This window comes from Enoplosus armatus, chromosome 7 (assembly GCF_043641665.1).
Source record: "Enoplosus armatus isolate fEnoArm2 chromosome 7, fEnoArm2.hap1, whole genome shotgun sequence".
Taxonomy (NCBI): Eukaryota; Metazoa; Chordata; class Actinopteri; order Centrarchiformes; family Enoplosidae; genus Enoplosus; species Enoplosus armatus.
The window spans coordinates 10,896,729-11,029,911 of record NC_092186.1 but is presented as its reverse complement, the minus strand read 5'-3'; the positions used below and the strand labels follow the sequence as shown (position 1 = coordinate 11,029,911).

At 41.5% G+C, this 133,183-nt stretch overlaps 7 protein-coding genes and 1 non-coding gene across 13 annotated transcripts; 4 read left to right on the top strand and 4 right to left on the bottom strand.

The window, feature by feature from the left end:
• Positions 1–16,029: 16,029 nt before the first annotated feature.
• tcf3b (transcription factor 3b) lies at positions 16,030–43,315 on the top strand. 2 transcript variants are annotated; one of them, XM_070908521.1, is made up of 21 exons: positions 16,030–16,075; positions 19,029–19,125; positions 21,264–21,336; positions 27,000–27,073; positions 27,759–27,831; positions 28,354–28,394; positions 28,628–28,760; positions 29,472–29,518; positions 33,915–34,014; positions 34,115–34,212; positions 34,543–34,636; positions 34,784–34,842; positions 35,587–35,662; positions 36,252–36,313; positions 36,514–36,711; positions 37,419–37,530; positions 37,835–37,982; positions 38,279–38,332; positions 39,086–39,318; positions 39,420–39,571; positions 39,873–43,315. In XM_070908521.1, the coding sequence occupies exons 2-20, from the start codon at positions 19,051–19,053 to the stop codon at positions 39,563–39,565; spliced, it is 1,896 nt and encodes a 631-aa protein (XP_070764622.1). In that variant the 5' UTR covers positions 16,030–16,075; positions 19,029–19,050; the 3' UTR covers positions 39,566–39,571; positions 39,873–43,315. The 2 variants fall into 2 exon arrangements, with proteins under 2 accessions (XP_070764622.1, XP_070764621.1); XM_070908520.1 differs by having other exon boundaries at positions 34,112–34,212.
• A 437-nt stretch (positions 43,316–43,752) lies between these two features.
• LOC139288056 (cytochrome b-c1 complex subunit 10-like) lies at positions 43,753–46,367 on the top strand. Its single transcript, XM_070909305.1, has 3 exons — positions 43,753–43,855; positions 45,096–45,234; positions 46,196–46,367. Exons 1-2 carry the CDS (start codon positions 43,794–43,796, stop codon positions 45,214–45,216), a joined length of 183 nt encoding a protein of 60 aa, XP_070765406.1. The 5' UTR covers positions 43,753–43,793; the 3' UTR covers positions 45,217–45,234; positions 46,196–46,367.
• A 502-nt stretch (positions 46,368–46,869) lies between these two features.
• Positions 46,870–53,513, top strand: mbd3b (methyl-CpG binding domain protein 3b). 3 transcript variants are annotated; one of them, XM_070908498.1, is made up of 7 exons: positions 46,870–46,910; positions 49,768–49,927; positions 50,672–50,809; positions 51,018–51,108; positions 51,285–51,462; positions 52,001–52,153; positions 52,337–53,513. In XM_070908498.1, the coding sequence occupies exons 1-6, from the start codon at positions 46,897–46,899 to the stop codon at positions 52,146–52,148; spliced, it is 729 nt and encodes a 242-aa protein (XP_070764599.1). In that variant the 5' UTR covers positions 46,870–46,896; the 3' UTR covers positions 52,149–52,153; positions 52,337–53,513. The 3 variants fall into 3 exon arrangements, with proteins under 3 accessions (XP_070764599.1, XP_070764598.1, XP_070764597.1); XM_070908497.1 differs by lacking the exon at positions 46,870–46,910 and adding an exon at positions 48,487–48,632; XM_070908496.1 differs by lacking the exon at positions 46,870–46,910 and adding an exon at positions 48,487–48,728.
• A 397-nt stretch (positions 53,514–53,910) lies between these two features.
• On the top strand, positions 53,911–66,374 carry LOC139288202 (unconventional myosin-Va). The gene is made up of 35 exons (XM_070909469.1): positions 53,911–53,937; positions 54,530–54,640; positions 54,764–54,932; positions 55,366–55,510; positions 55,676–55,832; positions 55,917–56,060; positions 56,151–56,232; positions 56,371–56,478; positions 56,645–56,757; positions 56,885–57,153; positions 57,274–57,355; positions 57,915–58,055; positions 58,213–58,344; positions 58,495–58,578; positions 58,667–58,783; positions 58,891–58,988; positions 59,095–59,181; positions 59,326–59,646; positions 60,014–60,170; positions 60,355–60,594; positions 60,710–60,919; positions 61,093–61,186; positions 61,274–61,422; positions 61,505–61,714; positions 61,929–62,029; positions 62,141–62,255; positions 62,516–62,621; positions 62,999–63,124; positions 63,946–64,097; positions 64,427–64,516; positions 64,701–64,833; positions 64,925–65,222; positions 65,768–65,942; positions 66,040–66,120; positions 66,213–66,374. The coding sequence occupies exons 1-35, from the start codon at positions 53,911–53,913 to the stop codon at positions 66,372–66,374; spliced, it is 4,986 nt and encodes a 1,661-aa protein (XP_070765570.1).
• Positions 66,375–70,048: 3,674 nt separating this feature from the next.
• On the bottom strand, positions 70,049–113,000 carry unc13a (unc-13 homolog A (C. elegans)). Its single transcript, XM_070909632.1, has 44 exons — positions 112,979–113,000; positions 107,993–108,022; positions 107,779–107,878; positions 106,163–106,280; positions 104,531–104,654; positions 103,898–103,968; positions 103,564–103,612; positions 102,846–102,875; positions 101,558–101,753; positions 100,143–100,262; positions 97,915–98,727; positions 97,376–97,469; positions 96,216–96,262; positions 95,943–96,021; positions 94,267–94,272; positions 93,920–93,994; positions 93,606–93,825; positions 92,338–92,565; positions 91,886–92,027; positions 91,175–91,344; positions 90,878–90,993; positions 89,639–89,802; positions 89,336–89,489; positions 89,166–89,234; positions 88,684–88,773; positions 88,198–88,332; positions 86,492–86,625; positions 86,244–86,329; positions 85,260–85,386; positions 85,049–85,145; positions 84,099–84,242; positions 83,849–83,926; positions 83,640–83,717; positions 83,424–83,512; positions 83,178–83,324; positions 82,450–82,579; positions 78,939–78,968; positions 77,501–77,557; positions 77,283–77,363; positions 76,487–76,634; positions 75,619–75,675; positions 71,470–71,562; positions 70,442–70,601; positions 70,049–70,337 (listed from the first exon to the last, which is right to left on the bottom strand). The coding sequence occupies exons 1-44, from the start codon at positions 112,998–113,000 to the stop codon at positions 70,049–70,051; spliced, it is 5,487 nt and encodes a 1,828-aa protein (XP_070765733.1).
• Positions 113,001–114,207: 1,207 nt separating this feature from the next.
• Positions 114,208–119,681, bottom strand: hmg20b (high mobility group 20B). 3 transcript variants are annotated; one of them, XM_070909080.1, is made up of 9 exons: positions 119,634–119,681; positions 119,122–119,223; positions 118,155–118,355; positions 117,614–117,734; positions 117,394–117,446; positions 117,233–117,299; positions 116,788–117,003; positions 116,343–116,475; positions 114,208–114,859 (listed from the first exon to the last, which is right to left on the bottom strand). In XM_070909080.1, the coding sequence occupies exons 1-9, from the start codon at positions 119,679–119,681 to the stop codon at positions 114,847–114,849; spliced, it is 954 nt and encodes a 317-aa protein (XP_070765181.1). In that variant the 3' UTR covers positions 114,208–114,846. The 3 variants fall into 3 exon arrangements, with proteins under 3 accessions (XP_070765181.1, XP_070765182.1, XP_070765183.1); XM_070909081.1 differs by having other exon boundaries at positions 119,122–119,279; positions 119,634–119,659; XM_070909082.1 differs by having other exon boundaries at positions 117,394–117,443; positions 119,122–119,279; positions 119,634–119,659.
• A 2,392-nt stretch (positions 119,682–122,073) lies between these two features.
• On the bottom strand, positions 122,074–129,504 carry LOC139288328 (elongation factor 2b-like). Its single transcript, XM_070909628.1, has 13 exons — positions 129,419–129,504; positions 128,199–128,413; positions 127,442–127,623; positions 126,598–126,809; positions 125,857–126,035; positions 125,539–125,644; positions 124,995–125,247; positions 124,601–124,796; positions 124,101–124,467; positions 123,646–123,999; positions 123,295–123,477; positions 122,929–123,061; positions 122,074–122,443 (listed from the first exon to the last, which is right to left on the bottom strand). Exons 1-13 carry the CDS (start codon positions 129,419–129,421, stop codon positions 122,250–122,252), a joined length of 2,577 nt encoding a protein of 858 aa, XP_070765729.1. The 5' UTR covers positions 129,422–129,504; the 3' UTR covers positions 122,074–122,249.
• Positions 125,336–125,403, bottom strand: LOC139288342 (small nucleolar RNA SNORD37). The gene has a single exon (XR_011597439.1). It is a non-coding gene; the product is annotated as a small nucleolar RNA SNORD37 (small nucleolar RNA).
• Positions 129,505–133,183: the final 3,679 nt, after the last annotated feature.

Sequence of the window (133,183 nt, the reverse complement as noted above, 5' to 3'; positions counted from 1 at the left end):
CAGATGTATGATAGATACAAAGAAATTCTGAGCAACTATGCAGTTGATTTAGATTTTTATTGGTTTTGTCCTCACAGCCTTCGAGCTCTAAGCAAGGTGTCTATCAAGCACCTTCTGGCTGCTGTACGGGTGAAGCGAGGACAAATCCTCCCAGTGAAAACAACTCTTTTTCTATTCTTTTGCAGGTCTGAAATGTACAGTTACCATAGAAACAACGTTGCCACAATATGGCATATGCAAGGAAAACTCACCACAGTTTTGATGCAACAGTTTTTTCTCTCTAAATGTTCCAGAAAGAATCAGACAAGGGTTTGATTGAAGTGTTACTTTCTCTATAAAAATGCATTTTAAGAATCTATGGTTTGTCTTATTGAAAAACAAATTGATGTTGAGTCAAATCCACTTTAATGGGGGCTCGTCAATTGCAGGACTAGGGAATATGAGGGGTGGAGGGTTTGTGTTTTTAAAGCACTACCATTGTCAATGTATCTGTTGGCTTGACTACGTTGCCTCTTATCCCTCACGACCCTGCAATTTCAGCATTTCTGTTTTCCCTTTTGATTTTGTCTTAATTTTTTTTGTCGTTCCTTTTTGTTGACTGCTTCGGGTACTTGACACTTTATAATTGTATACATGTATATACAGCAGGTGGTGATATGACATTGGTCCCCTCTTAATGCTGAGGTGTACTTACCAATCGGGTTTTTCCTCTTAGGCTTGATGTCATATTTCTCACAGAGTGAAGCTTGTGGGTGAACAAAACAAACTGTATGAATGTTTGATGAAAAAAAAAAAACATTGAGTCACCCATTTGTCCTAAACGTAACACTTGACATGTATAGTTCCTGCCCAAAGGATGAGGAGGTCGGATGAATGAATGTGCTTAACTTTGTGCAGTTTTTCGGAATCTGTCCTTGTGTGACAAGGCGCGGGTAGCATTTAACCAACCGCAGGTTAAAGGAATGGCAGGGAGCCCGAGTGAGAGAGTGACAAAGAGTACGAAAAAGAGATAGATGAGCACCTTTTTTTTCTATGTTTGCACAGCTTTACTAAAGATATCCAACAGAGTGAGAGAGAGAGAGAGAGAGAGGTATATTTAAAGGAAGTGGGCTGGTGTTGGGGAGGGAGTGAGAGGAGGTTTATGTATCATGCTTATTCCAATCTTTTTGCCCTGGGGACCACACAACCGTGAGGCAACCTGTATGATGAAGAGAGCAATAAATACCTGTCCAAGTTGGGAGGCCAAATAGGAGCGCAGCTGCAGCTGGTTGATGGGGGAGGGGAACAAGGGAAGGGGAGGGGGATCTCACAATGTCTGTTGCATTCCAAAAAATAATCTCCCCCAGCTCAGCCACGTTTCCAGGCAGGAGGGGATCAAATCAGGCCTTTTCTCTCCCTCGCTCTCCCTCTGTAGTCCTCTAATGCCCCCGAACCAGCCTGGAGGGGATATTATTATATTAGAGCCTGGTGTTACTGTGGGTAGGACGCCTGGTGCTGGCAGTTTAGTGTGTGAGTGTGTTTACATGTACGTGTGTTTGTGCACATGTGTGTGCGTGGCAGCCAGGGTCGCTCTGGCCACATCATCACTGTGTGAGTCAGCCACAGCCTGTTCAAACATGCACCCTGAGCTGCCAGTCCCAATGCACTTTCTCTGCCACACACACACACTTATGCTCACTGGGTCCAGGTATCCTGTAGAGAAGGGGAAAACACCAGAGCTGACATATCTGTTTGAATATTGTCAGTGACTCCATACATCTGGATTTGTTAGTCTTAAAATATCCAAGTTGTGTTATTGTACTCCAAATCCAATGTTATTTTCCAAACGAGCACATTGAGCCTTTGAGTCAGGAAGAGAACAAGCGTGTGATTTACAGCCCCCCCCCCCAACCCACCCTATAATTTCTGCAGTAGTGCTTTAGTTGAACTATCAGTCCTTTGCACCTTAATTGGAAAGAGGCAGGTTATGAATGCACTTTGTTACTGAGGAGGGCACTTTTGTCAACGAAACGGGTACTTTGAAACAAACCAGTTGCAAATGAGATCAGTCCTTTCTCTGTGTGTCCGTGGTGGTGAAGTTGAGATCCTTCACTGGTTTTGTTCAGGTTTTGACGACAAGCTGCCAAAATAAATGAATAAACATATGAGTTCAGATCTCTAAAAGAGATGCCGGGTGGGTTCAAACACAAACACTTTGGGTTTTGTGACCTTAAAAAAAAAAAGACTAAATTAATCCATGTAACTGATTGCACTTGAAGTTTGTTGTTAAAAGAAATCTAGTGAGTAGTCTTTATGTCTTAATGTAAAGGAAGGGGATGGAAGGAAGAGACGGACGAAGAAGAAAGGACGCTGTGTGTGTGTGTGTGTGTGTGTGTGTGTGTGTGTGTGTGTGTGTGTGTGTGTGTGTGTGTGTGTGTGTGTGCGTGTGCGTGTGCGTGCGTTTCATATTTTTTCGTGCATGTGCACAAGCATGTCTTGCTGGCTGGCAAGCTGGAGGGTCTCAGGACAAGCTTGGATAAACAAACTTCGTGTCTACCCCATCTGTTCACCAGCTACTCTCATAACTACACGTGTTCTCTGAGGAACCACAGTGATAATAGGTCTACGGTACCACAGAAGCAAAAATACCATATTGTTAAACAACTCATTGGACAGTTTCTTGTTTACTTCACGGCTCTCTTGGTGCAGATTTGCATAACTCTTCATTTACCCTTGTTGGTCATTGTCAGGGGTTGGCTAGGTCTTGAGAGCTTTTGTTTCTATTTTTGCTTCTCTGTTATGATAAAGATGGGGATTATTAATGCACAGTTTGACTCCCACAATGTAAGCTGTGTACATCTACCTGGTGTGTGATCTTTATGTAGTAGTGCTTGGTATGGACTGCTTAAACCCATTTTGTTTTGATGTGGCAAAAGTGAGACCTGTGAGCCATCTTAAACATGTTTTTTTTTTTTTGGACCTTAATATTTCCCCAAAAGTCTTATGTTGATTAACCAAAGCTTTTTGCCCTCAATCTTAGTCTACTGTAGACTAGAGATATTGAAAGTATGTCTATAATTTATTCAGACTGGGCCTCCATGACTAAGCCACACACAGATGCCCTCCTCTTGAATACATATGCAGAAAAGTGTGTGGAATCATCCAGATATTTACTTGAGTTTGCTTTCTCTCGCTCTTTGTATCCTTGTGGACAATAGAATCAGAGGTTTAAGGATGTATAGTTTTTTTATGTCTACACTTGTTTTTCTTAAAATAACGTGTTGTGCTACAGCTATTTTCTTTCCTAACAATTTTACGTAGCTGTGCGTGTGTGTGTGTGTGTGTGTGTGTGTGTGTGTGTCTGTCATGGTTTTGGGCTGCTGTGCCAGGAGGGTGGGGTAAATGGGTGCTTGGGTGGGGTAATGGATATAAAGCCTGATAGCACTGGAAATGGTGCTTTAGCTGAGAGAGCAAAAGTTTGCACTAATGTTAAATGTCCTTGTCCTGCTTATAGGAGAAGGGCAGGAGACCTCAGAAAGGCCTGCGAGTTTCCATGAGCACAGAGCAGTGTGGTTAATACTCAATGGTCTCATAAAGAGTCCATCCAACCCCTCCATAGAAATAATCATGTACAGTATATTAAGAAATATACACACGTCCAACAACAACAAATACCAAAGGAGAAAAAATGGCTTGCATTCAAGTCATTGGACATTTTAAGATACCAATCTAATGTTGGATAAATAGAGTTGTATTGTTAAATTAGAAGGCTCTTGAAAAGAGACTCTGGATGTAACGTTAGATGGAAACTAGAACTGGTGTGATAACAGCAAATCATTATTTGCTCTTTGTATTAATAAATATTCCAAATATACCACATTTAGGCACTTAGAACGTAGCAAAGCCTCTCCGAAAAAACATGCAAATCATTTTGAGTTTGTCCTGATCTGATGGCTGGGATGTACTGTGTGCAGGTGCCAGAGATATTGCATCCAAATCTTTTTCAATTTCAGAGATGGGATTTTATCAGCATTTGTCTCATGTTCAGTCAACTGATGAATAATGATATGAAACAATAATGAAAAATATTGTTACTGTTAAACACTGTTTTTTTGATGATTTCAGTTTTACTTTCTGAAAAGGTTGAAATGAAATGTTCTCTAGTTGAAGCGGACTGGGACTTTGTGGCCTTGTCTGAGCAGTACTAAGCTTGTTGTTTTTATGTTTCCAGACAGTCGTATTGTGCAGTGTGGGGCTGAGGCTTACTCCCACCAGGTGAACGATGCAAACATCAAGGGCCAGAGTGTGCCTTAAGTGGTCAGGGACTGACAAAACTCACAACTTATTTTTCTTTCTTTTTTATAAATTAATGAATCTAAATTGTAAAAGCTGATTGGCTTGGTACTTGGTACAAGCTTTACTTGAATGAATTTATAATAATGTCTCTGTACTAGCCACTACGTCAGAGCTGTGTCTCCGTCAGCCTCTATGGATCTACAACTGGTGTGTCCCCAGCCTCAGCCTCAAACCAAGGTTACTCTGACACAGGCTACACTGAGACAGAACACAGAACACTTGCAAGTGTTTTTCCAAATTGACCTTGATATGTTTTTTTTTCCTATGCTGTTATCAAAGATTTTTGGTGAATCTATCTGAGAAGGCCATGAAACAAAGATGACCAACAACTATGATAACAATTATAACTGTAAATAATCCAACGAAGCAGGACGGGGTGACCGTTAATATCAAGATTCGTGGCGGCAGACGGGGTGACTATTTGCTTTGCTTCGTCATTTTTCTGCACACCTGATTTTTTTTGTGTGTTTTCCATCAGGCTCTTGATGCACAGCAAGCTGAGCGCAGCATATGCAGCATATGCAGTACGGCACTATGCGCAGCGTGGCTCTGGCACTTACACAGACAGCCCTGGGTCCTTCAGAGAGGCAGGCTGCTGTCTGTTGGCTGCTTTCAGCCAAGTGGGGACAGTTTGCACTTGGAGTCTATCTCAGTCTCTGGGGATACAAAGGTTGGCACACAGGGAGGAGGACTAAATACGGGTGGTAGGGGAAGGCTGAATGTTGTTTTCAGGGATGAGGTTAGAAAGCCCAGGTGACGGACTTATTTGCTGAGCAATGGTTCAGGGTTGGTCCTCTAGGCTGGTAGGAATTGCATGGCCACAATATGATAAGAATTGTAATACAAAGGAGGTCACCACAGATTTCACATTGGGGAACTGCAACAAGGGGAATGTTGCTGATCTCTTTTGTCTCTATGTAAGAACTACTCAGGTGGAAAATACACTGCTATGCATTGGGTTTCAATGTCTGCTAAGTTTATGGTATGTCTAATCACCCTCCGTTACTTCTCTGTCTTTGCCTTTCTTGTTCATACCTATATTTAACATAATAATTCCCAGAAATATAAAAGCAGGAGCAGTTCCCTCATTGTAAAGTGGCTGTGACCGGCCTGTTTCTCCATCTAATATTGATCCAGTGAATTGTTTGTTGGAGGGAAGGAAGCCACTGGAGATTCAGTCTTATTAGTCAGACTGTAACATTTTTGAAAGGAGATGGGTTTGGAAAAGGATAGTGAGGGAGGGAGGGAGGGAGAGAGGGACGGGGGGGGGGGCATGTTCTCTTACTTTCTTCTCCCATCGCTCTCCCTCTCTCCGGACTCAGTCTACATCTTTGCTGCCGACTGGCCTTTGATCAAAGATCACACACCCTCAGCAGGGGAATCGACAGGAGAGAAAGGAGGGAGAGGGGATTGGATGAGGTGTGGAGGAAGAGACAGTTTCAGTTTCCAGTCACCTAAACCAATTTAGGATACATTCCATAACTTCATACTGTGATTCCCACTTTGGAGTTTTTGGCAGGTGTAAAGGATGTGAGTTGTAGACGGCAGGAGGAGACGGTCAACATTTTGCAGTTGGCTGTTTCAGTCAGTCCGTCTAGCCTCACTATCCCTCTACTGTGTGACAGACAGACTTGTAGACGGACAGTCCAAAAGGCCCCCCGGTGTACCGCTATCCAACTGCCTTTTTTCAGCTTCTGCGATTGTAACAAAAGCACTTTGCGAAAGGCCATCCTGAATTATGTGTGCTTTTATTTTATGGTTATCACTATTGTTATTATTTTGTTGTTCCTGTTGATGTTTTTTTTTTGTTTGTTTTCTCAGTGCAGAAGATTATTTAAATGCAAAAAAAACAATATGATGAAAAAGAAAAAAAAAGAAAAAACTTGAATATTTGGATTGAAGGTGGTTGGAGCTGCCACCTCATCTGGACATAAACAAACACATCTCTGTTATACTACCACCATACCTGTTATATGCAGCTTATTGCATAGTCACACAAAGGTAAGGGGGTTACAGGACAGATCTCCCCCTTACCTGCTCTCTGCTTACTGTCTCAGATCTTGTTGGGAGAAAGGTCATTTGATCTCATTTTGGGAGACTCCTTTTCTTGAAAAAAGAAACCTGTATAACAGTTGCAAAGCTTTCTGAGAAGGCTAGCTGTGCTGAATGTTAAACATGCAGTGTTGTATCCACTGCAGAATCTCTTTGTCTGCAATAACGCCCTGTCTGTGTAGTTAAAGGCTGGATCTGGTATCCATATAGAGCTTAAATGATTATTAAAGACAGATGAAATGGCCAAATGACCATCATGCACTTTTGCAAATCAGTACAGAAAAAATGTTTTTGGCCTTAACATCTATGTCAAATCAAGATTATTGCAGTAGAGTGGAGAGAGTGATACTGATCATAATATACATTCAAAAAATCCATAGCTCAGTAAATGGTTTAACTTGGGAGAGAAAGAAATAGGCTACTATTTATAATAGATTGATTTGTAACTGTGATTATGATTTCCTGATGTACATTTTAAAATGGCAGAATATGTCCCAATTCTCAAACCTGGACTTTAATTGTAAATACACACAGAGTCACACGAGGCAGGAAACTGTTGCTCCACTTCTCTCCATGTGTTAAAACTTTCATCCTTGTTGCACGTCTGACCACACCCGACTCTGTGCATCACAACAGGTGCATCCCTGCTGTGATGTCACTAATTCAATGGAGAGTGGCCAGAAAGTGCAACACCATCGAACGCTTTAACCCGCAGAGTGCAGCAGCTGTTTTTTCCCCCTACGTGATTCAATGTGGATTTACTTTTTTAAAGAACCCCTTTCTCTTTACAAATGTTTCTTTTTTCTTAGCGTAGCAGTCTGTCAGTCCATGCCTGTTGGAAGCTGCAGGGGGGGGGGGGGGGGCGTATAGGCGATTTTTGGAGAATTTGCACTTTTTGGCGATGAAAAGAAATTGTATTGTATATGAGACCACTAAATCCACACAGTCTAAACCATATAATTCCATTTTGTGTCATTTTTTTGTTCTGTTCTTCTTCTTCTTTTTATTTTTATTTTTTAATATATCCAAAAATGTCTGGCATCTGGTTGTCTGGTTTAAAGAATATAAAATCTTTCTATTAAAAAAAAACAATGGTTGCAAAGTTTTGCGTGGGTAATTTTGTCTCTTATTCTAACTTATCAAACATTATACATTAGCTTGTTACAGTAATAAAAACAATAATATTTGGTTTCTGTAGGCAGCGTTACCTGTAATTAGGAATGTATGGTAATTACACGTAATTTAACCATGTTTCTATCCTGTCAAATAACTCGAGTAACTCAAATAACTGTAGAGCTGTAAACAGTGGTAAAAATACCAGAAACACTGTACATTACAGTTAAATTAACAACTTTCTCAAATCAAACAGTACATTATATTAACATGGGTTCATGTTATATTGCTTCCTTTATGTGCTGTACATAATGCAACCTCTTAGGACAAGTCAGTTCTCTACACCAGCCAGAAGGTGGCAGTAATATCACTGTTATTATCATTTGAGGATGCAGTGACTCTCACAGTGCAGCCACTCATCACTGCCGTGTGTCGCTCTCTCACCCTCTTTACCGACCAGGACAGATCAAGTCAGTATCTACATTTTGTCTGATGCATAAACACGGACACACATACAGTCGTGCTGACATTCAAATCATGCATTACAAATAAAGCATCACCATATGTGGTGCAGACACAGTGTGCTTTGGCCTAACATACATCAAGAGTACTGTAGTTAATTACTTTGGTTCTAAAGGATATTTACAAATAGAGGCTGAGGTCTTGTTTGAGGATATATCTGTCGAGGTTAGGCCACCTATAGTGTTTTTTAAATCTGCTTTTTCCCAGAAGTCCAGCAGCAGACTGCAACTATGGGCTTGTTGTCACCCTGTCTTCCTGTTTGTCTCGGTCTGTCTCCCTGAGGCGATCTTGTGGGGTGACAGAGGTCATAGAACAGCTCATTAACCCCACCCCAACAGCCCACACATTGCTGCAGTCCTCGGGCCCTGGCTACAAACACACACACACATTTTATAATGCTCCACTAATAGCAGTTAAGTCGACTTAAGCCTACTCCGTAAGCAGTATGTTTTCAGGGGACATGTATGTGTCTTGTATGTTGTATGTAGTATCACTGCATCTAAATACGTTTCTGCTAGATGTGGCTTACTCGCGTTTTCCTTATTTTTTTGACAAATGACATAGTTTGCATTTTTCTTTGAATAAAACCGCTTTTCAACATTTACTATAATACAAATCCACACTGAGTGATATATTAGATATATGAGATGTTTTATTCAGTCATGTTGAACCTGTTGGCCAGATGTCTCTGGGCTCCAAGTCATTAATTGTTATGTTTGTAAGGTATCTAAAAACACAGTGGGATATGGTGTTATTTTCCATGTTCAGACATCATTGTTGCAGTCAAAACATATTGGATAAGAGGAACAGCAGCACTTCAGGGGCTAAGAGATGCCTGCGAGCTGTTGTCTGGCGTCTCTAGTTATATTATTCCCCCACTCTGTGCATGTGAAAGTGCACGTGTGTGTGTGTACGCAACTGTTTCTGTTTACATGTTTGTCTATATGCTTATGCGCAAAGGTGTGGTTTTATAATCTCACTTGCTTGTGTACATGTGCACACCGTCGTCATTAAGGCTCACAGTAAATGAGCCTCTTACTGCCCTCACAATGAACACTTGGAGACAGGCTGTAATGTTAAGGAAAACAGCGACACACACACACACACACACACTAGCCTCATTTTTACCAGCACACACCTTTCTCCTGGGATATAAAATGCCCCTGCCTCTGCACACTGTGGGACATGAGTTTCATCCAAACTAGCTGCCGTCCTCAATAAAACCCACGTGAGCAATCTCTGCAGTATAGATTTCCAGTTTCTCTGAGGGTATATTTTGTTCAGATCAGGTGTTTAAACTGCTCAATATGACAATAATTAGGCAGTGCTGAAGACATGTGTTCTTTCTTATGTTGATAAGGGACATTGACCTTTAACCTGTGCACCCCTGTAGTCCCCCCACCACTGCAACCCACCAGTCCCATATGCCCCCAGCCAACACCCCCCCCCCTCTTCTCGCCCTGTCCAGCTCCCATCAGGAAGGATAGAGGGGGGATTGGACAGGCTTGGAGCCTCGCCTCTGGCCATCTCTCCTCCTCCCCGGAGAACAGAGGACTGAGGTGCCTTTAAACCACTGCGGCAAAAACCCTACCAAAACCCTGCAGTCATTAATATGCAAAAATGCAAATGAGTAGGTAATTAAGAGCTGGAGCTCTCTGGAGGCTCTTTGATTGCTAATGAATTCTAATCTGCAAAGACAGGGGGGAGGGGAGGAGAAAAAGAGATGAAAGAAATAGAGAAAACAACGAAAGAGAGAAGCCTCAACCCGAAATTTGTCATATCCATAAGTTTTCATATTGGATTTGTTTTCACCTGGAAGCTGTAATCTAAATTATTAGCATAGTTATTTGAGACATTTACTTGATGATGTATGCAGGCTGAGAGTATTTGGGGGAATATAAATGTGTAATGAACAGCCTTCAAAACACATTTATATCAATTTAGGAGATGGAGTTTTTTTTTTCCAGTAAACGTCCATTAAAATACGAAGTCATGTTTTGCTGCCATGCAGATTACATGAATGACATGATCAATGGTCAATGGGCAGAAATCTGTTTGCAATGGACACAGGGCAGTCATTGTGTAGATACAGCTAATTAGAGGCGAACATGACAGGCGAGCAGACACTTCTGACCAGCGGCTACCAAAGAAAATAGAAGGTCAGATATCTCAACAGTGTGTTCTTTGCTGCAATAGCAGCTGTGTGCTGAAGTAAAGGAGATGTCATTTCATCACTTTTGTGAGCCATAACACATCCCCACTTCCACTCTAACTCATTCACTCTGTCACTCACACACACACACACATGCACACACTGCTGTTATTGTTGTTGCAGTGCTCCCACGACACCAACAATCTCTTTCCCTCCCCCACACGGGCTCACATCTATCTCCCTTTCACTCCCTCTCTTCCCCCTCCTGTCCTGGGCAGCCCTGACATGCCTACTTCAATTGATTTAGAGTCAATTCAGCTTCTGATCTGATTGTTATCATGTGACTTTTCGCACACCTCCCCCCGATATATATGACAACTGTATTATTTTCAGATTAGGGTAGAGATTTTTTGGGGGGGCTCAGGTAGGAATACTCCTCTCTACTTTGCCCTTTCTCTGTCTGCTTGCTCCACTCTCTGTCTTTCTGTTTCTCTATATCTCTCTTTACTTCCCATTCTTCATCTCTCATCCCTCAGCTGTACTGTCTGGTGGTGGGGCTCTCCATTGCCCGGCTTTGTAAACAGGAAGCTGATGTTCTGTTCACTGTACCTGAAGCATGGGTGGCAGAACAGGGGCACCCATACAACTGCACAATAATGGGAATCCAAGATGGCAGGGAGGGGTCCCATAAAATCACCAGAGAGAACAGAGGAAAGCGGCGTGCAGGAAAGCCATTGTCAAATGAGAGCAGACAGAAGTCAAAAGGATTGTTGATTCAGTTTTTCCTTTAGTAAATAGATTGTTGATTTGCTTTGTGTTTGTCTGTCTGTATTGGATCTAGAACTGTAGTGTTTGGGAGGATTAATGTCATGGACAATCCCTCAAACTCATTTTCTTTCTCACTGTGGAGCTCTGTGGGAATTACAGTTTCAGGATGAGGGAGAGAGACGTTGCATTTGCTGCTGGCGATGGTCCCATTTGTGATGAAGTTAAATCTGGGTTCATTGTGTCCCTTTGAATTTGGCTGTTTTGAATACTTGTTTGAATTCAAGAAGATATGCGGCCCTCACTTGTTCCAAAACAATTCTCTCTGCTTCGCTTATGTTTCCCAGCTATCGCTGAAAGGGGATAGCATAACCTTGTGGATTATTGCCCTGTTTAAATCACTCACTCCACTCTGCACACATTTTATTGTTGTTTAACATGTTGGAAGTCGGTGCGAGTTTGGGTGTTTTCTGCCAGACGAGCTGTAATAGGGGGAAGAAGCTTGATGGGAGTCAGTTTATCATGAGCACAGAGAGCACAACAGATAGATTCCCTGTGTCTCCTCCCCTTCAGCACAGATAGACTCAGAGCATGGGCACTCAGCCAACACTATCAATCTATCCGCTCCTACCCCCAGCCTCTAACTCTTATTGGAGGACAGCTTCCAAAGGGGCAAGGAAGCATGAATCATAGCCCGGCTATGAGAAGCTGTTATGCCTCTAAATACACGTGTTGTGGCTCAAAATCACTCCGTTGCTTCGACATTAATGACAATCTCACAAGTGATTGTCACAGCCCTGTAACAAAGTTGTAGCATTTAGGAGGGGCTGAGGCTGTTCAGGGAGAGGGATTGTTGGTCTTGGCCTAGTTTTCTTGTCTGATCAGAAACCTGTGCACCTCTGCCCTTCCCCCACCCAAACCTAAGCCTCTACTATTACAGGCTGTGAGGGGCTCAGTGTGGAACGAGGTGAGCAGCTTGCCTCACCACTGAGCGCTGTGTGCGTTATGTGTGCTGCCTATACTGTATGTTTACGGGCTTGTCGTTGTGTGTGATATAACCCTGGCTTGCATGACTGGCTTCCTATGAGCAGAGCAGGATGGCAGTGAGGGCTAAAGGTGTATAACATGTGGGAGCGTTGAGGCAGGTAGCTAGCACTAAACCCAGCTTTGACACTGGAGTAAAGAAAAAAAAACAATGCTTTTTGATTGGAGGTTAAAGCAGCTCGAATCAAAGGTGACATATGTGAGGCGTCTATGGGACTGCCCTCTTTGTTTGTTCTCTACAAAGCATCATTGATTAAAACAAATTCAAAGAGGATTAAGTAACTAGTACACATTATTACACGCTGTAATTTCTTGTGTGAATTTATGTAATTCAAAATATGTGTACATAGATAGATATGTCATTAATATGCACAAATATATGACCGATTAGCACCAATGTGCCAAACATATGCTAATTTTCCATGTGCATCTGTTGTTAATTACAGATATGAAGCATGGAATGGCTCGAAGGAATCAACGAGGGCATGTGTGACAGCATCCCTCCCCATTCTGCCTTTAACTGTCCATTGTACTGTGAATGTATTTTGAGATTATAGATGACATGTTTGTGTTTTTGTTTGCTCCCCTCCTGCATAATGATGCTGTAAGCTTTTAGGTTTCCATGCGGTAGATTACCCATAGTTAGTGTGCATAGTGAAATTTTAGCATACAAAATTGAGCTTTTAGAGGTCACTATCTGTTCTTTTATGTCCGTGTTAATTGTGAAACAAACAAAATAGTGGACAGCAGCATTTTAATGTTCACATATTCCAGGCTGCGCTAATTATCTTGTAACAGCTGAATGTAAAACTGCATTGCTTAATATCAGGAATAACATATTAAACCAGCTATTGCCCTTGGCTCCAATGAGAAAGAGGAACACCACCCTAATTCATTCAACAACAAAAAAATATATAGGTTTGATGGCAATGTAGTCCAAGACAGGATAATGCTTTAAAACACATTGCTTCTGTCTTCGGCTTCCTGTTATTCTGTTTAACCTCGTGTCGCCCTTAGATGCACTCTGTGTTCATTAAGGTGAAATCCTCACTATATATGTTTTTTCTTAATTTTTTTTCTACCGCCCCCCTCCCTCTCTTCAGCCTGGCTGCCCTTGTACATGCTCTCCATGTCAGACCCAGCTGTTACTACAAACTACTTGGAGGGCTTACAAGCCTCATTGCTAATACTGACAACGGCACTATTCTTACTCAAGGCCTAACGTCTACTGGAAAAAAGCGAGAATATGAGAGATTTTCTCTGCCTCCACTAGAAATTCATTTCCCCAAACAGATGTTTCCATCTGTTCAAATCTAATCTTTTGATTAATACATTCCTCAATGAAAGGATCCCAAATAGGTGTTAGATAAATAACTCAAGATGCCCTTTCTTTGATAGCTGTGATTATTTTCTGATGCCACGGCTGTCTTTTCTATTTTCTTTTTGTGAATGTGTGTGAGTACCTGTGCGTGCATATCTGCCTATGTGCATGTGTGACCAAATGTGAATGTGTGCATGGTATGTTTGTGAAGGTATTTATGGCCCATATGTGCGTTTGTTCCGAGCAGTAACCCCATTACATTCCTAAGACGGTCCATGAGACTAATTAATGTTCTGTGCCGAGGCTTTTCCTTTACCCAGGGGAGACCCAATGGATTATTTACCTATATGTCCTATTGACAGCAAATCCCCCATCCCATTGGTAACCTCTGTGTAAATAGACAGTTTGAGGCATTAGGGTGTATAATACCACGAGGCAGCTATGTGGAATTTGCATTTGCCATGTCTTAATTTTGTTGTACAGCTCACACCAAAGACATGGGCATCCTGCCCACATGGTGACTCAAAAGATACTTGAGGCACTGTGGCCTTTGTAGTGGTCGATAGTGGTAATCTTTCTGTAGTTTAAGGTTTATGTGGTTTTTGGTCTTTTCTCAAATATTATATATCTTGTGTGTGTCTATATGACATGGCCATTGTGGAGTTTGTAGACCAGAAACAAAGAAGGGTTATCTTAACTTCCCTCTTCTTTGACAAGGTTTGCCCTCAGGTTAAAAACAACAGCTGTCTAACACCTATGTACATTTTTCAAAATAGTGGTTATTGTTTTTTTTGTGTGTGCATGAGGGATGTTGTCTGCATATTGAATAAAGCCAGGAAACACATTAGTTACTTATCAGGGTCATCTAATCTTATTCCATTGTAAGTAGTTCATCGTCATCATGGTAACTGAACTGCGGTTCATTTCAAATATCCGTCTACTGGTCTTGTTCTCTTGTAAAAGGTGCATTTTTACATAACAGACACATTTGCGTTGATCATCCGGTGTGCCCTCCCTGTTTGAACTGTTTTCTCTGAACTATTCCCTCTCCCCCTTACTCTGTGATCCTACACTCTCTGCTCTCCTTCCTCTCCACTCTGCTCTGGAGCAGGCAGTTACTAGGGGTGTGTTGGTCTTATGTTTATCAGCTCATTCACAGAAAGATTGGCTACGTAGAAATTAGAGCAGATATGATTAATTCGATTAATCTATTAGTCCACTGACTAAAATTAATGTGCAACTATTTTGATAATCTATTATTTGTTTCAGTCAGTTTTCAAGCAAAAAGGCCAAACATTTGCTGGTTCCAGCTTCTTTATCGTGAGGATTTGATGCTTTTATTTGTCATATGTGACAGAAAACTGAATATGTTGGGGTTTGGACTGCTGGTCAGAAAAAAGTAACTTTAACACATTCCCTTGGGCTATGGTAAATTATAATGGGCATTTTTGTACTAATTTCTGACATTTTGTAGACAAAACAATTAGTTGGTTAATAGAGAAAACAAGCAGCAGATTAATCAATTATAAAAAAAAATCGTGAGTTGCAGTCCTAGTGGAAATAATGTTTAATGATTACAGTGGTTGATCATTGATCATCAAGTATAGTCAGCTGGACAAAATATTATTTTGGAACCAGACAATGTTTGGATCATTTTTGGTGCTAGGTTAAAAAATAAAAAATAAATAAAATTAGTCTAAATAGTTCCTCTCATAACAACCCATACATCAGGAAATCAGCATAATATAGTTAAAAAAACATTCAGCTAATATCATACAGTTGTATTGATGTAGAAAAAAATGGTAATAAGTACTAATAATGAAGCTAGTTTTGCATATATCATAATTTAAATGTTGACACACCATTTTACAGGAACAATTGAACATGTAATTTGGTTTGTTGCTGTTATTGCGATGAAATCAAAATCATTTGAAGCCGTAGATTGAAGATATTGTTTTTATGGAAAAAAAGGGAAAAGAGGAGACACCAACCAAAGCAATAAAATGATGTCAGCGGGCATGTTGGAGCCCCCCTCAGCCAGCCTCCCTGAGCACACAGGGAAAGTGAGCGTCAAGAAGAAGGCGGGCATAAATTGGATTTCCAGCCGTTCGTTGGCTTCCGTTGCTGCCAATCAAGCGTACACGCTTCCCCATTGGCTAGGCTCTTTCGCATTTATCGTGCCATCTCGTCAAGCTGCTGCTGTGTAATCGCAGGTAACTTTCTTACGATAGCCTTCCGCTTGACGACCTAGTGCTCGCAGCGCTCCTGCATTTTGAGGATTGCAGATACGGTACACAACACCGAGCTTCGGAATTATACATTTCCGTCGTTTTGGCCACCGGAAGACGTTAAAGCTGTATTTTTTTCTGTGTAAAAACACCCCGTCTCTCAAAGGCGTTTGAAATCGGACACCGCTGGCATTGAGGCCCTCACTTTTGTGCGGAGGGATACGGTGTTGCGTCTGACAATGTGGACGGAGGTGGTGAAGATGTCTACGAGAAGAATGAAATCATCTCAGTTGTAACAACAAAAAAGGAAGACGCGAGATTAGTTACTATAATAGATTTGTTTGCACAAAGACTTGTTACATTGAAGCAAACACGTGGGCGCTGTGTGAAAAACAGGCTTACCGGGACAAAAGGAAGACATCTACGGTGCTCCAATGCGTTTCATGCACTGAGGTCGAAATTCTCTTGAAGTTTTATGTTTTTCCCCTTGCGAGTCTCCGCTTTTCTTTTTACTGTTGGATATCAGACACTTGGAGAGGAGAGGTAAAAACACCTTCTTTCACTTCATGTTTCGGGGGAAGTTGCATGAATTCGATGGGTTTCACTGACACCTATTTTGACGCCTGCAATTTTCGAAAAGTTTTTGGGAATGTGTGGTTAAAGCGGGGGGATGTAAGTTTTTTTTTTTTTTTTTTTTGTCTGGTTTGAGGTGGCGAGCCAAGTGTGTGATGGTCTCCGCATCGACCACGGAGAGGAGGAAATTACTCCTTTGTTCTGCAAAAAAAAAAAGACTCGACTAACGTTAAATGTTAGTCCTGCCTAACAAGCCTCATTTTGTTTTTCACCGTGTGTCTCCGCCACTAGCTCTATCTAGTAGGTGGAAATATGAAATCTTTACGTTGTGTAATGTTGGTGAGCATTTTAGCTAAACTTTGTGTTGTGGGCCTTCATGTATTTTCCATACAAGCCAGAAACAAACTTTTCCATAAAACCCATTTGGTAGCCCTTTAAACATTCCTCTATGGAAGTGTCTGGCCACCAGCTAGACTTTATTTTATTGCACATTTGGCAGGAAATTCCTCATACTCCCACCCCCACCGTCTCCTCCTCTCAACTCCCTCATAATGCACGACTTGAACCCTAATATGTGAAAGACAGAGCTCCGTGTTTGTTGCATGAAGTTTGGGGCATTGCTCTTATTCTCCAGGATTACGGCCGATGCACTTGTTTTACACACAATTTTGTTTCCACTAGGAAGACACAACTGGAGATTATGGTTTTGTTAGTGTTCAGGGTGATGTCAACATATAGTTCAAAATAAATGGTGAATGGGTTTAGTTGTCAGCAGCAGCTTGGCCCTGGATGTGGCCTAGCGGAGATGATCAAATAATGTACAGCCTACATCCTGTGGTGCCCTAGATGTTTACTGCCATTGTTATGAACAATTTGGCCCAAAGTGGTTATTATTTCTGATAACATGTCTCTGGCACAAGACATTTACATCCGTTTCTTTCGGCAGTGTTTGAATCAACAGTTGAATTTGCTTTTCTGTTCAGCACGGCTGCCCTTGTTGTTCCCGTAGTAATAGCTTTGACATGAACACATGTTTATAGTTACTTTACTTTGCTTTTATTTTCACACATAACAGCAAAAAAAAACAAAAAAACATGTGCAACCTATGCGGACTGAATTGTGCTTCTTTAAAATTACATGTTCACTGTCAACAACAGTTATCCTCTAGTAATTACATGTTTGCTAGACCGGTAGAAGGACCTTAATTCGGCTCTTTATTATGTCTGAAAGCCATGGTCAGGCGCATACATTTTGAATTTATCCTAAACATTTAGGTTTTTGGTTTAAAAGCATCTGTGTAGCTCAGGGGTTTGTCTCACTGGAAGTGGAGGCTCTTTTGTGGAGAATGACCTGCCTTCTCTGCCTTGTGTGTGGGGTGACAAAGACCCCTAATCTGCTTGCTTCAAATATTGATCCAGCAGTAGCTGAAGATGCCATTTTGTTACATTAAGCCCCCCCATGTGCTGTACTCCATTTAACTCAGTGGTTAAATCACATTTGGGGTAATGTTAAGTTATTATTATTATTATATTTTAGTGGTGTGTATCTAAAAGTTTGGAAAAGCAATGACAGCCATGTTCCCGGCCTATTTACACTTTGGGCGATGTGTTGTGTGTGTGTGTGTGTTCACTTCCTTTCCTTGTCTCAAGGTTACATTAGTTCTGCTCGTCTGAGTTCACTAGATTTGGACTGCACTGTATGTCTCCCCTGAAGTGACTTGTGTTGTTTTCATACATGAAAGAAAATTATTTATTACATCTAATACTTTTGTTTTGCTTTCAAGTTGTTCCATATTTTATATTTTTTATTTCTTGACATAAATGTAAATATTCAGAACTCCCCTTGTTCACATTTTACAATGTGCATTTCCTCTAAAACATCCATCTTTTTTGTTTTTTGATTGCATCAATTTATGCTAGTGCTGTACTACAAACGAGGCTGTAAAAGCACACCACCTGTTGGTGTTCAAGTGCCTCTATTCCTCCACTCGCTCTTCTTACCACTAGTTCCCTGTGAGGCTTGCAGAACCACCGCTCAGCATCAGAGAGCGGCCTCGGGCTTGAGTTGGAATGCAAAACACAGGGTAAATCCAGTATTCATGCTCACTGTGTCATTTGACAAGGTTCTTTCTGAGTTGACATATGGTAATTTGGTAATGACGTGTTTGCATACAGTCATTAGCTCTGCCTTTCACCCCTATTTCCTTGGGCTAACAATAGTCCCAATTATGTCTGTAATTGTAAATGTATTACATTCTCTTTTATGTAGCAATGATCGACATATGGTTGTGGTATTTGCCAGGGTTGCGTAAAATGAAAGACAATTTTTTTAAGTCATTACTTGGTAATGATTTGACTAAAGGCAGAGTATTCATTATTTCATAGCAGTGTCTCTCTACTGCATGGCTGGGAAGGCAGTGTCTGGTTGAAATTAGCATTTTTAAGTATACCCGGCTAAAGTGTATAGTGTTAAGTAGCCTAATGTGTTTTTTTTTGTTTTCCCTCATCGGTCCGTATTTCAATGAGGTAGTAATTTGAGCTGCATGTTTCGGCCAGCTGAGACTCAATAGATGATCATTGATTTTCATATTGTAACTTCTCAGATGCACAAGAGTTTTGCCTCTCCCCTGGATCTATATTTTGATATTATGGTGAACATTATGAACACAAATTTGATGTGTTGGCAATAAGTGTTGGGGTTTTTTTTTTTTTAAAGAAAAGTGCTGATAAAGGCCTGCATTGGTATCTTATGGGAGACTGACAACTTGCCAATATGAATCATCTCTTAGGGTTATGATATAGCAAAGGTAGAGTAGCTTGAATCATTCATTACCATCATCCTCTGTTTTTTAAGAGCTACATGTAACTTCTCTTTGTGCTTGCTAGTGCCATTAAAATCCTGTATCTGCAAATTTCTCTCATAGGGTTTATTAGAGACTGAAGGGTATGAACGAACAGCAGCAAAGAATGGCTGCAGTGGGAACTGACAAGGAACTCAGCGACCTCCTGGATTTCAGTGCGGTAAGAGAGTGGGAGAGCAGTCTGGGTGGTTCTGGGTGGCATTGGGAGGAAGAGCTAAAGAGAGTGCGATACAGGTCTGGGAATGGGCAGAGGAGAGCTGGAGGTCTGAATGAGAGAGGTGGGGAAAGGGGTGAGGGAGGAAAATCAGTGGGAGGCTTAATTTATCAAAATCTGCAACAGAAATTTTGGAATCTTTTTTTTTGTTTGTTTTGTTTTTTGTTAAACAATAGGTTGTGTCAGCTCAAGATATTCCCATCCTTCATTCTTGGAATGCAGAGGTAGAGCTGATTACATCAAAGCATGGCAAGTAAAATACTGCGATACCTTCGGGTGACTGGTGAAAATGAATTCAGGTTTTAAATATAGGTTATTCAATTATGTAGGTGATGCAGAGATACAGCAACAAGAAAGTGGATCCTTACTACAATGAACTGGTATCCACTGTAAAATGTAAATAGTGAATCAGGAACGACTGCAGGAAACTGTGGAATTAACTTAACCCGTGTTCGTCTTGTCAACAGAATCTGAGGGGGAAAATGTTGTCATATATACGAACTGGATTGAGCAGACAGCTTCTGCATTTCTTTTTGTCATATTTTTAGTATTTAGGAAGACTTTTTCTCACAGAGGTATCCTCCAGACATTATCTACAAAGTGGATAGAGGTATCCTGTTGTTCAGCTTTTATTTACCCGTGTTTCATTTTGTTGAGAAGCCTTTGTTGGGCTTTACGCTGACATACACATCTCATAGGCCCAATGGAGCTGTGTTAGTTTTTTCTCCTAAATAAATTGAATAGCTGGTGAGGCTAAATTGCCTGCTCTGGATAATTGTTATATATGGGGCACAACAGGTAATTCCAAACTGTGACTCCTAATGAACATTTGTCAGCAGACTTAATGTCCCATCAGATATCTTTTGACAAAGTACAGTTGATTAACATTCAAGTGTTTATACCATTGCAAGAGTCATTGACATTTTATGATGTGTAACACCAGGGAACAACAGGACTAGGTTTACTTTTTAGTGATTTTTTTTTTTTCATTTTTAAAGGTGTTGTTGTGCATGAATATTGTTGGTGGAGCTCCATTATAATGACTTGCACGAGTCAGTCAGCTTCGTTGTTAATGTAGTCCTATTCTCTGCCACACGATCGGTATTTAAAGGAAACCTTTACCCCATGAAAGAAAAACGCTCCCTGTTGTGAAGGGGGTTCGTGGGAGGTTCTCATTAGACAGTTGGGTTTGTGTTAGAAAAGCTCAGATTGATCAGCTGCCAATTTCTATCAGCAGATGTTCCGTCTAAATATGACATTGATAATTGGGTGAGAAACTGTCGAACAATATACAAACAAATTTCCTCCTCTTTGTTTATTTGCTGTCTAGTTGCAGAAATGCATGGTAGACGGGACGCGGAATAAAGCAAAACTAAAAATGTTTTGAGATATCTGCGACCAAATATGTAACAGAGACAAAGATGGTGTACAAATCGGTTGTTGAACTGCATAGACCTACTCTGTTTGGGGGGGAAAAAGAGAGATATCGTATGTGGTTGTGGCAGATTGTGTTATGGTGTCCTAGTTACAAAAAAAAAGGTTTGCACAGCAGAGTTTGGCCACCTCACTGAGATATCTGCCCATTAGATATTTTGACCACACCATAACCTCATGGTAAAGCCAGCAGAGTCTCTGTGGCAAAACATATGGCCAAGTTGATACTGCAGGTTTTACATGAGAACATGTCTGAAAAGTCTAATTTCATAGTGCTGTATATTTTTTTGGGAAAAACTTGCCTCTGTGTTTTTTATCCAAAATAAAATAGAGAGATTACTTATTTTTTGAATGTATGTATTGTATTTTGTAAATAAAGACTGTAAGAATGTTTATAACTTGATAGTTTTTACCAGCATTTTTTACTGTTATGCTGGAAGTTGTTTTATCGATGGTGGAATTGCATGTTTTTAAATTGTTTTTTTTTTTTAGCTTACATCTCTCTAAAACTGAAATGCCTGTAAGACAAAAAACACACAACAACTGAATGACATGTGTATGTGATGTCATTTATTAGTGGAAATAGGATGGGTGAAGTGTGCCATCCTTTGCTTTGTTAGTTACGGTATCTTTCCTCTTTTGTCTTGTAGATGTTCGCGCCTCCAGTAGCCAATGGGAAGAACAGGACAATGACACTCGCCAGCAGTCAGTTTGGTGGATCAGGTGAGCTTTTAAGCTTGATATGGAAACCTACACTACATTTCAAAGCAGTGTTACTACTTTGTATATACCATATGTCTTGGCAAGTGTTGGTTTTCATTTTTTCATCATTTTGTTGACGCAAATATACTAATTACCCCGTGTGATCTTAACTGACATTACTGCGGCTACATGTGAGGTTTGGCAAAGAAACAATATCCTAATTTAATGTTGAATCTATGAGCAGTCACATTAAATGCAAAATTGGAGTTTTAATCAACATGTCTTCACAATTTACAGTTGATAGGGAAGAGCAAGAATTTCAAAGGTCAACTCACCCAAATCACAAAAAAGTATCCTCCCACATAACCCTTGTGGTGTCTAGCATGCAGTTTCAGTTTTATTTGCCCTGGTTTAGAGATCTCTGCCAAAGCCTCAGTAGGTGTAATGGAGGTGAATTTTAGTGGCGCTCAAAGCTTTACAAAATTGCATTTGAAAAACTCCTCACACAGTTTTCAGAAATAAGTCCAGGTTCATCAATAGACTTTGCTGATAACAGATTTCATTGGTATCATTTTCTACCAAAGAAAATATGTAGGTTGTATTTGTTTATTCTACTATTTGTAATTGATTTAGTAGTAGTGAGTCATTTTTGAAAGAATTTCCATTTAGTGACATGCTTCAGCTTGCTCTGTCCCCGTTTGTGGTTGCCCCTTGATTCTTCTGAATTAAAAAAAAAAAATCAATTTAGACGTCAGCCCTGGCCCCTTTAACTGTTTAAATGTAGCACTGACACTTGTTTGAGAAACAGAAAAACATAGACTGTAGCTTTAATCTTTGCATGAAGAATTGAAACTGAGCAGATGTATTAATGTCTGCATGAGTTTTATTTTAACATCTGTCTGATCATGTTTTCCCATTTCTTTAGATAGTCTTAAACTATTTTAAAGTGCAAAGTAGCTGTCGTTAACCCCCTCAAGCACCTGAATCCTTTGAGTGAGCTTTTCTCTCTTCCTGAATGTTATTAGTAAGTCGTGTTACTTTCGTTTCTCTGTCACCCTGCCAACCTGGCGTGTGAAATCGAGTCACACTCCCCAGTGTTCCCCAGAGTGAGAACTTGGCCACTGAGGAACAAAGGCAAAAAAGGGGCTTATGGACTTGAAACGACTCCCCCACCCTGAAGTGTAAAACACTCCTCCCCCAACACGGCACAGGGCTCTTACCCCCACTGATCTGCAGGAAATGGCTTGAGTCCGAGACAATGTCCCTCACCCCCAGCTCGCAGCCTCTTAAACTGGCCCAGCATGCAGTGAGTGGCCAGAGTGGAAGAGAGAGCTTGTTGAATAGAGGGATCAGCCTGTGGAAGGCAGGATTCTGTTTGTTTCTATTACAGCAGGCAATTACTAAGCAGTGAGGAGTTAATTCCTTCCCCCCTCCTCGTGTCCTAAAGTGTGGCCCTCGGTCATTGACACCCATTTTAATGTGATACTTCAAGCTGTCCCATTAAACTTTGGGAGATCTGCAGGTACCCTCTAATAACACTTGGGAGTCAAAATGCTAACATCTGTGTGTGTGTTCCAGCCCAGGGGTTTCCCGTAGATCTGTACATAACACACATAGTACATAGAATACAGTCTGTCTATACGAGAAAGAAATGTCATATAGACAGACTCTGTATGAGTAAGATGTACATGATTCTTTTTATATAGATTTAATGGTTGCATTTGTCAACAAGACCATCTTTTGAAAGTTGGTCTCAAAGATTTCTTATTATTGCGAAATAGGATATGGCTGTGGGCCGGGAAACCTATTTATTATTGAAATGATGACCATTTAAGAGCATTGTCCATCTATGACGTCACTTAGGTGGCTTGTATATTGAGGGACCCAGCAGCGCGGGAACGGCAGCGAGCAGCCTAGTGGGCCACCAGACCACCTCCATTCATCAACACAAAAGTGCTCAGAGGGGTGCTAATTGCATTAGGCGTCCTTCTCCCTTCCTCAGTTGTGTGTGTGTGTGTGTGTGTGTGTGTGTGTGTGTGTGTGTGTGTGTGTGTGTGTGTGTGTGTGTGTGTGTTAGAGTGGAGGCAAGAGGAGAGGATTGGCAAGAAGTGTGGGATGTTTGAGAAGTAGGGGAGGCAGAGTGTGACGGTGTGTGGTGGGAGCTGGCCAAGCCCACAAGCCTTCAGGCAGGCGTCCCCTCTGTCACCTCTGCAGCTGCTGGCAACGTCTCCAACCCCCCCCTCCCCACACACACACACAAATACGCAGGACGCGACAGGCTTCCCTTAGATCACAACAAACAACATTGTGAATTTACACATGTGGTCTCTCTTGGTAGCTAGCTTACTAGCTATGTGTTTGACTTCTGCACTCTCGGTTGTGTACCTGCACCCGCCTGTGGTATTGTGTCATGTATTTCACTGTGCATCGTGGGTTGTAGTTGGAAAATGTAAGCCCTCAGAAAGAAAGAGGAAATCTCAAAAGAGAGTGGCTTCCTTCTTCAAATAAATTAGATGTTTTCAGAGCCTGCAGCCGAGAGAAGGCTTTGTGGCTCAGAAAATAAATATTTTTCTGGGTTCTGCTTGTGAGTCAGTATTTGTCTTGCCATGTGACTTTCACTGGAAGTACATTCACACTAGCCATGCCAAAATCTGGATGGATATGATATATACGTCCAGAAAACCTGTTGTTTTCATGCCGGTCCCATGTCCTTTACATTTCTTATGTGCATGTCTAATTAGTAGATAATTCATATTTATTTATCTAATTTTTAAGAGAAATCTTATATTCACAGTTTGGTCATCTTGTCAATTTACTGCTCAAATGTTCATCTCTTACTTTGAGCCTTATGTAGCTCTCGTCTAATTGTCCATTGTCTGAAGATGGCGTCGATTTTGGTATTAAATTTGTTAGTTAGCATGAGCTACAGCGCTCACATACTCTGATGCTGTCTTTGAATAATCTTGGATGTACTGTGAGCAATGAACTGCATGCTGAGAGGTCACATTGACATTAAGCATTTAGTGGCAATTGCCAGTTACATTTTGTACAGCATCCTTTTTTCTCACAACTGGCATCTAAAAATGTTGAACATTTGAACACAGGTATCACCAGAATGATACCCCATTTATGTTAGATGGTCAAACCATTGAAATCTTTCTGCTTCTACCAACATGATTTAAACACAGAAAACTGTAAACTGTCAAAGTATAAGGAGGTGTGTTGGCACTGCTATGTAAATATCACATTGACTATTGTATGTCATGGTAATCAATTGCAGCTCTTTAAAAGGCATCTGCAGTAGAGAACTGCGGAGTGAGAGCTTTGGGTTGTTTTTTTTTTGTATGTGTTGGACAGCAGCACTACTAGGCAACTGGAGAAATAAAAAGATTAAGAGTGAAGTAAGTGATGAAATAAAGGCCAGATTGGGCAGATATGTGTTTTGTCCTTTTAAATTTCATTGAGAATGAGACTCTTAAAAGTGTTCAGAGCAAATTTTGTAGGTCACAGGCGAAGATTTGGTTTAAAACAAAGTACTAAAAATATTTTTACTGGCCAAAATAATTGATGTAGGAGTACATCACTGACCTACTTTGAATGGTACATATCTTGTTTTTCCAATTAGACTTGCTTACTTGCTTTTTGAGGCAACATGGCAGCATACACAGGATCTGAATATTATCATCTCAAACGTAGCGGCCAGTGTAGCATGTGGCCACAATTGATTATTTAACAACATGTGAAGCTAGGGTCATTTTATGAACTTTATGTTGCATTATTTTATCATTCTGTTTTTCTCTGGTTTGGTGTTCAGTCTGTGTTCGATATTACACATGACAGGAGATTAACAACAATAGAAAGATCTCTCCTCTGGCATAGTTGGGCTCTCCTAGGCTGGCTGAGCGTCAGTGTCACCTCAGCAGCTCTCCACCTTGTTTTAATTGCCTCAGAGTTAATTACTCCAGTAAGTGTGAAACAATGTTGTCAGACTTCTCCTGCACAGCCGTGCTTTCACTCTATCCTCTGCACCCCCGCTGGCCAAATGGAGGCTTCATAGGCGGATGAGTGGTGTATTGAAAATAGCTGTGAAGATTATGAAGTTACTCTCTCAGCTGTACTTGTTGGCTTGGTAGCTCTTCTCAGTGCAGGTTATTGTTGACAGGGATGATGTTACCTGTCAGTTGAGTTTTTAAGCCTGTGGTACATTTGAAAATACTTTGTGGTCTACCAGCAATTTGGATGAAGCTGGAGTGACATGAAGTGGAAAAAACAGAGGTGTTTGAGTTAAAACACATCTATTCTTTGCTAGGATGGAAGTAGACGAGCTCATTGTGGAGGTCTCTCCTCTAAAGTGGATTTTTATCTCGCTAATTTGATATTACTTTTCCTGGCACCAAGCTTTGGCTGAAGTGTCTTCATACAAAATCTGTCATCTTTATTTAGCAGCGAGCCCGTCACCGGTGTCCTGTGCCATTGGACATGGTTGACGGTGGTGCAGCGCTTTATTAGTGCTGTGGCCTTTCAGCAGGGCCGATGTGACAGTGAGCGAGGCTGATCTTTGAGGTCCCCTCTCCTCCCTGCTTGCCTGATTCTCCATGCCACTGGCATCAGCTCCATAGATCACGGCTGTCGCAGCGTGTGTAGGTGCTTGCACCGCTCTGTTAGTCTCATCACTCATTCTCACTCGTCAGCCAGGCTGCTGATCTCGCCCAGACCCCTCTCACTCTGCCTTCCCTCCTCTCTCTCTCTCTCTCTCTCTCTCTCTCTCTCTCTCTCTCTCTCTCTCTCTCTCTCTCTCTCTCTCTCTCTCTCTCTCTCTCTCTCTCTCTCTCTCTCTCTCTCTCTCTCTCTGTCTCTCTCTCTCTCTCTCCTTCCACCCGCTCTCTCTCTCTCTCTTTTGCTTTCTCACACACATTTTTTTAATTAGGCAAAAATCAAAGACGAAATATGAATATTCATAAGGAAACTGCATTAATATGCACAATTATGCAAATCAGCATGCAATTAAGGCTTGTGTCTCCAGAGAGGCTGGATAGCATTAGTGCATAAGACAGGGAGAAGGGGATGATGGGGGTATTTTGGAGTTTTCTGCTCCACCAGTCTTTTGGCTGTGTTTTTCCTTTGTGCCACACATCATTTCTTTCTTTACCTAAAACATTGTGCTTCATGTTTTGGCTCTACACATTTTGTTTTGTGTTATTTCATGTGTTTGTGTATGTCAAATTGACTGAGTGGCATGTCAATGTGGTTTAGATGACATTTTATCCTCTTGGATTACATTAGGGATGTGAATGGTTAATTTTCTGCAACTCGGTGACCGTAATAAACACTAATGGGTACACTGAGCAGCATTTTCTATGTTTTATTTATTTATTTTTCAGAAATGGTGTAACATTGCATCTTGAATGCGACAGCGGCATCTTTGATCAATAGTGATGCTCTCTCCTGGCTTGTGCAAGCCCAATGTGGCCACTTGGAACATTGAATGTTTCGAGTAGGATGTGTTTCCTTGATACGATTCTAACATCAGCGAATTTCTACATATCTGGAGTGACATAGGATAATAATTACATACTCTCATTTGGAAATTGCCTTGAAAAGTTCACAGCATTAGTCCAACCTGCTTTTTGATTCTTTCATCTCTACTTGAGACTAACTTATATGTTTTTTTATTTTATTTACAGCAATAGATGAGCGCAGCGGCTCTGGGTCTTGGGCCTCGGCAGAACAGAACAGCCCCTCTTTCAATCAAGGACGGGTAAGATCTAAACACACACACACAGTCGCACTCTTAAGTCGCACACAACTTAAAGTTTGGAGATCGAAGCATTAACACCAGATGCCATGATATTGTCACACACTCACACATGTTCAGTTAATCACTATGCAATAGATGAACACACGCCCCCTCTCCCCCTACCACCATAACAGCTTAGTACTTCTTCATGCCGTGTGGCACGTTTGATTTCAAGTGGTAGTTTTACTTTCTACCTAATAACCTTGGCTCAGGATCCTGCATTGGCAAGCTCTGTGGTATCCCAGAACCTCTGTGGAAGCCCACCGGTAATTGCAGCTTCACATCCGCCGTAACTGTCTTGGCACAACTCTGTGTAAATACAAGGAACAGGGGGTGAAATAGATGCAGCAGGCTTTGATTACCACAAGTTGATAATTAAGAAAGTCGGTTTGAATCCCCCAAGCTGATGCAGATTTGTTTGGCATGGATCCTGTTAGTTAGACAGAAAAGTGGAGGGAGGGTAACCACTAAGCCATATAGGTGTGCTAATAAGATGGGGATGGACTTAAAGAGTGGCTATCATTTAGGTTTGTGGGTGTGTTAGAGTTTGTCTGTCCAATGGGAGCCTGCATGCCTTTATTTTCATATTTCTTTGCTTTCCTTAAGGTTACTCATGTTGTTTTTGTGTGCATCATTGTCCCTACAGGGCTATGCGGAAGGATCCCACTACAGTGAACATGAAGGCTTGTCCTCTCCGTTCATCAGTTCAGGGGTTGCAGGTATGTTCTTTTTTTTTTTTGTTTGGCTTTCTTTAAATAATTGTTAACAAGTGTGTTTTTAAAATCATGTGTTTACATTACATACATGTGTTTACATACTTCTCTGTGCCAGAGGAAATGTTGCCTTGTCGCTCTCTAGTTTTAAAGTAATCATGTTGATAACAGCCGATTCGACTGTTGTGCATACTTTATGACCAATTGTTTTCTGGGTGGCAAAATGTGTATGTGTCTACGTTTGTGTGTGTGTGTGTGTGTGTGTGTGTGTGCGCGCGCCTGTGTTCATTCGTTGAGTGTTGGGGATGTTAGGGCACTGAAGCAGAAACCTTCCCTAGGGTTTTGTCTGGCAGGCGGCTTTATGCAGCTGAGCGTACTGAAAAAAGGGGAGGGCATCTCTGGACTTTTTGTACTTTAGAAAACCTACTTTTCATTTGTTTTAGCACACACCATTGCTTCTTAATGTGTATATACATCTCATGGTTTCACTCACATTAATGTTAAACAATCTTCACTTTTATCTCACAGGTAAAAATGAGAGGCCACCATACCCTCCCTTTGGAAGCCAGGTATGTTGTCATTTAGCTTATTACTCGCATCTCTCTACAAGGCTATACATGTGAGAGCTAAATTCATATAATGTACCAATGTAAAGGAAGCGCTGGTTTTCTCACTTCTCTTTTCATGTTAAACACTTTGAATAAACTGTCTTCATTTCCTAGAAGAGATGCTGTTTGTGTTCTCCCACGCCCCTGTTAGTATTATTAGCAAACCCTTGTTTCTCTATCTCCTCTTCGCCTAGCCTGGTTTTCTTCCTAGCGACATAGCGATGCCCAGCCCAGATGCTATGTCCCCCTCTGGCCTAAAGTCTGGCTCCCAGTTTTACCCGTCATACCCCAACAACCCCAGGAGAAGGCCGCCTGATGGAGGCATAGGTAAGAGAACGGGACAAGACAAGGGTCACTGTGTGTGTGTGTGTGTGTGTGTGTGTGTGTGTGTGTGTGTGTGTGTGTGTGTGTGTGTGTGTGTGTGTGTGTGTGTGTGTGTGTGTGTGTGTGTGTGTGTGTGTGTGTGTGTGTGTGTGTGTGTGTGTGTGTGTATTTATTATTCAGTTAACTAGGGTTATAACTAATGATTTATTATTATTTTCATTTCCAAAAATCAAAATATATGTATTTTGATGGCTAAGAAAACCAGAATATAATATAGAGATTTTGGAAGTAGTAAATCTTTGGCATTTTTGTTTAAGAAATGGCTTAAACGATTGGCAAAATGAATGGTTGTCAATTCATTTTTTTAAAACGATCATCTAACTCAATAATCAGCAATTTTGATTGATCGGCATCTCTGTTTTGTTTTTGTTTTTTTGTAGAAATTTGTCTGCATTCGACACATCTTTTCGATACAAAGCTATATACAGATGAATGCACAGCAACATTCATTTTCACTGACAGACATGCACATACACACTAGCACACACACTGCAGTGTGTTCAGTGTTGCCTGTTTTCTGTTCTGTAGTTGGAATTAGAGCACATGGAGAAACTGCACCTGAACCGCCATAACATTGGTAAATGTGTCTTTGCTAAGTCGTTATTTGTGTTTTTGTCTCTCACCTTTTCTGTCTGTCTGCCTGCCTATATGTAGACACCCAGCCAAAGAAGATTCGGAAACCCCCTGGCCTGCCGTCCTCGGTGAGAGCTTATTTCTGCTCGCCTTCACAGCTCACAGCCAGTCCTTCTCTCTCTCTCTCTCTCTCTCCCTCTCTCTCTCTCTCATACTCTCTCACTACACACACTTACTACACATAGACACACAAACACATACACACTGCTTTCCCTACTCTGCTTGAGCAGCTCTGTGACAGACAGGGGTAAAGACCCTCCGCTCAGTCAGACTCTCAGTGAGCTGACAGTCAGGCAACTCAGGCCCCAATAAACATCATCACTGTGGTTGTCTCTACACTACACTAAAGTGGTTTCAAGTGGTGTTCAGGGTCTGGCTGTCATGTAGACGAGCATTTTTATAGGATTTTGAGGTACTTTGTCAAGTCTGGAAACTTAACTTCTTCAGTGGCCTTATTTGAATTATACGTTTTGTAAGAACACAGAGCTCCTGGATTTGGGTAATGAAGGTACAAGTCAAGTCCATTTTATTTATAAAACCCAATATCACAAATCACCACGCACCTCACGGGGCTTTACAATCTGAACAGCATACGACACCCTTTGTGATTAGACCCTCAATTTGAATGAGGAAAAACTCCCCCCAGAAAACGTTTTAACAGGGAAAATGGAAGAAGCCAATGCATGAGGGGTCCAAGTATGTTGGGTTCTGGTGGCCTGTTCAATTTTGGATCCAGTTCAAAGTTGGTAATAAGATACCTTCCCTAAGTCTTACTGATCTCTTATTGAATCTTTTATCTCGTCTCCCTTTTTTTTCGGAAGTGGTTTGGCTAAATAGCAAATATGTAATCTTTCTGGCCAAAGTTTCACTGCTTTGAATATCAATCTTGAAGTTGTAGTTCCAGAATATTAGGTTGTTAGTATATTTTGTGCCTTTTTAAAATTGTTAAAAGCTAAATTGGATTTCAGTTTGTGTGAGTGCTGTCGAACCCTAATCTTTGGTCCAAGCAATATGAAGTATCATACAGTGCTTTGATTTACTGTACCAAGTGTCACATTTTGTCAGTGGGCCCAGAATTCCCAGCAGCTGATGAGTGTGGATGATTGCAACCACACATAGCTGGAAACATAAGTCACGGTTACATGTTTGAATACATATACTGAATGAATCTCTCTGTTAGTTTAAAGTGGCTTGACAAAGCAGATTGCCCACATCATTCCCAGTTATAGATTATTTTCAATTAAATTTGAGTCATGTGCGCAGTCCTTCCATACAGTTTCAGCTACTGTAGATCAGAGATGATTCAGAGGCCATTTGTTCAATTTGAATACCATAGAGCATTTTCCCCACAACACCAACTCCTCTTAATGTTCCCTCTGCAGATACATGAAAGTTAGTTATTTGTGGTCCTGAACCAACAGATGCATGGCTTTGTAAGAAGGCTAACATGAAGTCAGAAGGACCCTACTGGGTAGCTGACTGAGTGTTACTGTTGCTATTAGAGCCCGGTTTTGCTGCTCGAGCTGCCACTGGATCATCAATATGAAATACTGCCATTACACAAACATTTTCTGTAACCCGGTCCTCACGCCACTGTAGTTCTCAGATGACAAGAGTGACCTAGAAGATGAACTGGGTATGGACCCTTTGCATCTCCTGTCTTGTGGCATCTGTGTTTCAGCACGGTGTCTTATAGCAGTACACCAGCAATGCAGGCAGAGGATAGAATATCGGGTGTGCTCATGGATTTTATGTTGTGGAAGTTCAAGAAAATGTAAGGTTTCCTGAGTCAAATACCTCCACATTAGCTCTGTCTTTGCCCTATGATTTCACCATCTTAGTAAAATTTTGATAACAAAAGTTAAATGAAAATGGACTCATGACTTATGCTGATGTTTTTCCAACGCATGGATGAAGTAAATTCAAAGGATTTATATGGCTGACTGGGTCCAAATCACGGAGCCATGGATGCGTAATCTGGCAGGAAATTAAGTTGAGCGTTGCGTTCTGACTCTATCTTGGTTTGAGATAAAGTTGCAACAGATGGAACTACTGTAGCCGGCTGCAGAGAATAGGTGGGTTCATATGGGATCGACTAATGGTATGCAGACGGATCAGAGTTGGACCTAGTGAACTTGCTGCTTAGCTAATTTCTTAATCCCTTGTTCATTGAAGAAATGGAGAAATCTTTTTTTTTTAAATGACTGGTGCTGTCATCCACCTGTGGGTGTTGTCGCGTGAAGTGGCTGCTGAAACCTCTGCGTGTGGACGCATGTCGCTGCGGATGACTACATCACAGAGATTGAGTGTGAACACTCTGTCTGGCCGAGGCCCCCTCTTTTTCACTGCCTGAACCTCAGTCATTCCCCGCAGTGTGAACGATGGCGGCGTGGTTTTAGTGCGAATGATGAGATGTCTGTGTGTGAACCCCCCTCCCCCACTTCACCCAGCCCTCCGCCTACGCTTCACCACATGATGGCCTGGGTGGGCCTCCCCCTGTGAGTGACCCAGTTGTGAGGCGCGGTGCTTGCGAGGCCTCTTAGCCCCGTGTCTGAGCCCAGATTAATGACTGCCGATGATGATCCTGTGGTCTTTCCTCCCTCCCACACTCACTCCCTTCCTCCTTCACTTCACCACCCCTTCAACATACTCTTCTTTTTTTCTTTATCTACTTTAGGTACTTAAATCATGTTGCTGTAAATCATTAAATGGTCAAATAATAGCTGCACTGTAAAGGCCCTTCCTCATTTCCCCTCAAACTCCCTGACTTCTGTAACCCACCAATACCTGCACAGAAGATTCTTGCCCTAAGCCCGTGAACCTTCACCCCCTTACCTGCATCAATCGGACAACATGGAGGGACTTCTCTTCTGCCCCCTAGTTGTCCAGTAGACTAATCACAAAACCCACGTGGTTGAATAAAGCGGTTTGAGGTTAGTTTGATGTTAATCTTCATCTACTCCCCACCCCTTGCCACAATCCATGTTTTTCCAGCGTAGAGACCTTTACACGGTCATAACCTGAATTACATTAAACCCCTATTAGTTGAGGATTTTACCCTAGAAATCTCCTTTCTTCCTGAGAATACAATTATCCAGCAGCACCCGTCATTGTGTAGTTCTCTGTTCCCATCTAGAGCAGCAGGATTCACTCGACATTGTTCCCTGTGAAAGAACAACTCAAAGCCTATTGTTAAATGAAGCCATCTCCGTCATGTTTTCCCCTGAATTAACCGTGATCATTTTAAATCCCCTGTTTCCTTCACACTCCCCTGACCATATCAAGCTTTGTTTAAGTCATTTAGATTACCTTCTCCTGTCCCCCCTCAACACCCCTTATCTCTCTACCCATTTCATAAATCATCAGGGCCTTCATTTTTTTCCCCTCAATCCTCCCCCTTGCCCCTTTACCACCCCCTACCCACTGCAATCTCTCTCCCTCTCTCTCCCTCTCTTTCTCTCTCTCTCTCGCTGACTGGATCCCAGCCCCCATCTCTCTCCCTCTCTTCGCTCCCTCTCCTCAGCCCAGCTGCCTGTGGAGTTGGATGTGGTCCAGGAACAGGCAGATGGCTCTGTAATTAGAAGTGCATCTCTCCATTCCCTTTCCACTTCTCCCTGTTAAATCAAATTACAGAAAAAATCCCTTCTCTGGATTAGCATTCTTTGCAGCATAGCCTCCATTCTCTTTCTCTCTTCCTCTATCTGCCATGTACTACAGAGGAGGAGAGGAAAAGACGGACTGAGTGGTGGCTGGTGGTGTCCGGGAAACTGAGGGCTTCTCATGTCCGTCGTCAGTCTGTGGCTTTAGAGTGCAGAGATGTGTGTCACTTCAGGCCCAGCATCCATTTTTGTTAGCAATATGTAGAAAGGCTGTGTGATTGGACTCTTTTAAGGTGCTAATATGAAATGTCCAATCTCATCAGAGCTGTCCATTTTCATGTTTTCTGTAATCCAATCCTCTGTTGATGGCATATATTGCCAGTGGAGTGTTCATGGGTGTGTGTGTGTGTGTGTGTTGGCTCACTTGAATGCATGGTATGTGTGCGAGTGGATACTGAATGTGTGGTAGGGAGGGGCTGCAGGCCAGGCAGTGCGATGTCACTGGGGTCCTGGGAGCAAGAGGAAGTGCTCACTGTGCACTGGGATTCAAGCCGTCGCTGTGCCCAGCATGGCATGGCCGCTGTGTTCTCCTCCACAGGCGAGGAGCCGGCCTGCCTCCACTGCCGGCAGACTCCCTTTTGCCATCTTGTGGCCACTTGAAGCTAGTGTAATGAAAGGGTTTTCAAAAGCAAGGATAGGGTGGATTGATGCCTTTTTACTATTTCATCTCTCATGATGCTCAGGGCTACATTGAGAACACTATCTTTTTTTTAAATCCAGAATCATAAAATACTCATGTATGAGTATTCAGTAGTAATTTAAGAAATCACAGTCTAACTGCTCTCTGTCTCTGTGTTTTGTTTAGGTGTATGCTTCCACATCTGGTGATGAGTATGCCCGAGACAATGGAGGATATCCTGGTGCTAAGCCTGGAGCTGTCTACCCTGGCTCTTTCTATATGCAAGGTAACCTTTCACATAATATCATTGGAATTAATTTGTTCTGTAATCCTATTTGTGAAGGTATTTTCGTATTTTTCCAACGTGTCTTGGCTTTTCTCAGAAGACCCCTGGTCGTCTTCTGGCTACTCTGCCATGCTGGGTAACTCTCCTCACATTGGACAGCCAGGCTCCTTCTCTGCAATTAACCCACAAGACAGGATGGTGAGTACAAACAGCCTAAATCCCATTCTAGCCTTTAGATATTTTTCTTTTTCTTTATAATGGTGCATATCTTCTAATGTTGCTTGTAAGGAAATTATGTGGTGAACTTGAAGGGATAACCAAGCAAAAATCAAGAAGGGCTGCATTAATTAAATTATCTGTTAACATTTTAGGTACCACATAACACTGAATAAGTAAACTGTAAACTTCCTTTATGAATCTAAATGCATTTGTCACATTGGTTTATTTTTCTGTGAGCGTTGTTTGTGCCTTATGAAGCTACTTGTATTTCTTCTCCAGAAGCGTCAACCCCTGCCTCTGTCCCCACAGAACTATCCTCTGCACGGCAGCGAAGTCAACGGCTTCCACTCGGCCCCCACCACCTACAACCACACACCCACCATCAACGGAGAAGGCATCATGGGTAAGGAACTATTAAAATGAACTTATCGCACGAATATCTTGGTAGCGTCTGTCAGATTCATCTCCCTTGGTCATTTGATTTTTTTTTTCTCTCCCAAAAACAAATTAACGGGTCATCTGACTCACATTATTTATTTTGTCTCTGCAGCCAACCGAGGCACCACAGCTGGCAGTTCAGGAGATGAAATTGGGAAGGCTCTTGCCTCAGTGAGTTCTTTTCTGTTTTTTGTTGCGTTTTTTCTTAAATTAGTGCTGGGCATTAAAACAATTCCAATAATTTCCCCAAGAGTTTTATTTCCTCTGACAAAGTGAAAATCTGTGATGTTTGGACGATTCGTGTGAAGAAAGAACAAATGAGTGCAAATAAACTAAGGATGGCGACGCTGACAAAAAATGTTCCGTCAGTGGTTGAACGTTATTTTGGTTGTTTATGGTTTGATCCAAAACAGATGTTAATATAAAATATGTTGAAGACACATCCCAATAAGGACAAAACGGTGTTATTTAAGGACCTAATAATCGCTGTATACTGAAAATGACATGCATTGTGTTTTATACATCTGTGGATACATAAATTTAAAGTGTTCAAACAATTTTGAAGTCCATTTTTTTTGGCAGATCTGCCACAAATACACCCAGGGCCCTGAAACGTATTCAGGTTGACAGAAAACATTACCCAACAGGGTAATTTAAATAATTATTGATTTAATAATCGCCTTCTTACTTATTTATTTAATTTGCTGTAGGTCTTTGATTCTACTAGTTTAAGGTTTATGACATGGCATATGACTGATTTGAGATAAATATTGAATTATTATACAGAAAACATTTATTGCGGTGTCTTTTTCTGCCATACTGCTCAGCACTAGTTGGACTAAATTGCACTGAAAATCAATGTTTGTATTCTTCTGGTGTGCCATAATGTTTGGGTGTTTTGATGAATTCTTTCAGATTTACCCGTCGGACCACAACAGTAATAACTTCTCCTCAGCTCCATCTACTCCTGGATCTCCTCAGGCTATCGGAGGTACAGTTCAGTTCTCACATACAGATAATATAAGCGTCAAATTGTTACCACTTATGTATGAAAAGCAAACATATTACAGTTCTGATCTGTTATTTAGAGGCAATAAAGGCAGTGAAAGACATTCATCTCTCGTCACCCCGTAATGTGTCGTCTTAAACACCAATATGAAGAAATCTGCATTTTCATAAGCGCATTATTTATTCTTTAAAAGACCTTGTCTTTATTTGGTCGCATCAGTTAGGTTCTACCTTGCTTTGATAACAGCTGAGTAAATTTTGCCAATCAGAAGGTTGGTAAACTGAGTTCAGGTGGTTTTATCCTGTGCTTTATTCTCTCTCATGCAACCTCAAATTTGGATAATATTTCAATTTCAGCCACAGAATACCGACATCAGTCCCAATTTGTTTAACTTGTTCAGTTTGATTGCAACCTTGTTTTTGGCACACAAAAATGAATCAGTTGAAATTGTTGGAGCAAAAATGATCCTCTGCATGTTTAATGTTCTTTAGCAGAGAAATGTGTCTGCAGCTCCATCTGCTGTGGAGTTAAGAATTACCACTATACACTAACCCAATATTTCTCTCTGCAGGAGCTCAGTCTCAGTGGCAAAGACCAACCACACCCAACTATGAAGGGCCACCACACACACTGGTATGTTAAAACATTTCTCTGCTACATCAAAGCTCATTTGAAGCAAGAGCTCACCATAATATATTCTTCCAGCCTGTGCACAGTAAAGTTTAAATCATGAAATAGTTCTCGAAAACATACTGTGTATTTATTAGCTGTTTCTTGGACTTATATTTTGTTTGACATATTGATATCTATGCATGCTTCTTGTTTTTACATAGCAGAGTAAAATGGAGGACCGTTTGGAGGAGGCCATCCATGTACTGCGTAGCCATGCTGTGGGCCAGGGCCCTGGCTTAGAGGGCGCCCACTCCGACATTCACAGCCTGCTGTCCGCAGTACACAACGGGGGCCTCGGGGCCCTCTCTCCAGCTTTCCCCAATGCCAGCCTTGCCCTCAGCAACAGACATCCTGCTATGGTGAGTCACCTACTCTGCCCAAATTGGATGATGTAAACAACAACATGAAGCAAACAAGTGTTTTTGGTTCATGTTATCACATACATCAAATCTATGAGCACTGAAACCTCTCAGTGGAGATTGAGATGTGTTCAAAGTACATGCTCATTCCACCAGCCATTACTGAAGAAACTGTCAGTATTGAGGTTAAAATAAACATACTTTATGTTGAGAAGAGAATACACTTTGAGTGTGTATGTGATAACTTTAGGCTGACTGGGTGCCTTTTTTACGTTATATTGCATTTATATGTTGCACAACAAACTGCCTTTTTGAATTGAAGTTTTCTGTTCTAATAAACAAAAACAATGTAAAAAAAAAAGTCACATTACTTTGGAGTTTTTATTCACAAGCAACAAAACATGTCAAACATAGTATCATTCGTGCCATCTGCTGGCCAAAAGTAATATTGCAAGCAATTAGTAGTAAATTGTATTTTTAAGCATCATGTTTAGTGATTAAATAACAATAGTTGCACAAAAAATATTAATTTTTAACTGGCTACATCATTAAGTAAACACATACAGTTGTGGACATGTTATTGTTTCTCTGTCCCACTTGGACAGATGCATTTAGTTTGGGGAACCTTTGCAGTCTGATTTGTAGGGGAGTAGTTGTGATATGTCTTTCCTTGTGAGATTCACATCATGGTTCTCCACCTTCATCAGCAGGGAGGGAAACACGAGGAGCCCACAGGCCTTCCTCCCAGCAGCACTCTTCTCCACGGTCATCACGCATCCGGACCCACACCGTCAGCTGGCCAACCGGAAGGCTTTACCAGTAAGTTTGACTAAATATCAAACGAATATAAAGTTGAGCATGTCAGTTGTTGTTCAGTATAACTGTATAAGCATAAGCATGTCTTGTATTTTATGGTAGTGTCCTGGTATTGAAATCAAAAATTTGGTTTTATGGCAATGCCATAATGTGTGTGTGTGTGTGTATATATACACAGTCATATTTGTTTGAATATTCGGCTTACCTTTATTAGCTTTCCACATTCATCAGTTGTATCACATCCCTTCCTTAGAGAGTTTCAGTCCTTCAGTGAACATAATCCTCACATCTATGCGTTTGTCCCTAGGTCTCCCTGGTGGTATGGCCCGCTCCACACACTCCTCCAGCAGCTCAGACATCAAAAGAGAAGACAGAGAGGACGATGAAAACTCATCTGTTGCAGACAAGTCTGATGATGAAAAGAAGGAATCCAAGGTAGCACGCAGTCGAACAAGGTAAGGTGGTTCTTACTCTGTTTTCTAGGCTTTGTACTCAGCACTTGAATTAAACGACACAAAAACAATGTTTTAAAATTTCAAGTTTTTGGTTGAAACACAAATCCAAAATTTTTTCCCATAAAGGTGGAGATTGTCTTGACACAATTTCCACGTGTGAGAATACAAAGAAGTCACTTTTGAAAGTCAATGCAATTCTTAGTCATCTCCTCTGTCCTCTGTCCCGCTGATTTCCCGGACTATGTTAGGTATTTAACAATGTCGAAACCCCTCTTCCCTTCATTTCACGTTTTCAGAAAGGAGGCGTTGACCCTCCAGATGCTCTCTAGCCTTTCAGACCAGAAAGATGAGTAAGTTTCTCCAATAGAGGATCAATTTTTTGTGCTTTGTGAGCTCACTCAAAGCACATGTTCATGAAGCTGGTGTCTAAAAGCTGGCGTTTGATTGGCAGAATCATTGTAGTAAAATGATATGATATTCTGAATTTAATTATCATCACTGACTTTCAATATTCCTGTACTTATACTGCAAAGTTTTGAGATTTGGATTAGAAATGGAAATGTATTTGGTACAACAATAGAAAAACATTCACTCCTAACAAAACGGTACAACTGGAAACCATACAACACAACAAATCACAAAGTTGTTTTTTTTTAATCACCAAAAAGGTGCAGGCTGAAGCTAGAGCTCAATATGCCTTCCCCTCTTCAAGAACATCACAATTTGTTGGTAAAACATTAAACATGGCAGCAAACGATGCACACACAGCGTAGGATACTACTAAAAGTGAACATATCCGACTTTTGTGAGATAAACATTTTGATCAAATGAGTGGGTATCTTAAGTGGGAGATGCTGGTTCTTGGATAACATTTTTTCTATATTCACTTTTATATAGTGTGCATTTAACTTCTCACACCTTATTTTTAGTGCATCCATTCAGTACAAAGCTCAGCTGTGGGTGTACAGTCTGTGCTATTGATGCTAAACTTAAAGCAGCTACATGCCAATCATAAGGTAGCATGGTCATTGAAGTGTTTGATGGGATGTTTTGATATGCCCTCCTGGCTATGGCTTCATCGTTTCATCTCCATTTGTAACTAGTCCAGAGGAAGATGACGAGGACCTTCCACCTGAGGTGAAGATCGAGCGTGAGAAGGAGCGGCGAGTGGCTAACAATGCCCGCGAACGTCTCAGAGTACGGGACATCAACGAGGCATTTAAGGAGCTTGGGAGGATGTGCCAGCTGCACCTCAGCCATGACAAACCTCAGACCAAACTTCTCATCCTGCACCAAGCCGTCAATGTCATCCTCAATTTAGAACAACAAGTCAGAGGTCAGTCTGCAAGCAAGCACAGTTATGGTTACCTCTGGTAAATACACAGTTTGTTATTTTATACTGAGAGTGCCTGTGTCTTTTTTCCCTTTCTCTTTCAGAGCGTAACCTTAACCCCAAGGCAGCATGTTTAAAGCGCCGTGAGGAAGAGAAGGTGTCTGGGGTGGTGGGTGAAGCACCCATGCAGCTCTCAGGAGGCCATCCTAGTATGGGAGGAGATGGCCACAACCCAGTTGGCCACATGTAACACCGGGTAGGCCTTGAATATTGGCTTCTGAAGTAATTATTTAAGATGTAACCCTGAGTATGTTATAGGTATCTGTTACCCACAGTTACATTTAAGTTATAATCCTTAAGATTCCAGTCCTGGTTGATTTGGCTGAACACCCATGGCTACTGGTGGTAACAGCAAATGCGGACTCCGCCACAAACAATGAAAACGTTTATATAAAAACATAATTACAATATGTAAATACATTGAATGGCTTTGTCTTGTATGTCTTTATTATACATGAATACTATAACGCGATCTTTGTGGTCCTTCCTTTTCACAGATCTGGTGGTGTTTCCTTGGCTGTCAGAGGATGTGGCCTTAACAGATTTCTTCCACCCATTATTCTCAGTGTGTGTGTGTATATGTGGACATGTCTGTGTATTGTCCGTTCAAGTTTCAAGATGCACATTCACACACTCGTACACACATGCATACTGCCAAAACTGACACAGCCTGTTTGTCGCACTCCCAACCATGACTACAAGCTCAAATGTGAAGAACTTTTTTTAGTTTTGCTTTGTTTTATACATGTAAGATTTTTTTTTCTTCTTCTTGGTTTCCACAAGATGATGGAACACCGGAGTACTTTTTGTCCTGCCACAAATTGGGACTTCACACACTGCCGAGAGGTGCTCTTGTGAAAGAAAGGAGACCTAAACAAACACAAATTGAATCAAGGATTTGTGCCTAATTGTTACATGTTTTCTATTTGACATTTAAGCAAATTGCTTTACATGTGAGGAACATTTATTGTGAGGGATTGCTTATGTGTATGAGCAATTATTTTTAATGTATGTCATTCCCAGCGTGATGGTACAGTCTTACATATGTTATGTAACCAAGCCCATAGTTGAAGTTGAATTGTCTAAATTCAGTGACCTTTCCTTGATCTTATCAGCAAATGTTTGGGGAAGGTGATGGAACGGTCACAAGGGAAAGGTCAAAGTTTTGACAGTCCAAAAGCAGCTTATGAAAGACGGGAACTCTGACCTAGAGGCAGTCTCTGACTGAAGCCCGGTCTCCTCCCATAAGGCGTCTGGAGACTATGGAGTAAAAGACTCCTTCCTTGAAGGTTATGAATTATCCAAGTGGTAGAGTCTGTCAACTACAAAACTGTTCTTCCTATTTGTTGACCACAAATTCTAGAGTAACTCCAGTAATCTTGTCATAGGTTCAGGTTTTTGTACTGCTTTATGTACTAAAGCATGCATTGACAAGACAAAGCACAGTTGTATATGTTTAGGCTGGAAGTTAAGTGTCGACCTGTTGTGCATTTCAGTCCCTGAAAGTCGTGTATGAAAGCCATTTGAGACACTTGCTAAGTGATCAGCACCACTTAGTGCTCTTACTCACTTGAAATGGTTTAACTGACAATGCCAGCAGACTTAACAGCTCAAGTTTTTCCCCCCTTAATTGATGTTCTGTAAAAGACAAAATAATCTGGGTTCCTTTGATGGAGGGATCTCATCAGTCCGCAGTTGTTTGAAGCAGACAAGCCTTTGTGTAACGGAGGCTTTCTTTTCCTAAATGAGCATTCCCACTGAATTACAGCCCCTCACCTTCCTCCTGAGTAAGTTTATCACATTTCTTACCGAGAGAAGTGTGACGTGTAAATTCACTTCATACATTACTCTGATATGTTTCATTTTTCAAAATTAAATATATATAAAAATATATATTTTTTGTTAGTCTATACATTGTAGATTTTTTACATAAATGGCAATATTAGTTTGAAGTTTAGAGTGTATTGTAGATGAGCTGAATAAGGGGATATTTGACATTTAAATGAAATTGTTCAAAAATTAATTCAAATTTGAACCAGGATGGCGGAGGACAAGGGTCAACAAATGATAAATGAAAAGCGTCTGGTGTATCCTTTATTCCAGTTTTAGTTGTAAGGCTTATCAGATGAATTTTTTCTTTCCATTTGGGGTTATGTGGACAGCGTTTGTGCCACAGTCCTGTTGAAAGTGTTCTTACTTTAGCAGTGAGGCACTGAGGAAAATGTGGGAAGGGATTTTTGTCTCTAACAGTAATTATGCAACTGGTTTTTGAATGTAGCTACCATACAAATGTGGATCACCTTCATTTTCAAAGTTGTGTTCCTGGGTTTTTTCAGTACAGTATAGTAGTTTTCATTTCACCTTTTTCTAATGTCTGCCCTCAACCAAGTGGCTCTCAGTGTGCAGCTCACTTTTTAGTAGCCTGCACATTTATTTTGGCGGCAGACGTCGGTATTTGGGTGTAAGGTAATGGATAATATGGAGAACAAAACAGTGTTATTGTGACGTTATTCCCATGTCATGTCATGTTGTGAATGGTTTTTACCAACATGTAATCACAAATGGGAGGTAGAGCATTTTTGTGTGTTTAATTTCTACAAAAAGAGATGAAGAAAAAGACCTATACAAATCAATAGTGTGGCCTTTTCATTCTCAAGACTTAAGATGACATGATGGGAGAGTGATACCTTATCAGTGCCTGAACTTGTATTTTCATTTAAGACAGTTTTATTTTGTGAACCATATCATTTCATTTATCATGGAGATTAAAGAGGTACTTGTTCATTCCCCCACCCTCCCTTCTCCTAATACTTTTTTCAATTTTCAGGAAGAAGTTTAAATGGTATAAAGAGATTTTCTTTCAGTGTATCTAGTTAAATAAATAAATGTTACGTAGATCTTGTTTAGTTTTTATTCCTTTTTTTTCCCTAATTATTCAACTGGATTATATTGTCCAAACTGCTGTTTTAGTTAAGGTCATGGGTCCAGGTCATGAGTTTTCTTTCTATCTGCCCTATATTTCTAAATCACTTGACATTGCGGGGTTCGAGAGATGCTGCTTTTGGCTCCGACTGTCTGCTTTTGATGCACATCAACATGTTTCAGTGTATGTGTTGCTTCAATTTCAATGTAGGGAGTGAGTTTTCTTTTCCGTAGTAGCTGGAGCCTCTAATGACTTGGAGCATTTAAAACTTCTGTATTTCAGAGTGCAAGCCCTTTGCTGCAGTGACTTTCAGTATATTTAGTCTCCAGTGACAATTTTCACCTCTGACCTTTTACTCTTCCAGCTCTTTGATGGCGTTGACAGTGACTTTTTGTGAGAAGTTTTGATCACTTCTTTCAAAGAGTTGTATTTGAAGTTTTTTTTTTTTTTAATTATTACAAGATCAATAAGTATACTGAAATATTGCGGATTTGTTCCAAGGGAGAATCTGACTTGATGTCATTTAGTATTCTGTGAACATCCAGATAGCCTACAAGCTACATACTCATTATTTGTTTGGGGGAACCTTATTTCGTAACAAGGAAGTCTTGACATGGACACAGTTTGAAATCTGCAGAAAAGCAAGCCGACCACTGCAGGAGCACATAACAAAAAAATACATTATGATGGAAAATGTTCAGTTGATGGGCTTGAACTTGTTTTGGTAAAAGAAAGCAGTAATAAAACACTTGCTTTCAACAATTTTGTCATATCTTTGTTGAACTAAAAAGGGGGGAGACTATTGAGTGTTAAATACATTCACAGGTCCAGAGCCTGACATCATGGAGTGAGGACACTGTTGACTCCTGCAGGGTCCTCAGAGTGCCTCACTCAATCTCTCTCCCTCTTTTTTTTTTTATTTTTTTTTTTTATATATAAATATAAATATATATAGTTGAGAACTGTCCTGTATATAACAGTAATGTAGCAATAAATGTGCCATTTTTAATAACAGATTATACCTTTTCCAATGTCTGGCTTTTGAATATTGTATACATAAAAGGAAAATAAAGGAAAACATTGTAATAAAGGGTTTATTGTAGTTCGGAAAATGAATTTGTTCATATTGTCCATTGCCAGTCGCCGGTTAGGGAATAAATGCGTTTATGACAACTTTATGATTATGCAACCAAGACACCACATTACATTGAAGACACGATACCCGTTGATTGATTTCGTGAAGTCTACACGCGCAGGACTGGAGTATTAGTTATAGCTGGATGGACGCCGAAGTTAGAGCACACAGATTCTTTAAAACAGCTCTGTGTTGTAAATACAGACCTTTGAAATGGTGGCCTGAAACGACCCTGGGCTGTTGCACGCAGCCCGTTGGTTATTTTTAACAGGCAGAAGAAGAGGCAGCCCAGGGTCCTTGAAAGCCATCCGCGAGAAAACATTGCATGGAGTAAAGAACTACAACTGAGAGAAGGTCAGGATGGTCCAGAACATACTAAATAAATTCGTTGGTACAAAGTACATTGCTCTTCTCAGGGCATGGTAAGTTAAATCAATAACACAGGTGGAGTACGGTACTGTAAATAATTTTTGAGTGTTTGTCATGTTCAAAATGATGCTGTCAGCGCCTCTGTGTCCTTCTGTGTGACCCATTTTGCTAACTAGCTTAGCCTGCTTGTTTATTTTCTACTGATTTAGCTAGCAGAGCTAGTTAGCATAATCTTACCACCTTGATGACTTAACAGCTAGGTAAGTGACAGTGATTACAGTGACACTGTAAAGATTTGTATTTGTGTGCATTATTTTTGTTATCTTAAGTGTGTCGGAGATTTAATTGCTAGTTAACCATATCAAAAATATTTTAAAATGTCGAGACTTCAATACCTTCAACATCTAAGCACAAAACTGCTTTACTTTACTATCATAGTGGAGGGCATCTGACAGTTTAGTTATGAAATGTTTGACCAGTTAATTAGTCTGATAAACCTCATAATTATGCAAAATAACTCTGTCACATATTTAGTATTATTAGAATTCAATACGTGTGTTACTGGCATGAAGATATTATATTCTCTCTAAAATATGATGGTTAAGCATTACAGTGACCATGGCTTCGAGTCAATCAGTTGTACTTGACAGCTGTTTGTTTTTATGTACACATATAGAGTACACAGTCCTATTTATGACCTTGCAAAGTGCACACAGAGCAAGACTCAGAGGGCCACTGCTGAACAAGAATTTTTAAAGATTATTATTTGTAATCAATGAATCCGTTGATTGACTAATACATGTAAATGAGTACTAACTAATCAACTATCAAAACCTTTTTTTTCTCCTGTCAGTTGACTATTTTATTAACCCTTAGTTTAATCAGTAATTCACCTTTGCCCATGGAAAACAACTTAAATCAGTGTTCAAGTTAATTCATTAGATTCTGGTCATCAGTAATCATAAACAAAATGAATGTATGGAAATTGCAATAACTAACTACACTGAAAGCATCAGTTGACCCATCTTTAGAAGATGAATTTAGTAGCATCTTAAAAGTAAGGACATGTGAGTCACAACCATCATTACTGTGTCAGTTTGTGCATAGACTTCGGGGGTGTGCATAATACAACTTAAAAATGTCATCCTGACCAAAGTTATCTCTTGTAAGATCATCATGTGACCTGAATTAAGGAATAGAATTATCCAAGTTGCTCTTGATATGTGTATTGCAGTTAATACTGTTGTTAAATGTCTGTCTCATTAATGATTCCCATTGGTTTCTTCCATTTAGGGTACCAAATATGGTTGCCTGGGGAACAGTTGGCGGGGTGGCGCTCGTTCACTTCACAGACTGGCGATTAGTTCTAGACTATGTGCCATACATAAAAGGGAAGTTCACCAAGGACGAGTAAAGTCCCACACGATGAATTGTGAGTGTATTGTTATATTAACCAAAACTTGTGTAACCGAGCTTTCATTCACACACACTGTTTGCAGTGTTCAGTTGGAAGATTGTACATTAGCTTTAGCCCCACCCATGTACTCATGATAAGACACAGACAGGTGTAGGCCATGCCAGGTGTTGGAACTGAACATTCAAATAAACACACAGTTGCTGTCACCTTGCTTACACCTGGCACTCTATTATAAGCATACTCACTATTCATGCATCTGCACAGATAACCTCAGACTGAGGTCAGAAATGCCTGTTATTGTAAAACATCTGCCGCGCTCACTTACCAAAGTTTACTGTAGGAATAATGGCCACAGAGATCCAGCTGCTCTTGTAAGGGTGTTAGATGACAACTGTGCAGGCATAAAGGCTTTACGCTTCTGTCTAATCTAAAGCTTTGCAAAGGGGTCAGACTAGTTTTAAAATAGAAACTGGGTCAGTTTATGACAAGATAAAGGTTTAGAAAAATGATGCATTCAGCAGAACTGGCCCAACAGATTTCAGTTGTATCAATTTAAACTATTAAAATTGTGTAATTGTTAGAGCTTGCCTTTTTTGAAAAGATGAGTTTAGATATTTTTGACTCTGTTCATACTTCAATAATGTGGCAATATTTTTGGTGCTTACTATTTCTGATTTTCTACAGTAATCAAGTATAATATTAGTATTATGATACTATTATTGCAACCTAAATTCCAGATAATGTCCATGATATCCATTTTGATGATGCAATACAGACAATATATTGATATTTCCAAGTCCTATTAAAGTTTATACACACACACACTATTCCATACATTCCCGTCATCATCCTCTGAACCTCTTACGTGGATGAGGTCTTTTCAGAAATCCAAACAGGAAGGATGTGCTTTTCACACATTGAAACAGATGTGTTTGTGTACATTTTGCTAATGAATGGGCTGTGTGTCTGTCTACAGGACCAGAGCTTGGGAATGGGCACATGGGTGGATTGCTTACACAACGCTTAAGGGGGATGCCCTGGCTCAACAATCAGTCACTGAGGGCTTGTTAGGAGTTTGGACAACAGGATGCACTATAAATGCTGTTTTTGATCTAGTATTGTTTAATGTGAATAAATCTTTAATTTACCCCATTGTGTCCAGTTATTCTGCAAAAGTCCTATTCCTAATTCCTATTACTATTAAAATGTTTTGTTTAAACCACTCGGTGGGAGGGCTTTTATTTTTTTGTGTGTTCAAAGATTCATATGCTAATCCAGTATGTTTGCACTACATTTCTCAAGAACTGGATATACTTTTTACTATATATATACTATACTATTTTTTTCTTTTGCATGGGGCAAATCGTGGCTGTATCTGACATTTGCAAACACTATTTGTAGTGTGAAATAAAAATGTTTATTGAAGAGAATGCATATGTAAAGTCTGTGATAATGCATGCTGAATTACACATATTCACCGAGGTAATATAGGCCTAGTTGCACTCTGAGAATACGGCAGGTTCGACCAGACATTATACTAATTTTATCAGCCAGGCTGCAAAATTTGCGTGGATAATGTCTTTCATTTCTCCCATCGGAGGGGGAGGGGACTGAAAGAGGAGAGGGGAGAAGGGATTTAACATAGCGAGAGGGAGAAAACGAGATAGTGTCTTCAAGATGGATAAAAACGAGTAAGTACATCATCTTCAGGGTAATGAAACCATCAACAGGGGTTTTAATTGTAATTGTAGCGTTTGATGCGCGATATGTCGTTTTCATAATATATTTGGAAAGTGTGTTTATCATCGATCAGGCAGATGCACTCGGTGGTCTCGCATTTGCAAATAGCAATGCTGTGTTCTTCAGCTAGGACTTCTTTTTTAGCATCATCGTAACGTGGTTTAATGATATTAACAGTTAGGCTTGGATTTAGCATGGAGTCGGTGTACTGCGTCGACAGTGTGCTATGTCGACATAGATTTTTATCGTACAAAGCAGATATTTTTTCTGTATCGCTGTCACATACACATAGCCTCCAAAAATGCATGACATGCTTTTAAAATGGTGTCCATGTTTTATCGATTAAATGCACTTTGTTCATTCATAAAAGCCGGCTCCAAGTCTGAATGACAACGGTAGGCATTGTCGTGGTGAAACTGCTCTCCAATTTCACGTAGCTAGCTTACATTAAACTTTCACATTTTGTATTACTGAGTGACTTTCAAGTGAAGGACGCTGTCTTACGACATCTAGTAGATTTAATTATTCAGCGGCGTCCATGATTGTTGTCACTGCATCTTTGTGATGACTATTTACGATCTATTTGTTGCCGTAGCCTAATTTATGTTTCCCATAGGTTAACATTGATGTGCAAACCACCAGCGGCAAGCTAGACTGTATAGAAAATAAGACTTCCGGTAACGCATTTAAAAACAAAAGCCTGACGACCAAAACGTATATTGAGGGTCCTTGCTCTAAATATTTGTTTCAAAATGGAAATCACCTTCACGTGACCGCACTCTGTTATTCAAGAATCGAGGATTAAGTTAAGTTTAGAGGTAACCAAAGAGCTCAGGTAGAAAAAATGGAAAACAATATTCAAAGACGAAAATATCTTAATTCAAAATGGAGACCATGCTATGCAGTTGAAAGCTCTGCAAAAAGCTAGTAAGGGGACCTTGAGTTAGTGTCTTTTTCTACTTTTCCTATGGTCAAGAACGCTGACATACATTGAATGAGATAACATAGAACGCTATGTGATTTTTCAGTATTAACAAATGTCAGTATGAATATTAAACATACAAAATATATTAATTTATACATTAAATATTTGCAGGACATTTATTTTTTATAGTGTCTTAATTTATTCAGGTAAGTCCCATTGAGATAGAGATCTAATTATTAAGGGAGATCTGAGAGTACATAAAAATAATTGCAGGATAAACTTAAAAGAACAATAATGGAATATAGTTAAACAGCACGGAGCCTTTTGAGACTAGAGATCAAATTGGGTAAAGGCGTTGTGTTGCGTTTATTCCGTGACAAATCTGTGCTTTTATTCTGAAATCAGAACCCTCTAACTTCCTGTCTCATCCTTCCTGCCTCGCGGTGTCTTGATGCAGCCGCTCTGTCCTATGTTTTCCTTGCGGATGTAGCCCTCGTGCCCCGGCGAGACAGGCAGGGAGTGATGTGGCTGAGGTCCGCCGCGGAGCGATCTGCGCGACGACAAAGAGATGAGATGTTGTTAGCAGGGAGATCCCATTACTGAGGACGCATGTTGTAACATGGTCGAAACAAAAGCGTAAGAAGCGATAGGCCTGCCATCCAAAAACAATCCTAAAATCCAATCTGGTAGTTCGCAGTAACTTTTAGTGGATTTGTAGGCTACTCGCGTGGGAAATGGAGAAGAAAAGGTGGGATTGCACTGCTCTCCCCAAGGGCTGGAAAATGGAAGAAGTGACCAGAAAGTCGGGTTTGTCAGCTGGAAAAAGCGATGTCTATTATTTTAGGTACTAAACGAACGAGGGCTTGCAAAACTTATAGGTGCACAAGACACCGAGTTTGCGGACGGAAACAGACAGGAGTGGGATAAGGGGGGATGGTGGTCGGTATAAAGTTTGGGATGGGGAAGGAAGGGGAGGGGGGAGGTTTGTTTGCAGCAGGGCAACAAGGCCAGCCAGGCCAGCTCCTCTCACAAGTGTCGGGATAAGAAGGAGTCTGTCCAACCGTGCAGGCTAGCAGCAGCAGCAGCTCACGCCTGGCGAGGCCTTTTGATGAATAAAACTCAGTGTCATCTCAGTTAATACTTTTTATTTCCCATTGAAGTGAATCAACAACGCCAGATTTGTTCTCATTTAGCAGAGGAGAAGAGCAAGATGAGGAACAGAGGCAAGAGAGGGGGGAGGCGGGTCGGTTGTATAGTTTGTGGTAGGCTAAATGTACAATCATACTGGTGTTAACTGTGGTGTGTGATGTAAGAGACATTTGCATGAGTTACTAGCACGTATCCACCCACAGTTGTTCCTTCGTCATTTGCTCAGGCTAAAGATGTTGTTGCTCCCAAAAGTGGAGTTTCAATGTTTCCATTCTGAAACATTTGGTCAAGTGTTAGTACTGCCATGTTTACATTGTGATCACTGGTTCTTAGAGGTTAATTTTAAGGCTGTGTATACTATGTTGTTGAGTATGCTTTATATATTATACTAAATGTGTGCAGCTTTTAATATATAACAGGGCTTATGTAGAGTATTCATCAAAGATCGCATCCATTTCACAAAGTAATGTGATTTCAGCAGTCATTGCCCACTTGAATGTGCTCTGCTTCTTGTTTGCCTCTGACTTGTTGCATGTTGTGGTCCTTGTTTGTAATTTTCTGTCTGCCGTCTGTGTTTTGTGTTTTTGAAGTGTGACCCGTCAGTTTTGTTTCCCTGCCGTCGTCTCCGTTTGGTTTTTCTGTCTTGGATGTCTTTTCGTTCTGACCTTTCTTGTTTGTTTGTGGCAGCGATGATGGTAGTGTAGTCATACTCTGTGTCTCTGCCTCCCCGCCAGTCCATCTGGGAAGAAGTTTCGGAGCAAGCCTCAGCTGGCCCGTTACCTTGGCAACCAGATGGACCTCAGCTCCTTTGATTTCCGGACGGGGAAGATGCTGATGAGCAAGCTGAACAAAAACCGCCAGAGACTGCGCTACGATAACAACAACCAGAACAAGGTGAGACAAAAGGACACCTGATGACCAGCCACTGACTGCCTTGAAGTTGTGTTTTGCACAGGAACACTAACTGTAGTATGGTAAAGAGTTAACAGATCGAGCACTGCCAGTGAAACATCCTCACACAAACATTTGCAGACTTGAAGCACTCGTTTAGCCTTAATATAGGTGGGAGTTTGGCTGCTGTCCCTTGTTTGCATCTTTAGACGCAACAGTACCATGAAGCCGTGGCACAAGGCAGTATTTTATATTGCTTGTCAAACTTTCATTAATATAGACAACTAGCTATTTCTCCATAAAATATAAATGTCACTTAAATGTCCCTGTAGGTTAGATAAGACAAAACGTCTTAACTGAAGCCTTATTTTAACTTTCCAAAAGGTTGCTACACATCGGATCTGGAGAGAGACTAAAATAGGAGTAGATTTATCTTCATATTAATTGTATATAACAGCTGATTATGTTGAACCTTTAACAGCTACATTTCATCAGCACACCAGGTGGCAGTGTGTTGATAAAAGGCAGCAACGGTAAAGTTATTTCTTCTTTTCAGACTTTATTTCATACACTGGATCATTTCAGTTGACTGGCTTGAGCACGGACATAAGCCTCTAAAAACTGTGTGAATGAGATCCACGTCCTCTTACATGGTTGCGATCAACAGTTTATATTCTGTCTTTTGCTCCTGTTTAAATCCTCCTCTCCGTCCTCTGCTCATCCTCCCTCTGCTTTGATATCTTTAAGGGCAAACCTGACTTGAACACATCCCTCCCAGTCAGACAAACGGCCTCCATCTTTAAGCAGCCTGTTACCAAGGTTACCAACCACCCAAACAACAAAGTGAAGACGGATCCCCAGAAAGCCGTTGACCAGCCCAGACAGGTGAACAGCCTCCGCCTATTAACTGCTGTTAACATCACGCCATACAAACCTGAAACACATGTTATCTGATACTGTTAATGCTGCTCAGTCTGGAGGGAAATGTGTAACTTTGAAACTGGATGAACCAGACTTGAGTTTGAATATGTTATGTGTGTTGGAGCATATTTTCATTGAACTGGTTGGGTTTCTTGTCTTGTTTTATCTGCAGCTGTTTTGGGAGAAGAAACTCAGTGGCCTCAATGCTTATGACATTGCAGAGGAGCTGGTGAAAACAATGGAACTGCCCAAAGGCCTGCAAGGTAATATACACAAGTTAATAAATTCTTCAGAAAAAAAAAGGTATTTTTTTTTATTGTGTCAGTGTTGCTCAGCAGCAGGCCTTTTTTTGTGTTTATAAGATATAACTAATCCTGAGCGCAGTCACAGCTCTGATGTTTCTTAGAAGTGACTTATAACCACCCTGTCGATCCCTAAGGTGTTGGTCCAGGCTGCACAGACAAGACTCTTCTGTCAGCTATTGCGAGCGCTCTGCACACCAGCGCCGCTCCCATCACCGGCCAGCTGTCTGCGGCCGTGGAGAAGAACCCGGGAGTCTGGCTCAACACGACGCAACCACTGTGCAAGGCCTTCATAGTCACTGATGAGGACATCAGGTGGGCGATCACAGAACACTTCCAGACATGCAACATCTGTTTGTTTGTTTTTACAGCGTTCGATCCTGATTGTTCATTGCTCGAGCCAATATCCAAGAGTCGGATCCAAAATGCAGTTTGTGTTCCTCGTTTTTGTTTTGAGCAAAATGTATTTGCATGTGTGCCTGTGAGACAGCTGTGTTACAGACCTAGCTCAGATCTCCTTCAGTGTGTTTACAAACAGGAAATAACTACTCGGACAGTGCGAATAACGTCTTATGTTATCTGTATTACCAGTTCACGAGATATTGGCTTCCATTTTAAATGCTAGAGCACAGTAGCAACTATAAAAGAGCTGAGACGTAAAGATGAAATGACCTTGAAGATTTCTTTGTCACCTTGATTCACTGGAAATAAACGGAGTTGAGTCTGTTCAGAAGTCCCACAGTACATAACAAGTGACCCTGTAAAATCACACCATCTGTTGTGTGCTGTCGGTGGCTGTTACAGGCAGCTGTATCTGCCAACCATAACAGTTTCCTGTTGTGTTCACGTGTAGGAAACAGGAGGAGCTGGTGTACAGTGTGAGGAAAAGGCTGGAGGAGGCACTGATGGCCGATATGTTGGCCCACGTGGAGGAGGCTGCCAATGATGGAGAGGCTCTGAAGGAGGAGGGCAACGGCAGTGAGGATATGGAGAGCGTATAGCACAGGTTGGTCAAGGCAGTGGTTATATTTTATATATATATATATATATATGTGTGTGTGTGTGTATAAAAAAATCTTACACCCTTAAAATCAAGAGGACTTCACAACCCCCCATGGATTACAACGTGTATGATGCAACTCAAAAAACTAGAGTGTTTTTTCTAATTGCTGATCCTTTCCTCTGGTAGGGTTTTGTGAAGGCCGGATGGGTTTGTTCAACGCCTGCGCACAACACGACCATGAGCAGTAGGAGCCCTACAGCAGTCCAGCCCTGATGAACTGTCCCTTAGTATCTGCGTCCAACTTAAACCCTAACCTGACTTACACCTGAAGAACTGTCTTCCCCTTGGGAACACTTGGAGTCTCAAAAGCGTCTATTCATCATTAACTCCACTGGATTGGACTCCTTGACGTCAACATCAGTTAAATTACTCAGTGTATTTCTGAGCTCAGTTGATTTTTGACTAGAACATTTTAAGATATTTAAAAAAGAAATGACATCAAATGAACTTGCAAATATTAAAGATAACTTATCTACAGTTTGTCAAAATCAGTGTTCGATGATAAGCGTATTTTTTATGAAAAGGCTTTGAATGGGTTTGTATTTTTTGCGACAATCGTGTCAAATCCAAACATTTTATGTCAGCAAAAAGTCGATCTGGGTGCTTCTTTTTGTTTGTTTTTGGGCAGATTGGAAATGAATGTTTTGTATTTTTGACATGTCTCTGTCTTGAATTTTATGATGCACTCCATGAGTAGTCTGACACAAAACACACAGACCATGTCATTTTGAAGAGGGAGTAGGATTTTTGACTTGCTAGTAACTAAAGTCTGCTTCGTATTCAAGCGGCTCTTTTGGCTCTGCTGTTGTACAACTAAACTATAAGGAAAGTAAAAGGTACACGTGATGGACCTGAGCACAATGGGAAAGAAATGACTTGAAACCTCATTCTATTGTACACTTATTACTGTTTTTAACTCATCATCATTAATAGGTGCTTACTGATGTTGTGAAACATTGCTGTTTAGTGCCAAGGCTTTGTTTCTGTCACAGCTTCAGTCCAGTTTCTTTATTTTTCTTCTTTTTTTTTTAAATGTGTCAATGTTACCACACACATGCTGCCTCCTCATAAACCCACACACAAAATTGGTGACACGGTAAATTACAGTTAAGATTTAGTTATAATTCAGTCTTTTATTATCTGAGGAATAATGATTTTGTATTTTTTATCCCTGTTTGTCAAGGTTTGATAGTGAATAATATATCCAGCTGAAATCATGAAATTCCCTTCTCAATATCAGCAGGCTGATTGCTGAAATGAATTTGATTGTATTGCTTATTAAAATGAGTCGGTATGTCATTAAGTCTGCTGCTACTGTCGTCTTTGCTTTTAAAAGTGCTGAAAATACTCACATTTGTAACTGTGGTTAAACCTGTATTTAGATGCATCGGACCCTCCCCAAAAGTATGGTTTTCTAATGTCCACCCTGCCAGGCAGTAATGATTCAAACTCTTCACATTCACATGGAGAAACCCCTCCATCCAATCACTACATCCTCCCTCAGATTAACAGTTAACTTGACAGTCCTCATGCCTCCGGCGTGAGCCTGGACAAAGTGCAAAATACTGTCACCAGGACACAAAGTGGCTCTCGTGCAAAAGTGAGGAGGATTCCGACTGTTCCTTCAGAGGGAAGTGTAGATGTTACCCCTGTTGGTGTGTTTAAAATGACGTCCTCCCGCATGCTTTAAAGTAGTTAACATGGCTTCACTGGAGCTATACAGCAAGGTAAGACTGAGCTGAAATGTTTTTTTTTGTTTTTTTTTGCATTTTTAAAGTGACGAGCCCTTTATTAGTCTCTGCTGCAAGGCCTACTGTGTGTAGATTACAATATAAAAACAACATTGCTAATAATGTGAGCATTGTGTGTGAGTCCGTCAGCCTTTCCCAGTTATGTACACATTCATAAATTGTGTGTTCTTGAACCAATACAGTTAATAATAGATTGGCTGTGATAAAATCTGCAAGAGCTTTAATCCTTATATCTGTAAACTTGATGGTCAGTAATACAATTGTCTGGATTAAAACTTAATTTGTAAAATGGCCACATTAATAAGCAAATTAGATGTGTTAGAAGTAGATAATGACTAATACATGGAGGTAGTTCCGAGTAGGATGACCAGTGTTAATTTTTAACACTGTTTAGGAGCCTTTTATGCTGATGGGTGACAAATATCTTGTCTGGGTGGGGACAGGACGTGTTGCATGTACCTGAACAGTGTTTGGACAGAAATTGAAATATTATGTAATGAAAATCCCTTCACAATGGGTCCAGTACATGCCAAGTGCTCTTTATTATTCAATCTGAATCCTTTACCAGGGTGCAAGTGTGTGGATTCCTGACCCAGATGCAGTTTGGGTGTCAGCCCTGCTCCTCCAGGACTACAGTCCTGGAGAGAAGCAACTACTGCTACAGCTCTCTAATGGAAAGGTGAGACATGTAGTGCCATTATGTTATCCAAAAATCAATGTGATCGCTCAAGTATCGTGGTCCTCATGAAACAGCAGTATACTATACTATACTTTTACAACATTTTTCCTTCTCCATTTCTAGGAGGCGCATTACCCAGTGGTGTCCCCCTCTGATCTCCCACCGCTGGGGAACCCCGACATACTGGAGGGGGAAAACGATCTAACAGCTCTCAGCTTCCTCCATGAACCTGCTGTCCTGCACAACCTCAGGGTTCGATTCCTGGACTACAACAGCATCTACACGTACTGTGGTGAGCACAAGCGAGATTTAAGGAAATCTTGCAAAGAAGAAGATAACTGTCCAACTTAAAGTGGAACAACGTGAGAGACAGTTTTTGAGATTTGTGCTGGTGAAGTGCCAGCAGCAGGCAGCTTCTGTGTGCTTCCGTCTGCATGATTTGTAGCTCATAATGTCAACTATATTACAGTAGGTCGAAGGTTGAGCCAGGGAGGCAACTTCCTCACTGCCACTGCAAGATTTTATTTAGATTTGCTCTGGGAATGCCAAAGAAACTGCATGTACTATTCCAAAACCTTTACAAAAAATTATATTTTTAATGCATTTTCTACACAGACAAAAAAATGATACAGTTATTGCAAAGTATTTAATTTCTATGATCTTTCTTATGAAATGAAGTCCTATCAATATCCAAATTCTTGTGCTTTCTTCTGCTGTCCCTCCAGGTATTGTGTTAGTGGCCATCAATCCCTATGACCAGCTCCCCATATATGGAGAGGAGGTTATTGACGCTTACAGCGGTCAGGACATGGCCGACATGGAACCTCACATCTTTTCTGTGGCCGAGGAAGCCTACCGCACCATGACCAGGTCAGAGGTCAAAGGCTGGAGGTCTGACGCTCTGAATGTTTGCTGATCTTTCAAACTGTACCCAGTAAAAAGTACATGAACTCTTAGGAACCTGCAACAACACTGATGGTCTCAGCATAACGTCAATATATGGGATATAATAGTCGCTGCTATCTGTGTGTACAGGGAGGAGAAAAACCAGTCTATCATCATCAGTGGAGAGTCTGGCTCAGGGAAAACGGTCTCAGCCAAATTCACCATGCGTTACTTTGCGGTGGTTGGAGGAGCAGCGCAGCAGACCAGTGTGGAGGAGAGAGTTCTGGCTTCTAACCCAATAATGGAGGTGATGGATGGTTTTGTTGCTCAGGAATAAGGATTTTCCTGTCATTTAATGTTTTTTTAAGATACAAACAACTTTTGTCTACAGTCTATTGGGAATGCTAAAACCACTCGAAATGACAACAGTAGTCGTTTTGGGAAGTACATCGAGATCGGCTTTGGCAGAAAAGGGGACATCATTGCGGCAAACATGAGGACATATCTACTGGAGAAGTCAAGGGTTGTCTTCCAAGTAAGCTCTTTAGCCAGAATGATGATAAAAAGAAATGTTACCCCCTGCAAATGTTCATGAACATTGTCTACATGTTAACGTGTATGTAAGGCATCAGCAGAGAGGAACTACCATATCTTCTACCAGCTGTGTGCCTCCAGAGAGTTGCCTGAAATGAGATCCTTTAAACTGGGTGAGACTTAATCACAGGCGACCCCCTCAGCTTGTTCTCAAACCGTTTCCATGTCTACACTTTTTTTTTTCATTTGCTGTGTACGTTATAATGTCCACGTCGCATGCAGTCTGACTGTGTTTTGTGTTTTTACTCCAGATGCACCTGAGCATTTCCGCTACACCAGCCAGGGAGGAGAGATGGAGATTCCTGGTACTGATGATTTGTTGGACCTGGAGCGCACTCGCAATGCTTTCACCATTCTGGGTAGAGTATACACACACACACACACACACACAGACACACACACACACACACACACACACAATGTAAATTCTCAGACTCAGGTAAGATTTTTGCATAATAGAATCACGTCCTTGGTTATGAAGATAACACAGAATTGTTGGTGTATTTGTTAAATAAAATATTGCAGGTGTGCAGCCTGACCAACAGATGGAGCTCTTCAGGATCCTGTCAGCTGTTCTGCACCTGGGAAATGTCAACATCCAAGCCAGTGGGAGAAGTTCTGACCGGAGTTATATTGATGTAAGTAATGTATTTCTACTCTCGCCTGGAGTGCTTTAGGTCTTCAATAAACATTTTCTCTCAATTGTCGTCCTGTTTCCTCTCTCAGTGCATACAGTTATATCCAAATCCTGTGTTTTTTTCTCAGGCAGACGACAGCTCTCTGGCTCTCTTCTCCAAGCTGTTAGGAGTGGAGGGACCTCAGATGGCCCACTGGCTGTGTCACCGCAGACTGGCTGTAGGTGGAGAGATGCTGGTCAAACCCATGTCCGGTCAGCAGGCTGTAGAAGCCAGAGATGCACTGGCCAAACATATCTACGGCCAGCTGTTTACGTGGACCGTCCAGAGGCTCAACTCTGCTCTGCGCACCCCGAGGGGACACGTCAAATCCTTCATAGGGGTGCTAGACATCTATGGGTGAGCGATGAGCTTCGTGACCCCAGATACAGATTTGTTTTGTGGTCTTACTGCACCCTGAAGTTTGTTGTTCATATCTTCTTTGGGTTAATCTGACAAGTCGTCTCTCTCTCGGAGCAGGTTTGAGACCTTTGACCGGAACAGTTTTGAGCAGTTCTGTATAAATTATGCTAATGAAAAACTGCAGCAGCAATTCAACAGGGTAAGTCATGTGACAGGCAGTCATGTCTTTCTGTCCCTCTGTGTTTTGGTGTGTGTCAGAATCATAGTGCTTTGTTAAAGCTCTTCAGAGAATCAGCCCTGTGACCACTGCAGTACATCACCACAAACTCCAATTTAATTGAATAATGATACTAATTCTACAAATAATACAGCAACAGATGTCTCTTTCCGTCATTTTCTTTCAGTGTTAATGTCCATCTTGTTTTCAGTTAATCCACATTTGAATGCATGTGAGGCTTTCTCCCCTATGGTGTGGTGTACTTTTTTAGGGGTAAAAAGTTTCCAAAATCGCACAATATTCTTCTGGTTTTAGGGAATAAAGGTTTGTCCTCCTCATGCAGGAGGAAGGCTCTGTGTTGGCCTCTCTGTTGAGATGAAAACAGGCACAGACTGTCCTCCCAGTGCGATAATCTGTTCTTTGTAGCCAAGCTGGCCGCACTGTGTTGAATCTTTTCAAGCACTTTCTATCCTCTTATGTTTAGAGTCATTGTAATTTAGTCTCAATCTTCAAGTGTTATATATATATTTTTTGTCTGCAGCATGTGTTCCACCTGGAGCAGGAGGAGTATGTCCGTGAAGAGCTGGCCTGGAGCAGGATTGAGTTCAGCGACAACCAGCAGTGCATCAATCTTGTAGAGGGACAACTGGGCCTGTTTGATCTCTTAGACGAGGAGTGCAGGGTCAGTCATGTATCCCTCTCTCACCCCCCTTTTCTGTCTGTCTGTTATTATTATCTTATTTTCATCTGTCTTTAAACATGTTAGCTGTTACTTTAATCACTGTGTCTTTTTTAACTCAGCCCTAGTCTCTGTGATCATCATCTGTGTTTATGATCAGATGCCCAAAGGCTCAGATGAGAGCTGGGTGCGGAAGCTGTATGACCAACATCTGACCAGCAAGCCCCACCCTCACTTCCGGAAACCTCGCATGTCCAACAGCGCCTTCATCGTTCTGCACTTTGCTGACATGGTGAGTGATGAAGGTCACAAATCTATTTTTGGACTGTAATTTAGTACTCCAGTGAGAAGCCTCAATATGTGAAAAAGTCTCTTTTCAGGTTTTTAACTGATAACATTTTGTAACACTCCACAGTGTGACTAGTTTTTCTCTTTTCATCAGGTGCAATATGAATGTGATGGCTTTTTAGACAAGAATCGAGATACGGTCTTTGTGGAGCTCATTAACATTCTCAAAGCAAGTCAGGTAGATGTGTTACGTATTCAATTTCATAGTTTGTTTGAATTCTATGTGACGAGGGGATGACTAAGTTGTGTCTGTGTGTGTGTGTCAGTCTGAGCTGGTGGCTGAGTTGTTCCAGCAGCAGGGAAATGTGTCCTCTGTTGCTAATGGAGGTGTTCACTCAGGGAAAAGAGCCACCAGAGAGCATAAACTGACAGTGGGCTTCCAGGTGAGCTGTTGTGACTGCTTCCTTGTGTTTTGTGGATTGAGTAGAGAATTTTAACAACTTTAGCACTACGTTTTGTGTTCATTGTGCTTTGTTTTGGTGCCTGTCAGTTCCGTCAGTCCTTACAGATGCTAATGGACACTCTCAACAGCACCACTCCTCACTATGTCCGCTGTATTAAACCCAACGACCTCAAAGAACCTTTTATGTATGTCTTTGTTTGGGTTGTTGTCACAAAATCTCATGCATTTGATTTTGTATTTTCTCTGACGCTGGTGTGAGCCCCAAGCAATCTAACCGCCTTGGTTTGTTAGGTTTGACCCTAGGAGGACAGTCCAGCAGTTGAGAGCCTGTGGGGTGCTGGAGACAATTCGCATCAGTGCTGCAGGTTATCCATCCAGGTACTTCCCATACAATCGTCTTACTCTCTGCAAAGCTCTCAAACAGTATGAGAACTACTATTTGTGGTTAATAGAGAATTTACTACAAAACTCTGTGTACCAGATGTAAAATAAGCTGTTTTCTCTGAAAATCTTTGTTTCCAGATGGACGTATGAGGAGTTCTTCAGCAGGTACCGTCTTCTGCTTCGAGGTCCTCAGAGCCAGGAGCAGGCCCAGGCCTCATGCAGACAGACCCTGCCTCAGCTCATCCCAGACCCAGACCAGTACTGCTTTGGAAAGACCAAAGTCTTCTTCCGGGCCGGTCAAGTGGCTCTTCTGGAGAGGCTGAGAGCTGAGAGGCTGCGTGTTGCTGCGGTGATCATCCAGAGCCGGGTCAGAGGATGGCTGGCACGGATTAGATACTCCAGGATCTGCTGGGCAACTGTCACCATACAGAGATACTGCAGAGGGGCTCTGGCCAGACGGTGAGGATTGAAAAAGATATTTGTGCGTCTGTCTGTGAGAGAGAAAGATATGAATATATTTTCCCTGGTAGTTGTTGTTGCACAATATTTATGTATATTTCCTTTATATTAACTGACCTGTTGGCGATGTGTCCTCTCCCAGAGGATGGACCTTTCAGTGATAGGACATTTTAGTTCATTCTGTATTTTAATACATATTTTTAAAGACATAAATCTATATGTTTGGAGCTGCACAATAATCTGTGGAAACTAGAATAATAGAGCCAGGTCTGTATTTAGTGTAAACTATCAATCTCCAACACAAAATTGGCAGACATGTCCTGAAGTGTTTTGCACTTAAATGTCCTCTTTGTCATTTTGGCTGCAGACTGGCCCTGACCCTGCGCTACACCATGGCTGCTTTAGTGATCCAGAAGACCTACCGCATGGTGGTGGTCAGACAGTTGTTCCTCATGATCCGACAGGCCACCGTCACCATCCAGGCCTTCACCAGGGGCACACTGGCGCGCCGCAGATACAGACTGGTCAGAATTTAATCGAGCACCTCATTACCTGCTTGAGTAGATACTCAAAAAACAACCTCTGCCTTCCCACTTTGAATGTGTCTTTTAGTCACTTTTGCTCTGAAGTCAATTGTGAATACTAAGTTAAGTTATATAGACATAACCTGAATTGATGACAAATTTAAGCCCCACTCTCCCTCCTCAGTTGGTGGCGGAGCGGGCTGCTGTGTTGCTTCAGGCGAGAGTGCGTGGGTGGTTGGCGAGGCAGGAGTACAGGCGAGTGCGTGCGGCGGTGGTGTTCATGCAGTGCTGCGCGCGCCGCAGGGCTGCCAGGAGAGAGCTGCTGAAACTAAAGACCGAGGCCCGCTCAGTGGAGAGGTACAGAGAGCTCAACAAGGGCATGGAAGTCAAACTGATGCAGCTGCAGTTGAGAGCAGACCAGGAGGTGGGTGAAGAGAGTATGATCCTGTGGTGCGATTCTCTTAAGCTCTAAAATGTCCAAGTCAAGAGGTCATTTTATTTTAGATTCATATGATAAAGTTCTGTTTGTATGTGTCTAGGCCAGGGAGGGTGCAACTTTGAAAGAAACCCTGCATGCAGAGCGAGAGGCCGCCAGTGCTGAGCTGGAGGCCTTGAGGGCGACGATACAGAAACTAGAGAGCCAGAAACACGAGAAGCCTCCTCCCTGCCCCGTCGTCAGCGAGAGGGAGGTGGAGGAAAGAAGGAGAGCTGAGGAGAAGGCTGTCCAGGAGATCCTTCAGCTCACACAAGTAGGTCTACCAACCCAAGAATTCTTCACACGTTTCAAACTGTGCTGGTGATTGTGTTGTTATCAGGAGTGAAGAAGACCAGTTGTCTTATAATAAACATTGTCTTTTCCTTAACATGCTTAGTTCATTTTAAGTTTAAATTAGTTTATTCTCATACCTTCTCATTTTTTAAGGAGTTGCAAACACTGCAGAGAGAAAGGGACAGTTTTTGCATTGAGAAAGAGGATCTCTCTGCTCGCTTGCTTGAACAAGAAAAAGCACAAGAAGGTAGGTTCTCACTTTGCAGCATCATACAGTCTGCATTACTTCATAGATAAATCCTCAGTCTTCTTTCTGTCTGTGGTGTGTGTGCAGAGTGTGTGCACCAGGCTGTGTCTCAGGCGTGTGCCGCTCTCAGGGCAGAGCTGGATGAGGAGAGGAGAAAGTATCAGGGCCTCTTGAGAGAGTTCACCAGACTGGAGCAGAGATACGACAACCTCAAGGAGATGAGTCTGCTCACTGAGGTTCACACACTTAAATACTTCAACAAAAACACCATTTTGGTCTGAAACACGCGCTGAGAGTAATTTGTTCTCCTCACAACAGCGCACCAAGGGCCACAGAAGGACGGACTCCACCCAGAGTCTGAGCTTGGAGCCTCCCTCCCCCACCCCGCTGTCACCCCAGTCTCTCACCCCACTCTCCCTGTCACCCTTCCCATCTGCCTTCCCTTCCCCGGAGGAGGTCCGCAGGGTCAGTGTGACGTCTCCCACCTCGGAGAGGAGAGTCTCAGTGTGGAGCTCCGAAACGCCAATGGTGAGAGAATGCAGGAGTAGGAAAAACAAAACTTTAAGAGGAAAGCTTCCCTCAAGTTTGGTGGAAAAAACATTTTATGAGTAGTTATCCACATTCTTTTCCCCTAATGATTGTTGAATACTCAGTGTATGCCCGGGCGCTTTTCTAACTTGCAACATAATCTCATAAGGTCAGGCAATAAGATGTCACGCTGTGTTCATGTTTGCATTGACAGGACCAGTTGATGGAGAGGATGGACGTGGCCAAAGACCCGGCAGTGAAGATGAAAGGAGAGGACCTGGCACATGCTTACGATGCTGTACGAGTGGCCAACAAGTCAGTCTATCACTACTCACTCGTTCATTCCTATTAGTGTGTCAACTTGCTTCAATTTTATGCTATGATTTATAACGGATCCTGTTTTATTGCACCCCTTGTCTGTGTCAGGTTTCTGGAGAGCCAGCTGCGTGGCCAGCGCAGTCAGTGGGAGGAGGAGCTGGAGGCTCTGAGGTGCCAGCTTAGTCAATCTATCTCTGGTTCTTCCTCTGCTGCGCAGAGACAGGTATCGGCTTATTAAGGCAGTCATCTATGGTGCATGGAGGATACTGTTGAAAGACTGTGTACAAATTGAAAGCAAGATGAGTCCCAATGATCGTTGTCTCAACATTCTGACATGTTTTGATGTTGCACCTTTTCTTCCCCTGACCTTATTATTCTCCCATCTTTCTGATTTCCTCGTCACTCACCGTGTCTCTCTCTGACATGATCAGAGCATTGGCTATAAGCCAAAAATCCAATGTGTAAATGTGTTTGTGTGTAAAGGAACTGCAGGAACTACTCGAGGCCAGAGAGCAAGAGTGCGTCAGATTGAGGAGAGAGTTGAAGGCGCTTAAAAACACAGTCTCACTCAGACGACTCCTGACACAAGGTAAGATTTCATCAGACGGCCTATGAAGGCAGAGTGCAGAACCTCGCTCCACTGAAAGTCTTTAACTGATTATTTTGGTCATTTTTGCGTTTTAACCTGAAGCTTCAATTCAGAGGTTTTGATTTGCGACGTATTTGGTGGTCTTGCTGTTTTTCTTCTTCACTGAAAAGACAACATTTATACCACTGTATGTGAATAGAAGTAAAAACAGAAATATCATCATTAGATCAAAGGTTTGTATAAATAAATAAATATCAATCTTCAATCCACTGACCTTTTCCACTTAATTTATGAACTAAAGTACAGCATATTAAGTATCAACCTTCCAGTGGTGCTGCTGTTTCAGTTGTTTGTGCTGTGATGTTTTCTCTTTCCAGTTCTCCCATCAGCGTTCACCCCAGAGACCCCCTCCTGTCCATCTCGATCGAAGCCAGCAACAGTTACTGGTTTGCTGGAATGTAGGAAGAGAGATGAAACCAAGCTCATCAAGAACCTCATCACAGGTGAGATTGATCCCTGTTGGCCTTCCTCATCTTCATCTGCCATTTCTTTCCTTCCCGGGGGTATTGGAAGTGTTGAGGAGTTTTACAAGTAGAAAGAACACTTTACAGCACCACAATGGACATTTTCACTTTCAAATGTATTGTATGCACGGTTTTCAAATCTTTTTCTTGACAGCAAACTGAACTGACAAGCACAGATGAAACCACACAGTTCGCCCATTTTAACAACATTAACAAACCAAACAAACAGTTTGCATAGTGCATAGCAGCATTTAAACTTTTATATAGAACACCAACAATTTAAAAAAAATTTGCATGAGGACCATAGTAGAAATGTTCATACTTAATTAAAAAGCATTCAATTAGATATTTTGTTCTCTGTTTGACATTTGGCACATTATACAGTATATTTTAAAAGGAACTTCTCTAAGCCTCCAACTGAAATTTTGTTTCATCATCAAGTACTCTGCAGATCATTTTCTCGATTATCAATTGATAATTTGGTCTATAAAATGTAAGAAAATAGTGAAAAATCGCCATTACATTCCTCAAGCCCAAGCGTGCTTTGTCCAATCAACAGTCCTAAACCCCCAAATCATCCATTTAAAAAAAGCAAATCTTCAAATTGAGAGGCTGGAACTAGGGAATTGTTAATATTTTCTCCTTGCAAAATTACTTTAACAATGAATCTATTGACAAAATAGTTGCTTTAGAAACTCGAGGATGATGTGACTCACAAGAACAAACTTTTACTGTAACCAACTCTTCTATAGCTGACAAATATGACCTGGCCATTGTTGCTCTCTGTGTCTGTGGTCCAGACATCCGTGTTGACAGTGCCCTGTCTCTGCCTCCTGGTCTGCCTGCCAGCGTGCTCTTCCTGTGTGTTCGTCAGGCCGACTGCAGCGGAGACCAAACTCACGCTCGCTCACTCTGCAGAGCTGCTGTCACGGCTATGAAGGCAGCTTTGAAGGTAACCTGAGTTCTGAATGTGCTTGGTGCACCATATGGTTGAGGTTTCATGCATAAGGGCAGATCACCTCATGTCGGGTAAGTTGTCACTTACAGAGAAGCGTCGACAACTGACTTTGAAACACTTTCACGCAATTGTTTTGTCCTATGTGTGTGTCCCACACCAACAATCTGGCCCCTAAGGAGGAAGTAAACCAAAACAAAGCCCTCTCTCAAACACACATAGACAACATACACACATAATAGCACTGAGATATTTTTCATTTTATCGCATTAGTGTTGATCTCCAAGTGACAATATAAACTTTGTTCATCTTATGTGTCTCTTCAGAAACATAGTAACGATGTAGATATGACAGCTCTGTGGCTGAAAAACGCCTGTCTGTTGCACGACCTGTTGACCCAGCACTCCCCAAAACAGGTAGGATGAACATCTTATTGACTGAGAGCATCTTTGTTGCTGAAAGACACTGAAAAATGAAAATCATAGTGCTATGATGAATCACCTCTCAAGATCTTTATAGTAGTTGGGAATTCATTGATTACTGACATAGAAAAAATACATTCTGCTATATGAATGTATGACTAGATTGATTACTTTTCAGACCCTTGACTCAGACGAACTGGTTCCACTGACCACTGATCTGAGTGACTTGATCCGCGCCCTTAGTGACTTCTGTATCCAGGCTTATCAGCAGCTCCTCTCCATCACTGAAACACGTCTACAAAACATCATAGGTACCGCTATAATGAAGACGATGCTGATGCTATCCCTGCTCTCCCCTCCACTGCTCCTCTTGTCTTACCTCCTGCTCTCTCTCTTCCTCAGTCCCTGCTCTGTTGGAGAGTGAGACCATCCCAGGTCTGTCTGGCTCGGCGGTAAAACTGGGAACGTCCAGAAAGCGAGCAGGCTCAGACCCCAGGACTGTAGGAGGCGATGCTCCCACTATGGCGTCGGTGCTGAGGGAGCTGGGAGCCCTTCACACTGCTTTGTCCCATCAGGCTTTGCCCCCGACACAGATGGAGCAGGCCTTCCACCAGCTCACCTACCTCATCTCTGCCTCCGCTCTCAACAGCCTGCTGTTGAGGAAAGACATGTGCTGCTGGAGTCGTGGCATGCAAATACGGTAGAAACACACAGATATATGTACATACAGTATATGCATATGTTCTAGGGTTGGCCATTATAAAGCTACACACACACACACACACACACATATATATATATATATATATATATATATATATATATATATATATATATATATATATACACATACTGTATGTATATATGATTACATTTTTTCTATACCGCTAATAATGGGGGAGCTTTATTTTTAATACCTCTGAAGTTTGATGATTTGTCAGGTATTTAATTCACTGGATTTGCCAAAAACAAATATTCTCTCTATTTATTCTTATCTAGATTTATTTTTCAAGTGAATTTCCAGAAATGTGTGCTATGAAAGGATATGCATTGAAGTTGAGTTTGTTCAATTTGATTTATTTGAGTTCATTCAATTTAATTTTATACATTTATTTGGGTTGATTCAGTTTAATTTTATTTGTTTGAGTTAACTTAACTTCACCTCCTTCAGGTGAGGTTGTATGTGTAAACACATTCGATTAGTTATATATTTATAGATTATTATGTCTTTCTCTTGTCACTAAGCTATAATGTGAGTCTGCTGGAGGAGTGGCTGCGGAGCCGAGATCTGCAGGCAGGGGGCGCTGTGGCCACACTGGAGCCCCTCATCCAGGCAGTTCAGCTGCTGCAGGCAGGGAAAAAGACTGAGGCGGATGCACAGGCCCTTGTTCAGACCTGCACTGCCCTCTCCAGCCAGCAGGTGGCTCTCTGTTTATCTCCATCTGGCTTGAAGAGAGAAAAAGTTGTTGTGCACGTAGTGTATTTAACTGCCTGCTGGTATCTGTTTTCTTCAACAGATTGTGAAGATTCTGACCCTCTACACTCCCCACAGTGATCTTGACGAAAGAGTCACACTGAATTTCATCCGTACTGTCCAGGTACTGTCCACAGCTGCAAGGTTTCATGTGTTTATTAGTTTAATTTAAAGTAGTGTGTCTCATGTGAGTGGTCTCTTTCTTTGCTCTTCTAGGGGCTTCTCAAAGGCCGTTCTGACGGTCAGCCTCCACAGCTCCTAATGGATGTGAGGCGAGTGTTTCCTGTCACATTTCCATACTTGCCTCCCCCCATCCTCCATGCTGAGCAGTTAGTCATCCCAGACTCCCTCAAGATCTCCTTTCTACGCAGAACCTAAAAAACAGGATGCCTTACCTCCCTCAGTGGAGCACATATATTAATGTTTTAGCAATTGCGAGCCCCTACCTATTAAATTCAGTCCTTTGAAATTTAAATAACTTCCAGGAGGTGTTGTGAACTTTCTAGTGGCACTAACTTGCTTAATTAATCAGTTTATTATCAGTGTCTGTATGCCATTGAAGGTCAGAATATGTGTCAGAAATGAACCTCTCTGCTAACTAACTGGTGAGTTTGAAATGGCATGAATGCTATTTGAGAGCAGGAAAAAGTATTTCTTTAAAAAATATATCTCAGGACAGGAATTATATATATATATTTTATTGGAAGCAGAAACACAGTGAGACTGCAGTCCCTGTAACCTCAACCCCCAATAAGAACAACCAGAATAAAAAAAACCCCAAAAATTAGAAACATCTCGTGTATAAAAAAATTCTCATGCGAGTACTTTGTACCACTACACATAATCAGTAATACATATTTATATATTCACAAACATTTGAAAAATAGAAAACAATAATGAAATATCAAAATAAACGAGACAACAATTGGCAAGTAACATCAAATAATTATGCGTGCTGGCACAATACATTTTTTTCTTTTTGTTTTATTGTTCCCATCATGCACCATTTCTGGAAGTACGGGGCCGCTGTGCAGGTATCTGTCTGTGTGGCCTGGTCAGATAGACAGAACAGATCATGCACGTCTGTCCGCTTTGTGTCTGTGTGCTTTTCGTTGTGCTTCTACATTTATCCTTGTCTTTAACTTCCGTGTGCATCCCTGTTCCACATGCCAGTCCAACACCCCAACACGCAAACTGAGCCTCTGAAGGAGGAGGAATTACTAAAGTATCATTGTCAACAGCAACAAATAAAGATTTGTTTTCGTGGCATTTCCAGCTATGTGACAGTTGTGTGCCTGTTATTTAAAGTTATTAAAAGACTGTGCAGATGTCCCCTTGAATAAAAGACCTTGTACACACCAGAGAGTGACACAACATGTTTAGATTCAGTTTAATTAGATGGAGAGTTTTCCTTTGTATAGTCTCTGTGTGATGTGGCTCTTAATCGAGCCCATTAAATGATCAGATTTGTGCGAATTACTTGTTATTCATTTCCAGTATGTACACGGCCTTCCTATATCTTTCAATAATAGCTACATATCCAGATTGGGCTCCCGCACACACACAATTACCAACTGCCCAGTCACCCAGAGCAAAAATTCAAGTCTACAAAAGAGCAGCAAACTTCACTTCACATAGTCTGACATGTGTTTGTTACATCCGAGCTATTTACAACGCCCAATGACAACAATCAATCTCTGTTCCAGATTATTTTCCTCTGTGCTGAAAAGCTGTACAAACAAATTTCAGTCTCTAATCAGCTCTACTACAGCTGTGATATTTGGCCCATTACAATAGAGACAGCATTTTACAACATATCAGACAAACACTTGTGCTGATATAATAAGAATAATAATCCACGATGTAAACATTATAAGACTGCTTCAAAAATGACTCATCTACATAGACTTTTATAGATTAGATGCATAGAGTTCAGTTCTTACACCTTGTTCAAACGAGGGGGGTCTGTTAAATTATTAATTTATGATCAAGTGCTTTGGGGTAGAGGCCCTCATCAGTGGCAACTTAAAAAGAGGCAGAAATAGAAAAAAAACAAACAAAACACCCTGTCATTGTTAAACTTGGACATTTCCTCGCCCTGGATGCTTTTTTTTGTTCACAACAAACATACACACGTCTTATAGATAAATAAACTGATCAATCTTTTTTTTAAAAAAAAAGGGCATTCATGAAAATAGAAGCTGAATTAAGAGACATGCTGGACAGTCAATAGTCAACTCAGAACATTTCGTTTCACATGAAATTGACTCTAGATTAAAGAAATAAATGAGATCAGAGTATAAATGTGTTATTATGGGTGCATTAAAGACCCTGTGCTTCTAAATCTTCACACTACGTCTCTACTAAACTGTAGGCCCTCTTTTAAATGTCAGCGCCAGACCTGGTGTGGTCTGGATCTGCAGCCCTTTAGCAGAGGTCTGACTTCTCGGTATCAAAGATCAGGGTTACCGCACCTGCAGCTGGATCATTAGGGATCATGGGTGGTAGATCATTAGTGATTTGTGCTCTCCCTGGGGTGCAGGGTGTGTGGTTTTGTAACCCACGTCGTTTTGCTTTTGCAAAATAGGATCTCGGGGACACATTTTTATCATCTTCTTAGATGTAGGTTTTGGTTTGGCAAGTTGTTTTTCTTATTTTTTTAAGAAAAGGAGGTGACAGTGAAGTTTTTCTACCATCATGCACCTCTCACACACCCAGTATTGCGCTGTTTAGCCGCGGAATGTTTACAGTAACACAAAAAAAAAAAAAGATGGAAATAACCATCATAAGATATAAGACGGATCCTTCCCAAAGTAAAAGACACTTAGGAAAATCCTCCCAGAATCTAATCTGAATATGAACACCCCCCCTCTGTGTGATGTTCTTTGCTTGTGATGGCTTCCTGTGATTACATTTGCAGGTAACAGGCAACACGGGCGGCTACATGAGGTCAACATTAGAACACCTTACAAACACACTCGCGCATTATGAGCTCCGCAGGGGCTCAAACGCAGATTATACATTCACACTCGGACACGATCGTTCTCACACACGTAGTCTGATGAATCACAGTGCTTGAAGGCGTGTTTTCATCAGATTAATCTCTCTATACAGTCGCTGTATAGGAGACAGACACACTGTTCGAGGGTCAACGAGACAGAAGGCATTGAGGGTGTCAGGCAGTGTGCTCTGTTACAGGGTAGACGGACATAAAGACAGACAAGGACAATCTTTCAAGTACCACGCGTCCATCGAATAATCCTGTATATAACTTTACATAATTGTGTCCTTCATATATTATATATTATGATATATAGAAGTATTTAAATATAAATATAATTTGGAAGAAAGCAGTAAATGAATAGTAAAAGGATCATAAATAAATAGTGCTTCGTTCCCAGTATGCCATATCCTGACCCGATATCTGGAATGTTGGCCTTGCAGCCGTTTTGTTGTTGTTAATGGGTCATTTTGGACAGTTGGTCCTGTTGTGCTCAGGGCTGGTCTTGGCATCTTTCAGCGATTATCTGTTGGCACTTGCGGTCCCTTCTCTGAGCGGGTGCATGCCAGGGAAGGGACGAGAGGAACAGGAAATGGGAAGGGGTAAAGCAAAAAGGCAGAGAAAAGTGAGAAAGAATGCCAAAAATGTTAAAGGCTACAAGATATTTCTCACCCTAACCGGTCAAACGAGGTGTGTCTGTGTGTGTAGAATGGCATGACTCACCTCTATGGACAGAGGAGAGTAGATATATACGCTCTATGATTAAACTCTATGTATTGTTCATCAAAAGGATGGCTGATAATATCTGCAACAACAAAGACACTGGTGCTTTCTGAAGAACATTAGTGATCACTTGTTTAGCGCTGTGTCCTTTCCACCGAAATGAATGTATTTACAGCACTGGATGTGTGGTGACTGTTGTCCTATCTGTGCTTTTACAACACTGGATCATCAGGGCAGTGGCTAGCAGTGGCTCAGGAGAGCTCCGGGGCAGTAGGTGGCGACGCCTGATTGAGCTTCAGACGGGTGGTTTTCAATTCTGTCGTTTCTCTTAGCTGCGGCCCTCCTCTGCAGAGCGCTGGTCAGACTTGAGCTTGACGAACTCCTTGGCCACGTCGTCGTTGTTGCGCTGGGAGAGGATACGCAGGACGGTGAGGCCCGTCTCATCCATGTGGATGCGTTTACCCAGCGGCAGCCAGCAGGCGACGCTGCCTTTGGAGGCCATGTCCTTCAGCTGCAGGACGGCCATGCCCACGGTGCGGTCCTCCCGGGCGAAGCAGTAGTCCTTCACACACACCTGCAGCTCGTAGCATTCAGGGCCCACCTCGTTACTCAGGGTGCTGCAGCGGAGAGGAGAGATGAGTTAACAACTACCTGCTTGCACGTTGTAATTTTCTACAACCTTAGGATACAACAACCAATCATCATCAGCATTATTACTCACAAAGTGAAAGTTTCATTGTATTTGGGAGCCCAGCTGTTGTTCTTCGACTTGGTGGCGTACTTCCTCTTCTTGTCGCTGAGGTGAGGGCCGATGATGTAGACCTCCACAAATGGCCGGAATATTCCCTGCGTCTGCCACCTCAGGTCATTGGCAGCCACCACTGAGACAGAGTGAGATGGAGAGAGAGGAAGGAAAGACAGTGGGAAGGTGTGGGTGAGAGAGAGAGACAGGTTCATGTGGAGAAAATGTGTGAGTGAAGAGAAAATTCAGAACAAGAAAATACTGGCTCTCCCTCAGGTCTCATATTCAGTTCCCTGTTAAGATAGTGAAAGGGGGATTTCATTTCATTACAGTCATATTTCTCTTTGGCAGCTGAAAAGCACTGGCTTTTATGCCTCTGCTATCTCATGGCAATATTATGTATCCATACCACTTTCCACAAGCAAAGGCTTCTGCCTTAAAAAAGACATTTATTACTAACTGTAAAGCTCTCACGCATTTGCTTATTTCTTTTTTTCTGTTAGACCACCGCAGGTCTTCTTGGTGATCATTTATAACGTTATACTGTATACTTCTTCCTACTGAAACCTCTTGACTACACACACGTGATCTCCATTTAACTGCTCCAGTGGCAACTTAGGTGTGATGTATTAAAGGCAAATATGTATTTTCTATTTGTAATTAATTTAGACCACTTTGAAGAAAACTGTTTAATTACATTTTTATGAAATAAAACGTGTTTGATTTTGATCAGCTGTCATCCAGATGGATCTGTTGACATGCAAGCTCTGTAGCTGTTATCATTTCATCAATAGGACTTTTAGACCTATCTCTACTGCAACTGAGCAAACTCAGCAGGCTGATGAAGGCCATATGATATCTTTGAAAGCTCTGGAAAAAGCTAGTAAGTGGACCTTCAGTTAGGATTATTTTGTCAAACTACTATTTCTTAGTTTCAAGAATGAACTCTCATGCTTACTGATCCATGGTTCAATTTCCAGAGGGGTAAAACAAATATTTTCCTTTACCTTTCACTGTGACCTTGTGCTCTCCGGTGTTTGGGTGAGTGAAAATCTCCACATGGATGGACACCTCCCCCACGGCGTCGTCCACCCCAGAGCCTGGCAGGACAGACAGAGAGTGAGGGGCATGTTAATGCCTTTGAAATTTGGAAACACGGGACTCTTTTGTGCTCCTATCACAGACCAAACACTCAGACAAACCACTGTGCCCTCTGTTCCAAATTCTCCTCCCCATTTTGAAAGGTTACAGACCAATCCCATTTCAATTTGTATTAATTGAACATTGAAATGGATTTGGCTATAACCATGTGGATATCACACAGAATATTGACCAGGCAAACATATCTTCATACTTAACGAATCACTGTGTAACAGGAGGACTTAAAATAAGGCACAGTGATCTGCTTGTGCATATGTTGTGGTCTGGAAGTGGACAAACAGCCAAAGCTGCTATGAGTGGGCATAAGTGTTTTAATAAAGGTAGCGCCGTCATTCTCTGTAATGGTGTATAACAGCAAACCATCTCTATAGCTGGTGGATAGTCACTGACTGAATAGCCTTTGAACAGATTCAGCAACTGAGAGGTAATAATTTGGATCCAGTGAGGACAGTAATTTGTGCCCACTCATAGAGGCAAGGTGTCTGTTGGGATGCAGGGTGATTAGTAAGAGGTAGAGAAGAAGAGAGGAAAGAAGCTGGAGAAGGTCAACTGACAGTGTGGTTCCCCCGACATAGATCAGGTCAGGACATGCTCAGATGGATCGAGACAGGTGGACACACCCATTCCTTGGTAAAGACTTTTACCCAAGCATGGAAAGAGGAGGGACGAGGAAGGGGAAGGAGCTCACATGGAGAGAAGCAGTTCAGCCTCTCAGATCTGTCGGTGAAAGATGGCTCGACTGAGACCCGACTCTCTTAATAAAGCTGTGCGATGTGAAGAGGCACGCGTCTGGAGGATTGTCATTATGTTTCCCCACAGTGTAATTTTACTATTGTGGTTTGTATCTAATATACATAGGACATTATTGCATGTCTGTACATCCTGGAAGTGGGATCTCTCCTCTGTTGCTCTTCCTGAGGTTTCTTCCTTTTCCTGTTTTTTCCTTATACGAAATGAAAGCCTAAGGATAGAGTGTGTTGTATGTTGAACAGGTTGTAAAACCCTCTGAGGGTGATTTGGGATTTTTGGCTAAATAAACTATAAAATGTACTTGAAAGGACTCAAACCTTTCTTATAATATTCTAATTAACGTAACTAGGATTGCAAATGGTTAAAGTCAGAGGTTTCTTGGCATTTTAACCCTAAATACCAAATGGAGTTGAGTCCCTCATCCAAGATAAATCAAATCTGGACCTGGGACCAAGTTCAGGTCTTGGGGTCCTTGGCTCCATACTTGTAGCTGTAAGATTGTTTTAGGGTAAAGAAGACAGTGATGGCTCCACTCAGGCTCCAACTCTTTTGTCTGGGAGGGAGATGGTGGACGAATCCTTCCTCTGTGTCTCTGCATGGTTTTGTGCTGCATGTGAACAAGTGGTTGAGATCCACATACAACTCCAGAAGGATACGGTGACAGATGGACATTAATTTTCAATGTTTTAATTAGTGTCCTCACTCCGTCAACGGTATTTTTGTGGTGACGACCAGCAGCCTGTGTGTGTGTGTGTGTGTGTGTGTGTGTGTTTTTTCAACCAGCCGCCCACTAAACAAGGTGTCTGTGGGAGTTAGACGGCAGAGTGTTCCTGGCATGCAGCTCTCTGCCTCTCTCCAGGGAGCATTATGGGATTGTTGGTCTCGCTGCCAACAGGACCAAAGAGAACAGCAGTCATCCATCTGGCCTTGTCTACTCTGTGGAGGACGTCCATGAAAGATGAGAAAGAAACTTTGCTGGCTGGGAGGCGGGAAGACGTTGCCAAGAAAACGCAGGCTTTTCTTCTTCAATAAACACAGCGATCAGAGGTGCAACTTTTCTGCCATATTGCAAATCTTCACCAGAATAGACTTTAAATCTTAAACTTGTACTGCGATTGTGCCAAAGCGTCACCCGAGCTCACTGCATATTCACAAATGACCCTTGATTACATCAATTACAAATAACGCAGCTCACAACCTGCAGTATGTAAGAATGACAGTCATCACTGATCAGCAGGACTCGAGTTCATAAGAAGAAATCCTACTGAGCTTCATTCAGTCATCCTGCTATGATCGTCGACTCTAATATGGTTAGAAAAACTATCCAGTGAAATCTGCTTGGCAGGAAGTTAATTTGCGTCCTTGTTACAGTCAAGGACATCCAGCAGCTGGTGGGAAGTCTAAAGACATTGTTTTCTATATTTACCTCCACTGTGGAAGCAAAGAGAGACCATAAGAATAAGAATGTCACAACTGAATGCCTAATTGTGAAATTTAACCACTACTGAAGACTTCATGTTGCAATTTAAATACCACTGAGTGGATAGTGATTAAATGTTTTACTTTGAAAACCATCCGTCTGAATGTATGTGGTCTGAATTCTTTGAAACTTCTGGAAGGTTATTTTCAGTTTAGCAATTTCACTTCAGATAGAACATTTAAGTATCAACAAACTATATTCAAGTTGCTTAAATTCGCCATTTTCTGGTCTAGAAATTCAAGTAAAGTCAAAAAAATCAAGTAGCTCATTTTGTATTGGTAAAATCCAGACACACCAAATTAAAAATTCAAACTTGATGATTCAGGCTACGAAGGATAAGCAATCGAGTCTCAATGAAATTGATCAGACTTCTGTCCTGTCAGGTTACGTTCAATCAGTCATGTGATCCAAGAAAGAGAAGCTCAGATATGCGACTGAAAGCCCTGGAAGCTGAATTTGTGTACAATATTTCAATGGTTTCCATTCAGTGGTTTTTAAATTTCCACATTAAGTTTTTAGTAGTGGTTAAATTTCACAATTAGGTACTCAGCTGGGTATAAAATTCAAATATTATGGTCTTTTTTTGCTTCCATACTTTTCCCCCTTGGCTTCAGTTCATTGGAAAACAACAGAACTTGGTATGACATATATAAGTCTCTCACAGGAGTCTTAACCACTTTACATACATATTGTTGTCCATCTGAGAGGACTGTCAGTCTGCTGGAGCTTGTGCAGCATCTGTGAAGCTAAGTCAATACACAAACACTGAATTAGCCGAATGCATACGGCTCGTGAATCATCCTGCGTGAGTGTTTGTGAGCAAGAGTCAGATCTTTTGATACTAATCTAAAGTGACAGAAATCAGACCACCTGACCTGAGAGACTGTTTCTGATTGGCTGTGGAGGGGGGATGAGTTGAGCACCCTTTTTCATCACTGCTGTAGGGAGGACCGCGCTGCACGTGGGAGCTCTGTGTGTGTGTGTGTGTTTTTTTTTTATGTGTCCGTCTCTGTCCGTGTTTGTGTGTGATGATGGAGCAGGCAAGGACAGGGAGCCCTCCCAGACAAACTGAGCCAACAGCCATCATCATCTTCAGAATAATCCTAGTCCTCTTCATCAGCGTCTTTCATTTCAAACACAGTGGGAGAGGGTGGTAATGTGGAGGAAAAGGATTTCCTCTCTGTTTTTTCCCCGCTGGAGACAGACAATACACTGATACACTGTGCTTCTGCTTCAACAACCTTAAGGACAGTCTCACTCAGTCACATTGGCTCTCTCTCTCTCGCCCATGTGTACACACCGACACACACACACACACACACACACGCACAGCCCTCGGGCCTCTCTCGGTGACATCATGCTGGATCAGGATTCCTCCATACTTTAATGCATTTCTATTCTTTTTGTCTGATGTCAGCACATCATGCTTTAGTGTCTGCTCATACATACAGTCCACGGCGTATGTATTCAGTGCAGTTCCGTACATACAGACATCAGTGTGTACATTACATGCATGAATGCATAAAGTCTGTGTTCTTATTGTTGTGGTGGGCATGTACAGTATATGTATGCAGAGATAGAGAGAAGAAAAGAGAGGAAGTATGTTGAATCTGTGCATTGCATTTGTCTGTTTGGATGAGTTTGAGCAGGCAGGGGAGTTTCAGGATGCACATGGTGGGGTGCAGGGTGGAGGGAGTTGGGCTTTGGTCTGGAGGCTTTCTGGTAGTCCTGGATGTCTCAGGCCCTGAGCCTGAGTGCCACATACCCTTTTCTGGGTAAACATCCTCACTAGTGGTGAACCTCACCCCCTTCCCGCCGAACACTGGCCCACAGACGGGACAGTGGGAGGGAGTAGACAGAGAAAGGAGAAACAGGTAGAAATGTGAGGTTTGCAGAGGCTGAATTTAAGAATTACAGAGTAGAAAAACAGACCAACATTTATAAGTCTTGTTCCTAAAGATGGGAGAGATCCTGATAGATACATTGTTATTTCAAACATATTAGCTCTTTTTTCCTGTTTAATTCTTCTGCTGCCACATGCAGACCCACACAGATCTACTGCTGTAAAATGTACTTTAGTATGCTCCAAAAAAAAAACGCAGGGCATTTTGCTAATTAAATTTTAAACTATCATCCACTCAAATGGCATTTCTACCAGCGGTGCTCAGGGACAGTGTGTCAGCATCAGCGCTTCCACAAAGATGATGGCTGACGGTAGGAGTGGAGGCTGAGCAACAGAATCAAAGAGCAAGAGAAAAGAGGGGGTGGGTATTTATTTTTTCATTGCAAATAGCTGTCAGATCATGTAAAGAATAGTCTCTGTGTTTCCGGAGGCTGGCTACCAGGAGACTCAGCATTTCAGAGTAGACAGAAAATATTGTGCAGCTACAGTCTCGACTTTATGCTCTACAAAGCATGTGATATATTTTCAGGATATAGAGCTCAGCTTTTGGGAAAACCCTAACATCAGCATCAACATCGTCTAGGAGAGCAAACAGTGATACAATGATCTCAATCAGAGAATTATGTAACTTTAGAAATTAACTTTCCATGCTGGAAATAAAGAGAATCAAAAGTCTCCCAAAGACGGAAAAAGGGAAGAGTGTCACAGAGATTAAAGACCATTAGGTTACCTTGTGCGTTCTGTGACTGGACAAAGGTCCTGATGAGTTTGTCTGTAGCCTGCGTGTAGAGGGACAGGGCGTAGTGGAGAGACTGGAGGTCAGGACTCTTCTCCAGGAAAGTCTTCTTCAGACCCACACCACCAGCATGGAAATATTGCTAACATACACAAAGGCAGACGAAACAGAGGGCAGCTGTTAACTCACCTCCCACGGCAAAAGATTATTGAAGAAGAAAAGGCACATTCTAGGGAATATCTTTGTTCTTATAAGAAAAAAAGCTCTTACACAATAATCCAGAGCTGCAATGATTGGTCAATTAATCGATTCTTTCATTGGTTGACTGACAGGAAATTATTCAAAAATAATTTTGACAATTGATTAATCCTTGTTTTGCAGGTGCTTTTCCTTGTCTTACATTATAGTTAATTGAATATTCTTCTTCTTTTTATTGTATGACTTCACCTTAGGCTGTAGGAAACTTTCATTGTTTCATGTCATGTTTTATCAACCAAATGATTAATCGAAAAAAATGTTGGCAAATACTTCAATAATGGAAAATACTTTACTACGAGTGATTATGGTTTTTGTCTCTGTAGCAGGAGACTTTAACAGCAGCCCAATCAAGGCCCTGAAGTATTAATTAAATATGCACATAATCTCATTTTTTAAAGGTTGGGATATTATACGCCACGTCCTTGCAGACCACATCATGCTAATTTAAAGCATTTACTGTAATTTCTACCAGTCATACCTGTTCATTGTCAAACGTTAACAGTGAATGCCTGTGCACATGTAAAGTTTCTACCTTGATGGTGTCCAGGGCCAGCTCTATCACAGCGCACTGCTTAGGCGTGAGCGCTTTGGCCTCCTCACGAACCATGTGCTCCTGAAGACGACAACAACAGAAGCACAGACCAAAATGGCCATTAATATGCCCTGTCTCATATTTTCTAAGCAATTAGAGTCTTGATCTGAAGCACTGTTGCCAGGCATAGTGCATAATGGTGTAAAAACATATTGTACCTTCAGCTTGGACAGCTGTCCCAGCTCCTTGGCAGCGTTAAAGATGAGCTGAGTGCCCTGGAAGAGAGAGAAAGACAGATAGGAGAAAGGTAGACAGAAGGAGAGAGAGAAGTAGTGTTATTATCATGACAATGCCGGGAAGCAGTAAACGGCTTAGTGTCACACAGAGGACAGCGACGTTTCTGACACACACATTCATAAACAGTCACTCTAAGACGCTTTACAGATGTCAAGGTACTTTTTCCTTCAAGTGCTGTTATCACACTTATCTGTGTTTTATTCATTCCAAAACATTACACTCCGCTGCACAAATCCACACACACACACACACACACACACACACACACACACACACACACACACACACACACAGTGAGACATTTCAGTACGAAGAGAAGGGAAAGTAGCTCAGCTCATAGTGAGGACAAGAAAGTAGACATACTCGTGCACTCATGAACACAAACGTAGCAGCTATGCAGTCGCACTATGGCGTACGCAGGTATTTACTGGCTGCACCTTCAAATCCAGTCTTTGCTTACAGCCTTGACCATGAAACATGCTTTTATTATATACTGTGAGGGGCTAAAACCTTTTGAAGTTTTAATAATCTTACAAACAACATCACAATAATGCCAGAAAATGAAACAAAACACATATATGAGTTTGTGTGCATAACAGATTCATTATATTAGTAATATTACAATAGTGTGCACTCTTGAAACTGTGATGTGTCTACTCATTTAAGCTGCGTTTCAGATACTTTAGATTCAGTCAGGTAAGCAGTGCCTGACAGGCTCATGCGAGAGTAAACCAGCCACAACCTACTGCTATACCATATTAAACTGACAGAAAATAAGGTAGATAGTTGTGCCTTTTGTTGCTGGGGCTGCTGTGATGAAGATAACTACTTTATGCCAAATATTCAGACCCTATGAGCACCATAAACTGCTTGTCAAAGTACCAACCATCACTTGCTTGCAGCTTTGCCTCATGAAGCTCAGCCGCTTGGACTTGCATTGCTACTTGCAGCTGAACCACGCCTTAGTTTTACTTCTGTGTTGCATTGCAGTGATGTAGATAGCAAAACGTCATGCTGTTTTTAAAATGCAAGTGAAATTAAGTGACTATTGAACTCCTTGACTTATGGTTTGTGGTGAGTTTGAGGTTCAAATGTCCGCATGTAGATTAGAGCGTACAACCTGTGGTGAGGCTGGGAGTGCGGGCAGCTACTGCTACAGCATTTCATGGGGGGGGGGGGGGGGGGGTTCACAGCATATAAACAGCACTACAGAGGAATGTTGTGTAAAAACAAAAGTGAAAAATCAATATTTCCACTGCTTTGTTTGACTGGCGAGCTGAGGGAGAGAGACGGAGACACGGAGAGAAGACACAGAGGAGAGAGACAAGACACATTGATCTTAAGGGGTTTAGTTCTTACATCACTGTGAGAAGCACTCTTCAGCCTCCCCTGGAAAGAGAGCATGTGGTTAATACTTCAAGCAGTGGCCAGTCCCTGCAGTCTGACTTCACTCTCATTGGCTACGTGAGAATACGCAATATGTTGAGGATACTTGTCACTGCCAGAGATGTCACCTCCTGTCAGCTAGCTAATTAGCTTTCCCTTCAAAAGCAACAACAACAGACTTTGTGCCTTACCACAAAACAAAGAAAACATAGTTTAACAATTCAATTTAACATTTTGTGTATGTAATTAAACAAACCAGATATAACGTGTTAATTAGTGAGCTTCAGAGGTGCATTTTTGAACTTTGGAGAGAGCCAGGTTAGCTGTTTTTCCCCCACTTCCAGTGTTTAAGCTAAGCTAAGTAGCTAATAATTAACTCCCGGCTCCATACTTTACGCATGAATATGAGTATCAATCTTCTTTAATCAAACTCTTGACAAGAAAGCAAATGAGTGTATTTCCTAAAATGTCAAACTATTCCTTTAAAAGAAATTAAGATAAAACTCAGACATAATCAGTACATCAAATTTTTCAATACATTAAAGCTCTATGTGATAACACAACAGTGGCACCTCCGACAGAAGATTTCATAACTGTTGCACACCGGTGGAACGTAACTAAATACATTAACTGTAGTTAAGTACAATGAGGTACCATATGATAAATTGTATACTAATTGTATACTACTGCTCGACAGTATATCCAATTGTTACAATTAGCAGCTAGCAGTAAAATGATGATGATGATTTACACACACAGGTGCTATTTTTCTGCCTAATAAGTACTTTTACTTTTGATACAGTACTTTAAGTACATTTTACTGATAATACTTGTGTACTTTTACTTGAGTAACATCTTCAGAACAGGACCTTTCCTTGTAACGGATTATTTGTCACAGTGTGGTATTGCTTCTTTCACTTAAGTAAAGGAATTAAATACTTCCTCCACCACTGGTTATGCTTGACTTTAAACAATAAACAAGCGCTGCAGATCGCGTGGACCGAGGAACACACATCAATTCTGTTCATTAGAAGGAAAAAACAAAAAAACACTTCTTGTGCGGCTCTACATTGTTTTGCCTGCGTACCATCAAGTACACCATAGATCAGAATAGACCATTTTAAAAGGTCTTATGTTAAACTAGATGCTTCGTTATATCCTGTAAGAGTCACAACAATGGTAAAAACTAAGGTTCGTAGTTCACACTGTAAGAGTCATCACATACAATAGAGCTTTAAGAAATGAAGAGTATTTTTTTGCATGGTACATTGAATGCACCCTTTTTGACCAACATCAATTCAAACCAATAACGTCTTGTAAGAAAAGCCATTCTGTGCATCAGGCATAAAACCAGCATTACAATCATCATAGTAAGAACAGAACATGAAATCAAACCAGGACAGACCAACATGACAGGTCTGCAGAGACATACAGTACAGTACAGTGTTGTACAGTATACTCAGAGATGACTGCAGTGTTGAAATAGATCAGATGCAAGCAACAAACCCACAGTGGGCAGTGGGGGGAAAGGGGGGCAGGACACAGTTCAAACAGGTGGGAAAGGTGGGGACAGTGGAGGGAGGGCATAGGTTTAGAAGGAGGGAAAAGTGGGGAGGTGGGGCAGGACACCAGATACCAAGCCACCGAGAGATTGGAGTCACCCCACCTGAGTCCCAGTAAAAGGACACAATGCATGAGAAGAAACAAGGCAACACCAGGCGCAAGAGAGGAGTACCACTTCCTGTTTGAGGAGAGTGTTCAGGAAAAAGAGACAGCAGAAGAGGGGGGCACTGATCGGTGGAGATCGTGGTGTGGGACCTATCAGAACCAGTCAGGAATGCACCATGCTACTGTCTTCTCAAAAGAGAGACAGTGTTGGAGGAGAGAACAGAGAAGAGAAGAAGAAGAAGAAGAAGAAGAAGAAGAGAACAGAGGAGAAGAGAAGAAGAAATTAAAGAGAGATGGGACAGGTCTGAGAGGTGAGGCTGTGAGAAGGGAGAGGGTGTGATGTGGGGTAAAAAACAGGGGAAGATCGCAGCCACATATAGCAGAGAACCAACCACCGTGGACGGACAGACAGACACACACGCAGGAGTGCTGTACTTACAATCATCTGTGGAGGGAGAGCGGTGGGAGCGGGATGTAATTGTAATCACAACAACAACAACCAGAGAGAAGGGTCAGTCAAGCTGCAAAGAGCCCCACATCAATAAAAAGAAAACACAGTTTGGGCCCCCAGGGCTGGAGGGACGTGGACCAATTGACACCTGTCTGAAGCTTGGACTAAGTACAGGTAGAGAAGTGAGAGGTGCCAGAGAATAAGTAACTTTACTACTATGAAATATCTTAGATTATCACAAATAAGTGTTTTAACAGTAACTTCAAATGAAAACCAGCTACTCAAGAGATCATGTGGCATTCAGAGCTCACTTCTCCTATTTTTGCTCCTTCCTCTATTCTGATTGGATAAACTCAATTGGTCAGGGGCTAACTGCAGACCTACGGCTCCTGAGGCTGAACCAGCAGCGTTGATACTGGCTAGCACTGTGCGCGCTAACCAGAGATGAATTATCACCGTATTAACAGAGATATGAGGCTCTTTAGTTAATAACCAAACACAAATAAGAACACATATATCCAAAACAAAAGAAAACAAGAGGCTGCTTTCCAAAATGTATGATTCTTTTTTGGAAGTGGGCCAGATCCTTTGGGCAAAAATGTTCTGCCACTCTGTTGTGAGTTACTCATAAATCAGGAATCTCTCCAAATAATTGTTGGCTGACATACTGGAGAGCAGCCATGAGCTGGTGTTAGAATGATATGGTGCACTCCTTTTTTTCCTTTTTTTCCCCAGTTTAAAAGGGTTTCATCTTGATTGTCTGGATGAATGAAGGCACTGGGGGCGGTGTTAAATATAATGTGTGTAGGGGTTAAGAAGTGGATAAGGATGCCATGTAAATGTGACGCAAAAGCAGTTTGATGTTTTGTTTGTAAGAGGGCCATCTTGAATCGCAACACACACACACACACAAAATGTCTGCCTTTGTGTTCCTTTTCCTTATTCTCCACCTCCTCCTCTTTTTTTCTTTTGATGCTGCCTTGGCAGTTGGAGGTGTGTGTAAGTGTGCATTTGTGCATGTGTGGGTATATGTGTGTTACATGTTTTGTACATCATTTTCAGACTGCCTTATTGCTGTGGTCATCATCAGAACATGTAAATATATTTGTATCTCTTCGTACCAACATTCACGCTTACCTAAACTCATCAGTAAGCTCTATGGAAAATAGATCCTAGTGATGTGTATGCGTGTGTGTGTATATGTCTATTTGCATGTGCATATTCATCCACACTAAAAATGTTAAATATGTGTCAGTCCTTGTAGGCACAGTGAGCAATGTGTGCCAAAATAGCATGTGTAGCATTATTATTGTGTGTATTTGTATGGTCGCGTGCCTCTATATGTGTAGTCGGAGGTCTGAGCACTCTCACCGTTTGGTCTGTGAGTGGCGGCAGAACGATGGTCTTCTCCATGGTGTTCATCACCAGCTTCCACAGCTCCTTCAACACACGTTTCAGCACAGTCTTCTCACAGATCTTAGCAAACAAAGTCAGGCTGGCGGGAGGGGGAGACAGAAGAAAGGAAGGGGAGATGAATAATAAGCAGCAGAAGGAGGCAAACACTGTGATGATGAAGAGGACAGGAGAGGTGGTTGCTTGAAATCCCTGCATGTTAAAAAAAAAGGCTTGTCAGAAAAGCACAAAAGCTCAGATTTTGGGTAATTTCACTACTGCTTCTACTCAGCTGAAGACAGACAATCTCATGGATGCCTTTCTTTCTTTTTCTTTGTTTCGTCTCGATGAGCAGTTTGAATGTTGGGTAGTAATACTAGCTTGACACAATCCACTACACGACTGTGGAATCAAGTAGAAATTCCTCTCAAAAGTAGGGAAATTACATAGAAATATTAAACTTCTGCGTGTGGATCGCTGGTCAAACTCCTCCTGAGCTGCAACTTAACCTCACCGACATCTACCCATTGACATAAACTATGATTACCAGACCATTCAACGCACCTTCGACGTGAATTCTGAGACAAAAATAGGCATCTATGAGTTTGTCTAACCCCAGGTAAGTGCGTAAAATAATAAAATGCCCCCAAAGCTGAACTATCCCTTTTAGACTCCACTAAAATGCCTCTAGACTGCCTCACTTGCTGTCCAAGAACTCCATGATGGGCTGCAGGACGTTGTCAGCATCCTGAGCCACGCTGCTGGCATTTCCCACATTTGAGGTTCCTTTCACCTGAGCCAAGATGTCTCCCATCTGCTTCACATTCTCCTCTATGTGAGGCTGGAAACTACAGAGGAAAAGTAGGAGAAGCGTTTAATGAAGTCGGCACTGTCAGTATAAATATACATCACATTAATGACTTATGGATGAATGGCTGCATTTCTACCTGACAGAAAAGACCCTGCTGAGATCATCCATGACGTTGTTGAGCTTAACCTGCAGGTCTTTCAGGATATCGCTGGCCTCCACACACAGCTAAAGTGCAGACATGGAAACACTCGGTGACCAAATACCAACATACGCACGCAAAACTAAGCTAGTGAACAAAACCGGTTGGGAGTTGGAACTCGAGAGAGGACAAAAAAAAAAAAGAATCACTCACATCTTTTCCACCCATGGCTTCAAACATCTTCTCCAGCTGAACTCTCAGCTGCTGGATGTTGTTGATCAGGATGCAGGGCTGAGGACAGAAAGATGACACACGTCTGTTTGTAACAATCAGAGCTCACTATAACACAACCATGAATATACTGAATAGTTCGGTTTATGGTGTAGACCGAGCACGTGTTCATCAAGTCTTCCACCACTCACCACTTTCTCCATGGTGACATAGTTGGCAAACAACTTGGAGATGACATCAGCGTAGGACAGAAGCACATTGCTGATGGTCTGGAGAGAGAAACATGAAAGAGCAACAAGTCCTCATCAGGGGGTAGTTTGGTTTCTGAAGTTAAAAATGACGCTGTTGCCTGAATTAAAAACTACTTCTAAAGACCCCTTTGTTGTACATTGGGTTTATAAGATATGATTTGACTGCAAATTGCAATTGTACTAAATGTACCTTAGCAAACCGCTTCATGTAGTGTCCTACGATCTGTGGATCTGGGCACTCTAGCTTCCTGATGATCTCAAAGCTCTGGTTGAGCTGTGAAAACACGTCCACCACCGAACAGGAGAACAGAGCATGTTCTGATGTGACCTGGAACTGTAGGGCAGAAAAGATGTGCGAGAAGATTAAAAACAGGGAAGAAAATGATGTGAAAATGGAATAAGTGATTAGGGATCAGTAGAGGTAGCAGGTGAGGAGATGAGATTCAAGGGATGCTCGCAAGATGTGACCTCTAGGCACCTAAGACCACACAGACGTACCATTAGACGCTATTTTAAACTGGTCCTTTGATATCTTTCACCACATGTACAGAGCCTCAGACCCCCTACAGCCAACCAGCCATACAGCCAGTTAGACAGACATCCGGTGACAGGTGGGAGCTCTTGTCTGTCTTCTTGTAATTGGCTGCTGGTTAGCGTCTGGTCCCTAATTGGCTAGAGGTGAGTGTGTGGGTGCTCCTCTGGGGAGTCTGGGTAATGAGGTGAGGACAACTTTCCTGCAGTCAAAACTCTGGAATGAGGCCATTAATTCACAATATCCTGCTGTCATAGAGTTATCTCCCTCCTTAAGTACATACACATCTCAACCACGCTTTCCTCACTTTATATGACGAAGCACTTTGACCGAAACATCCTCTTGGCCCAAACACACTTTCTGCTTTGAGGCCACAGTCTTGTGCCTCTGTGTCCGTGCTGCTATTGTTGCCTTTGAAGAGTGCAGGAGGGACAGGGGGAAGTGTGAGAGGCAGAGCGGGAGGGAGAGTGAAACTTTGGCTGATAACTCTGAGTGTGACAGAGGAAGTACAAAGGATGGATTACAGTAATTCTGCCTGAACAACAACAGTGACTCAGCAGCGTTTCCACAGGAGTGAGGGGGAGATAAGGAGAGCCGGAAACTTTTACCCCGTCTTTTTTGTCTCTCTCCAAAGCACCGTGCTGAAAGTCCCGAGACACTTCTTCGTTTTCATCCAGCCACTGAATGACAAATGGCTCAAACCACCTATGGAGAGCAGAAAACACATATTTGTATCTACAAACTAGGACCCTGTAGTGACACAAGATGATGAGTATAAGTCCAATGTTGCAAAACAGTGATGGGCGAGTTGCTACTCACGCAGGATATTCTGGCACTCTGCTCTTGAAGAAAGGCAGGTCTTTGCAGTACTCGTTGTACAGCCACTTCACCTTGAAGTGCAGGTTCATGTAATCTGCACTCTTGCACAAGCGATTTTTTTCATGTTCTGAGAGAAAGAATAAAGCAGACAAATGCATGTTGAGTAAAAAGCTAATTTCTCTTTCTTTCTTGCTGAGTATAATTGACGGTTTAATCGCGCAACCGCGTTTTGTACAGTTGTCATAGTCCAACTCAAGAACATTATAAAAAGAGGACCAATTACACCAATGTTATTAAAAAAATCAAATATTAATCAAACTGAGTATGACTTTTCAGGCTTTGCAAAATTTAAAAAAAGAGCTTGTTCTATTTTTCATATATCAAAACTAAACCAAACGTGGAAATATCCATCTGCTATCTGATGGCTGTGTGTCTGGGCTAACACAAAATCAACCCTAACTTTGTGTGATCAGTACGGTACTGCACTTGTTCAATAGATCGTCCATCGTCAGGGTATATCTCATTAGATAAGGAGCCAATAAACTGTATCTCCTAATCCATTTCACCACATGGCACGAAATTTGATACACATGCTTAATAATAAAACCTTCAGCTGGTGTGGTTTACTACACATTAGCATGTACGTTTACTTGTGATTGTTCAGTTACTTTAAAATCCTCTATTTGAAACATTCCTAACAAGTTTCATCCAAATTGATGAAAGCAATTAACACAACTTCGTTCTCCTACCACATTCATAAATAAACCAATGAAAACAGTAAAAGATCAATTAAACTCTCTTCATGTCATTGTGAGGTACAGCTAAACTCCTTCATACTGTTTTGTGTGTCTATGTGTGTATTTGGTCATTAGTGCCTGAACCACAAAATTGCAGTTAGCGGCTACATTTATCTAATGAGTCTTCAGTGCTTTGACAAGGCTCGGTCGGCTCGGTCGGCTCAGTATATCATTGACTCGCACTCACCCTCCATTGCATACTTCATATCCTGAGCAAACAGGTTCCACATCACTTCAGCACTGATTTTACCCACGTTGAGCTCCTGGGGAAATCTTGATGGAGGAGAGAAGGAGAAAGGCTTACTGTATGTGCACTTAGAGGTAGAAGGTATATGAAACTGAGCCAGCAGAGAAGACCCTGTACCAGAGAAACTATGGAGAGGAGATGGGGTAAATAGTGTGATTATTGAAATGTGATCAAATACAGAGACATACTGGTTTAGGCAGGGAGTGTAGGAGTTCTTGTCCTCCTCGATAATGGAGACAATAAGTGTGATGAGTTTGGACCAAAAATCCAGATTCTTGATGCTGGGTCCCTGCTCCTCCGGAGGCACGGCACCCTGTTTGGCCTGGAAACACAGCAACACAGCTAGACTCACAATAACACTCTACACACACTTTATTTTGGGGGGGGGGGGAGTTCAGCCTGCTGGTCACTTTGTTCAGTGTATAAAAGGGAAGATCGGCACCTCTGGCAACAACTGTCGACCTGCACAGTCTGCAGGTAAATGTATTCTGCTCAATCACTGACTTTTTAAAGCTTTCCTCATCATCATGATATAAATCATTAGGCCATACTTCACACACCAAACCTCTACTCACATGTTGGATGAAATAACCAATGGGGCAGTCTTCCAAGTAGTAGTAATGTAGTTATTTGATTGTGTGACCATTTAGTACTCTTAATGTAAATTTTACTAATCGTATTTTTTATTGTCTTTTTTTTGACTGTGTTGTTAATCCAACAACTCATACGTATTCAACATTCGCTACTCAAACTGCTTTAAACAGACTCAGAATGTCAACTGTCTGAACGACTCCTTTGAAACAGCTGAAGATGTGCTGGAAGAAAAAAAAAAGAAAAACGAAGCCGAGCACCGCAGGGATGGAAGAGTGAAGAATGATCTTGCAGAGATTTCAACAAAATATAGCAACGTCCCTCAGGATGAAATGTTTTATTCAAAGGGAAAAAATGCTTATTTGAAATTCACGAGGGAATCTGAATGGGGCTGCCGCTTTAATGAGGACTCGAAGCAAGTTCTAGAAATCCCTGAAATCGGATGCAGGCGTGATGGATGGAAGAGCCCGGCCTACCCAGAGTGAGAGGATGATGTGGAGTCACCACACACAGATTGTCACACTGAGGACAATACAGAAATCAAGTAAAGAAGCAACACTAATAACATTCAAAAATCATTTTGTACAGGAATGTTTTTGGGCAAGCGATCTGATTAATCGAGCACCAGTCAAAGACACCTCTCTTTGTAATGATAATTCAAAGTTTCAAATGATTAGTAAGTCAACTCTTTCAGTGAGCTCAGAGTTAGGCAGTGATTTATCCTGCTTGTTCCTTCTGAAAGAACCAAATGACAGCCAAATAAAAAGAAAAAGTACATCAGTCACTGGACACAAAGTACATTTCATTGCTTTTTAGCACTGACAAACCCAAAAACAAACGATTGTGTTAGCTCTGCCAACAACAAGAGGTAGACACAGAGCTAACACGTCCTGCTGCAGTGTGGTCTTCACTGTATCAAGAGATATGTAGCAAGTTTAATTTGCCAAAATACAACTCAAGATTTTGACATGCTCTCAAATAAAATGGATGTTTACCTGACAATGTCGTCTCAGTCTGAGGGAAAACGAATGAGCTCCTTAAAAATCAGTTTCTATATCATCTATTTTATTCTATTTGTTTGCAACATTTTTTTTTCTTTTATTATAGTGCATTATGTAGCAATGTGCAAACCATTGTCTCTTATTTTCTTATATTTATTACACTCACATGACCTTTGGCAATAAGTAGTTACGGTCAAGCCAATAAAACAAACTGAAACTTGAATATTTTGAGAGAGAGAGAGAGAGGGAGAGAGAGAGACATTCACTCACACCTACACAGATATTCAATAGTTTTTTCTTACCGGGTCTGTCTGATACTCGCGGCTGTACAGCTCATGACAGTTATTGAAGATGTACTCGTAGGTGGAGTTGAGACAGGCTTTGACACAATCCTTCACTACCTGACTGGCTCTGGGTGGAGACTGAAGCTCTTGGACCTGAACACACACACATACACACACACACACACACACACACACACACACACACACACACACACACACACACACACACACACACACACACACACACACACACACAAAAGAGAGACAGTTAAACAAGTGCACACACATTGACATTAATTAAACAAATTATGGCACTTCAGAATTGTCTTCATGTTCATCTTGATTACAAAGACAAATAAAATATGATTCTTCTGCTTTTCATATCAGACTTAAAGCCTCTGAGGAAATACACTGAGCAACACGGCAACAGGGTGGGTGTTAGGGTAAAATACAGAAGAAAACCAAAAAGGCTTTGACAGACGAAGACAAAGGGATGGGCGGTACCTTCATTCTGAAGAAGGTGATACTGGTGAGGAGGTCCACAGTGGACTTGAGGTCCTGCAGCCTCTCGGGGCTGCTGGCAGGGAAATTGTTCTGCAGTCAGACGGAAAAAAAAAATACAGTGAGCCACAACACATGACATCACATCCATCCTTGTCCGGTGTGTGTTTGTGTGCGTGTTTGTGTCTGTGGGACCGATCCAGCATAGCAACACAATTTCCACTTGTTACTGTGTGGGTGTGCAGTGTTTCCTGAATGTGTCTGAGCATGTTTCAGCACAGGAGCTGTCACTCTAATTAACACATCCGCCTGCTTTGTTTTACTGTGTCTCACAAAGAGACAGATGAGCAGAGAAAGAAAGGCACAGAAAGAAAGTACAGTAGAGAAAGAGAGGGGAGCTATACACTCATTATTAGCTGTCATCTATTATAAACTTTTTCAAGATAATATATGAGTGCAAACAGCAAAATGGAGAACAATCTTACTCGGTACATGGAGAGGTCGATCCTCAGAGAGTTGTGAAGCTGGTCTAGAAGCTTAACAAATCGCTCTTTCTGTAGGCATTATAACACACATGGTAACAGATTTTAACGTTATGATTGCATTGATTTGTTATTATTTATTGATTCCGTTAAATGTGTCTGCAGGGACTCACCCCAAAATTAGAAGCAGCAAAACGGTCAGAGGCAGACACGTTGTTCGTTGCCTGGGTGGTGTGAGCGTAGTAGGCATTGATGTTAGCCAGCAGGGTACTCATCACTGCAGGCACACCTGGGCACATGTACTTAGATGACAGGCAGGCAAAGTGACTGCAAATGAGGGAGAGACGTGTAAGCAAACACAGGATACTTTACAGAGAGCTCGATGCATGAAAACAACTGACAATGAACGCAAAAACAGAGGGTATTCTTCCCAAAATAGTGATATTCAGAATTCAGGCTTTCAGACGGCAACATACGTCATGGCCTGGTAGATGGACTCCACTCCATAACGCATGGCAAACTCATCTACAATCTCCTGGGGAGTCTCCTCAAAATAGACTTTCCATGCATCATCCCCTTTGGCATCAGGGATCTTCACCACACCGTTGTTCTGGATGTCTGTCACATAGTGGAAGAGGTTCTACAGAGAGGAACCGGAGAGAGAGTTAGAGACAGAATTGATAGAAATGATTATTATTAAGAGCTTTGTCATGTTTAGGGATACAGTTGTGTTGAAGGAACACAGGAGTGGCCATGGTTGCTTGAGTGTGTGTCACTACTTGTCAGCATGTTCAAATGATTGTAATTGTATCATTACAAAGCTAGGCTGAACATTCGTACATCTCTCAGTTTCTATACGTTTCATTGTACAAAAACAGAGCAGATTACAAGCCACGATCTGTTTATCTTTAAATGGCTGTGCTACATGAATAGCCATTAAACTACATTATGAGGCCAACACAAGGTGCTGTCTCGACTACTCAACCATAAAGCAATATGCTGCTGTAAAACATTCTGAGTTGGCTATGTGGTTTATGGCCACTTATGTGCAGCAATAACAGTGGTCATTTGTCTGTTAAGGTTCAGCTCTGTTGAGTAATGGACCGAGGAATGACTCTATACAAGGCTGTGATAGGTCTACAATCAATCAGCACAGAGCCAGACTAGAAATAGGTCTGATGTCTGGAAGTGGTCTTTATCTTATGAGACCAAAGCAAACTTCACGGAGAATTAACTTAAGTTTCATTTGGAATGGATCCATTATGACACTGAACATCAGTCATGTAAATTAACCTGTTTGGCATGGCTCCATAGGATGACTTTGCACGGAGATACACACCGGTACACAGACAATGGTGGGAAAAGTACTATAAACCTAAAGTAGCAATGCATCAAAAAAGATTCCTGGATTCAAATGTTATATTTAAATGCCCCGCTGCACACAAACTGCATATTGAGGGTTCAAGTGAAAGCACAGGAATAAGTATCAGAAGAACAGTTCCTTTCAGAGGGAAAAGGTATTAACGCATCAACCTGTTTTAGTTTTCTACTGTTTTGGGAGGCCTGGATATATGCTGTTTGTTTGGTAGTTTAAAGTTTGACATGTTATATAGATTCTCTTATTTTGCAAGTATCTCAAAACAGTATCTCAGTACAGCTCTAAGTACAGTATCTTATTATGTTCCCCTGTTCAAACACACACACACTGAGCTTACTTCATGCAAACAGGTGTACTGAACGTGGTAGGGGGCGACCGTCTCCTCTCCTTTGATCTCTACGTTGATGTGCATGCGAATAGCTCCAGACACAGCTGATTTGTCTGTACGCTTGTCTGTGAAGAGCATGAGACACACAGCAACACAGTTAACAAACTAAAAAAAAAGTTAGGTCATTCATATAACTGCAAAGTGAGGTGAGCTGATCATGGAGGTAAGAAGCTGTTGTATCAATACAGTTTACAGTAAAGGTGACGTGGACTATCAATTCAACGGACACGACGTGATTCGACTGACCCAGATTGTACCAGACGTCCATCTCTCCGCTCAAAGTGCGGACCTCGATAATAGTTTGACCGAGGAAGTCATCTGACTCCCGTTTGAACTTCTGCTTCACACGAGACTTTATGTCGTCGTCCTCATCCCACACTCGCACCTTGATGCGGTCTGAGGAGTTGTGACATTCACTAAACAGACACAACCAAAGAGTCAGCACCAGCTACCAGATATAGCAGTTACACTGACAGTGGGCCAAGAAGACCAGATGAATTACTACCATGACTCATTCGATATCATATATAAGTGTAAACAAAACAAACCTAAATACATTTTATTTAATAAACAGAAGGAAGATAGAAATCTTTATCTCCATTAGCTGGAAGGTACATACTGTATATATAATATAAAAATATCAATAATCAATTATTCCTTTAAGTCATTAGCCAAGCAAAGATGCCAAACATCTGTTGGTTAAAGCTTCTCAAATGCGGTGATTTGCTAGTTTTCTCTGTTTTCTATCACTATAAAATGAGTCTTTGGGTTTTTGACTGCAATTTGGAGAAATCATGATTAGCATTTTCTTCAAATATATGACGTTTCACTTGGCTAAATAACAAATCAAATAAGTGGAAAAAATGACCAACATAGTAACTGGTAATGAAAATAATTATTATTTGGAGCCCTAACTCTTACAAATGTCACATATGTTTCCAAGAGGTCTTGACTCACAAATTAAATGTCTCCTCCCAGACCGGGTTGAGGTTGCCGTAGATGGTCTTGGTCCTCTTTTTGGTCTTTCCCACCTGCACGGTCACATAAGGATCACTGGAACCGGTTTTATCCTTGGCTTGTAGACCCTGGGCACACAACACTAGAAAGAAGAAAACAAATTCCAAGCTGGTCAGCCACTGTGTGTGTGTGTGTGTGTGTGTGTGTGTGTGTGTGTGTGTGTGTGTGTGTGTGTGTGTGTGTGTGTTTGGATGCAAACAGATGCTTCTTAAATCATGTGACCTTCTGCTCTACTGCCCCACAAACGCCACCTGTGCTCTCTTCATACAAACGCCAGCTTGTCTCTTTTTATAGACACAAACACCTGACACATGCCTCTGACTTTGATGTTGACAGCGTCAGCCAGATCTGTTCAAAGCTACTGTACTGTGCAAATTTGACTTCACTCTCACCTGTGATGCTGATCTTGGCCGACCATTTAGAGGTGCCATCGAGCACGCTCTGTTTGATCTGCTTCATGTGGGTGACGTGGGTGGCCTTTACGATGGCGAACACCTCCTGAATGAGTTCAAAGATCTCAGGTTTGTTCCTCTCGCGGATCTTCATGCGATCCTTCAGAACCATGATGATGTTCTGGGTTCGGTCCTCCGCACCGTGTTTGGAGCTCTTCTCTGCTGCTCCTGGTTAGCGGGAAAATTAACATGAGAAAGAAAAGGATAGACGTGTAAAAGCAATTAGAAGTGGTATCATGAGAGAATTGTTTGACGTAAGTTGGCTTATAGTAGACACACAGTCATTCTAGATAACAAAAACGGAGCAGAAAGGTGCATGGAGGATACATTTCTACAAGTTATAGGAACATTTCAAACTGAGATTTCAATATAAAATACAGAACAGAGATTAAGATGGTGTAGGTGATGAAAAACTTGGCTATATTTCATGAATGAGAGGCGGACACATTTGTGGAGCTATAAAATGCTGAGTAAAAGAGAGATGGAAAGGGAGAGGTGGATGACAACAAAAGACAAATGGCTTTTAATATCCTCTCAAGAAAATAAGAAAGTGAGAGAAGGAGGAGGAGGAGGCATTGACAAATAGAGATAAGAGGAAATAGATGGACTAGATAGTTTACTATTATTAATAAAACAGAAGCTGCACTGACACAGCAAGAAATCTAAACCATAAAGTCAGCAAATGTTCAGCTCCTGTAAATATTTATAATACAAAGTGGCATCTAAGCTTTGGATCCTATATATCCCAGAATATTATGGGCTATGAAAAGCCAATTTTAGGCCAAGCAGTAAATATGTAATTACACATTTAAAGGAACAGTTTTGGGATATAGGCTTATTCGCTTTCTTGCCAAGAGTTAGATGAGAAGATCGATACCACTCTTATATCTGTACTATAAATATGGCGCTGGCCTGGCTCTGTCTGGAGGTAACAAAATCTGCCTATTAGTACCAATAAAGTAAACAAATTAACACGTTATTTCTCATTTGTCTTATCCGTACAAAAAACTTGGTATAATTTTTTTTTTTTACCTTTCGACAGAGCCTAGCTAGCTGTTCCCCCTTGTTTCCAGTCTTTATGCTAAGCTAAGCTAACATCTCCTGACTGTAGCCCTGTATTTAACATACATCATCATATTTTTAATCCAGTCTCTCAACCCTGCTTCAGGAGCTAAAATAGAGGTAATGTTTTCCGGCGTTTCACTTACTTTGCAGACAATCAGCATTAAGTAAATCTTGACACTTCTCGTGGCATTTGACTCCACACTCGGTACAGCGCATGCCCTGGCGAGCAATACCCCACAGCAGTCCCTCACACTCGTAGCAGTAAGTGGGTGTGGTGGCTGTCCACACCTCAAAATTGTGTGGGGTGGTGCAGGAGATGGGATATATGAGGGCCTGGAGGGTCTTCTTGTAGACATGACTCTTCTACGAGGGTACAGAAGAGAGAAGTGCGGCGTCAGCAGAGTGTTCAGGTGATGGAATGACTTTTGGCACGATGTGAATTAACACTGTGACTGACCAGCTCTTCGTTATGCAGGGTGCTGGACGTCAGGGCCGAGGTGATGCCGGCCTTCCTGGAGTTCTGCACCAAGGACTGAGTGGCAGAAGAAAGGAGGGGTCAGTTTCTCTCAGCTCCCACCTCAATATCTTATTCTTTTTATCAAAACAAATCTCAGTGCAGCCTGTGGGAGGCAATGTGTATTATTACTGTCTGTCTGGCAATGTTCCCCTGAATAGTTACAGCAAACCTCGAGGTGACAGCTGCAAGTGCTTCCTCTCATAAGAGTGATCAGTTTGCTGGTGACTCAAGAAAAGTGGTATAACTTTGTTTTTGTTTTGATAGCAAATGGTGTTGGTGTTACTCACCATAGCCTGTGGCAGTGCAGTGAAGGTGGGAGGAACAAGGGAGAGATTTCATATTAGAAAAAGGCAAGAAAGAGTTGGGGTCCATAGAGAATAAAAAATGCAAAGGAGATGTTGAGAAATGATGCAGTAATTGTGCATATTCTGTAGTTATTGTGATTAAACAAGGATGGTCATCCACAATGGGGGGGGGGGGGGGGTCACACAAGGAAGAATCTACAGCCAGATGTGGAGACTTTAAGTGCAAGGAAGTCACAGCTGCAACCATACCTGAGCATTTGATATCTGAAAGAAAGAGCCTGTGATCACTGCTCATTCAGCCAGGCCCCCGCCCTGTCTGATCAATTACCTGAGACACTCTGACGAGGTGCGAGTGTGTGTGTGTGTGTGTGCATGTGTGAAAGCGAGAGACGGAGAGAGGAAGAGAAACATAGGGGCACCTGCCTGAGCCTGTCACAGCACGGTGACTGTTACTTTGTGACAGTAAGATAAATAATGAAGACAGCCATCTGAGATAATCACTTGTGTGTGGCAACGCTGGGATCTGGTGTGTGCAGGAACACTGAGCTGCACCTGGCAGTTAATCTAAAGTTTTTATAGCCTAGCCTCCACTACTGAACTTGTAGAACAGAAGCAACAGTTGTTCATTCGGACAAATACTGTACTCTCATTTGCTTTCTCGCCAAGAGTTTGAGAAGTTTGAAACCACTCTGTCGGTTAAACATAAAGCTATATCCGGCTGCCAGTTAGCTTAGCTTAGCAGAAAGACTGGATACAGGGGGAAACAGCTAGCCTGGCTCTGTCTGAAGGTAATAAAATCTGCCTACCAGCACAGCTAAAGCTCACTAATTTATGTAGTATTTAATTTGGTTAATCTGCACAAAAAGCAAAGTGTAAAAATTACAAGTTCTTAGCCAGGAAATCTGTTTCCCTTCCTTCTAGACTTTCGGCTGCTCAGTTAATCAATCTTCTCTTCTAACTGTCGGTAAGAAAGCAAACAAGAATGTTTCCCCAAATTATTCCTTCAAGGTTTTCTTTGATTTGTCTTTCTGACAAGCTGAAACACCATAGTGTTTCTATCCATATTCTGAGCTTAATGTGTATTTACTAATAACATTTGAGCCTCCTGTCATTTTAACAAAGGTAGGAAAGTGATAATGCTGTCCAGGCTGTATAATAGTCCAAGATACTCTGAGGAAGTGACTTGTATGAATGAGTTACTGCTTTCTCCAGAGGATTTATATTTCCCACAGTCTTATCCCTAATGAGACAGTGTCAGGGAGGCACGGGGACGATGACAGCGTGGGGTAATGAAAGGTCTGTTAAATGACAGCATCTAGCAGACATCAGTGTCAGTCAGAGGAAACCTCTGGCCATGCCAGTGGCCCCTTAGCCCTGCAGCTTGCCCTGTCAGGCTGTAACAGCAGGGAAATGTATTGTCTGTTAGCAGAGGGGATGTAGACAGAGAGGAAGAGGAGTGAAAAGAAGGAGAAATGAAGAAAAGAAAAGAACAATAAGGTAAGGAGAATAAGATGAGAAAGGACAGCAGAGATTCAGAGGGAAAACAGGAGTAGGTTTAGTAGATGAGAGCGCTGACTGCTGAGCCGAGTGATAGATGGACTGGAGAGATGTGAGACACTCAGTCAGGGGAATATAAAGAGATTAGTGCAGAAACTCACCAGATCTCTGACCAGAGGCATAGCTTTCCTCTTCCTGAGGTCTGGCATGCTGTCAATGCTATACAGAGCACCACCCATCCTGGAGACAAAACATGCACAGAGCGGGATTCAACACCAGCTAGTTTTTCAACCACAGTTGTTAACTTGAACCTGGACGCAACAAATCAATTAGACAATAAATGCATTCAGACATTAAGGCCATGGGTTTGCCTTTTGGTTGGTAAGTTATAGATTTTCAATGACTGTAGTAGAAACAGCGTCATGGTTACTTACCCTGCTGATAAAAGCAGAGAGGCGATGCCAACACTTTCTCCTCGGGCCTGAGGAGAAAGCGAGAGATGAGATGAGAAAGAGAGGCAAGCAGGGTGCCATTAGAGCTGTGGCTGGAAGCATAGCGTATTATAGTACTGTATACAGTGCTTTTATATTGTTCTTTATACTGACAACAACAAAATAGAGACATGCTATATATTGTTCCTTAGCAAAAAGCACTATTTAATGGTGAGTTTCACTAGTAGCTGTAGCCACAATGACTGCAAGTGTTCCCAGAATTGACAAATTAATAATACAACAGTGGTACAAGTGGGAGATAGAAAGAAATAAGGGGAGGTGAGGAGAGTGGTGTAGCTGAGTTGTGTCTTTCTGAGTGAGAGTGGGGATTATTGACATCAGCAGTGGCGTCTTTAAGAATAATAGTAAAAGTAGATTGTAGCCAGATGGCCGTCCGTGTAATCATTCCTCTATTTCTGTCTGCTCTATTATCGAAAGACATGTTCTTTGTCTGCCTGCCCGCTCAAAGACTGACACACAGCATTGATACTCACATCACACTGACGCACAGAAATAGTCACGATTGCTGTATAAACGGCAGGCTTTGTATATGACACTTAGCAGGCTTACAGCAGCTTCTGATGTGTTGCTTGGCTCCCCATAAATATCTACGAGCCTCACAGGATACATACAATATAGATTAGATTGATTAACACACTACTGGCCACACCCACCTGAGCGTCTGCTCCCGCCATGGGTAATCAGAATGGACTACATGCAAATCGTTACGAGGATGGCAAACAACTGAAAAGAAAATAATGAAATGGCAAAACAGTACAAGGGGTAAACAGAAACTATCAAATAAACACAAGACAATATAATTCACAGCAATAACCAAAAAATGGGAAAAGCGGTGGACCAGTCAACAAACGCTGGAATAAAAAAACAAACAAAACACAGCAACAGTAGGACATGCAGGGACTGATGCAACAAGTCAATGATCTCAAGTAAAAGACTTGTGAATTAAAGCAGAGCAAAAAACAAAGACGACATATCACATTCACCTGGCATGAATGCATGTTGCAAGAATGCACACCTATGTGCACAAAGATACATTAAAACACACACACACACACACACACACACACACACACAGGCTGTACCTCTTGCAGCTGTAGTCGCACTCTGCTGAAAAGTCGAAGCCAGTTGGCTTTGGCTCTGGCAGGACCAGGCTCCATGATTTCCCTCTTTGGGAAGCTAAAAGCATGATTGAAGAAGGAACAGCATTTTCAAGAAGTTATTCATACATGTGCTTGTATGTGTCCTCTGTGAAGCTAGTCTCAAAGAAAAGTAGTCTTTGCTACCTGATTACAGATAGGTGTGTAGGAGAAAACATGATGATTCAGAAAATGGAGATAATCAATTTACTCCTTAACTTAAACCTACAATTTACTCCAACTTAAATTGGCTGTGTTATTAGAATGGTGCTGGTTTGTCTGGACAGGCCCTACATGTTTTTCCTTTCCCTTCCCCAGTGCCTGTTTCCTGTTTTCCTCTTTTGGATAATTGGCTGTGAGGTCCCCAGTGGTTGTTGCCACAAAGACTGTCAGATGAACATCTTTGTACTGAAATGTAGCTACCTTAGTGTTGACAGTGTGTGAAAGCTTATTTTTCCTCAATGAAGTGTATGAACAGAGCTCACCTTGGAACGGGTGGCTCCTCTGTTTTCTCCTCAGGAGCTGGAAGGACACTCTCTGCCGCTGGAGGCTGCTCGGGGGGTCGAGGTTCCTCCAGCAGCACCTCAGATTTAGGCTCAGGCTCCAGGGGCTTGGTGTCTGGAGCTGGAACCTGTGATGTAGTCGTGGGGGTGGATGTAGTGGAGGTAGACAGAGCTGGCTGGGTGGGTGCAAATGGAGGCTTGGTGGATTCTGCACTGAAAGGGGGCAACGTGTCGTCCTGTGTGACTGGAGGTAGACCAGGAGCTGTGCTGGGGGGCTGGAGCTGATCATGGGCTGGTCGCTGCTGATGCAACGACGCCTGCTTCTCCAGCGGTGGCCTGGTGGAGGACAGACCATCAGAGGGGGGCAACAGAGTGGGGGCAGTGCTTGTGGGTGTGGGGGTGTAGGGCGGCTCCTGGTCTTCGCTGAGTGTGCCGTCAAGTGGATACATATCTTCATCTTCCTCATAGGGCATCTCCTCCTCATCTTCGTAGTTGTACTCTCCTTCTTCCCCGTACATGTCACCCTCCTCCTCGGCATACAGCGCCCCCTCTTCCCCTCCATCTTTGAGGTAGCCTCCCTCGTCGCTGTAGACGCCTTGTGGGTCTTCACCATCCCAGACTGGGGAGTCCCCTTTGCCATAGCTGACGGAGGAGTGGCAGGAGTGGTAGGAGTCGTTTTCATCGTAGAACTCCGAACCTCGCAAGCTCTCGCCGTCCTCGGGAACAAACTCCTCGCTGAGCTGAGAGCTGCCTCGACTCAACTCGCCTGACGAGGCGTAACGACTGTCTGTGGGACTGAAGGGAGGGGGAGATACAGACACCTGTTACATAAACACACCCACACAGGTTTAAAAGTAAACTAGGGGAGTGTCCACACTTGCACAATAAGGAGATTGGCACTTAAGGAACTTGTGTTGGGGCCGAGGAGGGAGACAGGAGTGACCTTTAAACCAACCAATAAAAAAAATCAGAGCAGGAGGGTTTAGGCTAGTGATGCATCTATGTAACTGCAAGGGGACTCATCTTTTTAGTAATGGGAAAGGTTACTATGGATACTAGTTCACACATATACAGAAACACACACCATACAAAAAAGGTATAAATAGACCTACTCAAATGAAAGAGAACCTGGAGAGGTTGAGGATAATTTATTAGCCTGGCAGGACAAAAACAATCTCTTTCTGCAGATAAATAAGTGAATAATATTTATTCACGATGATGAATGAGGCTGTTAGACGCTGAGACAGACCATGAGTCAGAGAGAGATTTGAGACACATGCAAAAAGAATTCCTCACACACACAAACAGACACACACAACTATTGTTTTGTCTCTATTGATTACATGTTGGTTCAATAATGCGTGGTGCAGGAGCAGCATAGGAGAGAACTGTATTATGGCTTCGGGCTGTGAGCACTAAACACTCACTCACGACACCCCTGTTCTTTTCTATTTATCACCTATCTCACAATCTTTCTCTCATCCAACACAAAGACTGACACAGACAGTGACAAATGCTTGCATAATGTGTCTAAATACACGTCTGCCCTTTTTCTTTGCAAAGAATAATAATAAAAAATAAAAAAAACATGGAGAAAATGAACGTAATCTGTCTTGGCGTCTCTGCTAGGGCCCCATTATTGGGCTAAAGGCTCCCTGCTGTCTTACAAGTGGAAATTAAATGTGTATAATTGCCAAGTATGGGACACCCAGAATAAGACAGGTCTCTTCTTAAAGTCTCAGGATGAGGCTGTAATAACTGGCTGTCGCGACAACAGATTCACACACGCACAGATTCACACAGACTCTTCCACAAACTCCAACCAACAATTAACCTCTCTGTCTCTGATGGTCACAAAACAACATACACACATACACGTATCTTGTCCATCACTCGCCCACACACATAAACACAACACTTGCGCAGACTTATAAGAGTTTAACAATGATGAAGATGAGTATGATACATCATTTGTGATACTGATTTGGGATTGTTCACCAGGAACACAGTAAATATAGATGCAGGACCAGTAGTTTTCTAAAAGTATAGAATATACATATACAGAGATAGGGTAAGAGCGCATGCATGCAAGCACAGCGAGCGAGGAGGACGGGACAAGTCCACCACTGACGTCACAGCGAGACGGAGTCACAGGCCGGAGCAGGAGGAGGAAGAGGAGGAGGAGTTGGAGAGGAGGTACAGAGACCCACCTATCGGACAGTGAATGCCTACTGTCTAGAGAATACTGACGACTGGTGCGCCGGCTCGACCCTGAGCCTGAGTCGATATCGCTGCGCCCGTTGGTGGCCGAGTCTAAACTATCATAGCGTCTGGTAAGAGGAGCAGGGAGGAAGGTGGGGAGGAGGGAAGAGGTGGGAGAGGAGCATCAGTAGAGCTCAGTGCAAATCTTTCAAAGAAAGCTCTAACCAAACTGAGCGTCTGCACTGCCCGGTCAAAGGAAAGGTTCACAGTTCTTACAAGCCTGTCTTAAAACAATAGTCAGGTGTTCATACACTGACGAACATTGAAGCAGGTTTTGCTTGCTGTGATCATTCTTCCTGATAGGGGACGAAATCTGCAGTCCTCGTTCTGGTCAAAAATTAATTCCAAAGTTCATCTGAAGTTAATTCGAGGCTTCAGCAGTCTGAGTTATTCAAATGAAGTGGGTTTATTCCTAAATTACTGTCTTTTTAGAGCGAAATTTCCTTTTTGTGTTACTATCCCTGCAGCTCAACACTGTTGGTGGAATCCCCCATCACTTAAATTAGAGGCACATTGGTAAGGGGTCTTTTAATGGCCACTATGAACAAGAGGAATGATTACAGCAAACAAAACCTATTTCAACTTTCATATAAACATCTGACTTTTGTTTAAAGACAAGAAGAGAAATTCTGAATTTATCCTTTAAGTTTCTGCACAAGGACCTCTCACTGAGGTCGAACACTTGAAGATCTACTTTACCCACCTAAATCTAACCAAATGAAAAAGGTCAAACTTTCTGTTTCAGCTTTTCTGAGCTTTTTGATCATCAGCCGCCATTGGAAAAAAATGTCCAAAACATGTTCAGAAATATACTGTTATGTCCAGAAATTCATTTATTTTCTGTCACAACAAGTCACAGGGGTATTTCTGATGCTCACACACTCAACATGCACACAAAGATGCAGGCACGCACACACGCAGTCACACATGCACACACAGAAAAGATAACCGCAAAGGCCCACTTCATACATGACCTGTATACAAGAACTGTGCGCCCCAGCATGCTTGTATACACTGAGGCCGGGGTTATTCTCTAGAGGAGGAGAGCACAGTGGGACAACATGTTACCATGTACAATACAGTGAAACAAAACAAGGCCACAGGGGCTGAGCTGTCTCACGGCTAAATGCTAAAGTTATTCACTAAGGAATATCTGTTTAAGATGGGAAGTGTGATATTACATCTTCAACATTAAACAGTTTTGTTCTTTTGGGTGTTTTTCTCTTCCTGTCTCACCAAAACAAATCCTTTCTCCATGTTGCTGATACTTTCTGACAACCCGGCATGGTAATCTCATGAAAAGGACACCACTCAGTCTCAGTTGTGGCTACGTTAGCGCCTGCAGGGTGCTGCAGGATGTTACCTCATGGCTCTGTGGTCGTAGTCCAGCTCATGGATGTCGTCGTTGTAGGAGTGTCCGTAGTGCTGGTGCCTCATGGGATACTGGTGCATGGAAGCGTTGGGCTGGGAGGTGGTGTAGTAGGGAGGCGGGATGCTGTTACTGGTCTCACTGCGGTAGTCGCTGTCCCTGTCGTCCACAGCGCTGTCTGGATCCTCGTCTGTTAACACAAACACGGCAGGGACAAAGTGAGGGGGCGAGACAAGAAGGGGATGATGGTGCAGAATTGCACTATACAGTATTTGTATAGTAAATAATTCAGATGCTTTTCTTGTTTTCTTGTTTAAAATTCAGATTTAGGACAATTTGTATAACACCAGGCAGGCTGTGAATCACTGAACAAATGCTAAACTGACTTTCAACTACTTTGCTATGGTTGAAAAAACCAAGGACGTAAGTTTAGTTTCAGAAGTGATGTGAAAAACAAAACAAAACAACAAAAAATGTTCAAATTAATTGGGCAAATAGAAAATTAGGCTAAAATTATGTTTTCCATCTTTCATCTTTTCCATCCTCTGTGTTCTGTTAAAATAATTTTCAGTTTCCTCCATAGATACCTGATACTTTCTGATAGATGATTGTTGTATCTTTGTTACAAAGAGCACTATCTATTTACATTCCTATATTTGACTGATTCAATTCTAGAGAATATTAACTGTAAATGAAAATATAAATTATTATATAATATCTATACCCAGTTCACTAAGTAGTGTCTGCAGGCATTTGTTTCAGGCTGCATACTGCCCCAACAACCTCCAGCAATAAGGTAAAACAGCCTGTATGCAGCTTGAGAGGCAAGACTCGCAGCACAGTAGTCACCAGTCACTGCTGCTTGCTGAGCTTGTTGCTTTGAGTGCACAGTAATAACTGCAGGTGACCCAGATGAGTATATCAACATTTCAATCAACTCGGACCTTCTATCATTTGGACAATCGAAGAACAATGTCTGAAAATATAAAAGTGAGGTGGACGTGCACCCCCACCCCCCTTCTACAAACACCATATAGTTTATTCTACTGTAACTTTACTCAATTTAATTCTAACAGTTTGACTTTAAATCCAACAGGAGATTATGGATATGAGCTGAAAGGAAGCTCAGCTGAAAGGATGTGTGGAGAAAAAAAAATATTTTCATGGCAGCTAATGGTCTCTGAGGAAAACTACACAAGGAGATCATTACATTAAGTGAGACATGGACCATAAATACAGAATTACTCCAAGTCATTAGTAGAAGCACATGAAAGAAACTTACTTTGCTGATCTCCCCACAGACTCCAATTACCTGCAAAGAGATATAGAGTTGGAAAAGACAAATTAGGTTTGGGCAACAAATTAAACACATCAGCAGTCCACAAAGCCAGGTAAACATACATGTAGAGATAAATAGCCCTGAGAAATAATTCTTTTAAGATGTAAATATATGTGCAGAGGGCTCATAAGTGAGGTAAATCAGTGTGTATGTACGTGTGTGTGAGTAAAGAAAAGCACAAGAAGCTCAAGAAGCTTAGATCCAAATCAGCTTTTGTTCAAATGCTGCTGGCCTTGGTGCTGCTAAGTAACCAAGAAAATACACACCACCAACCAACCTCTCCGTCCACAGATTTATACTATACACACTTATCCACCTGCTCCCCGTGTCATCATCACTAGACAGACAGACAGTCAGGCAGGGTGGTGTGTGTCTGACAGCCCCGCATATGTCAGTTCACATTCATCACACATCTAGCACCTATAAGTCACTCTAGCGTTCAGGCAGGCTTGCATGCGTGATTCGTCACATCAGCTTCCCTCCCTCCCCCCTTCCATGCTTTGCTTCATCTATCAGTCTCATCTCTATCCCCTGTCTAGTCTCGTTCTCAGTAAGAGTCAGAACGGCTGAGCGGAGGGAGTGAGGAGAGGGGAAAAAAAAGAGGAGGCACAAAAAAGGACACAGCAGAACAGCAGGCGGTGGATGCAGAAGTGGCACTCACAGCACTGTGTGGATGGCGCATGGAGTGGTCGCTCCTGTTCTTCTTGATACTGAGGGAAAAACAACAACAGCAGACGTCTTAGAAAATAAGATCCAGCACTTCTTCTGAGGAAAATTGCTGGTAAAAAAATATTGACTCTGGCAATTCTGCTGTTACTGGCAGCCATAGAGTGTAATTACAGAGAGTGTGGAAAATTTAGAAAGAGGCACAAAAGAAACAGAGTAAGAAAGGGGTTTAAATACTGTAAAGAGGAAGGAATACATAGATGAGAAACTATATGTGACAGATGGAGCAGAGAGAGTGATGGGAATGTGGAAAAGAATGGAGTTCTTACATCTTGATCTCTCATGGCATTTAGTTGTTCGAGCTTCTTGGCCCAGTATCTGGCCTCTTCCTCTGGAATGTCTGCAGCACACGACACAAACACTCAACATGTTCCTCTACTCAGCACATCAACACATGTCTCTCTGTATGTTCCTCTATAAGCTCTGGAATAAATCCATAGAGCTCTCTGGCACTTTTGATCATATCACACGATCTTCCTCAGCAGATGGAGTTTTGCCCAGTTGTCATGAAATTATAAATGTTCAAATTTTAAGGACTTCTTACTCATGATCGAAATCTCCAAAACAACTGAATGGACCTTGTGGGTGAGATTGTTTTTGCCAACTGCTGTTTCCAAGGTCAAGAATATACTTTCTATCTCAAGTAACAGCACTAGACGTAGTGTTAGTACTGTAGTAGTAGTAGTAGTACTTGTAGTAACAGCATTAGTAGTGAATGTCGTAGTTTTAGGACTAACAGTACTAGACATTATAGTGGGAGCACTAACTCTAGATACAGTAGAAATGTATTTTCCTCCATCCTCCAACATCCATATATTTCTCAAATCTAACTTATACAAATGCAACAAAGTACAGAGTAAAGCACCAGGTAGGATCAATACAACTATGATGAAAGGCCAAACCTAGTGGCAGTTCAAAGCGGGTGTCGAGCAGCAGCCTGTGAAAGGTCGGGTCTTTGGTCCCACAGATCTCATTCTCAGCCATGATCGCATTGGAGTCCAGGGTCAGCCACTGGCCCGGACCCTCCTGGGAATGATAGAGGAAGAGTGGGCAGAGAAATATGAAATATGCAACAACACTTACTGCAAGATAAATATGCCCTTTGTTAAGTGCTTCCTCTGAACCTCGCTCCACGTCTCACATTTATTTCAACAATATGAAAAGTATGATATGAAGTAATCGAAGTGAAAACTAAATGTAAATTCAGTCTGATTATCAGGCTATCATTAGCTTTGACTAAATCTGTTAATTGCCTGATAGTGACGACAAAATTCCTGGAAGTCACTGCGCTTGGTTGCTGTTCACCAAGAAATAGTTACAGCACGTGACCCCCCCCTAAACCCACAACGTGTAATTTCTGTTTGTATACGGATTTAAAAACTGAGATACAATTAGTGAGCTTCAGACGTGCTGCTAGATGTATTTTTGAACTTTAGAGAGAGCCAGGCTAATAGTTTCCCCCTACTTCCTGTATTTGTGCTCAGCTAATCGCCTCCTGGCTATAGCTTCATACTTCTCATCTAACTCTCAGCAAGAAAGACAATAAGCGTATTTCCCAAAACGTTGAACTATTAAAGGAAAAAACAGCATCAGCACAGTTCCTGACAGAAATCTGATGAGAACCACTCCCTTCATCTTAGTATCTCGTTTCATTAAGTGGCATATTTAAGACTGAAATGTATCATTGATTATGCCAAATACAGTGTATTTCACAAAGACATCAGGAGATGTGTTTTAATACATACTGTTTACTTACTTAATGTTTGTTATTTTTCATATATGCACACGTAGCGGCTATTGATCTGTTGTCCACTTCAAAAATAGAAAACAGAATTCTGTGAAAAGTCCCTACAGGTGATATTAGGCTCTATAGTTACTTTCTATCAAGTATTTGATGTTTCTAAAACTAAATATTTAGCCACATAACCCATTCATAATTAGGTTATTTTAATAATTGTCTAGTTGTAGTAGTGCGTTGGGCTATATTGTGACCAGGACATTGTATCTCTGTAAAATCTGCTGTGGATTAAGTGGAGAATGTTATTTTGAAGAGAATAGGTTGGTATTTTCAGGGTTATATTTTTTCATTTTCATTAAGTTACTAAGAATGTTGTTAATATCTTAATAATGTAGTTATGAGAGTAAATGTAGTTTCATGTAAAGATTGGTCACTTTTCTACGAAAGGGAGATATTCTGGGTTATAACAGGAAGTATCACAGTTTTATTTTGTAAAGTTGTACTTGTTGAGCTCCAGCAAGCTTTACTTCCTCTTTTTACCCAGACTTCCTTCTGGGAAGGCGCGGAGAGCATTTATGCAGGAGCAACGCTATAAATGTGTGTTTCCTCATGATTCCAGCTGAGACCATCCCAGGAAGTGCAGTTACTACCTTTCACGCAACACAACGCAGAGTGAGATCCACTACGATTGCATTCATTCATCACTCAGGCTGGAGTATTGGTGTACATGTAGAATAAACTAATAAAACCTAATGCTGGGGGACGTCTGAGCCAGAGAGAGAGAGAGGGAGCGTACCTCATTGGACTGCCGTATGCTGCGCAGTGGGATCCATAAAGTGCCCACCATGGTGTCCCAGATCAGCCCTTTATTCCACACCTCCACTGTCAGGCCCAGATCCAGGCGGTTTATTTCGCTGCTCGGCAGAAAGATCAAGAAAAAGAGAAATTAGTTTGGAGGAAGCAGAGGAAAGAGAGTAAAGTAACTCAGGATGTTATAAAGAGCTGAGTGGAGACAGGGTTGTATGCAGACACCTCGCTGCATAGAGACAGAAATACAGTCTATGCCATCAGGAGCTGCACTTAATCTGGTGATGGATATGCACTGTGATTCAATCTGCTCAGGGAAATGAGTCATTCAGCATGAAGATGGAAAGATAACAGCAGAGGCTATCTATATTTCTGTATGACGAACAAAAGTGAACTCTGTGCTTCCATCAAGCAACACTCATACGGAGTCCATATAGCCAAGGTCTGGACGAGCAAGGATTTGTAAAGTGATTTCAAATCTGACTGGCAGATTATCAGATCACCAAGCATCTCTCATTGTCCAACAGTGCCTCTTCCCAAGCCCACTGGCTGTCTTTAAGTGAATCAAAACCTAATAATAGCCAAAGCTTTGATATGAAAATACATCTTTCTGTTTCCTTGGGAGCTGAGGAAGTAATCTGGAAAATGGCTGTGTGGTGCGTTGCTTCACAAAAGGGAAAAAAGGAGAAGAGTCAAAGGGGCAGGAGATGGAGAAAGTGAGGGATGTCAAGAGAGGGCGAAGAAGGAAAATGCTGTTGTTTAGTTTAGTTTAACGATATATCCGTAGTAGATTAAACATAATTAAACTTATTTTTTATCTGTTGTGTTTGGCTGTTTTCTATTCAGTCAACTTTCTGGACTTATGAGGTGTAATGAAGCCTGGAGAAACCCTCTACACCGGGTGTGTGAACTCTGCTTGAGCAGCTCAAACATCACAGGTGTTATGTCATCCCCTCTCTCTTCAAAGGGAGAGAGTCAGAGAGGAAGCAAGAGGAAGAGGGCAAAAATAACTCCTTTTAGGAAGTATAAATGTCACAGCTGACCCTGCTGCCCTGTGTTGCACAACATCTGTGTGCTGAAGAATTGAGTCCCCGAGGTAACATCTCTATACATGTCAATTAGCAGTATTCATTCCTTATTTAATGCCTAACTACTTATATATTAATATGGACTTGCATCTGCCAACTGATGTAGACTCTTATTTTCTGGAACTATGTCAAACTAAATTTATGATCATGGTTGCAAGAACAATGCCTTTAAGCTTAAATACTTTCATTTCTTGCATGAAATTCCATTTAACAATAGTTTCACTCTTTAAGAGTGAAAAGATATGTTCAAACCAAAAAGCTACTATGCCAGCAAAGCCAGAGCTAAGGGAAAAGTAAGCAGAGAGCTTAATAATAATTCTTTAATCTAAGGAAGACAAGTAGGCGTGAAAAGTAGGGAATGTAGTAAGAAATTGTGAGTCAAATTGTGCAAAGACCAACCTCCAATTAATCAACATTGCAAAGGCAGATTTACAGAAGAAGACAGGGGCCGAGAGAAGGAGAGACATGGTGAGATAAAAGGGGGAAAAAGACATGAGAGAGGGCAAGCAGCACTCACAACATGAAATCCTGCTCCCAGCATGGCTGACTGCCGCGCACCGCGATGGTTGTGCTCTTAACATTCTGCACCTTCAGGGTCACGTATGTGTTAAATTTCTCTGTAAAAAGTAAAATACAAAAACATCGGTCATGCTATTGTGTGTGGATTTATATGAAACAACCTGATTCAATGAAAATAAGTAACAAATGGATGATCTTAGGTCACAACTCACCTTGGGGTCCATCAAGCTTGGCTTTCTTCACTGCAAACAAATGGAGAAAACACACAAGAAATCAGTCTAACTGTGGAAAAAGTGCGCTAAAACATCACATTTCCAAACACGCTAACATGACGGTTTTCAAAGATTTCACATTTTCATGCTGCAAATGCAGAACATCAACATTCAGTGAATCCACAGACCTATGCTTACAGCGTGATGTGACTTTAGCCTACTATCCAGACAGGCCTGTAGCTCATGTGCATGAAAGTATGGTTGGCTGGTGATTGACAAGAGCCTGGCATTTTAGAGAGAGAGAGGGTGGGGGGCTGCTCTTCTCAGCCTGGGTCTCCTCTCCTCCTCTTTGGGCAGAATGCCACAATCTCAATATGACAGACTGCATCCGTTCAGCAGGAGGTGTCAGAATCTCTGAGTCACAGGGCCAGAAGGACAGTTTGTGCAGGTGAGACTAAAAGGTGATGCCAGGCAGGAGAGCGGCCACATGCCTTGTCCTCTCTGAATGACGTGTATGTATGTATTCCTGCATGTATGACAACAGGAGGTGTTGGATAAAAGACAGAGCGGTGCTGCTTTTTGTCTAACACAATAGATGAGGCTCTGCTGAGGTGCCACTGCCAGCTCCTCCACACAGAGACCTCTGAAGGTACCAGAATGACTTTTAAAACCACAATGACGTGAAAAAGCCTATTCATTATTCATTCAATCCGGCACCCTGCTGAAGCCCAGCATCCCCGTGTTCAGCAGTGAGGTATTAATATTCAGAGCTCTGGTTTTTTAATCCCTGCTGATTGCCTCTTTTCACTGATGTTACATTTCAGGAAAGAAATACAGGGAATAATTTAAAATCAATCTAATTGGACATCAACAGCAAGCCTGTATGAACCCCCTGAGCATGTGTGCTTGGCTGCAAGAAGAATGACTTTATAATATATGACAGTCCAACTCTATAATAGAGAGAACTAAATAAATAAACACCCCCTGTTATTCAATCAAGAAAAAGCCTAATACTTAGAGCAGCAAAAGTGATGCTGACAAAGAAACACATTCTGAGTCATTTTCTTAGTCAGTGACAGCAGAGCAAGCATGATAATCATTGCGGACAAATTGGCTTCTAAAAATAGCGTCACCCCAGCAAACCCTTGGGATAATGCCTATCACTTGAATATGGGTCTGATTCATGAGGCAGGTGCCGGAGTGAGTGGTCTGGTGGAGCATGTGCTTCTTAGTCAACTTCAAAAGTGAAATCCCCTTCCTGATATTTCAGCTGCTGACAAGGCAGTCAGGCCTATGGGGTAAGGAAGGTTGAATACACTGAATATTCATCGGAGAAAGAGGCGTTCAAATTACTTTTTTCTTTGCTTTAAATAGACAGCAAATGACAGATGCACCTTCCTGCACCCTTGCCAACACTCTCCGTCGCTCTCATACACAGTCCTCTCCTCCCCATCAGCCAGTCATGCTCCTCTCTCTCTCTCTCTCTCTCTCACTCAATCACTCGCTCCTACAAGCTCCCCCTGCCATGTGGCGAGTATGCACGTGTGCTCCCTTTCTATCTCTTTCTCTTGTGCTCCATTAATCTCTCTGTGCAGCCGGATGCAGGCAGAGCGAGCTGCATCCCCAACACTAAAAATAACCACTTCAGTGTGACAGGGGTGGGGGGGGGGGGGGGGGGTGCCGGGAAAGGGGAGTGTGTGTGTTGGTGGGGTTGGGGGGGGGTACTTACAGCTCACGGGCATGAGACTAAACCACCATTGCTGCAGTTACAGCACAGGGGAAGGAGTGAAGGGGAATAGGTGAAAAAAAAAACAAGTGTTACATATTTTCTGCAAACCCTCAACAGAAAACGTTGAGCACCTGCCACAGCAATTACAGAATCTCATTTTCTCTTCCTTTGCTGAAGAAAATTGGACAAATGCATTCACTCGTGCCCTGGTGTGGAGAAGCTAAGGGGTCTTTTTCATTTCCTGAGGTTTTCCAATCAAAAGCTTTCAAAGAGCCCACACTTCAGAGCAATTATACTGACACACACAATGCAGTGAAGACAAATCTAAAGATTTTGACACACACAAAAAAAGAGAGAAATGTCTCAAGTGCACAATTGAGTGAGAAAACAGTTACAAAGCCTGAGAGGTCGTTACAGCATGTCCCTGTGTGCTCTGCCTGACAAAGTTCAGTCACACACCTGCAGTATACATTTGGGAATATATCAATAATAATAATGATAATGATTAGAGAATGACTTCTATTAAAGTATGCAATGGTGATGACTGAATACTCCTTTCATACAGACTGACCAAAACCTGTGAGAGACTTTAGAATCTGAAAATGTAGGTGCAAAATATAAAGACAGTGCAGACTTACAGTATATATACATTATTTACTGTATTGATTCCAAGGCTATATATAACAGTATATGTAGCCTTGGAATCATTAACCACAGAATTTGAGTGCTACAGTACATCTACTGTATATATTTCCATTAAAACACAATTCCTCCCAACTATTTCCAGACTCCCAGTAACCCTAGTCATTATTACAGTAACACAGCAGTGTGTTTGAAATGGTAATAAGACACAGAACTAGCCGTATTAATTTCTAATGTTGGACTTTCTCACTTCTTTTGAAAACATTCTTCCCTAATGAGCTCAATACATATGTAAATAATCTTAAATAGATGTTTGGATCATGCTTTAATGAAACAAGGTGACACCAATGAGGATGTCTCTCCGTTATAAAGTTATAATGTGTGAATTGGCATCTCGCTACAGGCGGTGACAGAAAGAGGATGGTTGCCAGATCTGAACATGCTTATTCAGCCTTTGTGGCACAGGCTATCATTTCAAAGACTACATCTAACATCGCATGACATGGAAGTAGAGTCTACACACACATCTCTGACCAGGCAATGCCACATCACTGACTGCAATGTTTATCAGCCCAACTCATGTCACCATGCACGCGCATCATCCTCTTTATTTCCTCATTCTTCTCACAGCCACCGTGAAAAAGTATAATATCAATATAAACCTAGCTGCAGGGCTATAACAGAGTGTGTTGACACTAATGAGAAAATGCCAGCAGAGACCTAAAATACCATTGGGGTTGCTATGCCAACAAAGCGTAAAGGGACCACCAACAAGCCTGAATCTCAAACCTGACATCTGTGCAATCAGCTCCAGCACCGGTGTCAACAATATAGGAGCCCCTTCATAAACACTACAAGCCTGCTCCAACCTCTCTGTGAATCTGAAGCTTGAGGGAATCACTTTTCCATCTTTCCTTCACCGCTCCCTGATAAATAAGATCAGGCACCACATTGATCAAATGTCTCAGGGAAGAAAAGGAGCCCAAAATTCTCAGAGTGCACATTTGTTCCTAATTATAGGCTCAGGACTTATTCAGGAGTTGCAACTTGGGAAACTCATACCAGTTCATTGAGGATTTAAGAGAGCTGCAGGTCTGTTAAAACCCTATTTAAGAGTAACAAATCACTTCTTCTGCATCAAATTACTGAATGCTTTAACAACATGAATTTCATTTTGAGGTTCTGAGTGTCGTAAAACACTCATAAAGAACTTCTCCTTGCTAAGAGGGAGTGTAAATAACCTTAAATAATTACTCTAAAAGGGGAGCATTTTTAATCCTTATGAAACTTTAAGCGTGATTCCAAGGACGGGAATGACAGGCGGGATTTGTATGTGGATAAATGGGTTAAACTTTTGGTTGTGAAAGTGGGATCTGGGGATGACCAGAGGTTGTTGAGAAGCTTACAGGAGTTCCCCTGGATAATGATATTTCACTCTCTAGACATTTGCACAGTCTAGCCAACCGGTTTCCTCTTGGGCAGTTACGCAATTCAATTTAAATCATATCTGACAGCAAAGCACTCTGATTTGGTTAATTAGAAGAAATAAAAGCTTAATAAGTGGAGGTCTTTAGCCTATTTAGAGCTCCTGATACAAGGATGTTCAGGAAAACTCACCAAAACCAACATGACTTCACATCTTAGATATGACCAAACATATATACTTATCACAGATTCACAGATAAGGCCTTAAATGTAAAACAGATGAGAGCTCTCACTTTCTACTTGTTTCACTGGAGAAATACATCACAGGCAACATCATAGGCTTAATGGAAAAAAAAAGACAAATACACAATTATGAAGGAAGAAATTTGACAAGCAGTCATAATATAGTGCAATGTGATGAGTCAGTGAGCCTGTGTACAGTAGAAAAGTAATTTGGACACCACTGGGGAACCTTGAATCATTCAAAGACAGAACAGGCTGCTGTTATCTCTATCGGGCCCAATCAACAGGAGAAATATAATGTAAGAATGCTGCAACCAATCACGTGGCTTAAAGAAATATCCTACTGTAAAGAAACCCGGTACTGCTGCACACGCCTTTTCTTCTTTTTTTTTTTTTTTTGCTCCGCGCAATTACGCGTGAAAACTGAGATGAAATGTCTGCACTGGAGACGACTTGCAATCAAAATGCTATCTGCTTTTTTGACGTGAAACATAAAACACCCCACGCTTCTGTTACACAGGGACAACCTGAGAGTGGATTACATCTTGTTTTACTATGTTTGACAGCGGCTGCCAGAAAGCATACACCTACTCCATAAATCGATCCGGTTGTAGCGATGCCAGCTTTTGTAAAAGGAACCCAGGGTGTCATCCAAGACAGCTGGAGTGAAACATTTCAGGGTGACTAACAGTCGAAAACGGAACGGAGTAGAAATATGCAAAATCGCCAAAGGTGATGTGAAGTATTCGCTCTATTAATGGGATTTGCGTTAAAACAGCATTTAACAGCACATCTTAACAACATTCCTGTGCAGGTTGGCTATTCGAAAATATTGATCGTTATCCTCACAGGTAAATGCCAGAAAGGTGTAGAGATAAGAGCTATTTAAGCTGCTCGAGGAAACGGACAGCCAAGTCCTGCCGAGACATGGTTAGTTTTTCTCTTACCTCCAACACACAGCAATGACATTTCTTATATATGCGCCTTCAGTGCAGGGTCCAGCTTCTTCACCAGCTTCCGTAATTGAGCTGATCCGTGCAACACAGCGCCTGGGAATGAATCGCTGGGCTGGAGATGGAGAAGCCTGCCGTCGCTCGCAGAGACAGGGCCCGGCGGGGCTCGTTAACGCCGGACAAAAATAAAAACTCTTCACACTTCGAGAGTGAACGCCAGAGTCGCAGTCCCCTCTGTCTTTCTTTACGGCGTGTCCGTCTAAATGCGAGACTCCTTTGCCCCCTTCTCTCTCAGCTCTCCGCTCCCCAACACACAGCCATCTTGTTCAGCTTCAGCACCACCGCTGCGTGGACAGCGCCTGGCAGTGACGTCAGAGCGCTGGTGATGGCGTGGAGGGGGTGTGTATGTGAGAAACACCCGATTATTACCCCAACATATCTCTCATAAATATCTTAGGAAATCCTCAACTGGTCTCCTCTCAAATAACATCACATTATCAACACGCCAGCGTTACTTTTAAGCAAATACTAGGACTCCAGAGGAAAGCGACTAGGTAATAATTACTTAGCAGTGAGTCACTTAAAGGACATTCATCTTCACAAACACTGACAGCAAGAGGGTCAGAAATAAGGCAACGCAAGGAGCCCCATATACTGAGCCTCTGAGCTTTGTGACATGCTGTGTTTACAAGTGATCATCATATGCTGACTGCCATCACTTATTGCGCTGCATGCACCAGGATTTCAGGAGTTTGAAAGATTTTGAAATTTCCCAGTGATGCAGGGATTTTCCTGTAGGAAGGTAACGCAGGTGAGGCGATTTAGTTAAGTGATGCTTGACTGGAAGCAGATGAACTGTTGGTGTCTTTACACAATACAGAAAAATCTAAATAGATAATTTGTCATAAACTGTTCATCTTGGTGCCTTGGTATGACTGAGTAGCCCATTAGCAAAACCGGTCATCCCACTTTTATCCTTCCAGTTAAAAATCCTGCCACCAACCAGACTGATATACCCTTAAACGCTGGTCCAAGAGTCCAGACTGTTTCCTGTGTGGGCCAACAGCTCCCCCTGCTGGATCACAACACCCCTCCATCTACTACCTCTGGGGGGGCTTGCATATTTGAGAGGGGAAAACAGTTGTTTTGGGATTTGATTTAAACTTGAGATGGGGCATTTTAAAAAAAGCAAAATTGCACACATTCACTTTTTGTTGGAAACATTTTCAGTATGGTTTAATGAACATTTCAGAAAATACAAATATACTTCACAAATATATAATATCCTGTCAACATGTGAAACTGTCCATTCATCAACCTGCCATTATCAATGTAAATGTATACATGTACACACCGACACTTCTTTTTTACCCCTTCCAGTTTTTTTTTTTCATGCACTCTAAATAACACTACGTACACATTCCCCACCCACCAAATGCCAAATGGCATTTTTTGTAAACTAATAATTAGGCTTGTCTTACTGGACAAGTCATGGGCCTGACACTACACAATAGGGTTGGGGTCAATCCAAATGTACTTAATTAAGGAAGTTCAGAGGATAAAATGACATTACATTTCATGAAATTCCTGAACTGTAAAAATCCTCAACACTGCCACACAGATTTACATTCACAAAAAACTCATGTGCATGAATACACATATTCTACAGAATACACATATTCATAGAGAAGCGGCAAGTAGATATGGACTGTGTGTGGTCTTTTGAAGTGTTTGTACCCTTGCCTTTACTATCCTTGAGATATCCATATGCTCTGTTGAATGGCACTGACTTGACTTAATACCACCGAGCCTGTCATGTGTCCTCTGACGCAGGAATGAAAGGGTCTCCAGCTGGAGTCTCCTCATAACTTCTCACTGACAATGAATTAAAGCACGCAGTTAGAAAAAAAAAGAAAATATTGGAATGAATGAATGAATATTATATATGGGCTTTGAGACTTGAAAAGTTGAGAATTACAAACACATTTAAATGGAAAATAGTGTTGAACTAAGATCCAATAATAATGTGGATAATAACGGATGTTTTCTTAAACAATTTGCTCGTTATCAGGTAGTTAGCCAAGTTTATCTGAGCTGGCACCACCAACCTGCTTCAGACCTGACCATAAACTTTGGCTTGATACTTCTCATCTATGGAAGCAATCAAATGTGTAATGACTTGGAGGATTACTAATACTGCAAGACACGTACAGAACCAAAACATATACTAGTATTATACAGTAGTAAAGTAAGCAGATCATAAGTTACACTTTTCTAGATTCTGCACTTAGGGGGCATCCGATTGATGGCAAAGCGACCCTGGACACACACACTTAACAATATATTTTTTTTTTTTACAAGGCTGCACCTGATTAGTGTGCACTGTTGACAGCACTGGACCTCAAGAGTAAAGGCAATGGTCCCCATGCGAGAACCAGTCGTACAAACAGATTTGTTCTGGCATGAAAGAGAATTCAGTCCTCTTGTATGTAGAAGTTTGTCTTGTATGAAAAAAATGTACGAGTGGTCGAGAACCAGAGTGGTCATGAAGGGACAGTGTGTTTCCTTTCTTCACAGGAAAACACACTTGTTTTACTTAAGAATGATAATGGCTTCATCTGAATGAATTTGAAGTTTAAATATGAACCCAAATTTCATTTATTAATTGTAATTTTATTGACATATTTTGGCACAGCAATTTGAACATTTCAGTAGTTGTTGGAAAATTATCTCCCTCCAACAGCTACCTCAGGGTCTTTAAGCAGGTTGCTGTCCAGTATTATCCTCTGTTGCACCTGACAGTGTTAACATCACCTACTGTACGCTGTAATATTCTCTCGTCTCTTATCTCCTTGGCTGTCACGTCACCCCCACGGCCTCTTCATATTAGTCATGCACCGCTTTGTGTTGTACTATCAATATTCTCTAATTATTTTGGGTCTAATACTACTACACTTACACTGCTAACTGCAATCTTAGGGGCGTTGATTATGCTAATGCTCAGATCTCATGAATGCACATCTCCTCATAAACAGGTGGCATTCATCAGGCTGAATCGAGCAACTTACGACAAGTTTGTGCAGTTGATAGAGTTTGGTGAATATTTTAGTAACCACTCCTAAAGATGATGAAACATTTAAACTCAGTTTAGCACGTAAAATTATACATGTTTAAAGGAGAAAAGATGTCTGTGTGCACATCCAATCCTATATTCAGGCGAGGTGAAGGATAGCAGATTCATTAGAAGAAGAAGAAGAAGAAGAAGAAGAAGAGTATCAGCACACTGGATTATAGCTCCCAATCTTCTTTTTTTTAACGTTTTAAATAGACCAGGTTGAGTCTGGGAGACATTAGTTACCTGTCCAGATGAGAGAGCACTTCACAAAGCTGGGACAGCAGGGCTCGATGCTTGTGGGGGTTTCCCTCCAGCACTCCACTGAGACGACTCAGGTATGAGTCCAGGTTCCCAAGAGACGCCGTCTCGCCTGTACCTGTTCAGACAAGACACAGAAGAATGAAATCCACACATCCTCTCGAGGTGAAATATCATGGAATTTAAGTACTGATATGACAATCCAATTTTTAGAAGAATTAGTGTTCTTAGGAGTATTAATGAATATTCACTGTTATTACAGCCAGATATTGACGACTCAAGTGGACTGGTCATTTAACAATTCGAACATTACCAATGAATTTATATTATAGGACAAAAAACATCTAGCATGATCTAACTGATCTAATATCTGGTCTGTCTTCCCTCGTGCATTTCTCCTCTGACTAAATACAGCCAACTGACTGCTGACCTGGCAGGGGAACTGATGACAGACTGTTGACCAATGTGTGTTTAATGGCCAGCAAGTGTTGGTGAAGAGCCTGGGTACGCTTCTCGTCCAGCCCCAGTTCAGCCTCCAGGCGCTCTTTAGCGTTGTACATGTCCTTAATGTGCCGCTGAAGCACTGCATTCTGCTCCTCAAACTCAATGTTGGCCTTACGAAGCCGTCGCAACTCAGCCTCTCGAGCTGAAACCACAAAAAGAAATGAATGTGATTTGATGAGCAAATTATTATGTCTTACGTGATATGTTCAATGTTAGTTGGAACTTACTTTACAACAGATTTGTTCAAATATCCTGTTAGCTAACAAAGAAATCGCACAATTTTATCTCAGCTTCAGCACCCAGCCATGTTAAACACACTGGGTTTGTGATCTATCAGAATGACCACTTCCTGTTTTCAGTTTGTCTGTTACCTTTGTTCTGATCGAGGAACTCCTCTGTGAAGATGGGGATGTCGAATCTGCTTGAGAGGTCAGAAGCCTAAAGCACATCATCAGCAAATGGAAAACTTAGCTTAGTTTATAATGTTGACATTGCAGAATATACGGTGACAAGATATGGATGTGTCATGTACCTTTGATAAAGATGACTCTGAACTAGTGCTGATGATGACAGATGGAGTGTCTTCTGAAAGAGAAAAATGTATGTTCATATCACGGCTCACATGGCAGAGAGAAATGAAATAACAAATATGCAGTATCTTTCTATTTATTCTAGTGGTGGTTATTCTAAAAAAAGCACATGCACAAATAACCAAAATGACATTTATTAGGTATGTAGAGCTCAGCTGTCACCTTTCTTGATCCTCTTGTCTTGTATCTTGGCAGTGGTGATCTGATAGGCCTCGGTCTGCTGATATTCCTTCAGTTCCTGGGCATACTGCATCTTCTCCCGTTCCGCCTCGTCCAGGTAGCGCTGTCAGTGCACAAATAATGTTATCTTGCCAACAGACAGGTGCTTGATTATTTGAATCGTTTTTCAAAAGCACATTCTTCGGGAATTGGTCATTTAGTAGATTTTATCATAAAATGTTTGCTAACATGAATGAAAATACTACTAATGAGAAATATCTTTTAAAAATCAAATCAAACCCCAGGATTTGATGTCTGCAACTTCTTGATGAAAGTAAACAAGACAGATGATGATGTGAATGATATGAATACAGCAATAAACAATTCTATTCTTGACTGTGGTTTCTGTGTGCAATTGTGGATACCAGCCAACTGGCCCAGTAATAAAGCATCATTACTCAGTACTCACAGCAATGTGTTGTATTGAATATACTATGTTAAACAATACATGTAACATGCATACCTGCAAAACTTGAATAACTACCTGTTTGTCATTCAGGGCTAATCGTGTCCACTCTGCTCCAAGTCTCTTGGTAATTTCTGGGAAAGGTAAGTCAGGGTATCGGGCCCGCATATGTTCTCGCCGTTCATTCAGGAAGCGGACATATCCTGTTACTGGTGCCTTTGGACCATTTGGTAGCACCTTCTTTCTTTTCTTTCCCTTCGGCCATCCCCTCTTCTTTGGCTGCAGAGAGGGGGAACAACGCTCTCGTGAAGGCAGGAGCTGATCACTCATCTGTGCTACTCCTCCTTGCTCAGTAGACAACTACCGTAACTACGTAGTAGGGTTGCAACTAAGAATTATATTCAACATCAATTAATATGTAGATTCTTTTCTCTATTAATCATCAGTGAAATGTCAGCAAATGCACAATATGGGAAATGGTTTCTTTTGTCCAAAATTCCAAAACCCAAAGATATTCAGTTTAGCATCATAGAAGACAAGCAAATATCCACATTTGAAAAGCTGGAACCATATTTTTTTGGAGTATTTTTGTTTAAGAAATGTCTTACATAACTAATAAATAAGTAATTCTGTTTCCCATTAATCTTATGTTGATCCACTGCTTGCCTAATTCTTCCAACTCTACTATACACACTAACACAACAGCCCTGTGATGAATCCTACCTCATGAAGGTTATACTGTACTGTACTGTACAAACAGCTTTGGAAACGAAATTATAATTTGTCACCTCCTGTAACATTATAACCTTTATGAAGGTAGGATTTATGACAGGGCTGTTGTATTGGTGTGAAATGCCTTTAGGTGCCTAATAAAATGGGAACTGAATGTATGCATTTGTGTGCACTTATACCTCCTTACACAAAATCAAACAAATAATCAAATCTTTGGTTACAAAACTGGGCAGGCTTATTCCTTCAACTATGGAGACAAAATTAAAGCAATTAACAAATCCTGTTGATCCTGGTCAGATGTAGCAGTGCCCACCTCATCTTGTGGTTGATCTGCTGAATGTGAAGGTTTGGGCTGATGTGATGCATCACTCTGCTCTTGTTTTATCCCTCCCATGATCTCCGTCCGTGCAATTGACTACGAAAGCGGGGAAATGGGTCTTAATCCGTTAGGGCTGCGCCGTGGGAAGAGGTCTGTGAAGAATAACATGGGAGAAGTTGTAAAAAAAAATAAAAAAAAATTTAAAAGATGCGAGCAATTGGGAATTCAGTATTAGATAATTTCCCCGCAGTGCTGCCGCTTCTTAAGCTAACCTGGCTGCTAATGTTAGCAGTTCAGTAACGTTACGGCTAACTGGTCGCACTGAGCAGTTCACACATACAACGGGCAGATAGGTAGCTAAGCCAAACTGCTCTCTCTTCACGTGGGAAAAAATCAAATACAGGAAAATATATATTCGTGCATACAATAATGTTTATTCACTCGGGACAATTGCAGTTTTTTTTTGATTATTTCTACTTTTTTTAGATAAACGTCTTCTTACTCACCCGATAGTGATTCCCTCCGCCAAACAGGAAGAGAACACTGCCTGTCATCTGATTGGTCGGTACTGAGAGTCACGATTGGTTGGCCGGATAGCCCCCTACTGACCCGCCCCTTCACCCAAAACCAGTAAGCGCCGCACTCAAACCAGTATATGTACCGGTAAAATACATAAGGCTCGATTCTGGCACGTTTTCATTAGTTTCATAGCATTTCTTAAGGGACTGTTTGTAGTAGAAATATAAAGTACTATAAAATGGAAATACTTAAGTAAAGTACAATTACCTCAAACTTGTACTTAAGTAAAGAACTATTTATGAAATCCCTGAAACTAATTGAAAAACTAGAAAGCACAAAAACCTACCCTTTTATTTTATATTAATCACTATATTTACGTAATTTGTATTCTACTTTATATTCTATTTTACAGTGCTCCCATATTTATACATATTTTGTTACTATTGTACGGTTGGGAAGATGATCAGTGTTTTATGTTGTTATGCTTTCTTGATATGGATGATATCCTGTAATTGTTTGTTTATGAAACTTAGATAAAGTTTGATTAAAAGGCAAGATGTATGTCTCGTTTCAACACCGCAAACTCACGTGCCTAACGTGAACAGAACTATTCTAGTAATAATCATAGGGCGTTTCTGTCTGCCCTTTAAGTTTTATTTTGAAAGTTTTCATCGGAAGTGGTTCACTTGACACTCCCACGCCCTGGAGCTGAGCGGTTATTGTGAGCCAACACAAACATGTATAGAGTCGCACAATGTTACTTTTCGCATCTATACAATGCGGAGCATTGCTTTGTGGGATTGTTAGCAGAAAGTAATGTAGATGCCATGGACACTACTTTTTTTCCTTAAATACTGGACTCATAAAATGGCGCGTATTAAATGTCGTGTAATATAGTAAATAGAGTTATTTCGGGCAGCCTCAGTCTATTTAGAAAGTTTAACATTGTGAGTGTTCACTGCCCTCTCCTGGTGACAGTGAAGAACTGCAGCACTGCCGGCCTGACGGCATACCGCAAACGTTGTATGATGGGCTACAAATACAAGACAGATACATTCTCACCCACTGATCCCAGAAACAATTACACAACAATGGTTGTGGATCACTGGCTTCACGTTGCACCTTTTTCATACGCACAGCGAATTTATTTTAATTGGATCCACAAAAGAGCATAAACTCTTCTAGTATTGCCCTCCTCACTCAGATTTTCTTTTCTTCCAAACCCTCTGTTGTCAGACACAGACGATTACACAATAAAACTAGGCTTTTGGTCACAACAGCAATTTATAAACTTAGTCTAAGACTGTTGGCTGATTATCTTGTTTGAGTTGCTTTGAATACTCAAAAAAGGTTTGTGGTTTCTTGTCCGGTGAACATCTGGAAACACATCTCAGTTTTACAGAAGTTGGGTTGACTTGGGCTTGAACCCAAGGACACAAGTTGGCAAACAGCAATTCCAACAGCTTGTTTGCCCACCCTATCTATAACAGTACAGGCCTTAAGTTTCTCAAACCACCAGGCTAGAGCAAGGCATCAGTGCTGCTTTTGGGTTCTGTGGTGCACAAATATTGAATTTATTACCTTTGCACATTAAAATAACTGGTAACCATCACAAATCCAGAAAGGTAAAATGGTGGCTTGCGGTAAACACTTTTAAGTGTAAGCTTACCATCCTAAAACTGCGAAATTTGCAAGTAGGGCTGCAACCAATGATTGTTTTCTCAGTGAAACTGATCCACAATATCAGAAAATAGTGAAAATGCCCATCATAATTTTCCAGAAGCTTTAAGGTTTTCAAATTGTTTTGTCTGACCAAGAAAATTGAAAGATGCTCCATTTACAATGATATAAAAATTGGGCAGCAGAAGACCGCAACATTTCAGTCACCTGAACTCCTGCATCTGGGCCATCTGTACACAAAGGACCACACTAAGTCTGACTGTTTTATCTTTGTTGTGGCATGTAATTTTACATTCTTGCAATATCAAAACATTTAACACAATTAAGAATAAGCTTAAACCATGGCCACATATCAGTGATCAAAATGATTCTAAGCTTTATCATGTGTATCAACATCTGTCTTCTCAACTGGAAACCAACAAAGCCCCCCCTTCATTTACACAGTGGGCCAGGTGACTTCTCTGAAATGAGAAAATCAGGTATCCAGTGTGTGAGTCTTGGAAGCCTAAGCAAATATACAGAGTCAGAATGGCAGCTCAACAGTTAACCAGCAAGGCCACAAAAAAGGTCTGACTTCATTAATGTTCAATGCTGTGAAATGGCACGTCAAACAATATAAAAAATACAAATGATCACCTCACCCTTTATTCTTTGAATTGAAGCCACCATAGACTAATTTAAGGAGTAGAAAATGTCTACCTTCCACATGATCATCCCCACAAAAGATAAAATAACCAGTCTGGACCATTAGTTTTTATTTTCTTTTATTATCGTTTACAATTTTTGTAGTCGTTTATTCTTTCAGTGAATCCTTTTGGCAAACATTAGTGCTCACTGTGATCTGTACAGTCCGGTTCCACAACATAGAATTAAATTTGTTGGGAAGGGAGGAATGAGGCGAGAGCCAAGTGGGGTCCAGGCTTCTACAATTTGTCCAGGTAGTTGTCCAAAGCTGGGATACCTTCTTTGAGACCCTTGCGTTTGCGTGTATCGGTGACAACAATGCCGGGCTTGGATGCAGGGTCCATTGGGTCTCCTGGGAGGACCTGCCAATGGTCGAACACACACTGTGGGAAGGCCTGGCCACCAGTGTTGGAACGAAGGTCAGCTGTGAAACCTGGGAATGGACAGAGAAATGTATGTTTCAATACCTGCCTCTATTAGATTAAGGGTAAAAAAAAAAAAAAAAAAAAAGGGGGGGGGGGGGTGTCTCAAGGAGTGCAACAAGTGAGATAAAATGTCCTACTCTGGGTTTGTAGGACACTAAAAAGATGTGGACATTAACATTTATGTTCAGCAGACAAGACAAGTAATGGATAAATAAACTTTTTAATATCAAGTACTTCTATATTCAACTACCTATGTTTGCATAATCAGTGTTCCCGGTGAGAAACAGAGTGCGAGTATTGTAAACTGGACTGCAGAACAGTGAATGAAATTGAAACTTTTGCCTGTACCTAATCTCTGGGTGAGACAATCTACCACTTAAAAATCTTAATTTCAGACAAATGTCAGTTTTTGTTGACCAAAAAAAAAAAAAAAAAAAATGTAGGCAAAAATATAAAACTAAATCAAAAATCTGGTGACATCAAGGGGACTTACCAAATGACTCCATGACAGGCAGGTAGGCCTTGGTAATAACCATGGGTGTTCCCACGACAGTCATCTCCTCAAACACGTGACCACGCCTCTTTGTTAACACACTGTAGATTCCACCTGTCGCAGTTTGAGGACACTGCAAAGTAGACCAGAGGTATTGAGTTATTCAGGCAAAACTAAAAAATTTTGAGATGACAGGCAAGTCAACTATAGGATTTAAGAATTCTGGAAAATACTTGTCAATGTGTGATAAGTAAAAATCTTTGTGACCGACCAAACCTGAAAAAAGGCATGAAATTGTTTTCCTCTTCAAATATATCAGGTAACTAGTAAAAACAAAATACAGACTACATCTCCAGTGATGCTTACCTGGATCTCCACCAGGTAGACAGGCTCCATCATTCTGGGCTCAGCTGTGAGCTCACATGCGTACAGAGCTCTGCGAGCTGTGGGAATTATCTGACCACCACCACGGTGAATAGCATCTGTATGCAGGGTCACATCATGGACGTCGAAGCGAATGGCACGCATGTTCTCTTCACAGAGCACACCCTAAAGGCAACATTGAGACAATTTTAGATTTTTAAAAAAGTCTATCCACAGATCACTGGGTAGACACAATTACTTTCATAACCTGATACAAGATTTTATCCAATCTTAAGATCTTGTTTTAGTTGAGTGCAATGAACACTGAATTCTTGCGCATTTTGGCACCCTTACCTCCTTGACGGCCCACTGGAAGCCGGCCACAACGCTATCCTTGATCTCATTAAGGTACTGCACTCCCTTGGTAACGTCTACCAACATGTTGGGGCCAGTTCCATCAGGTCCGAAGCACCAGATCTTTCTGGCCTCAGAGACATCCCACTCATACTTTTCGGAGAGGTAGCGGGCACGGGCCTTGAGCTCCTGGCGAGCGCTAACGTCACCCTTCTCAATGTCCTCTGCCAGACCATCTTCGAAGGGACGGGCCATCATGAAAAGACGGTTGTGCTTGTTGGGTGACTTTGACAGACACATGACACTTGATCCTGCTGAGACGGTCTCTCTGTAGGACACCACTGGATCAGATTTCTAAAAAGACAACAAGTCCATGGTCAATGGAGAAACACTCATGTCTAGGAATATAAAAATTAAATATGTCCCTGTTATTTAATTTATTAGCTTTTAATCACCTTGAGTGGAATGCAAGCATGATCCTCCTCCAGATCCTTCAGACAGATCTCCAGATGTAGCTCTCCAGCTCCGGCAACGATGTGTTCTCCAGACTCCTCAATGATACACTGCACCATAGGATCGGACTTGGACAGACGCTTCAGACCCTCCACCAGCTTGGGCAGGTCGGCAGGGTTTTTGGCCTCCACAGCAACTCTCACCACAGGGCTGACACTGAACTTCATCACTCTCATGTTGTGTGCCTGCTCAAAGGTGGTGATTGTTCCAGTCTTGACAAGATACTGGTCCACCCCAACCAGACCCACGATGTTACCACATGGCACATCTTCAATGGGCTCAATATAACGGCCCATCATCAAAATGGTCCTGGCAAAGAGAAATGTAGTTTGAGTGGTAGAAAAAACACAATTCAGATATGACCAACATCTGACAGCTTTGCATAACTGACATTAACCAATACATAAACTAACTGATCAACACAACAGATGTTGAAACCAACCTCTGAATCGGCTTCAAGTAGAGGTCCTCCTTCTTTCCAGGGACAAAGTTGGGTCCCATAATGCGTACTTTAAGGCCACTGGCGACACACCCAGAGAACACACGACCAAATGCATAGAAGCGACCCTTATCAGAGGTGGGGACCATCTTTGAGATGTACACCATCAAGGGAGCCTTGGGGTCACAGTTCTTGATGCCTGGTTTAAAAAAAAGAAAAAAAAGAAATTGGTCTGCCAATCAGTTTGAGTCCAAGAACAACCACTACAAATCTAAGCCACATTTGGCTTACTGACCTACCCAGATGTCACCATGAGCAATTACTGAAATTATGCATGTGCTGTGTTTTTAAACCTTTCATCACTCCTGTGCATGAGCAAAATGAATAAACTGCATACCCATGGCAGCCTCATCATCAGGAGGTCCTTCATAGAGCAGCTCGCAGCGGTATTTCTGGGCAGTGACGGGGGAAGGCAGGTGGATGGTGATCATCTGCAGAAGGGCTTCTCCGGCAGGCAGCCAGCGACGCATCACAGCCTTCAGGAGAGGCTTTCCCTCCTTTTCCTTGTCCTCAGAATCCAACTTGATTTCCAGCTTCTCCACCAGTTTGGCAGTTTCCTCCTTCTTGAAGTTCATGATGGCATCAAATACCTAAAAGGAAGTTGATTCAAATTAGTCGACTGCAAATTTAACATGACCAAGCCAAGGATTTGAAAGCATGCCACTATTTCTGTGCCCTGCTCAGACAGAAGGTTATCATCACTGGTTACTCAGGTCAAAGTGAAGAATGTTTAAGTCATCACTTGCAGGCACACAGTAAATGTTCATTTTGCTCAGATTTTACCAAAACAGAATGAATCAAATGTACTTTTTTGAACAACGCTGCCCTGTTTTCTAATGCAGTGTACTTTAACAATATCTAAATAAAATCTGTCCCGTTACCTTGAAGATGGGGTCCAGGATAAGAGCCACAAAGGTGCGGGGGAATTTTTTGCCATCAGCTCCATTAGCAGACTTGAGGAACTTTCCAGTCCCTGCGTCAAAGTACCTAGAATAGATGAGGTGTAAACATTTACCAATACAATAGTCAGAGTTTTGGTCTGTCAATTGATTTTGACTTTCTCAGAGACAGACATTTTAACAAGTCTTTTCAAGGGCTCCCATCCCGCTATTGTGTGTGACACGACCTCGTGATAGCTACCTATGTTCCCCAATCACATGCGCTGCATTTGGTAATCAAGCTCTGTTTTAGAGACTCACCTATCACCCCACAGCTTCTTCATCATGTCTTCCACCTTCTTGCAGTGCTCAGCTGGTGCCAGCTGGGTGTTGCCCTTGGCAGCAAACTTGGCTGCATACATCTCTGCAAACTGCTTCAGGGTGAAAGCCCAGCCATGGAGTCCAGAGCCAAAGCCAACAGTTCCGACAACTGGATCAATCTGAGAGTTGACAAAACCACGTCAGGAAATTAGTGCATTGATACATTATTTTACTTTGGATACAAGATTAAAAAGACAAACTTGTTGTCTCAGTTCAGGGGCTGAATCCTCCAAATTCTTTCACAGTTGACTGAAATTTGCTGTCCCAGAGCCAAGGTGGATCACAAGAGTGAAACTGACTAACTTCACCAATAGTACCACCCATATTTGCAACTCAACCTTTTAATATCAAAAACTCACTTTTTTTTTTTTTAATGGAGAGAAAATGATGGCTGTTTTGGTTGCAGTGCATAAATTGGGAAACTGGATTGAACGGATTATGACTTTGTTTGGAAATGCACTGGACTGACGTTTGGGCCATTGACCCGAGTAACTGCTCATATTTTTTTTTTCTTTTTTTTACAAAATGGCAACACAAAAAGGTGTTTTATCACAGTCTTTCCATGCAAAAGGCACATCCCATAACCTTACTGCCAATGCCTGAATGGTGTGTCGTATGTGCAAAAGGCACAATGAGACCAGTTTATTGCATTTAAGATACAAGGTTCAGACAGCCACTCACCATGAGGTTGCCCATAGGTCCATTTTCTTCTTCTCCATATGTTGAGATGATGACATTGACAGACTCAACGATACGCTGGAAAGTTTGGTAAAGGTCTTCAGGTTCAAGCTGCAACTCCAACAAGGCACGGTCCATCTTGTTCATCATTAGGACTGGCTTGATACGCTCACCAATGGCCTGACGGAGCACTGTCTCAGTTTGCACACAAACACCTGGCAGGGATACATTAAGAAAATTTAGCCAACAGGAAAGCAGATTAAGTTGCAAGCCTAATTTCACACAAACAATACAATGGTAAACATAGCATGAAGGATACTACCTACTACAAAACTGAGTTTTAAGGACGGTAGCAAACGATAGATCAGATAAATGAACACATTAGATTAGTATCCAACATGTTGAATGAGGACAGGCTAGTTAATGTAAAAACTTGCAGCAGAAATTCCTTAAAATCCAGTTGTTCTGTTTTCTTCTGCTCTTCATAAGTGCTAGGTCATGCGTGCATTACATGTTGTATACATAACATGTATTTATCATCTGCTGCAAGAAGAGAAATTGTGACTGTATTCTGTTGAGAGGTAGCTTATGTTCCTAGCCCATGGACTAAGATGGACATTGCATGTAACAATGTTGTGAAATTAGCTAGCTAGCCAACATTACCATAGCTGTGTCACTCTGGGTGAGTATTTGGTTGATTATATAGCTTAAACTAGTGTTAGCCAACAATGCTACTATGTTATCTAGCTTTGCTTTTTCCACACAGCATGCACAGAGCAATGCACATGCTCCATTGTCTTTATGGAAGTCGCTTAGAGAGCTGAGGATTGTTCAGCCTTGTCCTTACCAGACACACAGTCCACTACAACCAGGGCACCATCAGTGACACGGAGAGCAGCAGTCACTTCAGAGGAGAAGTCAACGTGTCCCGGTGAGTCAATCAGGTTGATCAAGAAGCCACAGCCATCCTTGGTCTGCTTGATGAAGGCCAAGTCATTTTCATCCAGCTCGTAGAACAGGGAGATGGCGCTGAAAGTCAGGATAACTTGTTAAACAAAGTCAGATGTGAAATTTAACAATTCGAATGTTACTATAGTTAACAAAATCACACTTTAAGATCATCTGACAAAAAACTAATGTATATCAAGTATTTCTCTAGAGTTGACATACAAAAATATGGTTAATTGAATACAAATATTGAAATCAAACTAAAATACCAACGTTTTTTTATACCGTTACTGCGTAGTAGTATGAGAGTTATGAGTAAAACAACTTTAACTGACCACAAGAAGGCAACTGAAAAAGCAAAGCACATCTTTGCGTATAAAACAATCTTCAGCAAATAGTGTTTTGACTGGTTGAAACGATTGAAGCGATCAACTCTGTTATACACAAAAATAACCTAAATAAATAGTTGTCATAGTTGACTATATACAGACAGGCCCCCAAAGCAAGACACTTTGACAAATAGACAAGGTGCTGCTTGAGACAAATGTATGCCCACACCACCCTTAAGATAACTATCCACTTGCAGACCTTATAATGCAAAAACTGTAGGAACAAGGTAGTTTTAAGAGTGCTGTTAGAAATAATAAGATACTTACGTAGACTTGATGGTAATGCAACGTTCCTGTTCATCTTTGCGCGTGTCAGTGAAACGGGTTTCTCCAGCACGAGCTGAGGCAATGATGCCAGCCTTAGACACAAGCGAGTCTGTCAGAGTTGATTTTCCATGGTCAACGTGCGCAATCACAGACATGTTACGGATGTTGGCCTTCTTGTCCATGATGGCACGGATCTGGTCAACGGTAAAGTTCACCTGCGGGAGCAAATTCAGATTGTAACAGTCAAAAGGTGAAAACAAACAAATACAATGGCTGCGTATGTACACATTTAGCGCACTTACAGCCACTGATGTTTATGTTTTGATGCACTTCTGTTTCAGTATATAATTGTCATTAATTTCGCTCGCTGCGCTCACAGCATACCGAAAATTGCTGCTGACGCAACGTAAACTGTTCTGCACGTCTACGCAGGGCGTTGGGTATCCGCCATCACGGTTACATTTCGCCCAGATTAATTTCATTTATTTTACAACACTTTGTCAGTGCTCATCAATACATCAGTTAACAACGATTTCTTGACTAAATTGGCAATATAGTCCATGATTCGTTAGTGAACGCAGATTCAACCAAGCAACAACCGGCATAATATGACGGGAGAAATAGGCCACGTGTACGGATTTAGATACTGTGCTAAATGCTAACATTAGCTTTAAAGCGGCAACGGGCCGAGCCGGGGGACGGGAGATGCCGGTAAATTGCTCTTCCCACTTGGTACAACTTCAGAAACATGGCACTCACCCCACCACAAACAACATATTTAATACTCGTCACAATTTTGTTAATATCGATATACATTTAACTGAATTAGGACGACAGCTAACGTCGGAGCAAAAAGCCGACGCAGTGACAGTTAGCCAACGCCACAAAACCTTAGCGTCACGTAACGTTAGCCATTTCAACCTTTACAAGAGAGTTCGCCGGCTTATTACCACTCATAACTGTCATAAATCCTTTAACTTGGGTAAAGAAGCAAACAATTTAGCAAAACAATTAGGGACTGGAATTCTAGAGTTTCAGTGGCTCCGTAGCACTAGCGGCACAGATGACAGAATGGCTGCCATTTTGATCAAAGCACAATCCATACAACTAACACATATAACATTCGTAAAATACCCAGATGAATACATTAATAACATCGTTGGGGACACCTCGTGTGCCCGATAATTCATTAATTACTTAGAGAAACATGATCAACTCACCATTTTGACGGATGGTTTTGGATTCGCTTGGTGGAGAAACGAGACAGGAAGTTTTACACTGCCCACCTCACGAGGGCATAGGCAGGGAAGAGAACGCTGACGTCAGAAAACAGGCCTTTATACCACGTGCGTCAGGCTGTGCGTCCTCACGTACTAATGTTACGCGTAAGATCATGTGGCTCGCTGTTTTTGCCGACAAACGCAAGTTTACTTGTCGACAACGTAAAAGGAGCTGCATCATCATCCATTATAATAATGATGATCATAATCAGTGATTATTGTTATCACGCCAGCCATTATAAAACAGTAATAACGCTACTTGTGTGAATTACTCTTTGTATCCCCCTGACTAAAGTAGAGTGCTATGAACTGCCTTATCTACCCGTGAGTTGTTTCTCCAGATTTAAAGACCTTTTTCCTCCTCTTCTCCACTAAGTGGCTGTCACCTATTTTCCTGCAGTTAATTCCTAACAGCATAAATGGTATACAAGCCCTTAAACGGCCTTTATACAAAGTGTGTGTATATCAGATGTGCGTGTTAAATATGACCATTTGTGCATTATCGTGTGCTGGTGGCCCACTGCAAGTCCCTCACGCCAGTTTAAAATACAGATAATTTTGATAACTAAAATCTATGTCCTACAGACTATTTTATTCTGATATGAGTCCTTCTGCATAATGAAAGCTTTTACTTTTGGTACTTTAAATATATTTTGCTAATTCTAATACTTCTGTATTTTCACTTAAGTAAACGTTGTGAATACTTCTTCCACCACTGCAGAATGTTGCCATTTGATAGCGGCATTTAAATATGAAGCACAAAACCTGATTTGTTTTTTGATTTTCGTTTGGTATGAATCATAATACACAGTTCTAGTGCAATACAATAAATCAAACATGTCAGGGATTACATGCTTGAATCAAGCAATCTTTTGTTTTTGATCACTTCCTGCACCTGCTCTGTAGTTAATCCCTGTACTTTGACGTCTCTGGGGAAAGGGGCAAAACAAAAATAAAATTACTACGTAGGCTTAACTATGTAAGATCTTGCATTTTTATCAGCATAAAATAATTGCTAAGTAATATTAATGCTGCCTTCGAAAAGAAAATTAAAAGAAAAAGTGGGCAGTCGACCAAAAAATCAAAAATGTGGTTGAACAGATTATTGAAATGTGAGAAACAGTCATCAACCTATATGCTGATGATAAAAATGACCAACAACTGTATATTTTGAAGTTTATATCAACGTATTTCCATTATCAAAGGATTGCAGGATTCTCGGTGTTCTGTTGGGATAGATGTGCGTCTGTATTGAAGTTGGATTGTTCATGTTGCCTGACTACTTTTTTCCAGCAGATGGTGCCCCAGCCTCACTTCCAGGAACTCCAGTCCCATAAAACACAGACAATGCTCAACTGTGTTATCGAGATGATCATTTCACCCTATACTGAAATGAGCAGCGATTATGTTGTGCTGACAAGGTTAAGAAAAGGTTAACGTTACTTTTCTTCTTGATATCTTCTTTGATTAAACCTAAACTAAACTAAAAACACATTTGGTAGCCTACACTTCTCTGCTTCTGTTGATTGAATTGAATTCTCTTATGAATGTCAACATGCAAAACCACCTTGAATATGTGTTGCCTTTAACTAAAACAGCTTCAGATGACTGAATTTATAATAATTTAAAAACACCTTTCATTATTGATAGAAGCACATGACACTTTTTGCTCATTGCATCTGTGTGGTGCAGTTTTTTTTTTGAATAGCTCTGTCAAGGAGGTACAGATGAATAGATAGCTAGGTAAGAAAGATGAGGTGACTCAATCCTCATTTCTACAGACGGTAAACTGGTGAATGCAGAACATTATTGCATTCATCTCCATCCCCACTCTATGCTGAAGTGTTTTTTTCTTTGCCTTGCTGCAATGGCAGTGCATGCAAACATCCTGAAGATTCACATGATAGATTGGTGGGGGACTGGAAAACAATTAGTTGGCCTAAAATAGACAGACACACAGGCATGCTCAAAAACCACGAACATAATAAATTGAACAAATGTGACAGTGTTAATTACCTGTGAGAACAGGAACGAGCAAACTGTGTAAAATTGTCTCATTTAACGCCACCGCACCTGATCTGCTTGTCTAGCTTTGTTCTGTAGCTCTCAGCGTGCTGTCATATTTGAAAACACTCACACAGAATGATTGACAGGGAGAAATGGCAGGCTGCTCAGCCTGAGTAATTGACTATGGATTGAACTGACACCAAACGTTTAGAGGAGTTATGATTTCTCCCACAACAGCTACCACTGGGAATTTGTTTTGTTAAAATTCAAAGTTGTTGTGCTTAAGAGCAGTCCATGTTCTGTAGATACTGTGTGACAGAAAGAGACAGAAGTCTGACATACCATATCCACATATTTGCTTCAGTCCGATCCTCTAAAACGCACGCTGGCCTGAAAGTCTTCAACATCTGTGATTTATCCAGAGTCTCCCTCTGCCTTTTGTTCTCTTTCCGTGATCCTTGCCCTTATTTACTCCTCATATGAGAGCCTAAACATCACACACAGACATCAGTGGTCTTTTAACAACGCCGTTATATGAGATGACGGTTTTAGAGGAAAATATATTACATTTAATTAGTTTGCAGTCTGAAAGCAGTGATAATACTTCATAACGTTGTTGAAATAATGTGCGTAAGAGCCCCAAAAATACATTCAAAACACATTTGTACTTTCTCGACTATGAATGTTGCTCAGGAAGAGAACACAAGCACAATATCCCCTGGAGCTTCTCCGAGGTATCATTATGGAAAACAGCAAAGTATGTGCTATATATAATAAAGGAAGCAAATAAACACACATTCTTCTCATCAATGACTCCATGTAGCAAAAGTGACTCTTTCAAAAGAGTAAAAGTATAAATATTAAAAACTTCAGAAATAAATTCATTGCCCAATAAAATTTGACTTTAAGTTGTTTCATGATCACAATCGTGAGATAACCATCAGATGTTCTTCTGAGACCTACTACCTCACTTTATGTAAATGCAACTATTGTCCCAAGAAGAACGACAGCATCAGTTGTTTCAGCAAGTGCCGCAAAATGACCTATGTTTAAGTTCAAGTGACAAAGTTGTTTCCTGCTTCCAATCCTGCTCCAAAATCGTGACCATGATCGTTCCAAAACCTTAACCACGTGTTTATCATTGTAATCCTGATGACTCCCATAACCTTGACTCTCAAACTCCACTAGCACTGTCCCTCACAGCATAGTTAGAAAATGCAAGAGAGCGACAACAGTAGAAGGCGTGGCCTCGCGGCTACGTAGTGTGTGACACGGGGGGAGCCAGACTGGCCACCGCGTAGTGTAATATAGACCATGACGTAGAGCTGGTAGTCAGAGCTAACCAGACATGAGAAGCTACTGTCTCTCATGACTCTGTGTTTCTGAGGGAAGCAGATACGTAAAAGCAAATTTACACACAATATTTGCATTGTTGGAAAAATCACATGCATCAACATCATATGCCAAAAATCCTCTACAAGATTATGTGTATAGGGCAAAGAATTATAATTCAGTGTTTAACAAAGTAGTCATTTTAACCCAAACCACGATGTTTCCCTAAACCTAACCCTAAGTCGTTTTGTACCTAAGCTTGTCTATTGCATTGTCACATCATGAAACAGATTTAATTTTTATTAGTTATTTGTAACGATTTTGGAAGGCTTAGATAAATGATGTCGTCCTGCCGTCAGATCAGAA

Excerpts from the sequence above, each read along its gene's own strand:
- tcf3b (XM_070908520.1), top strand. The coding sequence starts at position 19,051 with ATGAACGAACAGCAGCAAAGAATGGCTGCAGTGGGAACTGACAAGGAA. Across the intron at positions 21,337-26,999 it reads CAGTCAGTTTGGTGGATCAG|CAATAGATGAGCGCAGCGGC; the intron begins GTGAGCTTTTAA and ends TTTTATTTACAG. Across the intron at positions 34,015-34,111 it reads TGGCTCTTTCTATATGCAAG|AAGACCCCTGGTCGTCTTCT; the intron begins GTAACCTTTCAC and ends GGCTTTTCTCAG.
- LOC139288056 (XM_070909305.1), top strand. The coding sequence starts at position 43,794 with ATGGTCCAGAACATACTAAATAAATTCGTTGGTACAAAGTACATTGCT. Across the intron at positions 43,856-45,095 it reads ATTGCTCTTCTCAGGGCATG|GGTACCAAATATGGTTGCCT; the intron begins GTAAGTTAAATC and ends TCTTCCATTTAG.
- mbd3b (XM_070908496.1), top strand. The coding sequence starts at position 48,619 with ATGGAGAAGAAAAGGTGGGATTGCACTGCTCTCCCCAAGGGCTGGAAA. Across the intron at positions 49,928-50,671 it reads ATAACAACAACCAGAACAAG|GGCAAACCTGACTTGAACAC; the intron begins GTGAGACAAAAG and ends GATATCTTTAAG. Across the intron at positions 50,810-51,017 it reads CCGTTGACCAGCCCAGACAG|CTGTTTTGGGAGAAGAAACT; the intron begins GTGAACAGCCTC and ends TTTTATCTGCAG.
- LOC139288202 (XM_070909469.1), top strand. The coding sequence starts at position 53,911 with ATGGCTTCACTGGAGCTATACAGCAAG. Across the intron at positions 56,233-56,370 it reads AATGAGATCCTTTAAACTGG|ATGCACCTGAGCATTTCCGC; the intron begins GTGAGACTTAAT and ends TTTTTACTCCAG. Across the intron at positions 62,622-62,998 it reads CAGACGACTCCTGACACAAG|TTCTCCCATCAGCGTTCACC; the intron begins GTAAGATTTCAT and ends TTCTCTTTCCAG.
- unc13a (XM_070909632.1), bottom strand. The coding sequence starts at position 113,000 with ATGTCATTGCTGTGTGTTGGAG. Across the intron at positions 92,028-92,337 it reads GGCCAAGATCAGCATCACAG|TGTTGTGTGCCCAGGGTCTA; the intron begins GTGAGAGTGAAG and ends TCTTCTTTCTAG. Across the intron at positions 83,927-84,098 it reads ACATGAAGCGGTTTGCTAAG|ACCATCAGCAATGTGCTTCT; the intron begins GTACATTTAGTA and ends TTCTCTCTCCAG.
- hmg20b (XM_070909080.1), bottom strand. The coding sequence starts at position 119,681 with ATGACAGGCAGTGTTCTCTTCCTGTTTGGCGGAGGGAATCACTATCGG. Across the intron at positions 118,356-119,121 it reads CAGATCAACCACAAGATGAG|CCAAAGAAGAGGGGATGGCC; the intron begins GTGGGCACTGCT and ends CCCTCTCTGCAG. Across the intron at positions 117,300-117,393 it reads CAGAGTCATCTTTATCAAAG|GCTTCTGACCTCTCAAGCAG; the intron begins GTACATGACACA and ends GATGTGCTTTAG.
- LOC139288328 (XM_070909628.1), bottom strand. Across the intron at positions 124,468-124,600 it reads TACTTGAAGCCGATTCAGAG|GACCATTTTGATGATGGGCC; the intron begins GTTGGTTTCAAC and ends TCTCTTTGCCAG. Across the intron at positions 122,444-122,928 it reads GCCTGTCATGGAGTCATTTG|GTTTCACAGCTGACCTTCGT; the intron begins GTAAGTCCCCTT and ends GTCCATTCCCAG.